General features: G+C 38.6%; 1 pseudogene; it reads left to right on the top strand.

Annotated features, from left to right (window-relative positions):
* The first annotated feature begins 71,428 nt into the window (after positions 1 to 71,428).
* Positions 71,429 to 124,140, top strand: LOC143851108 (malate dehydrogenase, glyoxysomal-like; annotated as a pseudogene).
* Positions 124,141 to 144,179: the final 20,039 nt, after the last annotated feature.

Below are 144,179 nucleotides of genomic sequence, written 5' to 3'. Positions count from 1 at the left end.
CCGGATACCAACTATTGACATTTCTATAGTTTAAATTTTTTTTCAGTCATTTGAAAATCTTGACCTGAACTTCTAGTAAACCTACAAGTTTATATACTGCTTTAATTTTAATAGGTCTAACAGCTATCAAAGCATACAAAACTATCAACAACATAGTTTTACTTAGGCTGAAAGTAATTCTTCTACTTTCCAATTTTGGGTTTGAACCAAAATTATATTCCTTGATGTACGTTCAAATGATTGAACCTTCGGGTATTTTCTATATTGAGACATAACACGACCGTTACTCTTTCTCACATTTTTTCAATACCCAACAAATAATTTATAACCCAACATTTTATTAATGATAAAACTCTTTCGCATTTTAATACCGAATTTAATGTTAGAGTTTGATCGCAAATTCCTTATGACATCTATAATCCCAATGTCAACATCAAAATCATATGTCATCTAATTCTGACAACAATTTTATCATTTTAGATTTGCTATATGCATACTTATTGCATTATGTATCCTCAAATCATTTGATATTACAACCTTATCAAATATTTCTTATTCTATTTGGATACTTAAGCAAACATACAATGACTTTCATTTCTTATTTCCAGACTAGAAATAATTAAAAACTTGAAGTCATTCAATATATATTTATATATACTTTGCCATCAAGATTACTAGCAAGATACAATCTCGACCATCCATTTACTACTCATGAATATTAGAGATTAAGAACATAGTTTTTAATCTTAGCATTCAAAGCCTAATTGTCAAAATAATTTATCTTGGCTTCCTTTATAAATCTTTTGCAATCATCTTGCTTCAGATTATTTTATTGACCTTTATCTCTTGATCTTGGTCTTGATCCATTTGAGAGATCCACTTATAGTAAAAGAACTTCCATAATAGTGTCTACTTCATTACTATCTCCATTCTACAATAGAATATAAATACATTAATTCCTATTTATAATCTTCAGGATCAGACTCTACTCTTAGATTTATCATGATGGAAGTTCAAGAGATTATTTAGTTTCTCCTACTAAATAAAACAAGATAACATTATCTTTTATTTCTCCTTTCCTTATTCTTATTCATTGGGTTTCTCCTCTTTAGACTGTTATAATGATTTTAGAATGGATGGATATAGGAGAATTTAATCTCGAAAGATTACAACCCAAGGGTCAACAACTTTATGACCTCACATAGAACATCAAGTTCTACTTCTTAAAGCATGTAAGCTTGCATATCTAGGAATATGTACTCAATACCCTAACTTCTTAGACATGTTTAGGTACTTAACACAAATAATAACCTAAGTTAAGTTTTCATTTCTTTCAAATTTTATAAGGGTATACAAGATGTATTTAGAGGTTGGTTAAACTTACCCACTAACTAGGATTCCTGCTAACGTCCTATTCATTAGTTTTGCTTCATTACTTCGTCTAAGTATATATAAGGCAAAACTTATTTCACAACTTTCCTTTATATAATTACAAAATCAAGAAAGAGGTAATTTCCCTTAATATTATACCTAAGATACTTCATCTTAGATTCAGATTTTCTGAAAGTTTAAACTTTCTCAAAACTCATCTTTATAACATAGAAAAGATGCACATACCAAAACTTAGGTAACTTATCATGATTTTTCACATACTTTATTAAAGATCATCATATACATATCAATTATGGTCAAAGAAGCGGAGCTCTGCTCAAATAAATGTCCAGACCAACCTGGTCTCAACCATGTAAGGCTCTACTGCTTTTGTACTTCGTTCCATCCTGACTATCATTATAGTCAAGACGGTGAAGCCCGATTCAAATAAATCTATCAATCTTTAAACCTGTTCTAAACAATCCCAAAATTCCCTGTTAAAGGTTACCTCTCCACACAGAGATAAACCTTCCAAATACCATCTATTAAGGTTTCTGGCGGCGAAGCTCTGCTCAGATCAATCCATCTTCTGGTACAAAGATAACTTTGTCATGACCATTACTATGGTCACAGTACCCGAGCTTCACCCAAATTTCCAATCCGTCTTTCTGAAAAGTCCATTTGTAGGCTTGTCCAAACCATCCCGGTTAAATCCGTGTTATCTCGGTTGAATCCCTGTTTAAAGTTCATCTCTCCACACAAAGATAGACCTTCCAAACCATCTGTTATGGTTCGTGGCAGCGAAGCTCTGCCCAAATCAACCCATCTTCTGGTACGAAGATAACCGTGTCAGTACCATTGTCGTAGTCATAGTAACCGAGCTCTACTCAAATGAAGCCAGCCTTTTCTGAAAGTATACACCCTTTCTAGGTCTTTGTTACGGTCAGTAGCGGTGGAGCTCTGCCCAAATTTACCCATTTTCTGGTACGAAGATACCCCTGTCATGACCATTGTTATGGTCACAGTACCCGAGCTCTGCTCAAATTCAAGTCAGTCTTTTCGAGACTCGTCCCGACTAGCTATCATGGTCAGACAGCGGTAGAACTCTGTCCAAATTATCTTCACCTTTGTCTAGAAAGGTGCCCCTTTTTTCTGACCAGTGTTTTGTCCATAGCTCAAGAGTCACACCCAGGTCATGTTGCCTTCACTTTTGAAGACAACCCTGTCCCGACTTTTCTTCATGATCAAAGTGTCAGGGCTCTATTCAAATGAATATGCTTTCTCGTGAGAAGGTATATCCAGCCAAACCTTTATCGGCCAAAGTGTCGAACCTCTGTCCAATTATCATCTCGAGATCAGGGTTATTTAAATCCTGATCAATTTCAATCTTTCAGGGGTGTCCTCTCATTTCTCAGATCGCAGGGGTAGACCTCGTTTTCAGCCCCTCACATGTCCAGATCCGTCAAAATTCTGTTAAAATTTAAGAAAATTTGTAAAAATTACAAAAAAAAAATACAAAAATAAAAAATCAAATGTTTTACCGTGTTTTTGTTCTCTGTCTTCCGTGTAGGTAGATCATGGACTGCAAGGAAGAATTGGATGATTGGATTCACAACTTCTATATCGTCAAAAATTCCGATTTCACCGGTGTTTCACCAACCCCTTCGAGCAGTACTTTCCCTTACTCCCTTCCATTCAAGTCGATTGGAATTTTCTCAGAGCTGCTGCTCTGTGCTGGGATAAAGACAACCATGTTTTCCATTTCGGATTAGAAGAAATATGTCCCACCTATGAGGAATTATGTACCTTATTCAGGGTACCAGAGGAATGACCCTCTGTTAGAGCTGTTGTTAGGCCGGGTTATGTTCAACGAGTCAAGCCACTTGTTTGCAACCAAGGGCAAGACCCCTCAGACTTCATGACTTCAAAAGGAGTTCTCGTTAACCAGTTAATTGAGACTTTTTCTCCTGCTCGAGATATGGATGATCTTGCTTATCAAGCAGCTCGGCATAAGGCTCTCTTATTTTGCGTATATGCCAAATACCTCACAAGGCAAAGTTCCGACGAAGCTTCCTTTGGTATTCTTAATATATTGGATCAGGTTCCTGAAAAAGCCAATCCTGTACCTATCATTCTAGCTGAAACTCTGAATGGATTAGACAAAGTCGAAGAAAATCCTGCCCGTCAATTTATAGGCTTTCCAATCCGTCTATACATCTGGCTTTGTTTGAAACTTTACATCGCCACCCCAGGTACCCGGTTAGAAGTTTTCATTTACAATTATAGTAAGTAGCACCATTTTCAACACCTGGAGACAGTATCTGACTGGTATGCATGGATGTCTAGCCTAAAATCTAAAAACATTTATTGGAGAATTCATGCGTATTGTCAAACTGTCATGTCAACACCTGGATCTTCCTTCGTAAAACTCCTTGGTTTGAACAACACTTCTTTCTACATCCCAAAGCGTATCATGCATCAATATGGAGCCAAGAAAGAGGTCATCGAACCAATCGTTTGTTTCTTTCCTCCGCGGGAATTCTCTAATGATCTCGCTAAGACCATTGCTTTCACATAGAAGAACAGGGAGACTATGTCCACTCATGAGCTCGCTATCCCACATGCAAATGAAGTAGCAATCAACTACTATTCCCCATAGCAATCAACTACTATTCCTTGCGAGGAAGAGATGTCCTTTAGGGGACCACCGCCCTCGATATGTTGATCAACCCGCACAGAAGGCAGAGAACACCGTGTTTTCTTTTCTTTCACCAATTTTGCTTTGTAAATAGCCTGTTACAGGCCCCTGTGTAAAAGAAGAAGGAAATGTGAATAAATAAAAGTATGTGCATAAGTATTGTATTTACTCTTTTGTTTGTATGAAAATTTCCTTGTTATCTTCTGTACGGAACAGACCATGTCTGCTGATATAATGTCCGAATAGATACAAAGTTAGGATGAGTCAAGAAGCTACCCCTGGTTCAGCCATCTCACTTAACAAGAGCAAACCTTTTCTTTGCATGAGACCACCCCAAATAGATTGGAACCTTCTCAAAACAGCGACTCAATACTGGGATCCTCGGTATTACGTCTTTCGCTTTGGTCTTCAGGAAGGGTGTCCCACTTTTGAAAAATTTTGTACCCTTTTTATGCAGTACCTGTGAAGCAGACCCATCATCTATCCCGAACTTGGTTTAGAATGAGCAAATTCACATATCTTCGGCTGCTTTGCAAGCTAGAATAAGACCCCGAGGACCCTCAAACGGTTTTTACATATATAGGCTTATTGATGCTTATATCCTAGAAGGAGACCTAGAAGACATAGCATTCCAGCAACGACGTTAAGAAGCCCATATATTTGGTGTGTACACAAAGTATCTTCTATGTCTGGAATCTATTGTAGCCTCTCTCACCCTTCTCAGTATTGTGGACCAATTGCCATTAGATGCCAACCTAATACCTTCCATACTTGTTAGACAGCGTCTCCTGGTATCCTCATCTCCCTTTCACAGGATGTCAAATTCTGCTTTTCATATGGATATGTCTAAAGTTTCCCATAGCTATCCCTTGTCCCTGGACAATCCCTTGACAGGATACATTCCGATTACTACTCCGCACTCCTGTCACACATCCCTTCGGATAAAAAGCCTCCAGAAGCTCACTCGCTCGTTTGGTTGATTCCTGATCGACAGAAGCTCACTCGCTCGTTTGGTTGATTCCATTGGCCCTGTCTCACTCGCTCGCCTGGTCGATGGTATGGCCTTGGCTCATTCGCTCACAAGACCATTCCCTGGTCGACACAAGCTCACTCGCTCGCTTGGTCGATTCCATTGGCCTTGGCTCACTCTCTCGCCTGGTCGAAGGTGTGGCCTTGGCTCGTTCGCTCGGAAGACCAATCCCTGATCAACACAAGCTCACCCGCTCGCTTGGTCGATTTCATTGGCCCTGGCTCACTCGCTCGTCAGGCCAACTCTTGACTTTTAAGTTCATCCGCAACCAAGTCAAATGCTCCGGTAGCCCTTCCAAACCAAAGCAAACTCGTTCCGACGCATTAGCCCTCCAGGGTAAGTCCATTTCACCACGGTAACCCTCCAAATCAAGATAAATCAAATCCATGCAGTGATCCTTCAAATCAAATCAAAGCTTGAGTAAGTCCATCTGTACACGGTATCTAGTCGAAATCAGCACTATTTAAAACACAGTATCAAATCAAAGATCATGCATACCATCCGTCGTATCAATCATCATGTGCCAATTTGGCATTCCTGTTATCAGTGTCCGTACTAGATGTCAAAATGACATCCCCCGAGGTCCCTCCCTAAATCAGGCGTCCTTAACCTGACCTAGAGGTCCCTCCCCAAGTCAGGTGTCCTAAATCTGACATCCAATGACCCTTCCGGCTGTTAGTAATGGTGTCCATCCTAGGGCTCGTTCTAACGGTCGTCTTTTCAAAACCGTCAACGAGAGGCTCAATGACCTGACAACAAGTTTCCTCGGTGACGGCTGCACGCCCTACGATCTGATGTGAGTCTTGCAAGCCTATCATTATTCTCCAGTGACAAAATTTTATTGTCTCCTTACTTTGGCATTCAGGTGCCTTGCACCCTCTACTAAAAAGGGGCATCTGTAGACACCCAATTTTGTCAAGGCAGTATTAATGATAGGTGTCGCAAGGAAGAACCTTATGACGAGTCCCAGAGCACCAGTTGTGTTTCGCTCAATCTCTCTTTAGGGTATTTACAAAAGAAAATGGTTTCCAAAAAACCTTGTTATCCTGTCGAAACAACCGGAAAGAATGTTTTTATAGCACCCGCCTTTCTCGCTTACCAGAATGCCTGTTTCTACACAGTACTTGCCCTTATTTTGGCAAGACAAAGAAAAATTTATCTCCCAAAACCAAGCAAGTTAGGCTCAATGGATAGTACTCGAAACAATGAATCCAACGCACCTAACCACGAGTAAATCGGAGTTCAAACGACGATGTTATGCGCGTTTTAAAGTACCACTAAAAGACGAAACATCATTATTATTTGGATAAGGATGAAAATTCGTCCCAGACGAATTCCAAATTCATCCTAGATGAATTTGAATTCGTCTGAGCCGAATTTTGGCCCAAAATAACCAAAATAACCCCCTGACCCCTCCAAATAGGAGAGGGGGGGGTAAGGGTTTTCTCTTTCCTTTTCTTCCTCTCTCTTGGTTGAGTTTTCTCTCCCTCCTGTGAGATTGGATTTTCAACCCTGTTTGGGTGTATTTCCAAGGTGAGACATACAACCCTGTTTGGGTGTATTACTGAAGCCCCAAACCCCTGCAGAAATCTAGAAAAAACCCTAGTTAGCTTGCTTTTTAGAAGAGAGAAAGTAGAGAAACACTAGGTAGCTCACACTGGGCGTTGACACTCTACCAAAATTCTGAAGGTTCGGAGCAACATCCCCTTTTTGCACCGTTGTTCTGCCGAATTTCTCAAAACTACGAGCTGCTTGTCAATATCAGCGCCGTTGTTCTGCCGAAATCTCGACAAAACTCGAAGGCGATTCGGCCGTATAGCGCCGTTACACCGTCGATTTCTCCGCAGCCTCAGAGGCCCCTTTTTAAACAAGTGCAGTTACGCTTGCCAACTGTAAGCCCAAGGGTTCCCCATGGGTTCATTCAATCACCTTGTTTTGATGATTAACAAACACAAATTGATTAGTCGTTTATGGACTGATCAGTTGCCTTGAGTGTTGTGTCTTAGACAGGAACTTGACATATCATATCGCCATTACACAATGCAACACAACACATGCTTGAGGATCAACATGCAAAGGAGCTTGAACACATTGGTGGCATCATCCTTGGAAGATGTTAAAGCAAGGAGCTCAAGTGAAGATCCCACAAGCAATCCAAGAACCACATTGAAGATCAAATGAAAATTGGCTCAAGAGTTCATTCAAGAGAGTGTTCAAAAGGGTAGTATGTATCACCTTTCTCTCTTGTGTTTTCTCTTGATCAAGGCACATCTTAAAACCCCTAAAATATGTTTTTCAAAGAGACTAACACACCCTTTAAGGACTTAAATGGATAAGTGAATGGACATGGTGGTGTACCAACATGTTGGGACCCATATGGCATTCAACACAAGAATGAACAAAACAGAGTTCCGAAGCAACAACCTGGACCAGCAACTAAATCCTATCAAAACTTATTTAAAACATTTTTAAATATTTTTGAAAATATTTTTAACAGATAGCTCTCATTTTTCTCATATCCGTAGAGTATAGGAACGTCAAAATCCCACGAGAAATGAGGGAGTTATGAATTTTACAAGTTCGACACTGTTTGCTGGAAACCAGTCTCGGAACTCCGAGAATTATTCTCGGAGCTCCGAGCTCGGAACTCCGAGAAAATTCTCGGAGCTCCGAGAAATGCACCAGGTTCTTAAACTTAAATCTCTGTTTGGTTTCTCGGAACTCCGAGAAACCCTCGGAGCTCCGAGCTCGGAACTCCGAGAAAATTCTCGGAACTCCGAGAAGTGTATTTTCTCAAAAAAATATAGCCGTTGGGGTGCAACGGCTAGTTGATTTTTTGACCCAGTTTTGACTGTTTTACCCCCCAAACGGTCACATGGAGTTGGGACTTTATATATACCCATTCAAGGATCCAAAACACTAGAGGAACATTGTCCAACTTCAACAAACCATAGAAAATCACTTGTGAACTATTTTTGGGTTAAATTCTCTCACCAACCAAACTCTTTGTGCCTTGATTTGAGAAAATCTTTTGAGATTGGTTTAGGCTTAAACTTGTTTATTCTTGAGAGCATCCTTGGAGCTTCAACTTGCATTGTAGCCTACATAGAGGCAAAGCTTTTATCTTCTTCTTTATTCTATTGGTGGCAAGGGCATCCGTGTTTAATTCCCTTGGGAGAAAGCGCTTAGAACTCGGCGGAGAAGGAGAGTCATTGTAAAGGTGGAAGGGCATCCTTATCTAATTCCCTTGGAGTGTAAAAGCCTCGGAGCCGGGCGTCGTGGAGGTCTCAATAGTGGAAATCCTCAAGTGCGACCTTGAGTAGAGTGGAGTAGGCCGTTTGCCGAACCACTATAAATCTTTGTGTCACTTGTGTTGGTATTTCTCTATCTTTCTCTCCCTCTCACTTTCTTATTAATTTGTGCTTGCATTCTTACATATTTGGAATTTAGTGAGTAGTTAGCATTTTGGTTTTGATTGAATATTGGTACCTTGCTAACTAGGCTATAAATCACCTAATTAAGTTTGCTAATCAACAAGGGTTTTTGAACTTATATTAATTTGTAATATTGTTTAAGTTCAACTATTTCAAACTTAATTAAACAAGGGATAAGTCTTGGGTGAAATTTTAGTAAAAGTTTTCAAAAGGTAAAAGTTTTATAAACATCCTATTCACCCCCCCTCTAGGTTGCCAAACCAAGTCACTACTTGGATTTCAATTGGTATCAAAGCTTGGGCTCTTGATTAAGACCCTAACCGGTTAAGAGTTGAACGATCTAGTTTTTTGGCAACTTAAAAGATGGGATCTAGACTACCTATTTTGGATGGTTCGGATTATGGATCATGGTTGATCCATATGAAGACATACTTAAAAGGTCTAGATAAAGATATGGTAAAGATAATTGAAAATGGATTTATTTTAAATGCTAAATCTAAAGGATTAAATGAATATAATAAAAAATTATCTTTATTAAATACGAAAGCCCTAATTGCAACATGTTGTGCATTACCACCACACATTTATGAGAAGGTATCCTCATGTACTAATGCTAAAGAGATTTTAAACAAACTTGAAAAATCTTGTCAAAGTGAAATCCTATGCTTAAGTGGAATAATTGAGAAATCTAATGAAAATGCTTTGGAAAATATTGATTTCACATTTGAAGAACTACATTGTGCTTTTCAAGATTTGAATAAGAAACTTGAGGATCAACTAACTAAGAATTCAAACTTGAAAAATAATTTAGCTAGTATTCACAAGGAGTTTAGGTTACTAGAAATAGACCATGCACATCTTAGTGAAGAGAATGAAATGTTTGAAAATAATTTTATCGAACTAAGTGAAACCATTAAATCACTAAGAGAAGAAAATGAACTCCTTAAAGAAGAAGAAGATAAAATCAAGAATTCCTCATCTCTTGAAACAAATAAAATGGAAATCAATTATTTGAAAATCAAGAATGAGAAACTTGAGTTGGAAAATTACAAACTACAAGAAAGTGTAAAACATAATTGCCATCATGACCATTCTTGTAGATCATCATGTTCATCCCGTCCATCTACCTACTCATATATGTCTTGTGATTTTTGTGGTAGATTTGGACATTACAAATCTAAATGTATGTTTAGATTTGTAAAAAGCAGTAAGTTTGTTTGGGTTAAAAAGGACTTATCACCTAGAGCAAACTTGCTTGGAACCAAGATGGTTTGGGTTCCAAAATCCCCTACTTGAATCACATCATATGATTAGTAGATTTAGGGGTAATGAGCTTAAAATGAAATATCTTTTGATAGATTTGTTTGTGTAGATACCATGTACTTATTCTTGTTTGATTCTCATGTATCTATACGTTCTACTCTAAGTGCACACACTATGATTTAGATCTTATTGCACTTAGTATTCATCCACATTCATGCCACTATAGAATTTAATGTGAAAACCATAATTTGATCCTAATAGAATATACAACCACATCACTTGCCCATGTGTTCAAATTAAATCTACAAGTATATCCTTAGCATTTGAACCCATATTGGTAGTTGCTAGTAATTACATTAAATGATCACATCTTTCTAGCAAAACCAAAGGAAACTGTAGACACCCCATTTTGCTCTACCTTAATCGATAAAGAAATTAGGGTTTGTTTTCCGTCGGTTTTCCAATGTCTTTCTTTCCCGCATCCGTTTGTTACATTTCTAAATATTTTTGGTCATTTCCGTCGTGTTTCGCATTTTCCCGCTAAATGTTGAGAAGGATTATTCAGAAAAATCTAAACTAGGGAGAATTTGTACCCGTTTGTGTGGGACCCGCTGGTGTGGGACCTGCTAGTGTGGGACCTGCTAGTGTGGGACCCGTTTGTGTGGGACCCGCTGATGTGGGACCCGTTTGTGTGGGACCCGCTGATGTGGGACCCGCTTGTGTAGGGCCCGCTGATGTGGGACCCGCTTGTGCGGAACCCGCTGATGTGGGACTCACCATTAGCATGACTTAACTTTCTCTACCATTTCCACTAACTTCATTTTTCCCTTTAAAATAACACCATTATCTCCATTACCATTATATATTCCATTATCCCCACCACCATTCCCACCATTACCATTATATATTCCATTATCCCCACCACCATTCCCACCATTACCATTATATATTCCATTATTCCCACCACCATTCCCACCATTACCATTATATATTCCATTATTCCCACCACCATTCCCACCATTACCATTATATATTCCATTATTCCCACCACCATTCCCACAATTACCATTGTTTATTTCCATTATTCTCCACCACACCCACCATTCACATTATATATTCCATTATTCCCCACCACAATTCCCACCATTACCATTATATATTCCATTATTCTCCACCACACCCACCATTCTCATTGTTTATTTCCATTATTCTCCACCACACCCACCATTCTCATTGTTTATTTCCACCTCTCCACTAAGTTTTTCACTATATAAAGAGAGGTGATGAGAGGAGGAAAAAAAGAGGAGAAGGAACACATTGTTTTTGGATAGTTTTCTCTTTCTCTCCCTCAATATCTCTCACTCTCTCACTCTCACACTATCATTATCTACTTTCTCTCCTTATTTGTTTCTCCCCATCTCTCTCCCTTGTTCCATATAAAAAAAAAATATAAAAGAAAATAAAACAAAGAAAAAGAGAAAGAAAGCGGAAGCGGATCAAGCGGCGGTGCGATTTTCGAATTTTTCGGCTCTCGGATTCGGCGAGGATTTCGATCACAGGTAGGTACTTAATTTTTAGATTTTTCTAGAATTATTTGGTATATTTGCATGATTTTTAGTATTTAATTGGATTTAGTTGAAAATTAAATATGTATGCTCAAAATCATGATCTCCATGAGTGTTTCGAAAATAAAATATATACTAAATGAATTCCAAAATTAATGAAATTTCGTGGGAAACTAATATGATACCAGTACATTCTACCATGAAATTTTGAGAATTTTGAGAATTTGTTTGGTATATTATTTTATGCTTTCTTTGAAATTTACCAGCTTTTGGAGGAATTGTTACTGACATCAGATCACAACTAAAATTCTTAAAATTTTTACAGTAGTCTTCAATCTCACATTTCTAGTTACTGTAAAAGTTTCAAGTGATTTGGATCTGTTTTCATATGGGATGTAGGGTTAATTTATAATCTGGTCTGAAAATTAAAAAATCTGAAACTGATAGTAAATGGTTTCCAAAATTCATGAAAATTTCTCAGTATGTTATTTTTACTTATATCTTATTAATGTAGAAATTTCATTGAATTTAGATTCATATTTCTAGTGGTTTCTGTGTTATTTGTGCAATCTGGTCAATCAATTGTTAAATCGAAATTAAATATGAGCTTAATGTAAAAATCTGTAAAACTCTTTCCGTAAGCTACATTTCATCATATCTTGCTGCTGTAGAAATTTCAACTCATTTCGAATTCGTTTGCTACAATTTCACTTGTAAAATCACTCATATGTTTAAAATTGATAAAATTCATTGAAAATCCGAAATTAATTGAAAATCATCTGAATATTTCTAAAGAACCTTAAATCTCTGTCACACATTAACTCCTTAATCCATTGAAACAGAAATCTTAGGATCATTAGAATTCCCTGGAAAAATGGTCAGTGCATCCATAATCGTATCCCAATTGCAACCGATCTTTGACAATTTGAATACTTAAGCTATAGCATGTTGTTGGCTCCGAGGTTACTGTCCACGGAAATCCTGAGATATGCCAGGCAATAAGATGTTATAACCTAAGTATTAAATTGCGCAAGGAAAGAACGCACGATTCCCTTCCTTGGATGCTATTCTGGGCCGAAATTGGTGAACCCTAGAACCATTGGTAATCCTCAAGTGTCCATAAATCGAAAATCCATGAAATCTGAAATTAATTAACTTCAAGAATTTGAATTGATTTGTCTCGAGTCTTCCGGAACCATTGGATTATGGTTTCCAATCTAAGAACCATTAGAACCCAATTTAGGAACACTAGTGTTGTGTCGTGTCCTAAGTTTTAGGGAGTCCTAGAGTTAGGAGTCCAGCCTCATCACGGACGCTTGTTATGTATAACAACCGTGCCATAGGTCTAGTCACACTAGTCACCCAATCTTTCCTTAAGACGAGCCTAGTAACCTAGGATGTAGGCAAACCTGCATTAGTCTAAGGAACAATTTGCATTTAGATAAGAATCATATAGCATCTCAGATGAAATCCTAAGATAATAAAATCCTCAACTTGAATTAAATAACTTCTCTCAAAACTGTTGAAACAGTCAATTCTGTCTAGGTCGGTGTCCTAGTTGAGTTAGGCATAAGTAGCTTGGCTTAGGTGCACCGAACTACGTCGACTCTGATCCCAGTGAGGCTTGGGTACGTAGGCAGCTTGGATGTCTGATGGCATACCACCCGCGAGTCGGCACCACAAACAAATTGTGGTGTTTTGTATATTAATTTTCTTGTAAATGCTTAATCAAATCACTTAGGATTTTTCATGAAATTAGAATTCTAGGAGAACTTTCACTTAGAATGAATCCAGACAAATTAATAAATCAAGATACACATCTAGGATTCACATTAAAATTAGATCATAGGATGCATGTCACTTAGTTCGCACATTAACATAGAGTTGAATGAGCCATTTAAAATAAATTTAAAAGAATTAGCTTTTGGAATCGAAGACCGATTATCGGGCAGGAATGGTGCATGTGGCGGATAACTCCCCATACCTTCCATTCTCGTAACCAGGTAGCGAGTCTAGATTTCTGGTTAATTACGGGTCCTAGATCCCACATCTAGGTGGCGACTCTGTCAGTCTCTTTCGTGTGGAATTCGGATTGCCTTAGTGATCCCAAGTTCACAGGAAAGATTAATTCAAATCAACATTAAAATGCACACGCCAATCGCGTGGGTACGAGAGACCAAGAGAGAGAGCGCGGCGGCTCGCGCCCCCCACCCCTCTCGCGGGATCATGTCCCACAGAAACCCATAGGTTTAAGACTTGAACCTAAATGGTTTTAAAATCCTTGGTCTCTTCCCAAAATTCATAAAAGGATATAATTTGTAAGGAAGTTGAAAATATGCCTAGATTCAATGTATCACTTGAAATGAAAATATCATAGGAATCTAGAATCATATTTGGGCATTTACTCACTTGAGTAAAATTAAAATTCACTATAGTGATTGTGTACACTAGATTATGATGGGAACATATATCTCCCACACATCTTGGTTTTCAATGGGCTTATGCACTATGTGCTTAATGCCTTATCTTTACATTTGTGGTATGTGAATGTAGGAAGAAGATGTTTGGACCATGTACCTTATGTATCATGATCATTGTGTCCAAACATGGTAGACTATCCATGGAAGCTTTGATATAGATCATATCTTCCTCATGATTACCCATAGTGGTATACTCTCACTCATGAGCCATGGATGTCTCTCTTAGACATGGTTCTTTAATGTCCATTCTTCTATGTCTAAGTTCTATAGAATCAAGTCAAATTGGAATTCTTATATATATATATTCTATAGATATCACCCCTTGGTTGATTATATCTACATGTATGAGATGTCAAACTTTAACTTAAAAGTCACTCAATTGGTGCCCTTAGCCTTCTTAGATTCTAAGAGGGAGATGGTACACTCACCGTAATTAAAATATCTAACAAATTGGCATTGTGCCAACCTCTCAAACATGAATAGGTATACATTTACATGTGATCTCCCTGGCTAGTTATATATGTTGCATACTTAGGGAAGTAAAAATTAAATTTGAAAAATATTATATCACATTTAGGGGGAGCATGAGCCAAAGATTGAACATCTTTTGTACTATGCTTGTTTATCATGATGAGCTAGACTATGACTATCATTTTATCATGATAAACCGACACTTGGAGAGTAAAGTGTCTTCGTAGCCCAAGGGTTGATCTAAAATCATTCATTTGAAGATCCTTAGAGTCTATGTTAGGACTACCCTTTGGATTCATGCATTGCATGACTCTCTTTCAAAGGGGGAGCTTAAAGGTCAAGATTTGTCCTTAGTGGCTTATCATATGATACTCAATGTATATATCATTTGGATTATGATAAGTACACCCATTAGGAGCCATGATTGCTCCATATGTGGTTAGTTCGGGCTTGTCTTATGCTCCTAAATTGGTATCATCTAGCATGTGACTGTTTTAAGACAAAAAGCCCATAGCCTAGGACTTAAAGTCATATCTTTTAGGCTTTTAGACTTATCTTGGATGATCTAGATTGGTATCATCTATTCTAAGAATAAGTTTTGATGGCCAAGCATTCAATTGTCATATCTTTGGCCTATTGTGTAATGTCATACCTTGTTTTTATATAAGGCAAATGACAAATACAAAGGGGAGAGATTACCTTTGCTATATTCATGTTTAAAATGACTATAATGACTTGCTTATATAGTTCATTTTTTCATTCCCCACCTATATGTGCTTATATGTTCATACTTTAACAAAAAAAAACAAAAAAAAAACAAAAAAAAAACAAAAAAAAGGCTTAAATGTTCATCTTTTTGAATTTTGTGCTCAATCTTGAATATCTTTCTTGTTTCCCATTCATAGGAGAAAATTATACTTTGTAATCTTAATCTCTATGAATTTGATTGCTTATCATGTGTACTTTCACTTGAAAATTTGTATTTTCATGATAAGTTTCACTGTCATGCCATATATCCTAATAGTTAGCCATATTAGGATCAAATGTCCATTTCTATGCATGACAATTTAAGAATATATTTTTAACTTGAAATATATATATTCTTGCTTATCATGATGAGTCTATACTTACACATCACCTCATGATAAGATTCTAATAGGAATTTTAAAAACAAAAGGGGGCTTATCATGCTAAGCCTAAAACTTGCTTAATTTCTTTCATGATAAGTAAAATATAAGCTTTAACTTGCTAATCTATTACTATATTATGGGTCATAGGGTAGATTTATATTGGAATTATATATATACTAAGATATACCCTAAAAAGTTGTGCTAAATTTGGAATGTCTCTTTGTTTTTCCAACATAGGCTTGATTTGTTTTGTGTCATTCATTTCCTATGTTGATTATCTCTTATCATGCCATATATACATTAATTTAATTGGTAAATCATGACAAGAAACTAGGGGGAGCATCATATTCTCATTGTATATCTTGATGCTTTATGTATTGTGCTTAAGTGCTTAATTCTTCCTTTTTGCTTATGCCAAAAGGGGGAGAATTTGTATAATTGATTAGATCCATTATCATATGCATTCTTGTATTATACTTTGTTGAATATATCTCATGCATATGTTGAGGGGGAGTAGTCATGATTAAATTGTCCATCTAATCCTCATAAGAGGTTCCTCCCACCTATCTAATCAATTTGGTTTGTCATCATCAAAAAGGAGGAGATTGTAAGCCCAAGGGTTCCCCATGGGTTCATTCAATCACCTTGTTTTGATGATTAACAAACACAAATTGATTAGTCGTTTATGGACTGATCAGTTGCCTTGAGTGTTGTGTCTTAGACAGGAACTTGACATGTCATATCGCCATTACACAATGCAACACAACACATGCTTGAGGATCAACATGCAAAGGAGCTTGAACACATTGGTGGCATCATCCTTGGAAGATGTTAAAGCAAGGAGCTCAAGTGAAGATCCCACAAGCAATCCAAGAACCACATTGAAGATCAAATGAAAATTGGCTCAAGAGTTCATTCAAGAGAGTGTTCAAAAGGGTAGTATATATCACCTTTCTCTCTTGTGTTTTCTCTTGATCAAGGCACATCTTAAAACCCCTAAAATATGTTTTTCAAAGAGACTAACACACCCTTTAAGTACTTAAATGGATAAGTGAATGGCCATGGTGGTGTACCAACATGTTGGGACCCATATGGCATTCAACACAAGAATGAACAAAACAGAGTTCCGAAGCAACAACCTGGACCAGGAACTAAATCCTATCAAAACTTATTTAAAACATTTTCAAATATTTTTGAAAATATTTTTAACAGATAGCTCTCATTTTTCTCATATCCGTAGAGTATAGGAACGTCAAAATCCCACGAGAAATGAGGGAGTTATGAATTTTACAAGTTCGACACTGTTTGCTGGAAACCAGTCTCGGAACTCCGAGAATTATTCTCGGAGCTCCGAGCTCGGAACTCCGAGAAAATTCTCGAAGCTCCGAGAAATGCACCAGGTTCTTAAACTTAAATCTCTGTTTGGTTTCTCGGAACTCCGAGAAACCCTCGGAGCTCCGAGCTCGGAACTCCGAGAAAATTCTCGGAACTCCGAGAAGTGTATTTTCTCAAAAAAATATAGCCGTTGGGGTGCAACGGCTAGTTGATTTTTTGACCCAGTTTTGACTGTTTTACCCCCCAAACGGTCACATGGAGTTGGGACTTTATATATACCCATTCAAGGGTCCAAAACACTAGAGGAACATTGTCCAACTTCAACAAACCATAGAAAATCACTTGTGAACTATTTTTGGGTTAAATTCTCTCACCAACCAAACTCTTTGTGCCTTGATTTGAGAAAATCTTTTGAGATTGGTTTAGGCTTAAACTTGTTTATTCTTGAGAGCATCCTTGGAGCTTCAACTTGCATTGTAGCCTACATAGAGGCAAAGCTTTTATCTTCTTCTTTATTCTATCGGTGGCAAGGGCATCCGTGTTTAATTCCCTTGGGAGAAAGCGCTTAGAACTCGGCGGAGAAGGAGAGTCATTGTAAAGGTGGAAGGGCATCCTTATCTAATTCCCTTGGAGTATAAAAGCCTCGGAGCCGGGCGTCGTGGAGGTCTCAATAGTGGAAATCCTCAAGTGCGACCTTGAGTAGAGTGGAGTAGGCCGTTTGCCGAACCACTATAAATCTTTGTGTCACTTGTGTTGGTATTTCTCTATCTTTCTCTCCCTCTCACTTTCTTATTTATTTGTGCTTGCATTCTTACATATTTGGAATTGAGTGAGTAGTTAGCATTTTGGTTTTGATTGAATATTGGTACCTTGCTAACTAGGCTATAAATCACCTAATTAAGTTTGCTAATCAACAAGGGTTTTTGAACTTATATTAATTTGTAATATTGTTTAAGTTCAACTATTTCAAACTTAATTAAACAAGGGATAAGTCTTGGGTGAAATTTTAGTAAAAGTTTTATAAACATCCTATTCACCCCCCCTCTAGGTTGCCAAACCAAGTCACTACTTGGATTTCACCAACTCTCCAGTGGTAAGAATGTAATCCATTTACTTTTCTGTTGTAAAGTAAGTTGCGAAATCAAGCTCTGCCGCAAGCAACTTACGATACAAACCTTAAAAAGTAGAATCCATTTATTTTTCTGTTTTGTTGTAAAGTAAGTTGCAAAATCAGGCTCTGCCTCAAGCAACTTACGATACAATCCTGAAAGATGTAATTCCTTTACTTGCTTACGTTGTTTTCAGTTCTTTTTCCCTTTTGGCAAGTTTGTAAAAGATATGAAGCGGGGTACTCCGATCGTGGTCAGCTTAGGAGTATTTATGATATTCCGATGATAGCATAAGATCAGGATCGGAGAAACCACCTCTTCTTTTCATCTTTGCTTGTGCTTTTACCACTTTACTTTCTGCAATTTATAGCTTTCTGCACAAGCAAGGTACGAGGTTAAGATGTCACAAGAGTCGTTCCGCTATGGCCAATAACTTGTCGTGTAAGTCCCTCCGACTTGCTTTTTACTTTTTACAATTTACAGCTTTCTGCATGGTAAAGTATGAGGTGGTGACATCATAGGATCTCGGGCGCACAAATTGCCCCCTGAACTTATGTTATAAATCCCTCTGCCTTACTTTTACTTTCTGTACAGTCATTTTCCGTTTGATTCAAATTAACCTGATCGTGAGTAGTTGCGAGTTCCATTCGAGCCGTAAACAACTTACAACACCGATCAGCTTAATTATCGCTTATTTTCATTTTCTTTCGTAAATTCACTCCATTTACATTCGGAATTAACCATAAACTAACAAGGGAAATAAAATCAAGTTATTTCGTTTCAAATTCTTCCAAAATGCCAATTTAAGTTCAAAGACCGGATTAAGCTGGGCAAGAGATGTGCTTAATACCTTCCTCAATTGTAACCACAACCCTTACCCAGATATCTGTAAGGATCACACCTTATCAACAGAGCATAATATAAAGGTTCACAGGCCCAGAGCAAAAGATCCCCTTTGGTTACTATTCTTCTAATGGAATTCGAGCCTCGTTGCTCATTCCCTTAGAAGAACAGATACGGGTCCTAGGCCCTAACCTAGGTGGCAACTCTGAATTCTCTTTATCTCGCGAAGTTAGGACCTCGGTCCCGAGTTCGTAAGATGCGCAGATCAAATAACACGCCTCCTTCTTCTGAAAACCCGATTGTGATGATCCCTTGCCGTCCTGCGCAACGAGGGGAAAAACGGGCTCCCACACCCATGTTTGGAAGATACATCTCCTGTGTTTACTCTTAAACATAATCTTCAATAAGCTCCGATTGATGCTTAACTTGGTCGAGATCTTCAAATCTTCACTCCATCTTGTAGGATCTTCTATCAAATAACATTTGAGCTTTCTCCCATCAAGATTGAGTTGCTTCAAGTGGTGTACACATAGATCTCCAAGTTATGCAATGTGTTGTGTCATATAATATGCTAAACATATCCTATTTTGACACAACACTGAAAGCAACATATTAGTCCTTCAAATCTAATCAATTTGTATTTGTTAATCATTAAAACATGGGTGAAAGCATGAGAAGCTCGTGGGAGAACCTTTGGGCTTACACACATGTTAGATGTGATTAGGGGTATGATGATTTGATGGTCATCTTCAGGGTTACGTCTCGAAGGAGGTCACTAATCCAATGCGATTGTAGTTGTTAACTGTAGAGCAAGATCTAGACCATTGTTAGATCAGTTTGTGGTTGTGTTCATTGATGACATTTGATATACTCTAAAAGTCGGTCTGACCACGAGCATCATCTAAGAGTTGTCTTAGAAACCTTAGGAAAGGAGAAGCTATATGAGAAACTGAAGAAGTGTGAATTCTGGTTCTACTCAATCTCCTTTTCAGGTCATGTGGTCTCTAAAGACGGAGTATCTCTAGACCCAAAGAAGATTAAGGCGGTAATATTGAGGAATAGACCGAATAATGTTCCTGAAATTTGTAGTTTTCTAGGTTTGGCGGGATACTACCGCCGTTTTGTTGAGGACTTTTCGAGTATAGCTGCCCCTTTGATCCGTTTGACATGGAATGGGACAAAATTTGTTTGGTCTGAGGATTGCGAAAAGAGCTTTCAGGAATTGAAACAAAAGCTAGTTTCTGCTCCCATCCTAACTCTGCCTGTTAGCGGAATGGGATTTGTAATTTACAGTGATGCTTCGAAGAAAGGCTTAGGATGTGTGCTAATTCAGAATGGCAAAGTGATCGCGTATGCATCACGCCAGTTGAGACCTTACGAAGAGAACTACCCGACCCATGATTTGGAATTGGTAGTCGTTGTGTTTGCTCTGAAAATTTGGAGGCATTATCTATATGGAGAACCTTGTGAAATCTTTACAGATCATAAGAGTCTGAAATATATTTTCACTCAGAAAGAACTTAATATGAGACAAAGGCGTTGATTAGAACTGTTGAAGGACTACGACCTAACCAGGACTACGACCTAACCATAAGCTATCACCGTCTTAAGTCCTAGGTTTTCGAACACATTTTTGGGTCTGTGTATGGTTTTCAAAGATGTAAAAAGTTAAGTATGAAAACCATTTGAAAACCTTTTGAAAGTGCATTTAAACATAAAATCAAGAGGACTCTAAATACATTCTTAAAATGAATACCATGAGTCTTCTTGGAATGTCTTGGCTCCTTTGCACTTTCTTGGACTTCTTCGGTTTGTGAGTGAACTTCTTGAACTTTGTCTTAGCTCTTGTGACTTCCTCCAATCTTCAAATCATGTTGAGAGGTACATGAGGTGTTACCATGGCATGTTCATCTCCAAGCTTCTTCTTGACACTTGCTAGGAACTTGTGGGATCTTCATGTTGAGCTTCTTGATTTGAACATCTTCATCTTCAAATGATGATGTCTCCAATGTAGGTGCAAGTTCTTGGTTCCTTTGCTCCTTGATCCACAGGCCATATCTTGTGAAGAGTTGTATAATGGCAATTATGACATGAAATCCTGTAAACAACACAACATTTCAAAGCAACGCATCAGTCCATAAATGCTAATCAATTTAGTTTGCTAGCATTAAAACAAGAAAGGTAAGGTGAATGATTAAACCCATGGGAACCCTTGGGCTTACACCCTCCGATCTAAAGCGGGACTCACAATATGGAAACTTCTATAGATCGAACAATTGGGATCATCTTATGGCAATGATTTTTGGGGCACGATCTATTTACGTTGTGGCCCATCAAATGGACGGTTTGGATCATCCTATGGTGTAGGCTCTACCGTCTATTTTGAAAATTAGGGGGGTGAATTCATACATAGAAGGGGGTGAATTTATCACCGCCCAATACAAACACTTGTTTGGAAAAAGTCACGGGTCAACCCACGGGTCGACCTGAGCCACCAGCACTCGGTAAGGTCAATGGTTGCTGACCCGTAGGAATGCGGGTTATTTTGACCCGCAACCCGCGTGACTCTCACCTGCGTGACTGGTGGATCGACCTGACCCGACCCACGCGTTTGCCAGGTCTAGTTTAGAAGAATAACTTTATACTCTCTTGTCCACAAGTTGATCTTTATTTGATCTGGTTCGGTTGCGTGATCCAATCGTCGCACCTACTCTTCTTGCTTAGGGTCCACTGTCCAGAGGACCGAGATAATTCACCTCACGACACCTGCATGTAGGCAAGACCGGTGCTAGTCGTGTACAGAAAGAGATGTCCAGTCTCTTTCCCAACTAGGAACTATTAAGGCTTGGATAGAGCCGAGATGCCATATCTCCTTGCTCCCTTGGATTTGTGAATCCTTTGAGCATGGCATTTCTACTATGACTCACATTCATTAATATAATTACCCATTCATGTCATGAAATGAATCTTTATTGATTAATATATGTCATTCTACTGCTTTTCAGGGCATATACTCTAACAATCTCTCACTTGTCCTCAAAGCTAGTCATGCGTGTTTCTTAGGCCCATTCCCTCCAGATGCTTGTCAAAAATCTTTTGACTAAGGGACTTGGTCAAAGGATCTGCCACGTTGTACACTGTAGCTACTTTAGCTATGGCCACATCCCCTCTGTCGAATATCTCTCTTATCACATGATATTTCTGCTTTGCTTGAGCGATCGTCCCTTTGTTATCACAATACAACGTAATAGGTTTCAACAGAGGGTACGAATCTAAGTTTGTTTATAAACTTTCGCATCCATACCGCCTCCTTCACCGCATTACTCGCAGCGATGTATTCTGCCTCAGTCGTGGAGTCCACCGTGATGTCTTGCTTGCAACTCCTCCATAAAATTGCTCCATTAGCTAAGGTGAAGACAAATCCTGATGTGGATTTCATGTCATCAACATTTGACTGGAAATTCGCATCTGTATATCTAGAAATAACTAATTTGTCTCCTCCATATACTAAATGGTAATGTTTAGTTCTTCTGAGGTACTTAAAAATGTGCTCGACTGTCGTCCAATGCTCTGGACCTGATTTTGATTGATATTTACTAACCATGCTTACAGAGAAACAAATATTTGGCCTTGTGCATAACATGGCATACGTCAAGCTTCCAACTGTCAAGGCTTATGGAACTCTATTCATTTCTTCTCTCTTCAGATGTCTTAGGAGATATCTTCTTAGAGAGCTTAATTCCATGTCTAAAGGGTATTAACCCTTTCTTGGAATCTGCTATATTATACTAAGCCAATATCTTATCAATGTAAGCTTCCTATGATTGTCCAAGTGTCCTATTCCTACAGTCCCTAAACAATTTAAGGCCTAGGATATAAGAAGCTTCACGCAAATCCTTCATAGCAAAGGTTCTAAAAAGATATACTTTCATAAAAGACAACATTCCAGCATCATTCGTAATGAGTAGAATGTCATCTACATAGAAAACAAGAAATGTCACATCACTCACAGTTTTTGACTTCCTTATCTAGCAGCTTCAAAACCTTCTGGCTGGATCATATAGATATCCTCTTGAATGTTTCTATTCAAGAAAGTGGTTTTGACATCCATCTGCCAAATCTCGTAGTCATAGTGTGCTGAGATAGCTGATAGAACCCTAATAGACTTTAGCATGGTTGCCGATGAGAAGGTTTCCTCATAGTCAATTCCAGCCTTTTGACTATATCCCTTCACCACCATCCGTGCTTTTAGGTCTACCTTACCGTCAGGGCCTTTCTTCCTCTTGAAGATCCATTTGCATTCAATAGGCTTAATCCCCTCTGGTGGATCAACTAAAGTCCATACCACGTTAGTGTACATGACGTCCATTTTGAATTTCATAGCTTCCATCCATTTTCCCGCATCGATGTCTGACATCGCTTCTTTGTAGTTGAGGGGATCATTATTATTTTTATCTAAGATCATATCATATGTCTCACCCAAGTAGACAAGTCTATCGGATTATTTGATCACCCTACTACTGCGACGGAGTGTTTGTATTAGTGTAGTGGGTTCTTCAACGTTGCGGAAGCTCTGGTTTCAAAAAAATTTGCCCGTTGAATCGTTGAACCGGACACGTAATCACATCAAAACCGCAATCAAAACCACAATCTGATGGGATGTCAGATGATCAGAAAACCCTGAGGGGGTTTGTACGCAAACCACTAGAGAGTTTGTAACTGTACACCCGTTAGATCTCAGTCCAAAGAAGATGGACCGGTGAGACCGAGGGTGAATGGAAAAGTGCTTGAGGGAGGAGAGAATATTACTTGTGTAGAGAATGAGACATAAGCTCACTTATTTAGAGCAAGTAAACTTGGTAATTCCCAAATTACCACCAAAATCTCTACACTCTCAAGAGCAAACAAAGAGCCCTACTTCGACTTTATTACAGTCGTGCCATTAGTGATCTAAAATACCAAAATACCCTCAAGGCATAATGATAAATACCAACCCGCCTAACCCAAAAGGCAGTCAGATCAATGGTACAAAACTAAACCTTTAGCAATCTTGAGAGCACTGTACCAAATCTCCATCTGACCAGAATGGCAACATCACAATCCCATCTAGCCTGCCCTAGACCCACATGATATACACCGAGATGAACTGCTCTACTCCCAAAGAGCCCCATCTACCTCAGCATGCACTTGTTCATTTGTTGAGCAAACTGATGTTTTGCAAAATCATTTTCCAAACTAAACATATTTAACTATATAAATAGATTTAGAAAATAATTTGCAAAATGATCGATAAAAACAGATAAAAATGCCGCGACCGATAAAGATAAACAAGTGCATGCCATAACCTAACCATAGTGTAAATATCATGGTATCTTCCCCAACAACATATGCTACTCTGTATTAGTCCAACTGCTATCCCAGTAATGTGCTAGTAGGTCGAATCAATCACAACCGCAGGTTAGCATGCCAAAGTAGTAAGCATTAGACTTCAACTTCCAAGCAAAGCGAAGGGCACCTAAGGGCACAAGGGTTACCTACAAAACCGGCTCCTTACACATGGTAATCCTACACCTATAGGTAATGGTCTCTAGCACGTGTTGCACCCAGTGCACACTCCATGGTGTTGTAGACACCCTCATTTTGCTACGCTTTAAAAAGCAAAAGATTCGGTAGTATCATCGAGTTTTGAATCCGTATTCAGCATTAGATTAGGCATCCATGCATTTTAGGGTAGATTTCATTTCATTATGGGAGTTTTGAAGTTGATTCGCGATCCTGAAGGTCTCTAGAGGGTTCCTTTGGCCTCTGAAAGATGAAAGTTCAAGTTTCCAAGCAAATGAAAAAACCTGCTATTTTTAGAATTTTCAGGGTTTCCCTCATTTTGCCTATTTTGCACTGCAGGGGTATTTTGGTCATTCCCGATGTGTCTCGTTTGACCCCCGAGTTATATTTGAGAAATCTTGAGTGATTTTACAAATTTTGAAAAAGCTGCTATTTTTAGAAACTCATGGGGCTTCCACATTTTCATCATCTTGTGGATATTTCAATCATTTCTCATATGTCCAAAACCATCTCGAGGGTACGGCTGATGGATTATGAGTAATTTCGTAAGATTTGGAAAACCTGCTAAATTTAGATCTCTCAAGATTTTCTCTTAGTCTTGCACTTCGGGGGTATTTTAGACATTTCCAAACATAACATATTTGGTCCCTAAGTTGTGTCAAAGAAAATCTTGAGTCTGTTCATAAATTTTTGAAAATCTGCTATTTTTAGAATTTCTCAGGATTTTCCCTAGTCTCGTAAAATTCTAGCACCTCGGGGTAATTTGGTCTTTTCCTGTGTAATTCTTTTGATCCCCGAAATATGTCTGAGAGATTATGAATTCCTGAATTTTGGAAAACCTGCTAAATTTAGAATTTCTCAGGAGTTTTGCTTAATTTGGAAATTCTAAGTGTTGAGGGCATTTTGGGTATTTTCAGGGGATACCAAATGATCCTATCTAATACTGCTCACCGGAAGGACCCAATTTTAAAAGTTTATATTTTTGAAGTTTGACCACAAAGACTTTCCATTTTTAATTTTTTCCTTTAGGGGTGAACCAATCTCAGGGTATTTTGGTCGCATTTGGATGTCTAACAGTCAAATAGGGGCATTTTGGTCCGAAAAGTTCTTTTCCAAAAAAGATGGTCCGATCATGTGTGAGGGATGCACCATAAATGTCAAATGGGTTGGGTCCATATATAGAATGTTGAATTTAGAAAGATTTTATTGATTTTTTACGGAAAAACCCGAAACCCGTTTGAAATGGCCCATCGGGCTAAAGCCTGCAAAGATGAAGCTCATGTGGGTTCACCCATATGGGTCAACCACCATGGTGGGCGGTCCACATGAGTTGAGCACCCAACCTTGATGATGTCACAATGGTGACATCATATTTGTTAAAAGAAAAATAAAAAGAATAAAAAATGAAAAGAAGGAAAGAAGGAAAAGAGGAATGATTGCTTAAAAAGGTTTTCTTCCAAAGAAGCAATGTGAAATGAGAATAACATGTCTTCATTGACAAGAAATTAAGATTGGAATCAAATCCAATTTGGAAACAAGAAAGAAAGAAAGCAAGGGGAAAATTCGAAACAAGCCAAAAAGGGAGCTCTCACATTGGAAATTACTATTTCTCTCATAACCCTAGTTTTTTTCTATAAAAATCAAAGCAAACAATCCTAGAAAAGATTGAAAAAAATCCAAATTCATCTTTTTTATCTCTCCTCCCAAGAAAAAAAAAAGAAACCTCTTCTCTCTCGAAGTGTGTTCATATCTCTCAAGGGTTCTTCACAAAAGGGATTCTTAAAATCCCTTTCCTTCTTCAACAAATCACACATCAAGGATCTTTGGGTCTTTTTCATATAAAAGGGTGCGACTAAGCGTATACCTCGGATCTACGCACTCTAGAGACAAGGAGCGTGATCAACGATAGGATCTTTATCTTTGTAATATCAAAAGTAGAAAAGCATGCTAGGGTTTTACTTTTGATAGATCAAATCACTGAATTTTTCCTTGAAATTAGTATGTTATAATATAGATTATAAGTTTTCAAAATTCAAAGTTTCACCAAAAAATTAAATTTCCTCCATTTAATAATGATTTTCTTTCGTTTTTTATTCAATATGGATTTAAATCGGATTATCAAAGCAAGTGTTAGAAAACGTGGGTTTCTTTAAAAACTGATATTTTTTAAATTTCTATAAAATAAAATACTTCTGGAAACTTAATTTCCAATCGAGGTTTGGCCGTTTTAATTTTCATTCTATTTTTCAAACAATAACCCCGAAAGGGGTTATTTCTTGATGAACGAATCCAAAAGTATATCAAACCATGTCCAAAATTTGTAAAATCTTGTTCCCAAACCAATATTTTGATTTCAAGAACACCCAAAAATTTTCGGATTTTTTGTAATTTGTTTAGTCCAGTTTTAAATTATTGTAAATTTTGACCATTTTTAATAAATAACAGAATGTTTTACAAATTGATTAAACTCTCCAGAATTAATGTGCAATAAAAAATTGAATTTCTCATTAAATTTTTTTTCGAAAAAATATTTTTTTATTTGTTTTCTAATCGCTTCTTCGTTTTACGTGCCATAATTCGTTTTCGTATTAAATTAGTAAATTTTTGAAATTTTTCTTTACAAACCAGTAACTTTGGTTACTGGAATGTTAGATAAAAATTTTCAATTGGTTTTGCAAAGTTTTAATATGGTTTTATAATTTATTTTAATAAATGAGTTTCAATTCCTAGGAAACAAATTCCTCTTTTCTATTTAAAAATCGATTTTATGGAGGAGATTTAATTTTTAAGTTTCAAAATTTTGATAGAGAATTTAATAATCTATTATATATCTACTGAAATTTTTTATTTGATTTTAGGATACTATTAGGTTTGCTTTTTAAGTAATTCTTTTGTTTCATTTGATTTTTGTGTGAATTTCAATTGACATCAAATCATAATAAAAGTCCATGAAAGTCATATCGTAGTCTAATCTCATGATTATCTTTATTCTGTGAAAGTTTGGATTAATTTGAAATTGATATCCTATAAGTTACTGTGTTAATCTATGAACTGATTTGAATTTTGAGAAATTGAAAATTGATATCAAATCTCAATGAAAATTCATATAAGTTTTTCAATAAACTATAAAAATCTAGATCTCTGTTTTGTGAAAGTTTGGATTAATTTGAAATTGAAATGCTATAAGTTACTGTGTTAATCTATAATATGATTTAAATTTTGGAAAATAAGAAATTGATATCAAATCCTAATGATAATTCATGAAATTTTTCCAGTAAGCCAAAATCATCAATATATTATTACTAAAAATGTTTCAGCTGATTTCAGGTTTGATTGCTTAGGGTGTCTGTGTAATCCTAGCAATCTGGTCTTAATGTTAATAAATCATAATTTCATAGCAAATCAACACAAAAGTCAGTATAAACCTCTAACAAATCTTAACTTTACATCATGAATTTAATTCCTAACTTATTTGAAACAGAAACCTTAGGGTTCGTAGATCTCCATTGTAAATTTGCTATACCGCGATAGTCTAATTGCCGAGATCGCAACCGTAATCGTATACTGTAAGCCCAAGGGTCTACTCTCCTATCTTGTTTTGATGATTCTAAATATAATTGATTATGCTCTTGAACACTAATCAATTTGCCTTGAAGTGTTGTGTTAAGATAGGTAGATCATTGAAGGAACCAACACATCACATGATCATGCTTGAAGATGTAACCACACAAGAGTCAAAGGAGCTAAGTAGAGCTCACATCATCTCTCAAGCAAGCATACACAAAATGGAAGACCGATTGAAGACCAAGGCTAAAGAGAAGTTGAAGGTTACATAGATTTCATTGTACATCTTTTCTCTATAGATTTCTAAGTCAAGGCAAGGTTTTTCAAAAGAGTTTTCAAAAACACTTAAGAACTTAAATGGTTTTGTGAATGGTTATGTGGTGGACCAACATGTTGGGACCCTCATAAACATTCCAAATTATCTTAGGAATTGAGGTCCATAAGCCCAAAATCAAATAGCAAAAACAATATAAAAAGTCTGCTGATTTTAGGCTTCTCGGAACTCCGAGAGTTTCCTCGGAACTCCGAGAAATGGTCCAGTAGTATTTTTTAACTTCTGGCCATTTTCTCGGAACTCCGAGAAATGGTCCACTAGAATTTTTCCATTTTCTGGTCGTTTTCTAGGAACTCCGAGAATGGTTCTCGGAACTCCGAGAACGTCGCAACAGCTCAAAATATAGCCGTTGGTTTTTGAATTAAAAATTGGTTTTTGATTTCTTTAACCCCAAACGGTCACATTTTGTCAAGAGGCTATATATACACCTTCAAAAGGATTATTTTTCACTCTTGAATTGTTGGAAAAACATCCTTAAGCATTCAAACACTTGCAAATCCTTTTAGCTTGAGAATTTATTTTCTTCTCCCCAAACTTGCCTTGCAACTTGCAAATCTTTGGAGTTTGGATTTAGGCCTTCACTTGCAACCTATATTGGAGAGCAATCAAAGGGACAACATTGTGCATCAAGCTTTCAAGAGAATCCAAGCAAATCTTCATCTTCTATTATTGTAAAGGTGGCTAGGGCATCCTATCTTAATACCCTAGGGAATATCGCTTAGAACTCGGCGAAGAAGGAGAGTCGGTGTAAAGGTGTCGAGGGCATCCTCATTTAATATCCCTTAGAAGTGTAATCGCCTCGGAGCCGGGCATCATTTAGGTCTCGCATAGTGAAAATCCTTAAGGACGATCTTAAGAAGAGTGGAGTAGGGCTTTGCCCGAACCACTATATATCGGTGTGTTTCTTCTTTGTCTTGCACTTTCATTCTTGATTTTGGTTTGGAATTTCATTTGTTTTGATCTTATTTGAACTAATCAAAATCTAATCAAGAGAAGAAAAATTAAATTAGGTTTAATACTTAAATTTAAAAAGGGCATAAATTAGTGTTAAAACCAATTCACCCCCCCTCTTGTTTATTTCAATTGGTATCAGAGCCTCGTCTCTACTTTGTTTTTAAAACCCTAACCTGTCTAGAGAAAAGATTCTAAAAAATGGCAAACTACCCTCAACACCATGAAGGATACTCAAACACTAGGCCACCTTATTTTGATGGAACCAACTATGGATTTTGGAAAACCAAAATGAAAATCTTTTTAACCCAAGATTACCAAATTTGGAGAGCCATTCATAATGGATATACATTGCCCACTAGAAATCTAAATGATTGGACCGAAGCCGAACAAAAAGCCTCAAACTACAATGCCAAAGCCATGAATTCTCTAATTTGTGCTTTGTCCCCCGGAAAATTCAATAGAGTTTCAAATTTGAATTCGGCAAAGAAAATTTGGGACACCTTAGAAGTTACCCATGAGGGAACTAATTAAGTTAAGGAATCTAAAATGAATCATCTTTTTAGGCAATATGAACTCTTTCAAATGACACCAGCTGAAACTATTGCCGACATGTACACTAGATTCACTAACCTAGTAAATGGACTAAGGGGACTTGGAAAACAATTTTCAAATAGAGATTTAGTGACTGAAATAAACAAGAGGGGGGTGAATTGGTTTTAACACTAAATTAGCCCTTTTGAAAATTAATTATGAACCCTAATTTGAATTTTCTTCTCTAGATTGAATTTTTGGTTAGTTCAAATGAGATTAGAAACAAATGAAATTCCAAACCAAGAACAATAATGAAAGTGCTAGAAAAGGAATGAACACACCGATATACAGTGGTTCGGGCAAAGCCCTACTCCACTCTTCTTAAGATCGTCCTTAAGGTTTTCCACTATGCGAGACCTCCACGATGCCCGGCTCCGAGGCGGTTACACTTCCAAGGGATATTAAATAAGGATGCCCTTACACCTTTACAATGACTCTCCTTCTTCGCCGAGTTCTAAGCGATTGCTCTCTAGGGAATTAAGATAGGATGCCCTTACACCTTTACAAGAAATGGAAGTTGAATAGCTTGGCTTCTTCTTGAAAGCTTGATACTCTTTGAAGTCCCTTGATTGCTCTTCAATGATGGTTGCATGTGAAAGCTCTAAAATCCCAAATCAAAAGATTTGCAAGTTGCAAGGCAAGTTTGGGAAAAACAAATTCTTAAGCTTCAAAGGATTGCAAATGTGTTTGAAGGCTTAAGGAAGTTTTTCAAATGATCAAGAGAGAGGAAATAATCCTTTAGATGTTGTATAAATAGTCTCTCCTCAAAATATGACCGTTTGGGAGTGGGAATAACAAAAACCCCAAATTAATTCAAATCCCAACAGCTATATTCTCAGCTGTCGCGAGGTTCTCGGAACTTCTCAGAGTTCCAAGAAATATTCTCGGAGTTCCGAGAGAACGGCCGGCAGATGAAAATTTCTACTGGACCATTTCTCGGAGTTCCGAGAAGCCTAAAAATCAGCAGATTTTGAGTTTTTATTGCTTGTTTGATTTTTGGCTTTTGGAACTCAACTCCTATGATAATTTTGGAATGTCTGTGAGGGTCCCAACATGTTGGTCTACCACATAACCATTCATTAAACCTTTAAAGTTCTTTAAGTGTTTTTGAAAACTATTTTTAAAACACTTTGCCTTGACTTGAAAATCTAAAGAGAAGGGATGTACAATGATACCTATGCAACCTTCAATTTCTCTTTAGTCTTGGTCTTTAATTGATCTTCCATTTTGTGTATGCTTGCTTGAGAGATGATGTGAGCTTCACTTAGCTCCTTTGACTCTTGTTGGGTACATCTTCAAGCATGACCATGTGGTGTGTTGGTTCCTACAATGATCAACCTATCTTAACACAATCAATTATGTTTAGAATCATCAAAACAAGATAGGAGAGTAGACCCTTGGGCTTACAGTGACCAAAATCCTTAGATCCCTACCTTTATCATGGGAATCCAAAACTTCCGCAATCACCGAAGCTAAGGACATGAACACATTAAACCTAGATGAACTAATAGGGTCCTTTATAACCCATGAGATGATTTTCAAAACAAAAGCACCCGAAATTGAAAAAGGAAAAGTTGTTGCTTTTGCTTGCAATGTAGGTGATAATGAAGAGGCAAAGGAAGACATGGAAGATGAAGTAGCCCTCATAACAAGAAGGATCAAGTTCTTGCAAAGGAATATGGGAGGCATGAGAAGTAGAAGGACCAATCCTCCATTCAAGAAGAGAGAAGAGCCCGATGCTATGGATGCAAGAAACTTGGACACATTCGCCCGGATTGTCCACTCAACAATGAGCCTACTTCAAACAATCGTTTCAAGAGAAGAGATGGCAAGAAAGGAATGACCGCCACATGGGATGAGGAAAATGAAAGTGAAGGTGAACCAAATGATGGAGAAGATTGTTTGATAGCAAAAAACGTTTGCTTCATGGCCTCAACAAATGATAATCAAGAGGTAAATACTTTAAATGATGTCATTATTTTAAAAGTTCTTGATTCCTTGCAAAATGCACATGATGAACTTGAAATTGAATTTGATAAAAATGCATCACTTGAAAATTCTCTTTCTAACATAACAAAAGAATTTTGTTGGTTAAAGAAAGATCATGAATTTTTAGATGATGAAATGAAAAATATAAAGTTGAAATTCATGATTTAAATGCTACCATCAAAATCTTAAACGAAATCGACAAGAACTATCTATTGAAAACAACAAGCTAAAGCATGAAAATAGTAAACTATCTCATGAATATGATTGACTAAAGAAACTTTTTGAAAAATTTGAACATAGTTCACTAAAATTGGATAGGCTTGTTAATATTCAAAGATTGTCACATGCTAAAAGTGGACTTGGACATAAATGGAATACTACAATATCAAACTATAAAAACAAATTTGTAAAGGCTTCTTTTAGTGGTACTAAAACTTATTTTTATTGTGGTCTAGAAGGACATTATAAGATTGCTTGCATGTATACTAAACAAGATAAAATCAAATTAAACTCTAAAGTGAAAATAAATGAACTTGGCAAGATTAGAAAGATTTGGATACCTAAAGGATCTCACTTGCCTATTCATATGTAGGTATGCCTTAAAAGCCATAACAAGAAGAACACATGGTACCTTGATAGTGGATGCTCTAGACACATGACAGGAGACCACACTCAATTTACATCCCTATCACTCAAGGATGGTGGAGATGTTACCTTTGGAGATGATAAGAAAGGAAAAGTCAAAGGAGAAGGCACCATAGGTAACTCTACCTCTCCCATATATGATGTTCTTTATGTTGATGGCTTATCCCATAATCTTATTAGCATTAGTCAATTGTGTGACAATGGTTTTGAAGTAGTCTCTAACCCCGACAAATGCATTGTTAAGAATAAGATAGATGGAAAAGTAAAATTCATAGGTTCTAGAGACAATAACATTTACACTATTGGACTAGATGATCTTAGACTCCAAAATATGACTTGTCTTAATGCCATTAGTGAAGATTCTTGGTTATGGTATAGGAGGTTGGGTCATGCCGGAATGGATCTCATTTCGACCCTCTCCTTAAAAGACATTGTTAGAGGATTGCCTAAGTTCAAATACACCAAAGATCACATTTGAAGAACTTGTCAATTAGGCAAACAATTGAACAGCTCATTTGCCCCTAAAAATATGATTTCAACCACCTACCCCTTGCAACTACTTCATATGGATCTTTTTGGACCAATGAAGACAAGTAGCCTAGGTGGAAAGAGGTACGTGTTTGTAGTTGTGAATGACTACTCACGATTTACATGGGTCATATATTTAGCACATAAAGATGAAACCTATGAAAATTTTCTTAAGTTGTGTAATCAAATCCAAAATGAAAAAGGTATTGCCATATCTTACATTAGAAGTGACCATGGAACGGAATTTGAAAATATACACTTTGACACTTACTGTAATGAACATGGCATCAAACATAACTTTTCGGCACCTCGGACACCTCAACAAAATGGGGTTGTAGAAAGAAAGAACCGAACCCTCCAAGAAATGGCTAGAACTATGTTACATGAGAATGATCTCCCTAGATACTTTTGGGCGGAGGCGGTTAGCACCGCTTGCTATATCATAAATAGGGTATATATAAGGCCAATTTCTAAGAAAACACCTTATGAGCTTTGGAAAAACTTGAAACCAAATATAAGCTATTTTAGAGTGTTTGGTTGTAAATGCTACATCTTGAACATTAAAGATAACCTACACAAATTTGATAAGAAGTCAGATGATGGCCTATTTTTAGGGTATTCTACACATAGCAAGGCATATAGAGTATTTAATAGAAGAACCCTAGTTGTAGAAGAATCCATGCATGTTACATTTGATGAGAGAGAGCCAACATCTCAAGAAATGCCACATGATGAGGATGAACCTATTGAATACCTCTTACCTAAGACAAATGCTCCTCCCCATGCATCTACAAGTAATACATCACCTAGTGAGGAAGTAGAGAATGTAGATGATGACTCATTACCTAGGGATAGGAGAATATTCGTAGATCATCCTGAATCCCAAATCTTAGGTGATGCCACATCGCCAGTAAGAACTAGATCATACTATCGAAGTGTGAGTAATGACTTGGCGTTCCTATCCGAATTAGAACCTAAGTCCATCAAGGAAGCCGAAAAGGATGAATATTGGTTGATGGCTATGCAAGAAGAGTTGAGTCAATTCGAAAGGAACAAGGTGTGGAGGCTAGTGCCTAGGCCTAGTGATCATCCAGTCATTGTCACGAGATGGGTGTATAGAAACAAAATGGATGAAAATGGAATTATCACTAGAAATAAAGCTAGGCTTGTAGCCCAAGGGTACAATCAGGAGGAAGGAATAGACTATGATGAGACATTTGCTCCTGTTGCACGTATGGAAGCTATTAGGATACTCTTGACATATGCATCTCATAAAGGATTTAAACTATATCAAATGGATGTCAAAAGTGCCTTCCTAAATGGCTATATCCAAGAGGAAGTGTATGTTGAGCAACCTCCAGGTTTTGAAGACTACAAACATCCAAATCATGTCTTCAGGCTTGATAAAGCTTTATATGGGTTGAAGCAAGCTCCTAGAGCTTGGTATGAGAGGCTTTGCACTTTCCTAGTGGAAAAAGGTTTTGAAATGGTAAAGGTGGATACAACATTATTTATCAAAAGAGAAAATCAAGATATCCTCCTTGTCCAGATTTATGTGGATGATACCATCTGTTGCTCAACTAATCAAAAAATGTGTGATGAATTTACAACTCTAATGAAAAATAAATTTGAAATGAGCATGATGGGTGAGTTAACCTACTTCTTAGGACTCCAAATTAAACAATACCAAAATGGAATATTTATAAGTCAAGAAAAATATACAAAGGAGTTATTAAAGAAGTATGGTATGGATAGCAGTAAGACATCAAGAATTCCCATGAGTACAACTGCTAAATTAGAAAATGATGAATTTGGCAAATCTGTGGACCAAAAGATGTATAGGGGTATGATAAGTAGCCTACTCTATTTGACAGGCAGCAGACCAGACATTATGTTTACTGTCAGTCTCTGTGCTCGATTTCAATCGGATCCAAATGAGTCTCACCTATCTACAGTCAAGAAGATCTTCAAGTACTTAAGAGGAACCCAAAGTCTGGGACTATGGTATGAAAGATCTTCTGTCTTCACTCTTATTGGATATTCAGATGCAGAGTTTGCTGGATGTAGAGTGGATAGGAAAAGCACTAGTGGGACTTGTCAATTATTGGGCAAATCACTTGTTTCATGGTTTAGCAATAAACAAAATTCAATAGCTCTATCCACAACAGAAGCAGAATATGTGACAGCTGGAGCTTGTTGTGTAGAAGTCCTATGGATGAAAAGCACATTGATGGACTATGGAATTAAAATGGAAAATATTCTCATCCAATGTGACAATACTAGTGCTATAAACTTAACAAAGAACCCCATACAACACTCAAGAACCAAGCATATTGAGATTAGGCACCACTTCATTAGAGATTACTCACAAAAAAGGGATATTTGCTTAAAATATATCAACACTGAGAAACAATTGGCTCATATCTTTACAAAACCCCTTAATGATGATAATATGTTATATCCGAAGTGCCTTGAACATTTGGAGTGCGGATCAAGTCAAAGAAATTGCCAAATAAATACTTTGTGCCTTTCACCAACTTATCTATATAGTATATATATATACATATATATATATATATATATATATATATATATCATCCTTGTTTGGTAGTATCTGCATGAATGAGATGTCAAACATTAATCTTAAAAATCACTCAATTGGTACTCTTAGCCTTCTTAGTTCTCTAAGATGGAGAGGTACCTTCACTTTAATTAAAAATAGCTAACAATTTGACAATATGTCAACATCTCGATCATGAACAGGTATATGTGCATTACTTGGCTACATATTTTATACCATAAGCATTGATTTAGGGGGAGTACCTAACTCAATCTTCCTTCACTCCAAAATTGCTATACATTTTCGTTCGCACTTTCTGTCGATGACAAAAGGGGGAGAAGTTTGAAATTGATTATCTATTCACTTGCCTATATGCACTATATGCTTCTAATTGTTATCGTTTATCATTGTGCATATATTGAGGGGGAGTTCCTGCATTCACTTGCCTATTATGTCACTCCACACACACCTCATAATCAATTTTGTTTGTCATCATAAAAAAAGGGGAGATTGTAAGCCTAAGGGTCTACTTTCCTATCTTGTTTTGATGATTCTAAACATAATTGATTATGCTTTTGAATACTAATCAATTTTCCTTGAAGTGTTGTGTTAAGATAGGTTGATCATTGAAGGAACCAACACATCACATGGTCATGCTCGAAGATGTAACCACACAAGAGTCAAAGGAGCTAAGTGGAGCTCGCATCATCTCTCAAGCAAGCATACACAAAATGGAAGACCAATTGAAGACCAAGGCTAAAGAGAAGTTGAAGGTTACATAGATTTCATTGTACATCTTTTCTCTTTAGATTTCTAAGTCAAGGCAAGGTTTTTCAAAAGAGTTTTCAAAAACACTTAAGAACTTAAATGGTTTTGTGAAGGGTTATGTGGTGGACCAACATATTGGGACCCTCATAAACATTCCAAATTATCTTAGGAATTGAGTTCCATAAGCCCAAAATCAAATAGCAACAAAAATATAAAAAGTCTGCTGATTTTAGGCTTCTCGGAACTCCGAGATTTTTCTAGGAACTCCGAGAAATGGTCCAGTAGTATTTTTCAACTTTTGGCCATTTTTTCGGAACTCCGAGAAATGGTCCAGTAGAATTTTTTCTTTTTCTAGCCGTTCTCTCGGAACTCCGAGAAATTGTCTCGGAACTCTGAGAACGTCGCGACAACTCAAAATATAGCCGTTGGTTTTTGAATTAAAAATTGATTTTTGATTTCTTTAACCCCAAACGGTCATATTTTGTCAAGAGGCTATATATACACCTTCAAAAGATTATTTTTCTCTCTTGAAATTTTGGAAAAACATCCTTAAGCATTCAAACACTTGCAAATCCTTTTAGCTTGAGAATTTATTTTCTTCTCCCCAAACTTGCCTTGCAACTTGCAAATCTTTTGAGTTTGGATTTAGGCCTTCACTTGCAACCTATATTGGAGAGCAATCGAAGGGACAACATTGTGCATCAAGCTTTCAAGAGAAGCCAAGCAAATCTTCATCTTCTATTATTGTAAAGGTGGCTAGGGCATCCTATCTTAATCCCCTATGGAGTATCGCTTAGAACTCGATGAAGAAGGAGAGTCGGTGTAAAGGACATCCTCATTTAATATCCCTTGGAAGTATAATCGCCTCAGAGCCGGGCATCGTGGAGGTCTCGCATAGTGGAAATCCTTAAGGAAGATCTTAAGAAGAGTGGAGTAGGGCTTTGCCCGAACCACTATATATCGGTGTGTTCCTTCTTTGTCTTGCACTTTCATTCTTGATTTTGGTTTGGCATTTCATTTTGTTTTGATCTTATTTGAACTAACCAAAATCTAATCAAGAGAAGAAAAATTAAATTAGGTTTAATACTTAAATTTAAAAAGGGCATAAATTAGTGTTAAAACCAATTCACCCCCCTCTTGTTTATTTCATATACTAATTGCGATTAATCCTGCATAATTGGAGTGCGTAAATTATAGTATGAGATTGGCTCCGAGGTCAACTGTCCACGGAAATCCTGAGAAATATACCAGGCAATAAGATACTATAATTTATGTGCTAAATTATACAAGTGTTGAGAGCACGATTCCCTTCCATGGTTGCGATTCGAGGCCGAAACTTGCGAACCATACAGCCTTTGGTATTCCTTAGATGTTTAGGAATCAAAAATCCTTAAAATCGAAAATCATCAAGTTCAACAAATTGAACTAACTCACTCCATGTCTTTGGAACCGTTGGATTACGGCTTCCTATCGTAGGAACCATTAGAGCCCCATTTAGGAACACTTGTGTCATGTTGTATTCTAGGTTTTAGGGTGTCTTAGAGTTAGGGGGTTCAGCCTCATCACGATCGATTGCTATTATTAGCAATTGAGTCATAGATCTAGTTACACTACTTATCCCTTTTTCCCATAGGATAAGCCTAGTTACCTAGATGTAGGTTAACCTGCATTAGTCTAAGGGACAACTTGCACTTAGATAGGATCATATAGCATCTTAGATGAAGTCCTGGAATAATAAAATCTTCAACTTGAACTAAATAATTTCTCTTAAACTGTTAAAACAGTCAATCCAGTCTAGATCAGTGTTCTAGATGAGTTAGGCATAAGTAGCTTAGTTCAGGTGCACCGAACTACGATCGACTCTGATTCCAGTGAGGCTGGGATATGTAGGCAACTTGGATACTTGAGTGGCATACCAAGCCCGAGTCGGCTCCACACATAAGTGGTGAGGTTTTGTACATTAATCCTTAAATTAAAAGTAATTAAATCACTTACGACTTTCCATGAAATTAGAATTTTAGGAGAACTTTCACTTAGATTGAATTCAAACAAATTAAGAAAATCAAGATACACATTTAGGAATTACACTGAAATTAGATCTTAGGATGCATGTCATGTAGTTCGCACATTAATATAGAGTTAAATGAGCCATTTAAAATAAATTCAAAAGAATTAACTTTTGGAATTGAAGACCGATTATCGGGCAGGAATGGTGCATGCGGTGGTAACTCCCCATACCTTCCATTCTCGTAACCAGGTAACGAGTCTAGATTTCTGGTCAATTATGGGTCCTAGATCTCTCATCTAGGTCGCGACCCTGTCACTCTCTTTTGCGTGGAATTCAGATTGCCATAGTGATCCCAAGTTCAAGGAAAAGATGAATTAAATCACACCTTGATAGGCTCGGCGGCTTACCCCTGCCCTTATGGGTACTAGGTTGCACGTTTGTTTGTACCCTATGGCTTGGTTGCTGCCTGCTTGGTTGGGTAATTAAAATCAATAATAAAAAGCACATGTCATTCGCTTGGGTACGAGAGACCAAGAGAGAGGGAGACGGCTCGCGCGTCATTCCCCTCTCGCGGGATCGGGTCACACAGGTGTAAATCTGAAAAGCACATAGCAATCCGGAACTAGATATATCGTCATGCAATTACACCATGCATGATTAATCCTCAATGACGATAAGGCCCATCCCACTCATCTCGGGAATGCCTCATCCTGGCTCTAAAATAGGTCAATCAACCTGATCTCCTTTTAAAATCATGGCGGCCAGTCACCTCCTCCAACATCCTAGATGTCAGTGCGATTAGTCTCATCCCGCACATCCCAGATGTCAGGGTCAGTTTATGCCGTGTGAGTAGCAGACCGTACCTGTTGATGATCATTAATCAACCTCATCGATTAACTAAATCCATCTTGTTAATTAACATGCATCCACATAAGCATGAGCATAAATTTAAAAATAAGCCTATCTCAAATAGCAAATAATAACCATCACATGTGCTAAATATGAGCATCCACATAAGATAAATGTAAATGAAATAAAAATACTGAAAGGTCACACAAAACTCCTACAGTTCTTGCTCAGTGTCTTCCTATTTCTCCATTGGAATCTCTGGTTGATCTTCCAAGGCAATCCTATCTCCTTTGACCATATTTTGGGTGAACTCTTCTGCTAAAAATATCGCATTCCTGCTTACAAAACAATTTTACTCACTTGGGTTATAGAATATATAACCCTTTGTTTCCTTGGGATATTCAATGAAAATACACCATTTCGGTTCTTGTCTCCATCTTATCAGCACTTATCATTTTAAAATGTGTGGAACACCCCCATATTCTCATATGATTCAATGAGGGATTCCTGCCAGTCCATATCTCATATGGAGTAGATGGTAATGATTTAGTTGGGACACGGTTTCAGACATAGAGGGCCGTTTCTAAGGCATATCCCCATAGAAACAGAGGTGCTTTTGGGAAACTCATCATAGACCGGACCACGTCCAAATCCTTACACGCCATCCTTTGTAACCAACTAGGACTCTATGGATATATATTGTATCCCTTTTTTGTGGGATTTTAGAGATCAGATAATTATAACAAAACCTCTCAATACTTATCAAAAGGGAAATGATATTTACGCACCTTTTGATCACCAGGGACACCCATTGGCAGTCTACTTTGCAATCAAAGCCACTCGATTTTTCTGACATCAAGTACATTAGCCCCTTTTTTGTCAATGATCCACAGACGTTGGGTGTCCCTGGTGATCAAAAGAGGTGTAAATATCACTTCCCTTATCAAAATATGAATATAAATATGGAATCTCAGCAACGTAATGGGCAACAAGATCTTTCCCAAATCTTTTCATTTCCAAAGTTATTTCATTCTTCAACTGGCAATGATGGTAAGCTTACTAGTCTTATCCCTTATAATGGACATGGCACAGTTTTGGATGGAAATAGGAAGAAATTAAAAATATCTCAAATAGGAGAAGCAGTGATTTCATTTATATGTATTCATAACCAATTAAAAGAAGTTCTAGTGGTTCCTGCAGTTATGAAGAGTTTACTTTTTGTTTCTTAATTAAAATCTAATTATCCGTGTTTGTTTGAATTTGATTGCTCTGGTTTTGTCATCATAACGAACAAAATTCTAGCATCAGGAATAGAAAATGAGGTCTATATCATTGGGAGAATTGAGACACGAAGCGATGTTCTCCACTCGATTTTAGAAGACTTCAGAAAGATATATGGCATCACAACGACTTGGTTATCCACATGCCCATAACATTAGATTTCTTTCCTCCAGTAACTCTATTATGGCCAATAATTGGAATAAAAATTTGCATGTTCGCAGTAGCTGTCCGTGAGCAAGGCGACGTAATTGCTATTTTTTATTTTATTTTTAAAACTATTTCTAGTGAACGACCTCTCATGAAAGTTCATTGTGATCTTTGGGGTCAGCGCCGTTAATTCGGTTCAAGGATTTTGATATTATTTTGCATTTGTGGATGATTTTTCACGTTACACATGGCTTTGTCCATTACGTTAAAAAATATGATTTCTTTTAGTCCCTCTAGGCATATGGATGATCCTAACCACTCAATCATTCCACAAGAATTAACATTTTTAATGGAAATATCCTAACCACTCAATCATTCCACAATAAATTAAAATTTTCTTTCAATTTATTCAAGGCCTTAGGATCATTTTATTATAGGTTTGATGGTCGCGATGGACCACCTTAGATGTGTGCCACATGTGATATGGAGCCATAATAAAAGAAAAGGAAAAAATTGGGAAGTCTACATATCATATAAAGGGATTTGCTAGGGACCATAGCAGAAGGCATTTTGCGGTGGGACTGGTACAACAAAAGCTCTTAGCCCTTTAAACATGTCCATAGAACAAGAAGACAGTAACGGCTTTTGCTGCAATGAGACAGAACCTCGATCCTTTCAAAATCGAGAACCACATCAGAAGGATAAGGGTTGTGGAAATTCAGTTGCACACAAACCAATTTCAGTATATCTCAGTCACGTTAGCTTCTCCTTTACTCCGTACAAAACAACCAAAGTCTCTCTCTCTCTCTCTCTCTAATAGCTCAAGAAAATGCAGCCCAGTGGAGAAGCTAATCAGCGCCTTGCAAGGATCTCATCTCATCTTCAACCTTCTGTTGTCGAGGTTTTGATTAATCTTCTCTTGTTTCATTTGACTTTAATTTTCTACTTTTAATTTGTTGAAAACTTAGGTTTTTGGATTCCTTGTTTGTCATGTGTTTTCATTTTTTTCTGCCTTGGTGGTTATTTGGATCGGAAATTGGTGTTTGTGTTTGTCTTATTTTCTATTTCGGGTTTTGGGTTATCTTTTTCTGATGCTAACGTTTGTATTCTGTTTGAGATTGTGGTGTTTGTAGCTTCTTTTAATAATTCCTGTCTTTAGTTTTCAATATTGTGGTGGATTTTTTATGGAAAATTGGTGTTTTTGTGCTCTTTCTTTTGTTTTAGTTCCGGGTTTTGTCTTTCCGGTTTCAATGATGCTGTTTTGGAGTTTGTTTTACGTACCTAAGATTAGCTGGAAGATCTTCTTGATTCCCTTAGTAGTAGATTTCCTTATTTCTTGCTATAGCTAGGATAATCCCCTAAATATTAGTTTCCTTTTATTATTATCTTGTTTCCTAAGTATCCTTTAGGATTTGGGAAGTTTGGATTCTTTCTTGAATAGTAGTGTAGACACCCCCATTTTGCCACGCTTTAAAAAGCAAAAGATTCGGTAGTATCATCGAGTCTTGAGTCCTTATTCAGCATTAGATTAGGCATCCATGCATTTTAGGGTAGATTTCACCTCATTATGGGAGTTTTGAAGTTGATTCGCGATCATGAAGGTCTCTAGGGGGTTCCTTTGGCCTCCGGAAGATATAAAATCAAGTTTCCAAGCAAGTGAAAAAACATGCTATTTTTAGAATTTTCAGGGTTTCCCTCATTTTTGCCTATTTTGAGCTACAGGGGTATTTTAGTCATTCCTGATGTGTCCCATTTGAACCCCGAGCTGTGTGATTGAGATATTAAATAACCGCAAGTGCACGGATCGCGTGTAGATACGGGTCGAACTCAGGGAAGAAAAATCGAGTTGTCAATCCTATTCTTGTACCGATTAGAATACTAGCTGTGATATAATGTTGCCTGGCAAAATCTCAGGATTTCCGTGGACTTAGACCTCGGAGCCAACACTATATATAAGCGTGTATTCTATTCAATCTAAGAATCAAATTCAACTACGATCTTGATTTGGAAATCTTAATTTAGGCAAAGTGTACCAAAATTTTAATGATCTTTATTAACTACTTATCTAATCTAATTAGAAAACCAAATTCTAAGGGCTTAAGAAAATTGAAAAAAAATTGCAAAAGTAATTTGGAATAGTGTAAAAATCTTAATTCAATATAAAAGATGACTTAGGGTTAGAATCCACCATGGGTTTGGATTAGATTGATTAATTAAAACAACTCTTTTGAATTAGGTTGAAAATCCAAATAAACAGTCAATAAATAATAAGATCTAAAAGATGTCATTATTTATGAGTATTTAATCAAATTAACCCTCTAATTTATATTAATTATATAGAATTTAATCTTTGTTAATCAACAATCATCCATACGAAAGGGGAAAGCCAGTGGCATGGATGATTGGGATTTGTACAAAAACAAAACTCTACATAATTTGTTAGATAAGCCACTGGTTTTAATTACTTCTCATTCTCCTTCCCCATGGCTTCATCTAAACCCTAAGTATAGTGGGTTTAGCTACTCATGGAGAAGGCTAAAGAAACAAAAATAAAGGGGATAGAGAGGGGAAGAAGTGCCATATAAGAACTTTAAAAAAGAAAAATAACACAAGTACTCTCTTTAATATTAAACTTCAAAACAAAAGTACATCGAATTATAACTTGGAATTGAACTTGAAAATAAAGAACACAAGTAAAGTAAACTTAGTCTTTTTCTCCTTCGAACAATGGTTGAATCCTTGATCGCCCTCCTTCTTTCCTTGATGTCGCATTGGATTAGGATCTCGGACGGTTGGATCGTTCTTTGATTGAAAGAAAGAAAAGAAAAAGAGGTTGAAAAGAGAGCAAGAAAGAATAAGAGATAGTAGAAAGAAAGAACAAGCAAAAGCATAGAGAGAGAGAGAGCAAGAGTATGGGAGAGCAAGAGATTAAAGAGAATGAGAATTAGAGAACCTTTTTTTTTTTTTCTTCTAATAAATATAGACTCACTTTCTAAACCCAAAGTGGGCTGACCGAATATGGATGAATTGGTGTTGCACAATAGTGGGCCCCTACTTATGGAGAAATGATATATTCGAACCCTTCTATATTCCCAAGCCAACCCCTTCTACTATGGGTAATGAGAGTACTTAGTGGTCCATTCCATGGGATGATCTAAACCATCCATTTGGCGAGCCGTCAAATGGATGATTCGAAGCATTCGTCTTGTGGGCATTTAAATTAGTTGCACTCCTAAAATGACTTCCCAAGGCTATTTTGAACCAACCAATTGGTGGATCGTAAAATAATCCGAACCCTTCAAATGATGATCCACAATGGTGTTGATCCAATAGTTGTTTCCACTTTTGAATATTTCTTTGGAATTTCATCGTTTTAGCTCCATGTTTCACGATAATCCATAAATAACCCTGAAACACCAAAAACAAGAAAAATACATTAGTAGCACCGCTTTAAATGAGAGAATTACATGATTTTTCTACCTACAATTCACACATAAATGTGCTCATCAGATTCCCCCATACTTAAGCTTTGCTTGTCCTCAAGCAAACAAAAAGAAAAACTAAAACAAACACAAAAACTAAATAAAAATAAAATCCTAACTCACTTTCGTAGGAATCACGATTGCACTTAGCACGTGCAACAAGCCTTTAAACCCCTTGGTTACCCTAGTGGACGAGTTGTGTCTCGTGAGTGTTTGCAGTGAATATGCACACAAAATTCTGAAACCAAACTTTTCTTTTCAAATCCCACTATAGAGTAAAGCCAAAAATTTCTAATCCTGTTTCTTTGATAAATTGCTCAAAAGAGAAGAACAAAAATACCCCCATACTTAAACTTTGCATCCTATCCCAAGTTGGAAAAATTAGAAAAATATTTTAATCAAGGAATCCTCTTTTGAATTTGTCCTACTTTTCTCCCTTAACTTTGCTTCTATTGTAATCGTACCATAAAAGAAATTTGATTCGGAAACTTCGTAGAAAACTTACAAATTTATATGGTCCACCACACTTTCCACTTTTTCCATACTTTCTAAGAATAGAACTCATTTTTTTTTTGTAATCCTCTACTGCTTTTGGCGTGAATGACATGCAGGGCATGCACCAGACACCCAGGCTACTAAGCGGTGTCCGATTAATCTTTGATTTGCATATGTCATAGACATTGATGCATATGAGTTCCAGCTTTACCTTTGATTATGTGCAATGCTTTGATTTATTAAGCTTTCTAATTGACCCATGTATAGAGTTTTCAGTCAGTTGCTCTCAAGCCAGTTGGCTTTAAGGAACTAGGCATAAAAACCCTTCAGACTTAATAGCTCAAGTCAAAAAGGCTACAAATCAAAACTATAATCAAGAAGCAAACTTTCTAAAAATCATTCATTCTTTCTTTTGTTTCAACCTTTCTTTCCTTTTTATCCATACCATATAAAAAGCAAGTTTCTATTTCTATTTCTTATTCAAATCCTTTTAAAAGAAAGATTCCAAAAGAAAACAAAACTAAGAAAGGAAAGTATTCTTTCTAATTTTTCAAATTCCAAAATTAAAATATCCACTAACTTTCTTTCTTAAAATAGGAAAGCAACTTTCTTTTTAAGAATACCAAGTTCTTTCTAATTTGAAAAATTACTAAAAACAAAAAGAAAAGAAAATTTCTAACTTTAACTATAGAAAATATTAGAAAAGAAAGTTTCCAAAAGCTACCCCCCATACTTGATTTATGCATTGTCCTCAAGGCATTAAAAATAGAAAGAAAAATATGAAGACTAAAATAGAAAGGAGGGTACGTACCGTATTTTCTTAAGTAGAATTAGAATAGGAAGGTTCATGGAGATCCATGACTTCTTCCATATTCGGCTGTGACAACTCAATAAACGGCTTTAAACGTTGACCATTAACTTTAAAAATTTCACCATTGCTTGGATTTAGAACCTCGACCGCACCATGGGAGAAAACTTTGTTAACCACATATGGTCCATCCCAACGGGATCGTAACTTACCTGGAAAGATATGCAATCGTGAATTGTAGAGAAGCACTTTTTCACCCTCTTGAAACGATTTTCTCAAAATATGTTTGTCATGGTAAGCTTTTGTCTTCTCTTTATAGATCTTTGCATTCTCGTACGCTTCATTGCGCAACTCCTCCAATTCGGAGAGTTGTAATCTCCTTTGAACACCTGCAGAAGACAAATCAAAGTTTAGTTTCTTAATAGCCCAAAAAGCTTTATGTTCCAATTCAACCGGGAGGTGACAAGCTTTGCCATACACAAGGCGATAAGGAGACTGACCAAGATCAGTCTTGAATGCCGTCCTATGAGCCCACAAGGCATCCACTAATCTAATGGACCAATCTTTGCGGTTTGGATTCACTGTCTTCTCCAAAATTTGCTTAATTTGCCTATTTGAAACCTCCACTTGGCCACTCGTTTGTGGGTGATAAGGTGTAGACAACTTATGAGTAATACCATATTTCTTCATAAGAGCTTCAAAAGGTCTATTACAAAAGTGTTTACCCCTATCACTAATGATCGCACGAGGAGTACCAAAGCGCGAGAGGATGTTTTCTTTCAAAAACTTGACCACCACCTTGTGGTCATTGGATTTGCAAGCAATGGCTTCAATCCATTTTGACACATAATCTACTCCTAACAAAATATACAAGTTGCCAAAAGAATTGGGAAACGGACCCATAAAATCAATACCCCACACATCGAAGATTTCTACCACTAAGATCGGGTTGAGGGCCATCATATTTCGCTTAGTAACTCTTCCTAAGGATTGACATGACCTACAAGCTTTACAAAAATCAAAAGAATCCCTAAAAAGACTAGGCCAATAGAAACCACATTGTAAAACTTTGTGCGCAGTTTTCTTTGCACTAAAGTGGCCACCACAGGCTTGATCATGGCAAAAAGATAGAATCGATTGGTGCTCATGATCGGACACACATCGTCGGACAATTTGATCCGAACAAGTTTTGAACAAATAGGGATCATCCCAAAAGAAATACTTTACCTGTGAGTGAAACCGGTATTTGTCTTGGTTGGACCAATGATCTGGTGTAGCACCTGTAACCAAGTAATTCACAATATCTGCATACCATGGCTCACTAGAAATAGCAAACAATTGCTCATCAGGGAAGTTTTCATTAATTGGACCTTCGTCATTCTTTGCATTAGGAAGTCTAGACAAGTGATCGGCAACCAAGTTTTCCGTACCCTTTTTATCTCTAATCTCCAAATCAAACTCCTGAAGAAGTAAAACCCACCGAATGAGGCGAGCTTTAGCATCCTTCTTTCCAACGAGATACTTGATTGCCGAATGGTCGGTATAAATTATCACATGCGATCCAATCAAGTAGGACCTAAATTTTTCTAGTGCAAACACAACCGCTAGAAATTCTTTTTCCGTAGTGGTGTAGTTGAGTTGTGCATCATTGAGAGTCCTACTTGCATAATAGATGACATGCGGTAATTTATTGAATCTTTGGCCCAAAACGGCTCCTATGGCAAAGTCAGAAGCATCACACATAATTTCAAACGGTTCGGCCCAATTTGGTGCTTGAATGATGGGAGCCGTAGTTAACTCATTTTTTAAACACTCAAAAGAATCGAAGCATTCTTTGGAAAACTCAAATTTTTTATCTTTTGCTAACAAGTTGGTTAGAGGCCTAGCATTTTTAGAAAAATCTTTTATAAAACGCCGGTAAAAGCCCGCATGGCCTAAAAATGATCGAATATCCTTCACACTTTTGGGCGGTGGAAGATGGACAATGAGATCCACCTTGGCTCTATCAACCTTAATTCCCTCTTTAGAAATCACATGTCCTAGAACGATGCCCTCTTTTACCATAAAATGACACTTTTCCCAATTGAGGACAAGGTTCTTTTCTCTACTCCTTTCTAAGACCAATTTTAAGTGATGTAAACATTCGGCATAGGTGGAGCCATGAATAGAAAAATCATCCATAAAAACCTCTAAGAAGGTCTCCACCATGTCAGAAAAGATACTCATCATGCATCTTTGGAAAGTTGCCGGTGCATTGCATAACCCAAAAGGCATGCGTCTATAAGCAAACGTTCCAAAGGGGCATGTGAATGTCGTTTTCTCTTGATCTTCAGGAGCTATGGGAATTTGGTTATAACCGGAATATCCATCAAGAAAGCAATAATACTCACGACCCGCTAACCTTTCTAACATTTGATCAATAAAAGGCAAAGGAAAGTGATCATTCTAAGTAGCGGCATTAAGCTTTCGGTAGTCAATACAAACCCGCCACCCCGTTTGAATACGAGTAGGAATGAGTTCATTGGTGGCGGATTGTATAACTGTGACTCCCGACTTCTTAGGCACTACTTGAACGGGACTCACCCATTGGCTATCCGATATGGGATATATGATCCCGTTATCTAACCATTTTAAAATTTCTTTTTGGATGGCTTCCTTCATCACAGGATTAGCCCTTCTTTGAGGTTCCCTTGAAGGTTTGGAACCCTCAATGAGGTTGATGTGGTGTTGCACAATCGAAGGGCTAATTCCTTTGATGTCGGCCATTGTCCACCCTATGGCTTCCTTGTTATCTTTTAGCAATTTAATGAGTTCCTCCTCTTGAGTGGAGGTTAGATCCGCAGCAATTATTACAGGTAAAGTACAATTATCACCAAGAAAAGCATAACGTAAAGAAGAAGGGAGTGGCTTCAAGTCTAGCTGTGGGGCCTCTTCAATGGAAGGCTTTGGAAGCGATGTGGCTAATGGTCCCACGGGCTCTACGTCTTGAATAGCAAAAGCTTTGGAAAAGAAATCATATCCTTCATCATCTCCTAGTGCATCCAAGCATTCTTGAAAACCTGCATCAAAATTGATGTCAAAATTAGTCATAACATCTTCAGGAAAGGCATGCAACATATTAATATCTTCATGAAAATTGGGTTGCTTACCTAAGCGAAACACATTGAAATCTACTGAAGTATTACCAAAGGAGAGTTTCATTAGGCCATTTCTACAGTTAATGAGAGCATTGCTAGTAGCAAGGAAAGGCCTTCCAAGAATGATAGGGATTTGATCCTTGATATTAGCAACAGGTTCCGTATCTAACACGATAAAATTGACTGGAAAAAGAAAATCTCCTACTTTAATTAACACATCCTCAACCATCCCTTTAGGTGTCTTTATGGATCTATCCGCCAATTGGAGAGTGACGGTGGTTGGTTTGAGGTCTCCTAGTCCTAATTGCATATATACAGAAAATGGCAAGAGGTTCACACTAGCACCCAAATCTAAAAGAGCATGCTCAATTTTAGTGTTACCAATAGTGCAAGAAATAGTGGGACATCCCGGGTCCTTATACTTAGCCACCATCTGTTGAGATAAAATGGAACTTATATTTGCGGCCAAGAAAGCCTTCTTGGGCACATTAGTTGTGCGCTTTTGTGTGCACAAATCTTTCAACACTTTGGCATAAGTAGGGACTTGGAAAATCGCATCTAATAAAGGAATGTTAATTTGCACTTGCTTAAACACATTTAATATTTTATCCATGGCATCCACCTTCTTATTATTAGTAAGTCTCCTTGGAAAAGGAGCTTTAGGAATGAAATCTCGTGCAGGAGGAGAAGTTACCTCTTCTGTACTTACCTGTTTGGGCTCTTCTTCTGAGCCAATGGAAGGAGGTTCTTCACTTACCACTTTGGGTTCCGCAATCTTAGAAGGTTCGGTGCTGACCTCCTCTTTGTGATATTCTTTTCCACTTCTCAAAGCATAAACCGCATTACATTCGTTGGAGGGCTCTTGCAGCGGCAAAATTGGTTGAATGGCATTCAACTGATTTGGCGGTACCTGTTGATTCACATTCATATTCACGTTCCTTGGATTAGGAACGGGTTGACTTGGCATCTTCCCCTTTTCCCTCTCATGCAACACCATGGCAAGTTGGGAGATTTGCTTCTCCATATTGTGTTGGCTTGTCATGAAAGTGCTAGTGAGAAGTTCTATGCTCTTTTCTAAGGAAGCTATGCGTGCCGACTCCCCTTGTTTTTGAAAACCCGGTGGTTGCTGATTTGAAACATTATTTAAAATTGGGTTTTGAAAAGGTGGAGGTGTGGTTAAGGGTGGTCGAACATTCATAGAAGGGAAGGTGGGCCTAGGTTGGCCAAATTGGCCTTGACCTTGGAAATTTGATGGCCCTCCTTGATAATTCCCTTGATTCCAAGAAAAGTTGGGATGATTCCTCCATCCCGGATTATAAGTGCTACTATATGGATTATTTAAAAACATGGCATTTGCATTTTCATTAGGATTACCAAATTTAGCAAGAGTTGGGCACTCTTCCATGACATGGTCCGTGGCTTGACACCAATTGGACATAGGAACACTATGTGCAATTTGATGGACCTGTGAAGGTCCTTTGACAACTATTGCTTCTAGCCTTTTGATTAGGCTATCAAGATGGGCCTCCTTAGCCACGGCACCCTCTATGAGAAATCCCTTACTTGAAGTGGCTCTCTCACCGTCTTGAGTGGATTCCCACTCTCTTGTTTTTTCTGCCAAATCAAGTAAGAAGTTCCATGCCGCGGCCTCATCCGTGAAAGATGTAAAACCGTTAGGACACATGGATTCAAGAAGTTGCTTTGTTTGGTAATCTATGCCCTCATAAACAATTTGGCATAAGTGCCACAAATCAATTCCATGGTGAGGACACTCTTGGAGTAGGTCTTTCAACCTCTCCATAAACTTAGAAAATGACTCTAATGGCTTTTGTTTGAATTGTAAAATATCGTTCCTAAGCTTATTAGTTTTATGTAATGGAAAAAACTTTTTTAGGAAAGCGACGGCGAACTCCTCCCAAGTGGTGATGGAGTTCGTTGGTAAGCCATAGAGCCACTTTTTGGCTCCATCCTTGAGTGAAAACGTAATAAACCGCAACTTTACCGCATCATCGGTAAGTTGTTGCAACTTAATCAAAGCACATACATCTTCAAACTCACGCAAAAATAAATAAGCATCCTCCGAAGGAAGGCCATGAAAACGAGGAAGCAAAGAAATAAATTGCGATTTTAGCTCAAAATTATTGCCCTGCGCAATCGGCAATCTAATGCAAGAAGGTTGCGCGGTTCGGGCCGGATAGAAGCGATCGCGCAAACTCTTGGGCGTCTCTTGTTCTTCCGCCATGACTACTTGATTTGGATTTGGTGCGATGTCTTCCGCCGTCTCTAACCGGTTTGATCTTTCTAGTCGATTGGCCGAGTTCCGCACCCAACCTTCACTCATAAACACAAGAAAACCAAGTAAGAGAGATGGATAGGCAAGAAACCAAAAATATAACTAAACTAAAAATAACTACTAATCTAACACTTCGAATAATTAAGATTCTAATGCAACTCTCTTCCCCGGCAGCGGCGCCAAAAACTTGATTGAGATATTAAATAACCGCAAGTGCACGGATCGCGTGTAGATACGGGTCGAACTCAGGGAAGAAAAATCGAGTTGTCAATCCTATTCTTGTACCGATTAGAATACTAGCTGTGATATAATGTTGCCTGGCAAAATCTCAGGATTTCCGTGGACTTAGACCTCGGAGCCAACACTATATATAAGCGTGTATTCTATTCAATCTAAGAATCAAATTCAACTACGATCTTGATTTGGAAATCTTAATTTAGGCAAAGTGTACCAAAATTTTAATGATCTTTATTAACTACTTATCTAATCTAATTAGAAAACCAAATTCTAAGGGCTTAAGAAAATTGAAAAAAAATTGCAAAAGTAATTTGGAATAGTGTAAAAATCTTAATTCAATATAAAAGATGACTTAGGGTTAGAATCCACCATGGGTTTGGATTAGATTGATTAATTAAAACAACTCTTTTGAATTAGGTTGAAAATCCAAATAAACAGTCAATAAATAATAAGATCTAAAAGATGTCATTATTTATGAGTATTTAATCAAATTAACCCTCTAATTTATATTAATTATATAGAATTTAATCTTTGTTAATCAACAATCATCCATACGAAAGGGGAAAGCCAGTGGCATGGATGATTGGGATTTGTACAAAAACAAAACTCTACATAATTTGTTAGATAAGCCACTGGTTTTAATTACTTCTCATTCTCCTTCCCCATGGCTTCATCTAAACCCTAAGTATAGTGGGTTTAGCTACTCATGGAGAAGGCTAAAGAAACAAAAATAAAGGGGATAGAGAGGGGAAGAAGTGCCATATAAGAACTTTAAAAAAGAAAAATAACACAAGTACTCTCTTTAATATTAAACTTCAAAACAAAAGTACATCGAATTATAACTTGGAATTGAACTTGAAAATAAAGAACACAAGTAAAGTAAACTTAGTCTTTTTCTCCTTCGAACAATGGTTGAATCCTTGATCGCCCTCCTTCTTTCCTTGATGTCGCCTTGGATTAGGATCTCGGACGGTTGGATCGTTCTTTGATTGAAAGAAAGAAAAGAAAAAGAGGTTGAAAAGAGAGCAAGAAAGAATAAGAGATAGTAGAAAGAAAGAACAAGCAAAAGCATAGAGAGAGAGAGAGCGAGAGTATGGGAGAGCAAGAGATTTAAGAGAATGAGAATTAGAGAACCTTTTTTTTTTTTTCTTCTAATAAATATAGACTCACTTTCTAAACCCAAAGTGGGCTGACTGAATATGGATGAATTGGTGTTGCACAATAGTGGGCCCCTACTTATGGAGAAATGATATATTCGAACCCTTCTATATTCCCAAGCCAACCCCTTCTACTATGGGTAATGAGAGTACTTAGTGGTCCATTCCATGGGATGATCTAAACCATCCATTTGGCGAGCCGTCAAATGGATGATTCGAAGCATTCGTTTTGTGGGCATTTAAATTAGTTGCACTCCTAAAATGACTTCCCAAGGCTATTTTGAACCAACCAATTGGTGGATCGTAAAATAATCCGAACCCTTCAAATGATGATCCACAATGGTGTTGATCCAATAGTTGTTTCCACTTTTGAATCTTTCTTTGGAATTTCATCGTTTTAGCTCCATGTTTCACGATAATCCATAAATAACCCTGAAACACCAAAAACAAGAAAAATACATTAGTAGCACCGCTTTAAATGAGAGAATTACATGATTTTTCTACCTACAATTCACACATAAATGTGCTCATCACTGTGTCCGAGAGATCTTGAGCGATTACATGAACTTTGAAAAAGCTGCTATTTTTAGAAGCTCATGGGCTTCCACATTTTCATCATCTTATTGATGTTTCAATCATTTCTCATATAGCCTATATCATCTCGAGGGTACAGCTGATGGATTAGGAGTAATTTCGTAAGATTTGGAAAACCTGCTAAATTTAGATCTCTCAAGATTTTCTCTTAGTTTTGCACTTCGAGGGTATTTTAGACATTTCCAATATATCATATTTGGTCCCTAGATTTTGTCTAAGAAATCTTCAGTCCGTTAATAAATTTTTGAAAATCTGCTATTTTTGGAATTTCACAGGGTTTTCCCTAGTCTCGCCAAATTCTAGCACCTCGGGGTAATTTGGTCTTTTCCTGTGTAATTCTTTTGATCTCCGAAATATGTCTGAGAGATTATGAATGATTTCCTGAATTTTGGAAAACCTGCTAAATTTAAAATTTCTCACGGGTTTCGCTTAATTTGGAAATTCTAAGTGTTGAGGGCATTTTGGGTATTTTCAGGGGAGACCAAATGATCATGTTTAATATTGCTCACCGAAAGGACCCAATTTTAAAAGTTTCTATTTTTGAAGTTTGACTACAAAGACTTTCCATTTTTATTTTTTCCCTTTAGGGGAGAACCAATCTGAGGGTATTTTGGTCGCATTTGGATGTGTAACAGTCAAATAGGGGCATTTTGGTCCGAAAAGTTATTTTTCAAAAAAGATGGTCCGATCATGTGTGAGGGATGCACCATAAATGTCAAATGGGTGGGGTCCATATATAGAATGTTGAATTTAGAAAGATTTTATTGAATTTTTACGGAAAAACCCGAAACCTGTGTGAAGTGGCCCATTGGGCTAAAGCCCGCAAAGATGGAGCTCATGTGGGTTCACCCATATGGGTCAACCACCATGGTGGGCGCCCCACATGGCTGACCCCCAATTGTGATCGTTCCTGCATAATTTGAGCATGTAAATTATAGTATGTTGTTGGCTCCGAGGTCCACTATCCACGAAAATCCTGAGAATCATGCTAGGCAATAATATACTATAATTTATGTGTTAAATTATACAAGGATTGAGAGCACGATGCCCTTCCATGGATGCAACTCAAGGCTGAAATTTGCCAACCATAGAGCCTTTGGTATTCCTTAGATGTTAGGAATCAAAAATCTTTGAAAAATTAAAAATTATTTACTTAATAAATTAAGATCATTTGATCAGTGCTTTTGGAACCGTTGGATAACGGTATCTCTTCTTAAGGACCTTTAGAGCCCCTTAGGAACACTTACGTCATGTTGTGTCCTAGGTTTTAGGGAGTCCTAGAGTTAGGAGTCCAGCCTCATCACGGCCGTTTGCTATGGATAGCAACCGTGCCATAGATCTAGTTACACTAGTCGCCAAATTTTTTCCTAGGACAAACCTAGTTACCTAGGATGTAGGTTAACCTGCTTTAGTCTAAGGGACGTCTTGCACTTAGCTAGGACCATATAGCATCTTAGATGAACTCCTAGGACAATAAAATCTTCAACTTGAGCTAAATAATTTCTCTTAAACTGTTAAAACAGCCAATCCAGTCTAGATCGGTGTCCTAGATGAGTTAGGCATAAGTAGCTTAGTTTAGGTGCACCGAACTACGATCGACTCTGATTCCAGAGGTTGGGATACGTAGGCAACTTGGATACTGGAGTGGCATACCAAGCCCGAGTTGGCTCCACGCATAACTGGTGGGGTTTTGTACATTAATCCTTAAATTAAAAATAATTAAATTACTTAGGACTTTCCATTAAATTAGAATTTTAGGAGAACTTTCACTTAGATTGAATTCAAACAAATTAAGAAAATCAAGATACATATTTAGGAATTACACTGAAATTAGATCTTAGGATGCATGTCAAGTAGTTCGCACATTAATATAGAGTTAAATGAGCCATTTAAAAGAAATTCAAAAGAGTTAGCTTTTGGAATTGAAGACCGATTATCGGGCAGGAATGGTGCATGTGGTGGTAACTCCTCATACCTTCCATTCTCGTAACCAGGTAACGAGTCTAGATTTCTGGTCAATTATGGGTCCTAGATCCCTCATCTAAGTGGCGACTCTATCACTCTCTTTTGCGTGGAATTCGGATTGCCTTAGTGTTCCCAAGTTCACGAAAAAGATGAATTAAATCACACCTTGCTAGGCTCGGCGGCTTACCCCTGTCCTTATGGGTACTGAAAAGATGAATTAAATCACACCTTGCTAGGCTCGGGGGCTTCCGCCTGCCCTTATAGGTACTGGGTTGCACGTTTGTTTGCACCCTATGGCTTGATTGCTGCCTGCTTGGTTGGGTAATTAAAATCAATAATAAAAAGCACACGCCATTCGCGTGGGTACGGGAGACCAAGAGAGAGCGTAGCGGCTCGCGCCTCACCCCTCTCTCGGGATCGGGTCCCACAGTTTGGCGACTCTGGTGGGGATCACCTAACTTCATTAAAATTTTAAAAGATAATTCGTTTGAATTTATTTTAACTGGCTCATAAAAAACTCTATCTTATATCTTATATACTTGCTAGATTAGTTTGTATGTGTTATTTTCTCATCACATCATACTCAAACTTAATCTAACAAAACCTGAAGGCATCATAGAATCGCGAGAACTTATTGCACACACTTACATCATTTGCATCTAAACCCTTGCATCTCACATGCATACACATCCTATTTTAGGAACCCGGAGTGTTATCTTGCATGGTTGAGTGGGATTTCATCACCTGGTGCCTCTGTGCTAGAGAAGCATTCCACTCTTAGCCTAGTACCTTTATGGTGCGTAAACGGATCTCTTGTTCACGTACTGATACGCCGGACACTGGTACAGTATATTGAGCACGAATTCGCGCTAAGGAAACTCTTGGCCTTACCCCTAGATTACCCCACACATGCATATAGTATACGAACACACGTGCATCATGTGTGTGAGCTTCGATTAGGATATCTTATCCAATTGTGTCTAGATTAGGTCGTAGTCCATGTTCCAATGGCTACGATCGTTTCTTAGGAACACTAACAAAGTCTTGAGTCAAGATCCTCTCTCCACTCCGCTAGATTAGGATTAGGGTTTGATGCCTTCAGGTAACACTGTTAAAATGTACGAAGATTAAAAAACTTTTCCTTTGGGATTAGGATATAAATCCCATCTTTCCTAAGATCTTTTAGTATTTGCCATTCCTGATCTACCCATTAAAAGCAATCCTATGTAATCTCATCTTTTGATCATGTGTCTATCATTCGCCTCTTGTGGGATTCGATTATGTCTTCATTCCCTTTCTCAATTGGCAGGAATTGTGTCTCAATCATTTGATTATGCAATCTTGATGATCTGATCGTACTTGTACCCTTAGGATTCATCTTTTAGGATTCATCTTATTGTCTCAATTACTTGCTTACTCTATAATCTTTTTCAGTCATTGAGAAGAAACACTCCATGAATGTCAAGCCCATATACCTCGTGTTCATTGTTTCCATGATAGGAAGTTGGCACCATAGCTAAGTTTACCACTCCTTGGGTTCGGACTTCTTCACGGTTGGAGAGGAAATCTGTCTCTCCACCACCCTCTGTGAAAACTCTGGCGTCCCCTTCTTTCTCCTCACCGATGGCAGAAAACCAAGAGAATCCTCCGCTCGCTACTGTTGTGAAAGTCTTGCCTTAGTTCTCCAGCAATTACAATAGATCAAAGATGAAAATCAGGCCATCAAAGCCCAACTTGCTGAGAAACTCAGGCCATCGCCTTCCAGTTCTAAAGGTAAAGAGCCCATGCATCATACAGCTACTTCTGCAGCATCAGCCCAGCCAACATTCATCGCTATCCCAGATAAAACTGAAGAAGAGTTTGAGAAAAAGAAGTACAACGAAGATCACAGTAAACTTCCTCAATCGATCGTTGATAGGTCGGTTATGGACAAATTGGACAGTCTTACGAAGCAGGTTCAAGATATACAATGACAAGATCAAGGAGGTTTCAATCCGAGTGACTTCACATTGTTCCCTGAAATCCGTATCCCGGCAAACTTCCAGATGCCAGACTTCGACAAATACGACGGCATTGGTTGTCCCGTCACTCACTTGCAGATGTTTACCATAATGTGTCAGCCTCAAGGCCTATCTCCCGAGCAAATGGCCCAACTATTTCCTGTTTCTCTCACTAAAGTTGCTAGAAGATGGTTCATCGTCTTAGACAAAACCCGTTATAAGACATGGAAAGACATAGGGGAACAATTTATCAAACAGTTCAAGTATGATGATGGCACCGAGATCACCAGAAAAGATCTGGAGACGACCAAACAAGATATGAAGGAGTCTTTCCTAACTTTTATGAAAAGATGGAGAAGGTTAGCGGCGCAGATGATGGAGCGCCCTTCTGAAGAAGAACAGGTCCAGATGATTATGAAGAATATATCCTCTCAGCTCCAATATCACGTCTCTCCAATATTATCCGGATTTCAAACACTTCATCGTAGCAGGCACATAGATTGAGGAAGCTATGGTTCGAGGAGTATTTAACCGAAGTAACCCGAATACCAGAGAATTCAGGAAGCCTCCATCAGCTGAAATTAATAACCTTTCCTGCTCCAAGCCTCAGCCTCCAAAACCTCAGAACCCCATGGTGATGGACTAGACCCAACCTGCTGACGCACCTCGACCAGAGGCCCAGACAGAATTTACCTCTCTCCCTCTTCCACCATCTGAGATACTCAAGGAGTGTCTAACCTCAGGTCGCATAACCCTACCCGACATTAGGGCTCCTCCCAATCCTTTGCCTGCAAATTGGCGAGCAGATCAACACTGCGAATACCATAGAAATTCCGGCCATCTCACTGATAATTGCATTGCCTTAAAATTCAGAACCCAGAGGTTGCTCGACAATAGAGGCCTTGTGTTCGAGCCAAGACCCAATGCTACCAATTACCCATTACCTGGTCATGCAGCTGTCAATGCTATAACCATAGGAGACCCAAATTTTGATCCTCTCACTCTTATCTGTGCCTTAGAACCTACCTCTGAACGTCTAGGTCAGATCCTTTTGAAGAAGAAGAAGATACAGACAGTGAAGATGTTCTAGTAGCTGCTATCCTAATGTGAACCAGCCTTCGCCGAGCCTCCAAAGCTAGATAGTTGCAGTGGTTAAAGTTTTAGTCATTTACTATTTTATGTTGAGTCAGTCATCATGGTCAGTACAGTTGTTGAGTCCGGTCTTACAGTTCAAGGTCAATGCCTAGTCCAGGCAAGTTATCTTTTGCTTTTCTTTTTATTTAGAGTTGTGAATCCTGAGCATGTTCAGGATAGGTCGTCAGATGTAATAGCTTTTTCTTTAAATAAAATTTCAGTCTCAAGAGTTCATTTGTGTCTGTTTCTTAAGTATACTTCTGATCTTAAAGTAAGACTCCCTCCTCAAATGAGGACAAAATTGATGAAACTCCACTTGAGTCACAACAATTACTTGAACAAGAGGAGGAGCGCCAATCCCAACCTTTCAAAGATGAAATTGAAGTGATAAACACTGGCACTGAAACTTTGTTTTAGTGAATGCCGATTGAAAATACATTACCCTCTGAAGAATATGAGGAATTGATAAACCTATTTCGAGAATAAAGAGATGGTCCAGTAAGCGCTACCATTAAGGCCACGAGAAAGACCCAGATAGAAGGTTCAAGAAAGAATGAAGTGAATATCACATGCTATACAAGGGGCATGGATTCGAAACAACTTCCATATCTCGAGTCAATGGCCCCGGTCACAGGTTTCACCAGTGACAATGTAAAGCCATCAAATTCAATTTGAAAAGTACAAGAACAATCATCTCAGAGCGATCATCAAAATATTAAGAGACACCGATTCAGGGATGAAATGATGTCCAAAAACCAGTACGCACCCTCAAAGTCAAAGTACTTATCGTTATCCAGAAGGAAGAAGAATCATTATCTCTTACCGAAAAATGCCGTCAAACTCCGAAAACAAAAAAATAATAATAATAATAAGTACCAGAGGGACTCTAGTAACCCAGAACGATTCCTAATCTGAACATCGGGAGGCCTCCTTTGGCCGAATAAATCCCAAAATCATAACCTAGTGTCAAAAGAATACCGGTTTGCAAACCCTTTGAGTCTGAATGAAATTTTCTCGAAAACCCATCAAACTAGGGGCATCTGCCCCGAACTACGTGAGACCTGATCCCTACACTGGGGTACGTAGGCAGCTCGGTTAAACCGAGTTCGGTCGATTCAAAAAAAGAAAAGAAATTCAATCGTTCCAGAAAAAAAGTGGGACAAGTTCCAAAAGAAGAGAAGTCAATCATTCGAGAAAAAAAGAAACATCAATTAACCTTCAAACAATTTATCTTCAAACTAGGGGCATTCGCCCTGAACTACGAACGACCTGATTCCTACCCTGGGATACGTAGGCAACCTGTTCACAGGTTCGGTCGAAATCTTTGTTGAACCTTAAGTCATTCCTTGAAAAGCCCTATTCTACCTATAAAGTCCTTCCGGTGTTCAGAATTAATGATCTAGGTCCCGAAACACAAAATGTGAAAAAGAAAAAAAGAACGGAGTTTGAAGATCTGCTAGACTGAAAAACCTGAAAGGGCGGTCTAGGCAAAATTTAAGATCATTCCCCCGCTAAGTTGAAAACCCGAAAGGGCTGCTTAGGCAAAAGCTAAGGGGATAGCCTGCTGGATCGAAAACCTAGAAAGGTGGTTCAAGCAAAAGTTAAAGCTAACGTAGTCCGCCAAGTTAAAAACCCCGAAGAGGTGACTTGGTCACGGTAAGACAGTCATTATAAAAAGGCTACAGCCGGTATCAAGACTGAAGATCAACAGAAGTTCAGGCAAATTTAAGTGTCATCCTCAAAACTGGGGGCATTGAAGCTAAGCAATCTTAGGAGTCGTAATTAAATCCTTGAGGCATTACTATTTTAAGGAAAAAGTCCAGTGTTTACCAATTGAAAAACTATTCCTCGAAAGGATAGACTTACCAAACAAAATATTAACTAAGTCAGAAGCATCACTCTATTGGTCAGTATAGTCAGTCAATCTTTGTTATTCTAAGTTCACTCCTTCAGAGCTCCTCAATCCTTTGAGTAGTACCTTTTATTTAAGTTTTCTCTTTAGAAAGAGTCAATCGTCGTCCTTATGTCCAAATGATGCAACTGTCTCGGTGAAGGAGGCCCGGCCTCGTCAGCTCCCTACGATTGTACCTGAAAGAGCTCAAGAATCTAGTTAAACAGCTTCATTTCAAAGAAGATCAACTGAAAAGAATTCAGAAGTAGAAACATCAGAAAGCCAAGTTCCAGTAAGAAGATCATACCCCAGGAAGGCACCTTAAGCTTGTAAGAACCTCAGATGCAATGGTGGTTGAGCCAATTTCTCAGAAAGATGAACCATTAAAATTTAGAATTTCCTTCCAGTTAGTTAAATACTATCCTGGTCCAGAAATATTTATCTAAACACCTGTCAAGAGGCAAATCCCACTTTTCCATATTAGTATCTAAGAGAGCCGTTGTTCTAGATTACCAATTTCAAGTATTTAGATCAAGGTTTCACTTATGAAAATCCCCAGAAGACAAGACCAACAGTCTCTTTGCGAAACATCTTGTTGAAGCTTCATGAAAGTGTTCCTAAACTATTCTCGTTAGTCATGCTTCTTCGTTCCTAAGGTTTGTTGTTTCATCATTCGTCAAAGTCTTAGTTTCCAATATCTTTATCGGGCACGATCTCTATTATCCTTGATTTCATTGAGTTCAAAAAATCTAAAATTCATCAAATCCAATCTTACGTAAAATTCAAATTCATGAAAAATCTCTAAATTCTTCGTTGTTGAATTCATCAATCGAAGCTATCTCGTTTCTTTGAGCCCGTTTGGCAACGGTGTCTCATTTTTCGAGTCCGTTTGGGAATGGTCTCTTATCTTCTTCGAACCCGTTTGGGAATGGTACCTCATTTTTTGAATCCATTTGGGAATAGTTTCTTATCTTCTTCGAGCCCGTTTGGGAACGGTGTCTTATCTTCCGAGTCCATTTGGGAATGGTCTGTTATCTTCTCCGAGCCCGTTTGGGAACGGTGTCTCATTTTTCGAGTCCAGTTGAGAATGGCCTCTTAAAATTCTTCGAGCCCGTTTGTGAACGGTATCACATTTTTCGAATTCAATTGGGATGGTGTCTTATCTTCGAGCCGTTTGGGAACGGTGTCTTATTTTCCGAGTCCATTTGGGAATGGTCTCTTATCTTCTACCTACCCGTTTGTGAAAGGTATCTCATTTTTCGCGTCCATTTATGAATGGCCTCATATCCTCTTTGAGCCCGTTTGTGAACGGTGTCTCATTTTCCCGAGTCCATTTGTGAATGGTCTCTTATCCTCTTAAAGCCCGTTTATGAACGGTGTCTCATTTTTCGAGTCCATTTGTGAATGGTCTCATATCCTCTTTGAGCCCGTTAGTGAACGGTATCTCATTTTCTGAGTCCATTTGTGAATGGTCTCATGTCCTCCTTGAGCCCGTTTGTGAACGGTGTCTCATTTCCCGAGTCCATTTGTGAATGGTCTCTTATCCTCTTTGAGCCCGTTTGTGAACGGTGTCTCATTTTCTGAGTCCATTTGTGAATGATCTCTTATCCTCTTTGAGCCCGTTTGTGAACGGTATCTCATTTTCTGAGTCCATTTGTGAATGGTCTCATGTCCTCCTTGCGCCCGTTTGTGAACGGTGTCTCATTTACCAAGTCCATTTGTGAATGGTCTCTTATCCTCTTTGAGCCCGTTTGTGAACGGTGTCTCATTTTTGAAGTCCATTTGTGAATGGTCTCATGTCCTCCTTGAGCCCGTTTGTGAACGGTGTCTCATTTCCCAAGTCCATTTGTGAATGGTCTCTTATCCTCTTTGAGCCCGTTTGTGAACGGTGTCTCATTTTTGAAGTCCATTTGTGAATGGTCTCATGTCCTCCTTGAGCCCGTTTGTGAACGGTGTCTCATTTCCCGAGTCCATTTGTGAATGGTCTCTTATCCTCTTTGAACCCGTTTGTGAACGGTGTCTCATTTTCTGAGTCCATTTGTGAATGATCTCTTATCCTCTTTGAGCCCGTTTGTGAACGGTATCTCATTTTCTGAGTCCATTTGTGAATGGTCTCATGTCCTCCTTGCACCCGTTTGTGAACGGTGTCTCATTTACCAAGTCCATTTGTGAATGGTCTCTTATCCTCTTTGAGCCCGTTTGTGAACGGTGTCTCATTTTTTAAGTCCATTTGTGAATGGTCTCATGTCCTCTTTGAGCCCGTTTGTGAACGGTGTCTCATTTCCCAAGTCCATTTGTGAATGGTCTCTTATCCTCTTTGAGCCCGTTTGTGAACGGTGTCTCATTTTCGAAGTCCATTTGTGAATGGTCTCATGTCCTCCTTGGGTCCGTTTGTGAACAGTGTCTCATTTTCTGAGTCCATTTGTGAATGGTCTCTTATCCTCTTTGAGCCCGTTTGTGAACGGTGTCTCATTTTCCGAGTCCATTTGTGAATGGTCTTTTATCCTCTTTAAGCCCTTTGGTGAACGGTGTTTCATTTTCGAAGTCCATTTGTGAATGGTCTCATATCCTCCTTGAGCCCGTTTGTGAACGGTGTCTCATTTTCCGAGTCCATTTATGAATGGCCTCATATCCTCTTTGAGCCCGTTTGTGAACTGTATCTCATTCTCTGAATCCATTTGTGAATGATATCATGTCCTCCTTGAGCCCGTTTGTGAACGGTGTCTCATTTTCCAAGTCCATTTGTGAATGGTCTCTTATCCTCTTTGAGCCCGATTGTGAACGGTGTCTCCTTTTTCGAGTCCATTTGTGAATGGTCTCTTATCCTGAACGGTGTCTCATTTTCCAAGTCCATTTGTGAATGGTCTCTTATCCTCTTTGAGCCCGATTGTGAACGGTGTCTCCTTTTTCGAGTCCATTTGTGAATGGTCTCTTATCCTCTTTGAGCCCATTTGTGAACGGTGTCTCATTTTCCGAGTCCATTTGTGAATGGCCACATGTCCTCCTTGAGCCCGTTTGTGAACGGTGTCTTATTTTTTGAGTCCATTTGTGAATGGTCTCTTATTCTCCTTGAGCCCATTTGTGAACGATGTCTCATTTTCTGAGTCCATTTGTGAATGGTCTCATATCCTCCTTGAGCCCGTTTGTGAACGGTGTCTCATTTTCTAAGTCCATTTGTGAATGGTCTCCTATCCTCCTTGAGGCCGTTTGTGAACGGTGCCTCATTGTCTGGGTCCATTTAGGAATGCCTCTTATCCTCCTTGAGCCCGCTTGTGAACGGTGTCTCATTTTCTTCTAAAAACCGTTTGAGAACGATCTTTGTTCCTTCTCTTTAGAATCCATTCGAATATGATATCTCATTCTCTCATTATCCGTTTGTGAACGGCGCCGTATCGGGATTATTTTTTATTCTAAGTGGCGTGATTTTCTTTCTTAGATTGAATTCATTTCTCCACTTATTTTGAACTACTAGCTCGTGGTAGCAAGAATAAAAATGATTTTTTATTACATTCCAATTGTAGGACTTCGTTTAGGGTCTTGCATTAGGTAGTATATGTATGCGTTTAGGTTGCATTTTGTCTAGAGTCCTTTGTTGATTAAAGCTGCGCAAAATGGCTCTGTCACTTTTGCTTTGGTATTCGATGACTACGTCATCTCTACCAAAGAAGGGTATCTGTAGACACCCCCATTTTGCTACGTTTTAAAAAGTGAAAGATTCGGTAGTATCATCGAGTCTTGAGTCCGTATTCAGCATTAAATTAGGCATCCATGTATTTTAGGGTAGATTTCACCTCATTATGGGAGTTTTGAAGTTGATTCCCGATCCTGAAGGTCTCTAGAGGGTTCCTTTGGCCTCCGGAAGATCTAAAATCAAGTTTCCAAGCAAGTGAAAAAATCTGCTATTTTTAGAATTTTCAGGGTTTCCCTCATTTTTGCCCATTTTGTGCTACAGGGGTATTTTTGTCATTCCTGATGTGTCCCGTTTGAACCCCGAGCTATGTCCGAGAGATCTTGAATGATTACATGAATTTTGAGAAAGCTGCTATTTTTAGAAACTCATGGGGCTTCCACATTTTCATCATCTTATGGATGTTTCAATCATTTCTCATATATCCAAAACCATCTCGAGGGTACAGCTGATGGATTAGGAGTAATCTCGTAAGATTTGGGAAACCTGCTAAATTTAAATCTCTTAAGATTTTCTCTTAGTCTTGCACTTCGAGGGTATTTTAGACATTTTCAATATATCATATTTGGTCCCTAAGTTGTGTCTAAGAAATCTTGAGTCCGTTAATAAATTTTCGGAAATCTGCTATTTTTGGAATTTCTCAGGATTTTTCCTAGTCTCGCCAAATTCTAGCACCTCGGGGTAATTTGGTCTTTTCCTGTGTAATTCTTTTCATCCCCGAAATATGTCAGAGAGATTATGAATGATTTCCTGAATTTTGAAAATCTGCTAAATTTAGAATTTCTCAGGGGTTTCGCTTAATTTGGAAATTCTAAGTGTTGAGGGCATTTTGGGTATTTTCAGGGGAGACAAAATGATCCTGTTTAATATTGCTCACCGAAAGGACCCAATTTTAAAAGTTTCTATATTTGAAGTTTGACGACAAAGACTTTCCCTTTTCAATTTTTCCCTTTAGGGGAGAACCAATCTGAGGGTATTTTGGTCGCATTTTGATGTCTAACAGTCAAATAGGGGCATTTTGGTCCGAAAAGTTGTTTTGCAAAAAAGATGTTCTGATCATGTGTGAGAGATGCACCATAAATGTCAAATGGGTTGGGTCCATATATAGAATGTTGAATTTAGAAAGATTTTATTGAATTTTTACGAAAAAACCTGAAACCCGTGTGAAATGGCCCATTGGGCTAAAGCCCGCAAAGATGGAGCTCATGTGGGTTCACACATATGGGTCAACCACCATGGTGGGCGCCCCACATGGCTGACCCACATGAGTTGAGCACCCAACCTTGGTGATGTCACAATGGTGACATCAAATTTGTTAAAAGAAAAATAAAAAGAATAAGAAAAGAATGAAAGAAGGAAAAGATGAATGACTGCTTAATAAGATTTTCTTCCAAAGAAGCACTGTAGAATGAGAATAACATATCTTGATTGACAGGAAATTAAGATTCGAATGAAATCCAATTTGGAAACAAGAAAGAAAGAAAGGAAGAGGGGAATATTGGAAACAAGCAAAAAATGGGAGCTCTCACGTTCGAAACTACTATTTCTCTCTTAACCCTAGCTTTTTTGTATAAAAATCAATGCAAACAATCCTAAGGAAGATCTAAAAAAAAATTTTAATTCGTCATTTTTCTCTCTCCTCCCAAAAAAAAAACCTCTTGTCTCTTGAAGTGTGTTCATCTCTCTCAAGGGTTCTTCACAAAATGGATTCTTGAATTCTCTTTTCTTCTTCAACAAATCAAACATGAAGGATCTTTGGGGTGTTCTTTGGGTCTTCTTCATCATATAAAAGGGTGCGACAAAGCGTATACCTCGAATCTACGCACCCTAGAGACAAGGAGCGCGATCAATGGTAGGATCTTTATCTTTGTAATATCAAAAGTAGAAAAGCATGCTAGAGTTTTACGTTTTATAGATCAAATCAATGAATCTTTCCTTCAAATTCTAGTATGTTATAATATAGATTATAAGTTTTCAAAATCCAAAATTTCACCAAAAAATTAATTTTCCTGCATTTAATAATGATTTTCGTTCGTTTTTTATTCAATATGGATTTAAATTGGATTATCAAAGCAAGTGTTTGAAAATGTGGGTTTCTTTGAACACTGATATTTTTTGGGATTTCCATAAAATAAAATACTACTGGAAACTTAATTTCCAATTGCAGTTTCGCCGTTTTAATTTTCATTCTATTTTTCAAAAAACACCTTGAAAGGGGTTATTTCTTGATGAATGAAGCCAAACGTATATCAAACCATGTCTAAAATTTGTGAAATCTTGTTTCCAAACCAATGTTTTGATTTTCAGACCACCGAAAAATTTTCGGATTTTTTTGAATTTTTTTAATCCGATTTTAAATTATTTTAAATTTTAGCCATTTTTAATAAATATCAAAAGGTTTTAAAAATTGATGAAACTCTCCAGAATTAATTTCCAGTAATAAATTAAATTTCCTGGTAAAATTTTTTTTCGTAAAAAAGTTTTTTTTATTTGTTTTCTAATCGCTTCTTCGTTTTAGGTGTCGTAATTCCTTTTTTATATTAAATTATTGAAATTTCGAATCTTGTTCCTATAAACCAGTAGTTTAGGCCATTAGAAGGTTAGTGAAATTTTTTTAAAATATTTCACAAAGGTTTAATATGATTTCACAATTTCTTTTAAAAAAACGGGTTTTAATTCTTAGGAAACGAAATCTCATTTTTATTCAAAAATCAATTTTATGGAGGACCATTAATTATTAGTTCCTGAAATTTTGGCAATAAATCATATAACCTATTTTATATCTACTGGAATTTGTACATGATTTTAGTATATCATTTAATCTGCTTTTTAATTGATTCATTGATTTTATCCGAATTTTGTGTGAATTTTAATTGGCATCAAATCTTGATAAACACCTTTAAAATTTTTACAGTAGTCTAATACCATGATTGTATCTATATTGTAACAGGTTTACTTGATGTGAGATTCGTATGCTATGAGTTGATTTGTTAATTTGCAATCTGACCTAACTTTTGGAAATTCAGAAATTGATAGAAAATATTATTCCAAATTCATGATACTCTTGCAGTAGGCTAAACTCATTCATATATTGTTATTGAAAAAGATGCAATGAATTTGGAGTTTGGTTGCTTAGGGTTACTGTGTAATCCTAACAATCAGGTTTTAATGTTAATAAATCACAACTTAATAGCAAATCAACACAAAAGTCAGTGAAAACTTCCAAAAAACCCTAATTTTTTATCATATATTTAACTTTAAAATTGTTTGAAACAGAAACCCTAGAGGTTATAGATTCCCTTTGTAAATTGATTATGCTGTGACGGTTTAACTGCTGAGATCGTATTCATAATCATATACCAATTGTGATCGTTCCTGCATAATTTGAGCATGTAAATTATAGTATGTTGTTGGCTCCGAGGTCCACTGTCCACAAAAATCCTGAAAATCATGCCAGGCAATAATGTACTATAATTTATGTGTTAAATTATACAAGGATTGAGAGCACGATGCCCTTCCATGGATGCAACTCAAGGCTGAAATTTACCAACCATAGAGCCTTTGGTATTCCTTAGATGTTAGGAATCGAAAATCTTTGAAAATTTGAAAATTATTTACTTAATAAATTAAGATCATTTGATGAGTGCTTTTGGAACCGTTGGATAACGGTATCTCTTCGTAAGGACCTTTAGAGCCCCTTAGGAACACTTACGTCACGTTGTGTCCTAGGTTTTGGGGAATCCTAGAGTTAGGAGTCCAGTCTCATCACGGCCGTTTGCTATGGATAGCAACCGTGCCATAGATCTATTTACACTAGTCACCCAATTTTCCCCTACGACAAACCTAGTTACCTAGGACGTAGGTTAACCTGCATTAGTCTAAGGGACGTCTTGCACTTAGGTAGGACCATATAGCATCTTAGATGAAGTCGTAGGATAATAAAATCTTTAACTTGAACTAAATAATTTCTCTTAAACTGTTAAAACAACCAATCCAGTCTAGATCGATGTCATAGATGAGTTAGGCATAAGTAGCTTAGTTTAGGTGCACCGAACTACGATCGACTATGATTCTAGTGAGGCTGGGATACGTAGGCAACTTAGATACTTGAGTGGCATACCAAGCCCAAGTCGGCTCCACACATAAGTGGTGGGGTTTTGTACATAAATCCTTAAATTAAAAATAATTAAATCACTTAAAACTTTCTATGAAATTAGAATTTTAGGAGAACATTCACTTAGATTGAATTCAAACAAATTAAGAAAATCAAGATACATATTTAGGAATTACACTGAAATTAGATCTTAGGATGCATGTCAAGTAGTTCGCACATTAATATAGAGTTAAATGGGCCATTTAAAAGAAATTCAGAAAACTTAACTTTTGAAATTGAAGACCGATTATCGGGCAGGAATGGTGCATGTGGTGGTAACTCCCCATACCTTCCATTCTCGTAACCAGGTAACGAGTCTAGATTTCTGGTCAATTATTGGTCCTAGATCCCTCATCTAGGTGGCAACTCTGTCACTCTCTTTTGCGTAGAATTCGGATTGCCTTAGTGATCCCAAGTTCACAAAAAGATGAATTAAATCACACCTTGCTAGGCTTAGCGGCTTACCCCTGCCTTTATTGGTACTGGGTTACACGTTTGTTTGCACCTTATGGCTTGGTTGGTGCCTGCTTGGTTGGGTAATTAAAATCAATAATAAAAAGCACACGCCATTCGCGTGGGTACGAGAGACCAAAAGAGAGCGTGGCGGCTCGTGCCTCACCTCTCTCGCGGGATCGGGTCCCACAAGTAGAAATGCTAATTCTATAAGTACGTAATCTCTTTCTTTTTAACGTATGAATGGAAAAGCAAGGACTATTTTAGGAGATTTGGCCATCTCGAATAGGCCTACATTGTTTCTCTCTCTTATTTTTACTTTTATCCAAGGGGTCGTATCATCTGGTATCAGAGCTATGGCTAATGAAAGTCATGCTACCCGAAACCAACGGATGGAGGCAAAGATTCGATCTCTTAAGGAAGGCTATGAAGCGCACGAACGTATTCTTGAAGATATTCTTAAGAAATTGACGGCCTTATATGCAACATGCCAAAGTTTAGTGGTATCAAAGGTTCAGGACGAATTGGATGATGCCCCCGTAGCACCACAAGTAAATCAAGGAAATCTTGAAGATGTGCAGACACATCTCCGTACCCTCCGTCTAGAATTTCCTAGATTTGACGGATCCGATCCAGCCGGGTGGGTTTTTAGTGCTGAACAATTTCAAAGGTTCAATAAAATACCCGATGAGCGTATGGTAGATTTGGCATCGATCCACCTTACCGGGGATGCAATACCCTGATTTTGTTCAATGGAGAAGACCATAGATGTAATGGCATGGTCACAATTCAAGCATACTTTATGTGCTCGGTTTGGGCCGCCTGGAAGCGACGATCCAGGAGGAGTACTATCAAAATTAGAACAAACAGAATCTGTTCGGGAATATCAGCCGAAGTTTGAACGATTGGTGAACCGAACCGTACGATTACTCGAATCACTCTTAATCGAATGTTTTATTTCGGGCCTTCATGATGATATCGAGGCCGGTGTTAAAATGTTTCAACCAATTACTCTCCAGCATGCTTCCCAACTAGCCTTGTTACATGAGGAATTATCTCTAGCTAGTGGTCGATACTCCCGCCCCCCACTACCAAATCCATCGACGTCTACTTCTACGGCGGTTGCCCTCGTGAAGGAATGACCATTACAAGCAAAAAAATTAACACCTACCGAAATCATCGAGCGGCGCAAGATGGGTTATGCTATAATTGAGATGAGAAGTATAGCCCACTCCATCAATGTCGAGGACAGTTGGTGGTATTAGAAGGATTTGGATTTGAAAACGAGGAAGAAGAAATAATAAAAGTAGAAGGATCTTAGTCCTTGAGGACACGGACTCTTAAGAGTAAGGGAATGTTACGTACCCAAGATTAGCTGGAAGACCTTCTTGATTTCCTTAGTAGTAGATTTCCTTATTTCTTGCTATAGCTAGGATATTCCCCTTAATATTAGTTTCCTTTTATTATTATCTTGTTTCCTAAGTATCCTTTAGGATTTGGGAAGTTTAGATTGTTTCCTAAATAGTAGAAATGCTAGTTCTATAAGTATGTAATCTCCTTCTTTTTAACGTATGAATGGAAAAGCAAGGATTGTTTTAGGAGATTTGGCCATCTCGAATAGGCCTACATTGTTTCTTTCTCTCTTATTTTTACTTTTATCCAAGGGGTCATATTGTCTTGATTCTGTTAAAAGTATTGGGGTATTTGTGGTTTCTTTTTCTTAGTTTCTTTATGGGATTTATGGGCTGTTGACGTAGAGGTGCTCTTTGATAGGAAGTTGGCTTTTTGTGCCCTTTGTTTTTCTCTCTGTCTGGGTTTTTTTTTCTCTGATGTTAATGATAATCAATTGGTTATAGATATGCCGAGCCCTATTGTGTGGTATTTAAGTTCCCATTATCTAAAAAGTAGTCCTATAGTGTAGTATTCAAGCTCTGATTATCTAAAAAGTTCTAATTTCATAATGATATTCGAAGCTTCAGTGATTCTAATCACCGATAGGCAAACATGGTGATTTGTTTAGTGCTTTTCGCCGAACAACTGGAAAAACCAATCACTACACAAATGATACATTTGACGATATGTCATGCCAAATTTCATGATATATTTGATGATATGTCATGCCAAATTTATATAGACTTTTTGTGGTTTTTTGGATCTTCTCATTTGCCTACTCTGCCTTTGTGTTTGATCATATATTTTGATTCCTTTAACAGCCCAAAAGCCACAGACCAGAAAGCAGGATAAAATACTCAGTAAATTCACCACAATTGAAACTGGTATACAGCATGATTACTTCTCTTTTATCACAATCCTACACATCTTTTAAAATACTTAAAAGGCCGCCATAAAGACTTTAGACAGTAAGTATATGAACAAACTGAAATTATCTGATATAAAAATTTGAGGGAAAAAACAAATTTTACATCGTGTCAGGTATGGGTTCATGGTGAGGATCTCTAATTATATGACCATTTGATCACTCTTTATGGCAATCAATTAATTGATTTTGAGAGGGAAGGGGAGAGTTTTATTTTTTAGTTTGGCACTGAAATGAAAACAGGATCACATATCTTGCCCAAAATATAAAAAATTAAAACATTAGAAAGAGGATTACATCATGACAGAAGTTCCATTTGCAGACTTACTTCTGTTTGCATAATAATACAATTCAAAAAGGTAGGATCCAAAAATGCCAAGGTATCTGAAGTAAATCAATAAACATAATCAACCACTTTTTTATTTTCTTGAATGGCATTTGTATTTGCCATTAAAAAAGGTGACTACTTCCCGATGGAGAAACTGCAAAATTTTAATTTTTGGAAAATGTAACACACTAGTGAATGAATTCAATAAAGAAAAAACTCATAAGGAATAGTTGATAACAAAAACCAGTAGATCCATTATAACTTATACCCAAAATTTAAAGGTTTCATAGATGGATCATTCATGCTATTTCTGCATTCTTGTATTTCATATTTTCCTGGACTTGATAATGGTTGTAGTTTTTTTTGCCTTGAAAGAATAATGGTAATAATTATGTCATGAAGTTTGGTAGTCTTCTCTCCCTCAGCTTCTTTTATTTTTTTATCTGATCTTTTAATGGAGTTTGTGAAATTTTGTAGTCAATTTGAGCCGGGTAGATTCTTTCACCTTCTTCATGAAAATTTTCTAAAGGATTCATTAGAAGACCCCAACTAGTTTGGGAAAAAGGCTTAGTTGCGTTGAGTTGAGTTGTGTGATATTGAGGGGTTGCATGACAAAGTTTCAGTTTCTTTCCCTTTATTTCTTTCATGATGGGGTTTCTTGCTTTTGATAATTATGCTGGTTATGTAATATATGGCAAATGTTATCCTTTTCTATCTGCTTTTTATTTCTTCTTTGTTTCTGTTTTTATTTTTTATTGTTGAAATGGTGGGAATTATGGATTGGCAGATGGAGGGAAGTTCCAGCCTTGGGTGTGCAACTTGTCGAGCGAAAGGCGGGGCACCTGGATTCAGAGTTGCGATCTTGGGTGCAGCTGGGTGCATAGGTCAGCCTCTTGCAATGTTGATGAAGATGAATCCACTGGTTTCAGTTCTCGATCTATATGATGTTGTCAATACTCCCGGAGTTACAGCGGACGTCAGTCACATGGATACTGGTGCTGTGGTAATTTTCTCCTCTCACCTCTCCCTTATCTTAAAATTTGTAGTTAAGGTAAAGGCTTGAAGAAGAAATGATTAATACAGTGTTCAGGCTTTATGTTTTAAGATCAGTGTCATCTGATTTTAGATTTTTGTGTTTTAGTTCTAGGGTGTATGTGAATGGAGCTAACAGGGACCTGTTTTTCAATATGGAAACCTTTGATAATTAGGTTTGGATTTTAGTTCAATTTTAAGGGTTTTAAAGATTTTTAATTTAATTTCAGTACTCGTGTTTGAATTCTAGGAATTTGGGTTTACGATTTTTTGGTTAGGGTTTCACTTATGATTTGTATAACCCCTTAATTTTATGGTTAGTACTGTTTTTTGGGTTAGGAACAGGATTGATGTTATTAATGCTATCTTGTTTTCTTCTACAAGCATTGAATTGTGTTTTTTAACATTGGGAGTTCATATATCAGTTAAGATGACTATGTGTTCAGTGTTCTTCCCCTCAATAAAAACTTTTGATTTTGATTATGTAGCCTTTTTTTATTACTTTGAAGTCTATTATTTAACAATTAAGCTTTTGGATTTTTATTTTAGGTAAGGGGTTTTTTGGGGCAGCAACAACTGGAGAGTGCACTTACAGGAATGGACCTTGTTATCATTCCGGCTGGTGTTCCAAGGAAGCCAGGAATGACAAGGGATGATTTGTTCAAATTCAATGCTGAAATTGTTCAAACTCTATGTGAAGGGATTGCCAAGTGCTGCCCTCATGCCATTGTCAACTTGATAAGTAATCCAGTTAACTCTACTATTCCAATTGCTGCTGAGGTTTTTAAGAAAGCTGGCACCTTTGACCCCAAGCGGCTTTTGGGAGTGATTGTTGGACGTAGTGAGAGCCAATACTTTTGTGGTATATAAGCGTAGTGTTGATTATGTTTTGAAGAGTATGCCATATGGTTTGGACTTGGGAATTCGGTAGAAACTATTAGAAATTTTGTTGTTTTAAATTCTTTTATGGATGTGGTAAGAGCCACTACTTTTGTGGTAGGTAATGCTTAGTGTTGTTGTTCTTGTTTTTCAACATATACCATATTGTTTGGACTCGAGAATCCTGGAGAAACTATTACAAACTTTGGTGTTTTAGATTCTTTTAGGGAAATGATATCAACACAACCATGTTTTGATATTTTTATTAACTCATCTTGTCTTTTGGTATTTAAAGAGTTGTCAAAGGTTATTACAATTACCAAAAAGCTCTCACAAGCCAATTAAACAAGAAAAGACAAGCCGGGTTTGTACAATTATTAAAATATGGTTGTGCTGATTTCATTCCTTACTTTTATTTAGGTATGTATGGATATGATATAGCCAGGTCTAGTTTGTTGTATATCTATACCTTCCTGTATTGTTATTGTTGTTTGCATTTTTGTTTGGGATTCTCTTTAGTGTGCTTTCGATTCTCTTTAATTTGCTTTGGTGCCTACCATAGTCATCTATGTTGCACGGATTCGGATTCGCGTGTCGGGATCCAACACTGATTTGAGGTGTCGGATTCGGCAAACCCCAAAAAAGTAGGATATGTGGATTCGGTAAATTTTATTAAATAAAATAAAAGTTTAAAAAATAAAAATTTAAATATATATATATATATATATATATGTGTGTGTGTGTGTGTGTGTGTGTGTGTGTGTGTGTGTGTGAGTAAAGTGTTTTTGAGCTCGAGCTCAAATAGCTTATCTGAGCTCGAGCGTCAAAAACTCATCTGGGCCCACATTTTTTGGGTGATCCAAAGCATTCATTTGAAAGGCCCTTACATGGATAGGGTGTGTAGCAAAAATCAAGTCCGTAGGATCATCCTAACCCATCCATTTGTGGAGGGAAAAATGGACAGATACTGTTTCTCCACAGATCTGCCCATTTTTTTCCTCCACAAACGGAAGGGTTACGATTATCATATGGACCTGATTTTTTGTAGGAACCCTATCCATGTAAGGGCTATTCAAATGAATGCTTTGGATCACCCCAAAAATATGGGCCAACATGAGTTTTTGAGCTTGAGCTCAGAAAGACTTTCCTCATATGTATATATGTAGGGGTGCAAGTATGGCCCTGTCAGCCCTGACCCGCCCTGACCCGGCCTGAGCCCAAACAAGGTCAGGGCTGGATTTTCCAACCCTGAGGGCGGGTCAGGGTTCATTTTTTTAGACCCTGACTCAGGTTGGGTCAGGTTATGGGTTAATGCCTTGGGTACCCTGATCCGACCCGACCCTAAGTTTTCTATTATAGAATTGAACCATCTACGCATGTTTCTTTTGCTAATGTTTTCTATTATCTTGGATTGATGTTTCTTTAGATTATTATTATTAATTGTCTCTACTGCCCGTCATGTTGTTGAATTCATATTGTCTTATTTTCTTCCCTTTCTCTGTTTATTGATCATTTTGTTCGATATGATAAGTGGTTGCTTTATTTTTGGCACTCTTAATAAGTTAACATGTATTTGCACTAGGGTCAATTAGGGCTGGTCCGGCCCGGCCCTGCCCAATCAGGGCTAATCATGGCGGGCCAGGGCCAGCATTGAGCCCTGTAGGCCGGGCCATGGGTTGAGGTTCTTCGGCCCTGACTCAGGGTCAGGGCGGGTCAGGGCCGAGATAATAGGATCTAGGGTTAGGCTAGGGTTTTGAAAAACCCGACCCTGTTGCAGCCCTATATATATGTATTCACAAAAATTTTAAGGGTGGAGGGTCGAGAAGTCAAGAGTTTTTATGAAGAGAGTCGAAGAGGGGGGAAAGGGGGGTGTCAATGTTTAAGGTGGAGGATCTGGAGCGCTATGGTTTTTATTAAAAATTTAAAAGAGTACCTATTATAATTTTTTATAAAAAAATTAAGAAGAAAATACGTTTAAAGGGAAAATATATAGGATTCACATTTTAAAACTGACAAGGATGTGTCAGATTTGCCTGAAAAAAACAGGATTCTTGTGGGACACGGTTACAACAAAAATCTGGGTTTGTCCCACGCGAATCCATGTCTGATTCGCTTGCGGAGGCATGTTGACATGGATTCAAAATAGGGGGGAAAAGAATCCATGCAACACCGATAGTCACTTTTGTTGATACTGTTACACAAACTTATTGTGGGTTTTTGTTTATTTTGATATTTTCCATAGGCAAAACTTTTGGGTGTTGACCCGAGGGAGGTTGATGTTCCTGTTGTTGGTGGTCATGCAGGGGTTACAATTTTACCCCTCCTGTCACAGGTTGGTGATAAAATATGTCTAAATATCAACATATTGTGTTCCAATGCAAGATAAATGTTTTTACAAGAGCTAAGCTTTAAATCACTTTCTGCAGGTTAAGCCTCCACGCTCTCTCACTACACAAGAAATTACTTACCTGATGGATCGCATTCAAAATGGGGGATCAGAAGTTGTAAGCCCAATGGTTTCCACCTTGGCATTCCCATCTTATTTTGATGATTCCAATACACAAGTGATTTATGATCACTAATGTGTTTGAATGTCTAAGATGTAGATCACATTGGTGCTAAGACAACATTGCTTGGATTGAGGCCAAGAAGCACTCATTGAACCACATTCGGAAGGCCATAGACATCGTAGATCCAAGACAAATGAAGACTTGAAGAATCCATTGAAGATCAAAGTCACGTTAGATTGTATACGATCCAATCTTAGTTTCAGATTTTATAGGCATAATTAAGTAAATAAACAAACACCCTAAATATATAAGTGATTGTCTTTGTGGAGTTCCAACACCTTGGAACCCTCATAGCAATCCCAACTTGGTATTAAGTTGGAAGCCTAAAAACAAGAAATGAAAATCTGCATGAAATAGGCTTCTCGGAACCCCGAGAGAAATTCTCGGAACTCCGAGAAATGGTCCAGTAGACTTTTTTCCAACCTCTGTTTGTATTCCCGGAACTCCGAGAATTTTTCTCGGAACTCCGAGAACACTACAACGGTCGGATTTTTAGCCGTTGCGAATTTTTCAGGAATTACAACATGCCATTGAACGGTAGTATTTGGTTTTTCCTATATATATGGGCATTCCAAACATTACAATTATCAATCCTAACACTCTTAAACTCCATTTGAACATCCAAAGAGTGAATCAAACTTGATTATGCCTCTCATCCTCTAAAGCTTAGGATTTGGATCATAGGCTAAATTTGTACATCTTCTGCAATTCTTGTAAACCCTTGTGAGGGATTTTTTATTCTTTCTTTCTTATCAAGAACTTTGTATCGGGCGAGTGTTCGGAGAAGCGTAGCCCACTCTCCGTGATGAAGATTGCCACCAAGGTTAAAGGTAATTGGAATTTGTAATCGGCACCGATCTTCGCCGAAGTTAAGAAGATCACATAGTGAAGCCATCAACGGGTTTGGTTGGTGGAGTGGAGTAGGCCTCGTGTTTGGAGGACCGAACCACTTTAAATCTCGGGTGCAATCTCTCTTACTCTTGCTCTTCATTTGCATTCGCACTTTAGATTTAACTTGTGTGGTTGAATTTTATTGTTGATCTCTTAATTTCTAGAATTGGGTTTGAGTTTTTAAAAGAATTAAAACTTGTTAGAAACCTAATTCTTCCCTCCTCATTTGTTGCCAATTCGGGACCACCCTTGGAATTTCACTTGGTATCAGAGCAAAGGCTCTTAAAATATTTTCTTTTCTATAAATCTTTGAAAAAATTTTCTTTAAAAATTTCAATCAAGGGAAAGATCATAAGATCTTTGGCAACTTTCTAATTGTGAAATGGCGGATAGAAATGGAACCGGACTTCCGGAGGGCCATTCCACAACTAGACCTCCCTTCTTTAATGGGTCCAACTATGGACATTAGAATATAAGGATGCACATCTATCTTCTTTCGATAGATGTGGAAGTTTGGCACATTGTTGAAAATGGATACATGTTGCCTTCCAAACCATTTGAAGAATGGAATGTCGTAGAAAAAAGGCATGCAAATTTAAATTACAAAGCTATAAATTCTTTGTTTTGCGCCCTATCTACGGAGGAGTTTAATCGAGTTGCTCTTTTTGATTCCGCCAAGGTTATTTGGGATACACTTGTCGTTACCCATGAGGGAACATCTCGAGTTAAGGTTTCCAAAATAAACTTGTTAAAGAGCAAATATGAAATGTTTAGAATGGATCAAAACGAAAGCATTTCCGAAATGTATACCCGTTTTTCTAAAATTTCTAATGAATTAGCAAATCTTGGTAAATCTTATCCTACTGATGAGCTTGTGAGTAAGTTGCTTAGGTCTCTTCCTCCATATTGGGATCCAAAGGTAACCGCCATACAAGAATCAAAGAATCTCAAGACGCTAACCATGGAGAAGCTTGTAGGATCTCTCATCACCCATGAGATGCTCCTCACTAGCCGACAAGAGGAGAAGAAGCCGAAAGAGAAAGAAAAAGAGAGTCGATCTTTAGCTCTAAAAGCCTCCAAAGCGAACTCATCATCCTCTAGCGTGGCGGATAGCGATGAAGAAGAAGCTTTAAGAAAATTTAAAAGCTTATGGAGAAAGAAACATAAAAAGGATAAAACGAAGACGAAAGAAGAAAGTGAAGTAGAAGGAGGAATAAGGTGCTATAATTGCAAGAAGACCGGACACAAAAGACCGAATTGTCAACTTCTCAAGTCATCCTCCTCAAAATACAAGGGAAAGAAGGAATGGAAGAAACATAAAGCTCTTGCCGCCGGATGGGATGCTACTAGCACCTCGGGAAAGAGTTCAAGCGAAGGGGAAGAAAAGAAAGATGATCTTTGCTTCATGGCACTCACCCATGAAGATGAGGTAGACTCTAACCCCTCATGTTATTCATCTAGTAGTGATAGTGAAAAAATATCATATGATGAATTGTGCTCAACCTTGCACTCTCAAATTTCTAAAAATAAAGTTAAAAAGAAATCCATTTCAAAATTAGAAAATGAACTTAATTTTTTGAAAAATGAATCTTCTTCCAAATCTCAAGCACAACGTGAAAATTTTAAACGTGAGATTGAAACCCTTAAGGGTTGTTTGGATGAGAAAACTTGCCAAATTGCAAAACTCCAAGATGTGGGAAGCTCTTCCAAGTCTTATGAAGATGAATTTAATGATTTTCTAAATCAAATAACCCATCTTCATAATGAAAATGAAAGGTTAAGATTATGTCTCCATGGATTCTTAAATGGTGACAAAATTATTGACATAATCTTGAAGAAGACTAGTCAAAGACCTAAACATACATATGATAGGACTAGCGTATCTAACCCTCATGTTAGATGCCATTATTGTGGAATTAATGGTCATTACCAATTCCAATGTGCATCTAAGATTAGGGATTATGGTGGAACCAAGAAATCTTGGGTTCCCAAAGTCCCCATATGATCATCTTCATATGTGCTTAGATTAGGGGCTTTTGCTTATTTTTGAATATCTTTTATGGTTAATTAAATATCCCTTCTTGTATTGAAATTGTTTTTCCAATAAGGGGAGTTCTAGGTTTGTCTTTTTCCTTGAAAAAGGGGGAGCTTTAAATTGAATATTTCATCCATTTGTTTCTCTTTTACCCCAATCTTTTTGATTGATGCCAAAGCGGGAGAGAATTTAGTATTAGGAAAAATATATGTGTGTAGACACCCCATTTTGCTCCGCTTTTAATCAACAAAGAAGTTAGTATCTCGCTATCTCTTTTTCAGTATTTTCCATTCCGGTGTCCGTCCCTTAGGCTTTCTCGATCTTTTCAATCATTTCCGCCATGTTTCGCATTTTTCCGTTAAGTGTTGAGAGTGGTTATTCGCGAGAATCCAAACCAGAGAGAGCTTGGACCCATCGGCGAGCCCGCATTGAACATTTGTTTAAATTTCGATCAACAGGAGGCCCGCATATTGTTAGTGAAAAATGAGTTTCGAACCTACTTCGATCCAATGCATAAAGATGCCCATCAAGGGAACAGTCAAGATCTTAGGGAAGTCATTTTAGCAACCAATTTGGTTGCGACCATCAAGATGAATTATTCGGATAATTCTCAGAAATAATTTTGAGGCACAATTTTATAAATTAATGGTTTGGATCACCCAATGGGAATAATTCAGTGGCCACCTCCCCAATATTGTGATCAAACAATTGGATGGGTCGGATCATCTTTCGAAAATGGATAATGGAGCTAAAGAGATGAAATTCCGAAGAAAAGATCAAATACGAGAACACCACCATTATGGCCCATCATTTGAAGGGTTTAGATCATCAATGGTTCATCAATTGGTTGGCTCGGATTGACCTTTGGAAATAATTTAGAGTGGTACAAGTAATTTATCCTAAGTCCCGATAATTGTGCGGTTGAGATTATCTTATGGCAATGGGCTTGGAGGAGAAATTAATTCACATTTGTTGACCGTCGTTTGAATGATAAAGATCAGCCCACAAAAGTGATTCAAGAGGTGCGCTCATTAGTAAATTCGAATTCAACAGTTTGGATCATCTCATTTTCGTGGTTTAGTGGTGCAATTACTGTACAAGTTGACCGCCAAATGGATTTCTTTAGAAATAAAGAGGGGAGACGGCAAATAGAGTTATTTTGTGTGCAATACAAAGGAATGGTAGATTAGGCATTTGCAAAACTATATGGCAATGTTGAAATTTATTCAAAAGATGGGGATAAAGTAGTCGTTTTACAAAACAAGAGAGAGGGAAAATAGGGAAGATCTTTCAACCGACACTTCTCTTTTACGATAAAAAGGCACTAAATCCATTCATTAACTATTTTGGAGTGTTGTTACTGGTGGAAATAAATTACAAGATCTATTAATTGCATGGATTGAATGGGCTTGCAAATGAACGGTGTTGATCATCTAACTACAATGGGCATGCATATTGGAATGGGCGTGCATAACATTTTGGTAAAAAGAGAACGTGGGGTCCACTGGTTTATATGCCATGGGTTATTAATTCCCAACCATAGAAACGTCATTGGAAGCTACCTCATTTTCCCCTCTTGTGTTTGGAAGTGGGTGGATTTATCAAAAGAAGGTAAGCCTTTGTTTTTGCAACCGAACATCCAAGGCAATCTTTACTTGCTATATTTGTATGGGATAATCCAGGCCATCAACTTGATAAGCCAACACCCAATCAATTGGACGGTATGGATCGGATCATATGAAATGAATTAGAGGAATAACCAACTGTCATTATGACCAATCGATTGAACAGTCTGGATCATTATATGAACATGAGTTGGGATGCCAGAATATGCGTGGGCCCTCTCATACCAATTTGTAGAATTCGGTCATAGAATTTAGAAACCCACTATTTATGAGAAAGTTTTGGTTAATGGGATGTTCTTACAAATAGCAAGTACCTGGTAGGCAATATTACCAATTGATGAAAACTTGTATGGGAAAAGAACCTATCTAATTTTGGGCGTACAAAATGGACGGTTGGATTATTTGGTGCAACCCCGTCTTTAGAAACTACTGTGTTTCTCACCAACTTCTAGTAGTGGGACCCGCTCCTATGCCATATATATATTTCCTTGATGGGCACTGTGTGAACCACGAGTCAAATTAGAAAATTAGGAAGAACAAAAAAAACGTGGAAAAGTAGTTTTCTTCAATGTTTGGAAAATGCTATTTAGCATTATGGCATCCCTTTTTGTGACTAAAAAAAAAAGATTACGATCTAACGGTTGAAAAAAGAAGAGAGGGCGTTTGTTTTTTCTTATTGACTTCTTTGGGGAATTGTTCTATATAAACTCAAAAATAAAAGAAGAAAGGATGGATGATTACTCTTCTCCCTCTCTTACATTCTCTACATTCTTGCTCTCTCTCTCTCTCTCTTTCTCTCTTTCTCTGTTCATCTCTATCTCTCTCTCCATCCACTTGAGAAAACAAGAAAAATAAAAGGAAAAACAAAGAAAAAATAAAGAAGGAAGCGGAGCAGATCGAGTGGCGGCGGGATTTTCGGATTTTTCGGCTCTCAGATTCGGCGAGGATCTCGACTACAGGTAGGTACACGATTCTCAGATTTTTCCAGGATTGTTTCGTATTTTTTATGTATTTTGCATGATTTTTGAGTATTTAATTGAATTTAATTCAATATTATATGTGTGAGCTACAAATCATGATCTGCATTAGTGTTTCAAATCCGTTTCGTCCCGAAATTTAATACAATGTTCCACTTAAATAGACTAAAATAACTGTCGGATCGGATCGTACATTGGATCAATGGTTTTCAAAAATTTGAGTGAAGAGTGGTATTTTATTTAAAATAATGGCTGAGTAATTACGAAATTCGAAAAAATAGCCATCTCAGGATGATCTATTTTTTGGAATTTAAAATTTTTCTTGTGTTCATCACATCAGAACAAGGTTGGAGGACGTTTTCCCGAGTCGTAATTTTCTAGAAAATTGTATTTTAAAAATAGAAAACTCTTTAAAAATATCTTTTCGACGAAGAAAAATAAAATATATACTAAACGAATTCCAAAATTAATGAGGTTTCTTGAGAAAATAATATGATTCTGATACATTCTACCATGAATTTTTGAGGATTTGTTGAAGTTTTTTGGTATATTATTTTATGCTTTCTTTGAAAATTATCAGATTTTGAGAGAATTTTTACTGACATCAGACCACAGATAAAATTCTCAAAATTTTTACAGTAGTTTTACATTCAATATTTCTTGTTGTTGTAAAATTTTCAATTGGTTTGGATCTTGTTTCCTATGGGATGTAGTGTTAATTCATAATCTGGTCTGAAAATTGACAAATCTAAAATTGATAGTAAATAGTTTCTAAAATTCATGAAAATCTCACAACATGCTATTTTTACTTATATCTTACTATTGTAGAAATTTGATTGAATTTATATTTCTATTTCTAGTAGTTTCTGTGTTAATTGTGCAATCTGGTCAATTAATTGTTAAATCAAAATTAAATATGAGCTTAATGTAACAATTTGTAGAAATCTTCCAGTAAGCTACATCGCATCATATCTTCATGCTGTAGAAGTTTCAACTCATTCCGAATTCGTTTGCAACAGTTTTACTTGTAAAATCACTCATATGGTTTAAAATTGATAAAATCCATTAAAATATTGAAATTAATTGAAATTCATCTAAAAATCTCTAAAGAACATTAAATCTCTGTCACATATTAATTCCTTAATCTATTGAAACAGAAATCTTAGGATCTTTAGATTTCCCTGAAAAAATGGCCAGTGCATCCATAATCGTATCCCAATTGCACTCGATCTTTGACAATTTGAATATTTAAGCTATAGCACGTTGTTGGCTCCGAGGTTACCGTCCACGGAAATCCTGAGATATGCCAGGCAATAAGGTGCTATAACCTAAGTATTAAATTGCACAAGGAAAGAGCGCACGATTCCCTTCCTTGGATGCTATTCTGGGCCGAAATTGGTGAACCCTAGAGCCATTGGTAATCCTTAAATGTCAAGAAACTGAAAATCCTTAAAATCTGAAATTCATTAACTTCAAGAACTGAAGTCGATTCATCTCGTGTCTTTCGGAACCGTTGGATCACGATTTCCGTCATAAGAACCATTAGAGCCCAATTTAGGAACACTGGTGTCGTGTCGTGTCCTAGGTTTTAGGGAGTCTTAGGTTTTAGAGAGTCCTAGAGTTAGGAGTCTAGCCTCATCACGGATGTTTGCTATGTATAGCAACCGTGCCATAGGTCTAGTTACACTAGTCACCCAATCTTTACCTAGGACAAGCCTAGTAAACTAGGATGTAGGCTAACCTGCATTAGTCTAAGTAACAACTTGCATTTAGATAAGAATCATATAGAATCTTAGATGAAATCCTAGGATAATAAAATCCTCAACTTGAATTAAATAACTCCTCTTAAAACTGTTGAAACAGTCAAATCCGTCTAGGTCGGTATCTTAGTTGAGTTAGGCATAAGTAGCTTATCTTAGGTGTACCGAACTACGTTGACTCTGATCCTAGTGAGGCTTGGGTACGTAGGCAGCTTGGATGTCTGATGGCATACCAATCGCGAGTCGGCACCACAACAAATTGTAGTGTTTTGTATATTAATTTTCTTGTAAATGCTTAATCAAATCACTTAGGACTTTCCATGAAATTAGAATTCTAGGAGAACTTTCACTTAGATTGAATCCAGACAAATTAATAAATCAAGATACACATTTAGGATTCACATTGAAATTAGATCATAGGATGCATGTCACTTAGTTCGCACATTAACATAGAGTTGAATGAGCCATTTAAAAGAAATTCAAAAGAGTTAACTTTTGGAATTGAAGACCGATTATCGGGCAGGAATGGTGCATGTGGTGGATACTCCCCATACCTTCCATTCTTGTAACCAGCTAGCGAGTCTAGATTTTTGGTTAATTACGAGTCCTAGATCTCACATCTAGGTGGCGACTCTGTCAGTCTCTTTTGTGTGGAATTCGGATTGCCTCAGTGATCCCAAGTTCATATAAAAGATGAATTAAAGTCAATATTAAGAAGCACACGCCAATCGCGTGGGTACAAGAGACCAAAAGAGAAGGCGTGGCAGCTCGCGCCCCACCCCCCTCGCGGGATCGGGTCCCACAATGTGCTTGTTATTGGAAAATCTCTTGTGCTTGTCATCATCAAAAAGGGGGAGATTGTAAGCCCAATGATTTCCACCTTGGCATTTCCATCTTATTTTGATGATTCCAATACACAAGTGATTTATGATCACTAATGTGTTTGAATGTCTAAGTTGTAGATCACATTGGTGCTAAGACAACATTGCTTGGATTGAGGCCAAGAAGCACTCATTGAACCACATTCGGAAGGCCAAAGACATCGTAGATCCAAGACAAATGAAGACTTGAAGAATCCATTGAAGATCAAAGTCATGTTAGATTGTATACGATCCAATCTTAGTTTTAGATTTTAGAGGCATAATTAAGTAAATAAACAAACACCCTAAATATATAAGTGATTGTCTTTGTGGACTTCCAACACCTTGGAACCCTCATAGCAATCCCAACTTGGTGTTAAGTTGGAAGCCTAAAAACAAGAAATGAAAATCTGCATGAAATAGGCTTCTCGGAACTCCGAGAGAAATTCTCGGAACTCGGAGAATTCTCGGAACTCCGAGAAATGGTCCAGTAGACTTTTTCCCAACTTCTGTTTGTATTCCCGGAACTCCGAGATTTTTTCTCGGAACTCCGAGAACACTACAACGGTCGGATTTTTAGCCGTTGCGAATTTTTCAGGAATTATAACAATGCCATTGAACGGTCATATTTGGTTTTTCCTATATATATGGGCATTCCAAACATTACAATTATCAATCCTAACACTCTTAAACTCCATTTGAACATCCAAAGAGTGAATCAAACTTGATTATGCCTCTCATCCTCTAAAGCTTAGGATTTGGATCATAGGCTAAATTTGTACATCTTCTGCAATTCTTGTAAACCCTTGTGAGGGCTTTTTTGTTCTTTCTTTCTTATCAAGAACTTTGTATCGGGCGATTGTTCGGAGAAGCGTAGCCCACTCTCTGTGGTAAAGATTACCACCAAGGTTAAAGGTAATCGGAATTTGTAATCGGCACCGATCTTCGCCGAAGTTAAAAAGATCACAAAGTGAAGCCATCAACGGGTTTGGTTGGTGGAGTGGAGTAGGCCTCGCGTTTGGAGGACCAAACCACTTTAAATCTCGGGTGCAATCTCTCTTACTTTTGCTCTTCATTTGCATTCGCACTTTAGATTTAACTTGTGTGGTTGAATTTTATTGTTGATCTCTTAATTTCCAGAATTGGGTTTGAGTTTTTAAAAGAATTAAAACTTGTTAGAAACCTAATTCTTCCCTCCTCATTTGTTGCCAATTCAGGACCACCCTTGGAATTTCACTTGTTGAGGTGAGATCTACTTGATTCATTGTTGGAATATATGCAATTGTGTTGTTATTCAGTTGTTTGAGGACTTTATTTCACTAATAGTTGCCCCCCCCCCTCTAGCAACATTTCACATGCCCATGGGGAATCATTACATCTTGCATACTGTCCATAGACACTTGGTTTTTTTTTGTTCTTGGCTTAAAGTCATGGGTATGCTCCCCATTGACGTAAGCTCAAATCCCTAGGGACTACCTGATGCACGTGTCTTATAGGTGAGTGTGAGCATCCGTAGGGAATAGTCTAGCCCTAAAAATTTTGGTGGGGATATCCTATGTCAAAAAAAAAACTCTTGTTGTAACTTGTGAGCACTTAGTCGTGCTCAATCATGGTGGTTCGCATACACAGGGAGATAGACAGTTAATATAAATGCATTGATCATCAGTATAAAGCAGTTTCCTACAGACTTGCAATTGCTTCTTGCCAGTGTATAACAGAGGTCCAATTAATAGTCAGATTATGTTAGTTGATATTTGAATGTCGTTGTGGCATGTTTCTTGTAAGTTGTGAATGAAGCTTGTTTGTCATTTTAAATTATAATCTTTTCCTTTACTGTGAACACCCATCTTGGCCTTTTGTATTCATGAATCACTTTCCTAGGATCTAGTTCATCTTTTTTTTTGAAATGGTAAAAGAATGAATTAATAAAGAGAACCGAGAAGGTCCTGAAAGGAACAAACAGGAAAGAAAAGATACAAAATAAAGAAAGAAATCAGGGGGGAAGGAAATCAAACCATTCCAACCTCCCCCTAACCACACCATCCCTAGCTAGAGAGTCTGATTCAGAATCAGCAGATCTCCTTACATGATTAAATACAATAGATGATCCTTGAGTTAAATCCTCAATTTCCTCAAAAAAGAGGAAAATCTCCAAGGGGGAACTGCCGAACTCGAAAGCCACCTCACCACATTTTTAGAATCACCCTATCAATTGTCTTACTATAAAGAGCCTTGTTAATTTTTATAATTCCTTGGTACACAGCTTTAACATCCGCCTCAGTTGCATCGCCAACTCCAATAGGGCCAGAGAAGGACCATAAAACTGACCCAAAAGAGTCTCTACATAGACCTCCAATGCCCACCGACCCCGGATTGCCCAAACTGGACCCGTCAAAATTGAAATTGAGATGATCCATCGAAGGAGGCAACCCAATGTTCAATCATTCGAGATCTAGCTTCTCTTTCATTGCATACTATTTGCCATCCCTCCCATAAATCAAAGGCCGAGACAAATTTAAACAATGAGAGGTTTTTGCCCAAGCAATAAAAAAGAGCAATTACTTTGATATAGAGCCAATATGGAGATTTGGCCACCCCATTAAAGACTCTAGAGTTTCTCTCATTCCAAATAACCCACCATGTGGCAAGAAGGCAAATATTCCATAGCACCTTCCCTTTTTTCTTCCAAGGGACACTCTCCCAGTAAGTCATTAAATCAGGGATAGACCGAGGAAAAACCCAACATATTGCAAACCGCACAAGAATACGGCTCCACACCACTCTAGCCACCTTACAGTGGATAAATATATGGTTACTAGATTCACTATCTTTCAAACATAAGGGGCAATGGTCCACGAGCGACATGCCCCATTTCTAAAGAAAGTCAATCGTTTGGATCCGACTATGAACCACCGCCCACCCAAAGAAACTAACTCTAGGAGGACAATGGAATTTTCATACCTTGGCTGAGATAGTGGGTACACCCCCGGGTACAAGGTGATGCTAGAAGGACTTAAAAGAAAAGATGCCAGAAGAATTCCAAATCCATACTCTCTTATCATATCCAGATCTTTTGATGTAACATCCCACAATCAACTTTAAAAGCTGAGAAACTGAATCCAACTCCCTATCAAAAAAATTCCTTCTAAACCTCGGCACCCAATTCACAGTACTTCCCTCCCTCTCAAAGCATTTACCAACTAATGCCTACTTCTGAGAAGCGACCACATATAAGTAAGGGAACAAAGCCATAAGAGATTCACTCGAGCACCACACATCAACCCAAAATCTAATACGGTCCCCGGAGTAGATTTTTTAACGAATGCCAGCATAAAAAAGGTAACTCAACTTATGAATGTTCCGCCATACTGTTAACGACTTTTTGTTATATAAGTCCACCGAGCCCCATTTACCAGCCGAGAAACCATATTTACTCCCTATCACTTTCACCCATAATGAAGATTCCTCTACGCCAAACCTCCATAACCATTTTCCCAAAAGGGCATGATTGAAGTCTCTAACTATTCTAATTCCCAACCCCAGCTTATCAAATGGAAAGCAAACAGATTCCCATTTAATTAATGGAATTCCTTTCTTATCCTTTGACCCCCCATAGAAATCTCCTCTGAATTTTCTCAATCACCAACACTACACTCATAGGGCACTTGAAAAGAGATAGGAAGTAAATAGGGATGTTTCCTAACATCGCTTTAACAAGTTTTAGCGGTGTTAGGATCTGGGTCATGTTAACTGATGATATTGGTACAAAGGATGGTAAAGAATTCTTAAAAGTCGTTTGTTGACTCATATTATCAGTTCCATTATTTTATTTTTCTTTTTCGATAAATTACATCATTTGTCTTATTGATTTGTCTGTCATTCTCTGGTTCAACTAGTGATTTTGGTATTTATTAAATCTGTAGAATGTGTTGAGAGAAGAAGAGAAGAGAGGAGAATGAGAGAAAGAGCGTGTGAGTTAGAGCATAGCACCCCCTCACTTATGTATTTATATAAGAGAGAACTAGAGTCCAATGACCACTGTGCCCTTAGGCACATATACACATCTAACACTCTCTCTCAAGCTGGAATGTAGATATTATACATTCCTAGCTTGTTACAAATGTCATTTAGCTTAGCTTTACTCAAAGGTAAACACATCAACTAGCTGATCCACTAATCGAGTGAAGGAAATGTGTATCTCGCCCCTTTGTATTCTCTGGTGTATGAAATGACAGCCAACTTCTATGTGCTTGGTTCTCTCATGCGAGACATGATTGGTAGTGTTAAAGTGGAAATAAGAGAATGAGAAGAGTTAGAGACTAGCTCTCCATGTCTATCATATTTATATATTAGAATTATGTACAATGACTAAACTACCCTCAGGCTTATTACATATGTATTAACACTCCCCCTCAAGCTGGAATGTAGATATTATACATTCCTAGCTTGTTACAAATGTCATTGAGTTTAGCTTTACTTAAGGGCTTGGTAAACACATCTGCTAGCTGATCTACAGATCGAATGAAGGCAACCTGAACTTCGCCTCTTTGTATCCTCTGGCGAATGAAATGACAGCCTACCTCAATATGCTTAGTTCTCTCATGAAATACAGGATTAGTAGCAATGTAAATGGCAGCTTTATTATCACAATAAAGCTATGCTGGAGATGACGATGAAAAACCAATCTCAGATAGGAGAGATCATATCTAGAGTAGCTCTACACTCGTGTGTGGCATAGCTCGATACTCTACTTCTGCACTAGACTTGGAAACTATATCTTGCTTCTTACTTCGCCCTGATACAAGGTTCCCCCCAACAAAGTTACAATATCCTGTGGTGGATCTCTTGTCTGCTGGAGAACCTACCCAATCTGCACCACAAAAGCCTTCCACACTGGTATGTCCACGTTTCTTGAATAGGAGATGTTTCCCTGGTGCCCCCTTGTGATAACGAAGGATTTGAACTACCGCTGCCCATTGAGAAGTGCGTGGTGCACCCATAAACTGACTAACCACCCCAGCTGCAAAAAATGCTGGGCGAGTAATAGTAAGGTAGATAAGCTTCCCAACTAGTCGGCGATATCTACTAGGATCATCCATCAAGTGTCCTTCTGCCATAATTTTAATATTAGGGTCCATATGCACAATAGTTGGTTTCTTCCCTGTGGAACCAGTCTTCTCCAACAAATCTAGTACATATTTTCTCTGTGAGAGAGATAAACTAGTACCAAAGTATACAACCTCGATCCCCAAGAAATATCTAAAGCATCTAAGATCCTTTGTAGCAAATTCTTTTTGTAGGAACACCTTCAACCTCAGTATGCCAGTAGTATCACTCCTTGTAATGAAGATATCGTCTACATAAACAATGAGTAGGACATGCCCTGCATCTAAACGGAAGCTGAACACAGAATGATCTACATCACACTGTCGCATACCAAATCTCATAGTCACAGCACTAAAGCGTCCAAACCATGCTCTTGGGGATTCTTTTAGTCCATATAAGGACTTATGAAGTCTGCAAATCGTGGAGGACATCTCCCCTTGAGCAGCATACCTTGGAGATTGCTCCATAGTCAAATGTCTATGAAGGAAGGCATTCTTTACATCTAGCTGATATAGGGGTCAGCCTCGATTGACAACGAGGGAGATAAAAACTCTGATAGACGGAATTTTGGCTATTGGGTAAAATGTCTCTGTGCAGTCAAGTCCATATGTCTGTGTGTAGCCCTTAGCGACAAGGGGCACCTTAAGTCGCTCAATGGTTCCATCTGGCAAGTGTTTGATGGCAAATACCTGGAGACAACAACAACTTGAGCCCTAGAAGGAAGCAGAACAAAATCCCAGGTATGATTAGTCTGAAGTACAACCATTTCAGCATCCATAGCAGCACGCTAGTAGGGTGAGCAAGTGCCTCTTGGACATTCCTGGGCAAAGAGATCGAAGACAAGGAAGTGACAAAACTGCGAAAGCAGGGAGTGAGATGCTCATAAGAAACAACAGAAGAAATAGGATGAGCAGTTTGACGAGATCTCGTACGAGATGCAATAGGAGAATCAACTAAAGTAACAGGGTTAGAAACAATAGGTACCTAAGGGGCAGCAATTGGGATCTCTGTCTGAGAGGAAATTTGCTCGGTCATAATATCAGATGTCGTCTGTTTTGCTCGACGATAATAGACCTTAGTAGAAGGTGGTGGAGGACATGGTGTATATGTAGGAGGACAATGATGATCAACAAGATCTAGAAGGATAGGCATAGGAAGAGGAATCGTCTGTGTGGAAATGACAAAAGATAGGAGGAGGAAAGAACGGCTCCGACACAAAAAAAGTGACATCAGCTGATACAAACATACGTCTCAACTGTGGACTATAGCAACGATAACCTTTCTGGGTACGAGATAATCCTAAGAATACACACTTTTCTGCCTTGGGATCCAATTTATCACGACCTGGAGAGATATTATGGACCAAACAGACACATCCGAACACTCGTAGACTCACAAGAAACGGCTCACCAATCGAATGACGGCTGGAAAATGGGGTAGATCCATCCAGAACGGAAGATGGAAGGTGGTTAGCCAAGAAGCAGACAGTGAGTACAGCATCACTCCAATAAGGCTTAGGAACTTGCACCTGGAATAGCATAGAGCGTGTGATGTCAATAAGGTATTATAGTTTGCGCTCAGCCACACCATTTTACTGGGAGGTATGAGCGTAGGAAGGTTAGTGCACAATACCACAGCTAGATAAGAATTCCTGAAACTCAGTAGAGAAGTATTCCATAGCATTATCAGTGCGCAAACATTTAATACTACATTTGTATTGATTAGCGATTTCAGCATAAAAGATGCGAAAAATATGAAAAAATTGAGATAAATCTTTAAGCAAATACAACCAAGTAACACGAGAATAGTCATCCACAAACACAATAAAATATCTGTAACCAGAATTTGACATAATCCGTGAAGGACCCCATACATTTGAATGAACTAAATTAAAAGGACTCACAACATGACTAACAACTCTAGAGGGAAAATACATACGGCGGTGTTTCTTGAGTTCACAAGGCTCGCAATCAAAAGATTGAATCGTAGACGGACAATGGACGACTGATGAGGCTTTTGCATAGAGGGATGGCCCAAGCGATAATGCCACAAGTAGGAATTAGCAGAATCATGCAAAATATGACGAGGCGGGCTGCTGTCTAACCGGTAGAGTCCATCATGCTCACGGCCCAAGCCAGTCGTCTTCCCAGTCGAGAGATCTCGAATGGCACAATAAGATGGAAAGAATGAGACAGAACAGTTTAAATATTTTGTAATTTGACTAACAGAAATAAGATTAAATGGAGATTTAGGAACCCATAAAATAGAAGACAAAGTAGACCCAGAATGGGGTGAAAGAGTACCAATACCTGAGATCGGGGTGGACGTCCCATCGGCTAGAGTTACTAAGTGGGACTAAGATGGAAAAGGAAAAAATGAACTAAAATAAGAGGAATTACCAGTGAGATGGTTCGAAGCTCCAGAATCAATGATCCAGGAGGTGGATGTACTAAGTAGAGATGCCTGAGAACTACCTACCTGGGCAAAACTCACAGTGGCTGGGCGGCTGCTCAACCGAAGATACTGAAACTCATCATAATCAGCTTGTGAAATGGTAAGAGAATCTTTTGTCAGGGCAGGAGTCGAGTCAGCTGGACAGAAGTATCAGGCAGACTGACAATAGTATTGTAAGCCGAATGAGACGGCTGAAGCTCGTGATGCAGCTGAAAGCAGATATCAATATGGTGGCCCTCTCGCTAATATTGAATGCAATAAGAGCGGCCACGGGCGCCACTAGGGTTACCACCACCACGCCCTCCACATCCTCATCCACGACCAAAGGTGGCACCATCACGGCTCAAACGATTAGTGATATCATATGCTGCGAGAGGTGAGCTATCAACAGAAACAGCTACTGAGGAGTTACCAGGAGAGCACTATTGAACACAAGAATATACCTCCCTAAGCGAAGATATAGATCCAGATCCAACAATCTGCTGAGGAAGATGTGTGTACTCGGACCCAAACTCTCAAGGTAATGAACGACATGCATTTGATCCCTCTGGTGAGCAGCAACAGCAAGATCAAACGTGAGAGGCATAAATACATCAAGTTGCTGGCAGAGGGCAACGAACTGACTATAGAGGGAAGTAGTAGACATTTCTCCACGGGAAAATCGTATACACTCAGAGTACGCAAAGCAGATACGGCTGATGTTGGCCACACTAGAATAAAGAACGGTAGTCTGATCCCAAACGTGCTTCGATGTAGGAAGAAGCATCAAGCGACCAGCAATATGAGAGGCCATACTTTGCCAAAGTAGTGTACGGACTAGGGCATCCTCCTGTACCCACCTATCATTGGTAGGATCAATAGTAGGAGGAGGATCATGGCGAATGATGTGGGCCTTTCCACGACCAACGAGATAAGTCTCGACTGCAGCCTTCCAAGTCACAAGGTTTGTTCCATCTAATTTGACAGTGGTCATCTGTTGGAATGAACCATCCACAGAGGCACAAGAATAAGAAGCCAAAGGAGAGGGTGTTGCACAGACACCATGTGTCACACTGGTAGATGGATTCTCAAGAACAGGATCCATAACGACAAATAAGAAGAGATAAATGACAACCTTGACTATGAGGCTCAGTGAAATCCGAGGAGTGACTCAATTTGGCAACCTAGAGGGGGAGTGAATATGATGTTTATAAAACCTTTGCCTTTTAAAAACTTTTCCTAAGATTTCACCCAAGACTTATCCCTTGTTAAATTAAGTTTAAAATAGTTGAACTTAAACAATATTATAAATTTATATAAGTTCAAAAACCCTTTTGATTAGCAAACATAATTGGGTGATTTATAGCCTTGTTAGCAAGGTATAATTATTCATTTAAAACACAAATGTTAACTACTCACTCAATTCTAAATATGTAAAAAATGCAAGCACCAATAATAGAGTGAGAGGGTGAGAGAGAAAGGGAAATACTAACACAAGTGACACAAGGATTTATAGTGGTTCGGCAAACGACCTACTCCACTCTTCTCATGGTCGCACTTGAGGATTTCTACTATTGAAACCTCCACGACGCCCCGGCTCCGAGGCTTTTACAGCCCGAGGGAATTAAACGAGGTTACCCTTGCCACCTTTACAATGTCTCTCCTACATGGCCGAGAACTAAGCCCTTCACCCAAGGGAATTAACACAGGATGCCCTTCCACCTTTCTTGTTTCTCCTACACCTCCAAGATCTAAGCGCTTTCCTAAGAAGAAGATAGCTTTAAGTAGGCTACAATGCACAATGAAGCTCTCATAATGTTCTCTAAAAAATAAACAAGTTTAAGCCTAAACCAATCTCAAATGATTTTCACAAATCAAGGCACAATGAGTTTGGTTGGTGAGAGAAATTAAACCAAAAATAGTTGGAGGTGTGATTTTAGGGTTTAATTAGTGTTGGAAATGTTCTCCTTGAAGTTTTAAAATCATACAACATGTATATATAGGTTCCCAACTCAATATTACCGTTTCAGGGGCAAACTGGTAATTTTTGGGTCAAAAGTCCACTAGCCGTTGTAGTCGCAACGGCTATATTTTTTCACTTTTTATCATTTTCGGAGTTCCGAGAACAATTCTTGGAGTTCCAAGAAATCATCTCGGAGTTTCGAGAAAACAGCCAGATAGTGAATTTTCACTTCCTCGACCATTTCTCGGAGTTCCGAGAAAATGTCCAGATTATGAATTATACTCCCGGACCATTTCTAGGAGTTCCAAGAGATCTCTCGGAGTTCCCAGCTTGGAGGTCCGAGAATAATTCTCGGAGTTCCAAGAAGCCTATGAATAACAGATTTTCCTGTTTTTGTTGCAGAATTCTTTTAGGCTTTTGGAACTCATTTTCTATGAAGATTGGAATGTTATGAGGGTCCCATAATGATGGAACACCACATGGTCATTCAATAATCCAATTAGGCTCTAAGGGTGTGTTGTAGTCTCTTTAGAAAACATTGTTTTTCACTTGTTTTAGGGGTTTAAACAATGTGCATTGACAAGAGAAAATGCAAGAGAGATAAGAATACATTCTACCATTTTTGTCACTCTCTTGAACTCTTCTCTTGAGATGGGATCTTCTATGGTTGAGCTTTCATGCTTGACATCTTAAAGTTGTGGTATAAGCTCATTGGTCCTTTGCATTGGTTCTTCATCCTCCCAGCTTTGGTATTTATGATCTTCTCTGTATGTTCAATGCTTTGAGATGGTTATGTGGAACTTCTCCTTGGTAGATCCTCCAAGGTGTGGTTTGTCCAAGTATGCTCTAGTTCCTTTGTCTTGTGTTTGGTTCATCTTCATGCATAGGCCATGTATGGTGTGTGCTAGCATGGATTGACCTGTGAATTACCTGTCTATAGCACAACACTCATGGAAAATGACTAGTCCATAAACGACTAATCAATTTGTGTTTGTTAATCATCAAAATAAGGTGATTGAATGAACCCATGGGGAATCATTGAGCTTACAATCTCCCCCTTTTTTATGATGACAAACCAAATTGATTTGATAGGTGGGAGGAACCTCTTATGAGGATTAGATAAAAAATTTATTCGTTACTACTCCCCCTCAACATATGCATGAGTTATATTTAACAAGTTATAATACAAGAATGCTTATGATAACGAATCTAATCAATGATACAAATTCTCCCCCTTTTGGCATAAGCAAAAATGAAGGATTGAGCATTTAAGCACAATTACATAAAGCATCAGAGATATTCAATGAGAATGTGATGATCCCCCTAGCTTCTTATCAAGATTAGCCAATGAATTCAATTATTTATGGCATGATAAGAGCAATCAACATAGGAAATGAATAACCTAAAACAAATTAAGCCTATGTTGGAAAAACAAAGAGACATTCCAATTTTAGAACACATTTTTAGGGTATATCTTAGTATATATATATATATATATAAATCCAATATAAATCTACCCTATGACCCGTAATATAATAATAGATTCGCAAGTTAAAGTTTATATTTTACATATCATGAAAGGAAACAAGCAAGTTTAAAGTTTAGCATGATAAGCAAGTTCATGAGGGATCTGTAGTTATAGAATCATCATGATAAGCAAGAATATATATTTTTCAAGTTAAAAAACATTCTCTTAAATTGTCATGCATAGAAATTGACATTTGATCTTAATATGGCTAACTATTAGGATATATGGCATGACAATGAGCTCTATCATGGATATATGAATAGCCATGTGGAAATACACATGATAAGCACTCAAATTCATAGAGATTAAGATTAGCAAGTATAATTTTCTCCTATAAATGTAGATCTAGAAAGATATGCAATTTTTAGCTTTTGTTTAAAAAGATAAATCATGTAAGTTTTTTTTTTTTTTTTATTAAGATATTCAAATTTTTTGCATAATTAGTAGGAAAATATTTAAATGGATAGTGTAAGCATCTTACAATGATCCATATAAACATAAAGATAGCAGAGATTAGCTCTCCTCCTTTGTATTTGCGATTGGCTTTAGATAAACCTAAGATTTAAGGCATGACATGACATAATAGGCCAAAGATATGACAATGGAATACTTGGCCAACAAAACTTATTCTTGGAATAGATGATATCATATTAGACCATCCAAGATAAGTCAAAAAGTCTACAATGACACTCCACTCTCTAAATGTCGATTTATCATGAATATAATCATATCAATAGTCTAGCTCTACATGATAAACAAGCATAGCACAAAAGATTTTCAATCTTTGGCTCATGCTCCCCCTAAGTGTGATATTAACGTTTACAATTTAAATTTTACTTCCCTTAAATGCATATCATGTAAACTAGAACACACGTATATCTGTTCATGTTTGAGATGTTGGCACAAGGCTAAATTGTTACGTATTTTAATTAAGGTGAATGCACCGTCTCCCTCTTAAAAACTAGGAAGACTAAGGGTACCAATTGAGTGATTTTTAAGATAAATGTTTAACATCTCATACGTGTAGATATTATCAAACAAGGGGTGATAACTATAGAATATATATATATATACTAATTTGAGTTCAATTTTATAGGACTAAGACATAGTAAGAATAGTCAATGAAGTACCATGTCTTAGAGAGACATCCATGATTCATGAAGGTGAGAGTATACCTCATGAAAAAGATATGATCCTGTAGACACCCCATTTTGACCGTGCCCTGCACCTCCATGTTTTGTGCTTAACCTCGTCAAATCTGTGAGTTGGGATCATAAATTAAACCCTGAGGCAGCTTAAGGTCTCACCGAGGTTCCCGTAAAGTTTCGACAAAATCTGCCGAGAAATGGCAGTTAGGACGAGCCGGGAAAGAGGTGTGGTTCGAATGTATAAGGGGGGTGAGTTATCTGCAGAGGGGGCTGTCCATGAAATAGTGGGGGTGAGAATTTATCATTTTCCCTTTAAACACCAAACAAACTAGGGTTGGAAAGGAAGGGATTTCGGCAGCCGCAAGAGAGTGGAGAAAGGAGATTTGCAGCCGCCGACCATCATCCCCATCTCCGGCCATCATCTCCGGTCATCCATCTCCCTCTTCTCCTCCTTTTTCTTCTTCTTCTTCGTTTCATCTGCACCACCATCACCATCACCGGAATCCGGTGAAGCCGTCGGAGCCGCCATCACCTCCACCTCCCAAAACCCAAACCCACCATCACCATCTCTTTCTCAGCCCAAACCCATTTCATTTTTTCACCCTCATTGATCAACACCAGCATCTCCATCTTCTCCTTAATTTTTCCCTTATCCTCTGCAAAAAAATTAAAAAAAACCCAAAACCCCATCACCTCCATTAAATCCGGCAATGAGCTTTGATTATCCGACCACCAAAATCTGAGCTCCACCATTTCAGACCTCCACCTCCACCATCAGCCACCACCCCATCTGTAACCCTCAAACCCTATCCCCTGTTTTTGCCCCCTTTCCACCTCCGGCAAACCCATTGATTCCGGCAAGCTTGCCGGAATCCGATCAAACCCACCACCCGATCCTATCCCCTTCACCATCTATACCCTAACCCACCTCCATTTTCAACCCCAACTCCGGCCAACCCGAACCTAATCCGTCCAATCTCCTCCATTTCTGACTTTAAACCCACCTCATTTCTTCACCTACCCCCTTCTCCGACCATCACCCTCACCTCTGCAATATTCCCCATTTTTCCGACCACCCCCTTTCCACCTCCGGCAAACCCATTGATTCCGGCAAGCTTGCCGGAATCCGATCAAACCCACACCATCCGATCTCCCATCTCCATCTCAAATCCGACCCAAACCCATCTCATCTTCTTCGTTTCCCTTTTGCCTCCATCACCAGCCGCCCTTTTCATCTAAATCCAGTCATTTTTTATTTTTTATTTTTTATTTTTCCTTTTCATTAAAACCGACCATTACCATTCACCTCTTGCGAATCTCGCCAAATTCCTGCAATCCTCCGATCATTCCTCATTGGCTATCTCGCATTCCTGACCCCTTTCTAGCTTGCAGTCAACACATTGATTTCTATTTCTTAGGCAGATTCTCAGATTCCAACCATCATTGATCCCCGGGTACCCGCTGCTCGGATCTCTGAAAAGAAGTAGTTAGTCAAACCCAAGCCTCGTTGCCGTGATTTTGGAACATCGACTCCAGCGAGGAAGCATTTGCTCATTGCAGTTCTTACGGCAAGGAGATCCGTGGTCATCAATATTTGGTAATATATTTAATTTCTAATGATTTTCAGTTGTTCCAATGTGGTGATTTCTGTTTAATGCCAGTTGCTAAATGGTTTTCATGCTCCCTGTAATGTGTTCTTCTTTTATCTTGCACTCAAAAGTTTTATTTTTAATCAGCCCTACTCTGATTTGTCTTGCGATTTGAAAATGAAAGAAGAATAAGGTTCGCTCCTATGATCAGGTCTTGAAGATTGCAATGTCTTTTCTGTAAGAGGTTTGAGATATTATCTTCTAGTCCGTGTGCTTGTCGAGTCTTCTATTCCGATTCCATTGGCAACACCAATTTGTCTTCGTTTCTACAGCTTGGTAATTCCCAATCCTTGTGTTCGTGAGAGTTTAAGATTCAACATAGGCCCTATGTACCTATTTTGAACACAATCGGTAGTCATCCTTCTCCTATTTTTTCTTCCTGATTGGATCATGCTATTTGGTCGGATGGAGTCTTCTACTTGGTCATTTATTCTAAGTCAGTCTGGAGTAGAACTATCAATGCTTCTGATGCCGGCACCACTCCATGATTTAATAACCCCATAGGATCAGTTGGTCTTTATTCCAATTTGATGAGGATTTAATTATAAGGGATGGAACCAGATTAGTGAGAGCAGCTTCGTTTCAGATGGCTTAAACTGTGGTCATATTCAATTCACCAAATTCTACTGCTATGTGAAGGTCATCTACCAGGTTTGTCCTCGAGTGCTTGTAAAAAAAAGTAGTCCGCATAATCAGTTTCAATAGACCAAAAGTCATGTGCATGTCTTTACTTACCGCCGTGCTCATATACTTAGAAGGGGTGTCACTTTTGGCTCCATGTTTGTGTGCTTGAGGAATATTTTTGGGCACCCTCTCAATTGGTTGGGTTCTGAAGCCATGCTCACATCATCTCCTCAATTTCCCCTTGCTCCAATATCCGGGATTTGTATATGATTTCTGTGACTTACATCTCTAGTCCTGATTTCTTTGGCTCCCCCAAGATTATCTCTGTGTCTTGGGGTTAGCTTTAGACCTCCGGGGTTGCTTCGTGTCTGTTTTTGGGTTTGTCTTCGAGTTTAGACATTTGATCGGTATTTGGAAACCTTCTCCCGGGCTTCGGCGATGACGGAATGTTTCTTGAGCCAACCCCTTGCCCTTCTTATCATTTTTCCCATCTTAGGGTCTTCACAGGGTTTGAGGGGTTTCCTTTCTTTCCGGGACTATTCTTCGCACGTTCCTCGGGATCCTTTTCGGGTTTCGGGATTCCATCGACTTTGGGAACACCTCTCTTAGGTTCAGCAATGATGGAACGTTTCTTGAGCCAGCCTCTTCCCTTCCTGCCTTAGGGTTTTCGCAGGTTAAGGGATTCCCTCATCTTAGAGTGTTTAGCTAGTTAGGACCCTTCCTCAGTGGCTAATTGTTTAGTAATTCTTCTTATAGGGTTTTTGTCTGTCCCTTTTGTTTAGAAGTCTACCCCTTAGGGTTAGAAGCTTTCCATCTCTTGTTTGTTTAGGGTTTTCTCTCGCAGATTAGATATCGTCTCCTTTGGGGATTGATTATGGCTCATTAGTTTCGTTTTTGTCTCTTCGAGATTGTTCTTTTCTTTGGGATTTTAGTCCCCCCTATTTTGATTTCTTTCCCCTTAGGCTTTAGGGATCCCGTTTCCCTCTAAATTACTCTACCGCGATATGGTGGGTAAGGAGGCTGTTCTATCGGATCCCCTTTAGCTGAAGGGTGTTAACACACTTCTTTTAATCGTCAAGAATATAAAAGTACTTCAAAAATATTTAAAACAACAAAAACCTTTAAAAAAATCTAAAGTGTTGAGTTTTATAGCGTAGTTTAGGAGAGTTCGTTTCGAACTACGTTGGCTTGATCCTCTTCTAAGAGGTACGTAGTGCAGCTTGAGATTCTTATCTCAGATCCAGCCAAACTTGGTAAATAAATATAGTTTAACCATTTTTCTTTAAAACCGTGTTTTCCAAAATGCTCTTCTTCTAGTGTTAGGAGTTTCTCCTAGATAGAGAGTTTTAGAGTTAGGGGTTTCTTTTGATAGGTTGTTTATTTCTTTGTTTGTTGTGTGTTTGTGTTAGAGTTAGGAGTTTGTCCTAGCTAGGAGGGCCTTCGTCCGGTCAGTTGGCGATTGACATCGCCGACTGATGACTAGGTCTAGGATGCGCTAGTGATCCCATTGTTTTCCATAGGACGCACAACTTAGTTACACATAGGTTGTAGGAACCACCTGCATTAGCTTAGGGCTAACCTACATTTAGTTAGGGCATATAGGGTGTCCTAAAATCTACAATCCACTAGAATTTAAATAATCGTTCAAGAAGCTTTAATAACTAGTCCGGTCTTTTAGATCGAGTCTAAGATAGAGGTCTAGGTGTCTTAGGCATCATAGCTTAGAATAGGCGTGAAGAACTATGTTGCCTTGATTCTCGTGGAGGCGGGGATACGTAGGCTTCTTTGGATGAATACCAGACCATCCGAGGACTCGGGCTAAATCGTTTAGAGTCTTAGGATTTGTTATGTTATGTGTTTTGTTATGTTCTCTTACTTTCTTGTACTGATCCTATACCTTTAGCTGTAGCTTGTATGTGTTTGTCCATCAGAACTTAGATACCAGTTAGGTATGTCACTCATAACCTAGCAATATTTAGGTGGCACCTCTTTCATTTATTTTTGTGTGCTTATTATTTCTATTCTCAAGAAATGCATGCTTAGATAGACGACTCCTGAGGATTGTTCCCATTTCACATGATTTTTGCCCAAAACTCTTCGAGGCTAATAATAAATGGCATAAGAGACCAAGTGTTTGCACTCGGGCGAATTGGGGGTGCTCTTCAGACCTTCTCCATTCGTCATCAGGCACGGACCTTTCATATCTCTGGTTATCCATTGCAAACAGAGCATTTGTTTTGGTTCCATGGCGCATCCATGGATGGCGACTCTGAGTTATTTTTAGATATATCTTGGTTTCGAGCCCTGGCTCCGGATCAGGATGTATCTCTTTCTTTTTATATCGCCACTCATGCTATGCTGTGAGGGTGGCAATAGTTTTGAGAGTTCCTTGGTAGAACTCTCCTTCACGTTGTGGAGATCTAGAGGGTGTTAGGGACCCGTTCCCTCGCCATCCTCGGATCGGGGTCCACAGGCTGGTGACTCTGCTGGGGAGTTTTTGAAACATTGCCTAACTCTATAAAAATGCCATTTTTACTAACTTTGGAGAATTTTGAGCTAAAATCATTTTAAATGGGAATTCTATAGTTAGAATCCAGGGGCACCAAATAGGTGCGTAATTAAAACAAGGGATTCACACACTGCACATCATGCATTGTCATATTCTTTATTTCTTTCATTATTTTCATTATTGGCCCCAGGGAATAGATATGACGCGTACCAGATGGGCAATTATGACCTTGAAGGAACCGTTGTATCTATTTCTAAGCTATGCGCCGGAGCTGCAGCCGTAGACACTGGGTGTGCTGGTGTTCTACAGCAGCCGATGAGCGATGTACATACTCTGTATAATGCTGGGTGTACTGGCATTATACATCAAGGGTATGGTCATAAGCATAGTACCCTGCAGATATGCCTGGGCCCTACTTTTATTTCATTATATTATGTATATATATATTAGTTGCTCCCTTTAGAACCAAAATTAGGGAACCCTTGCTAGGACACTATATATATGTACTCATATAGGACGAACATGTGTTGCTTACATATGTGAAGCCTAGAGTTAGGAGCTTTGTCCCATTTGTAGACTAGGGTAGCTCATTTTATATGGGTACAACATGGTCCTAGTTCACTCACAAGTCTGTCTTGAGTCGAGAGTTCCTTGACTCCGCTAGATTAGAATTAGGGTGGGTGCCCCTGGTTAGGATTTGTGTGTATGTGTATATACCTATATATATTGATTATGTATATTAGGGTTCTCCTCTTAGTTAGAGTTCCTTATTCATTTCAATTGGTTATATCCATTCTCTGTCCAGATCTAGATCTAGCTAGTCAGTGGCTTTTGCTTGCCATTTCCTTGGCCGTGTTTAGTCCTTGATCTGTTGATTATAGGATTTGACCCGTTGTTGTATGTTCTCACCTATGGTCAGTCCTTCATTTACCCTTCTCTGGTAACCATATTTTGAGCTTTTCTTACCACCATTATTTATATACCTTTGGTTGAGTTATGAGAATCCTTTCTAGCGTCGTCATGCTGCCGGATTTTGTCCAGAATATTTTGAGCATGACCGCTATCCTTTAGAGTTGGTTAAACCATGAGTTTACCTTATCTTGACTTTCTTGTCTTGTCATTATGCTGCCGAATTTTTCGCAGAATATTTTGAGCATGACCGCTATCCTTTCGAGTTAGTTAAACTATGAGTTTACCTTACTTCGACCTTCTTGTATAGCTGTTATGCTGCCGAATTTTACCTGGAACATTTTGAGCATGACTGCTATTATTCAAAGTCAGGGATAAACCATGAGTTTGTTGTATCGTGATCCTTTTGTTTATTCCTATTTATCCATTTGTGGATTATCATCAGATTCTTGACTTTAGTCATAATCTATTTTTTGATCTTTTGTACATATAACTGATTCATATTTTCCATCATGGATTTACCTTTCTTATACCATGATCATTGATGGATTAATTAAATCTTCTCTATCTGTCACGAGTGCAAGATTATTGCTGAGGTCTAAACTCATTTAGATTAGGGGTGTTTATCATTCCTAACTTTTTCATACCCCAAAAGAGAGCAGTCATATTCTAAAAAGACTTAAAGGGATGAATTAAAGATTCCTTGAGATCCTGTTGGTGTAGGTCATCTTATCAGTGCCTACCTATCTTTGACCTTCATAGATTGACTTACCTGTTTTGTAATTCAAACATGTTCAGGATTATTCTTGTCTCTATTTGTAGAGGATATTTTATCCCCGTTATCATCCATTTAACCTAGTGTTTTAACCTCCATTTCAGTGATTCTTAAGGTGAGCAATTATCGTTAGCACTCTCAAAAGAGATAATCAATTGAAACCTGCTTGGTCTAGACCATCTTAGGTATCTAGACTCAGTTGATCCTCCCATTACATCGAGAATACCTTTACTCTCTTTGTCTGAATTACCAGAGGTTCATCCAATGGCTGTCAACAGGACTTCAGAGGACTACCCTTTCTAAGGTTTCTGAACCAGGGTCGAACTTCTTACCCAGCATTATCATGGAGGAAGGCGTGCTACTTGTGAACTTCAATGCCAATTCCTCGCCTCTGTTCAACTATTATGTTTCAAGAGTCATATATCAAGTATCTTGTTTCTAGATTTGTTTTCTGTGAAGTTTATACCAACTCCTAGGTTGAAAGTTGGTGAGTCTGGTAGTGTCAATGACACCAAAAAAAAGGGGGCAGTGTCATGTCTGTCAGTCTTTCATATATAGAGTTAGTGTTTTATTTTTTATCAGAACTGATGAAGAGCCCATAGAGGCGTGTCTGTGAGTCATCTATGTACTTCAAAGTTTTCAATTCGATAAAGCATTTGATTCTGTATCTTCAATGTTTTATGATTCACTCTTAGATCTAATGTTTAAACAACTAAAGACCCCCTTCTCGGATGAGAATGCAGACGAAATTCACCTCGAGATCTGAAAGATGGTCAAACGAGAGGAAGAGCGTCGAACATAGCCACTTGAAGAAGAAATCGAAGCCATTGATAGTGGTATCGAAATTCGAAACTCGAGAAAGATGGAGTGAAAAAACTTTATCTCCCGAGGAGCGCAAAGAATTGATAAACCTATTTAGAGGGGTTTGAGGTAGTCTTGCTTGATCCTATAGGGATAAACCAGGGGAATGCCCTGTCGTTGAGCAAAGCAAGACTTTATCGGCTTTAGACATCCAGTTGAAGAGTAAAATTTTAAGGAGATGAACATCAGACATCCTGTGGAGCTGATGAGATATTGAGAGAAGACTTTCAGGCAAGGAAGTTGCATTATAAATTTGAGCACTTAAAAAAAATAAAAAATTGGGCTCTGTATTTTTATTTTTGATTTCTAGGTAGAATATTCCACTAATAAGGACATTCCCAATGTCCAAAAGAAGGAGAACATTTAAAAGAAATGAAGGAGTACAAAAAAAAAGAGACGTGGAGTTGTGAAACCTTGAGCATAAATTTTAGATCTTCGAGATGGGAGTGGAGCACAGTGGTTGAAGTTTTGCCTGACATGCCGTCAGACTCCTTGAAAAAAAATTTAAGTCTTTGAACCTTAAGCAAAAGAGCTTGTACATCAAATACATCAGGAGGCCATCCTTGGATGTCTGAACTTTTATGGCCAAAATCCCAACGTTTAAAAATCCTTCTATAAACCCTTTGGGCCAAAAGCAAAATTAAACAATTTCTTTTCATAACACATTATAAACCCGGGGCATTTATGCACCCAAACTACGTCGGACCTGATCCCTAACTCTTCAGGGGTACGTAGGCAACCTGATTAATTCAGGTTCGGTCAAACCTTGGGATAAAATCCCTTTCAAAATTTTGAAGCTAAATGCTAAACCATTCTTTGAAAAAACCCAAAGCGAACTACGCGGATCTGATCCTCCATTTTTGGGATACGTAGGTTGGCTAGACCAGATTCGGTCCAAATCGTTTGAACTTTAAATATCCCACCCATTTAGAATCCAAGCCTTCCTAGAAAGTCCTTCTAGTGCAAGCGAAAGTTGAGATAAGTAGTCTTTTAGACTGAAAACTTAGAAAGTAAAAATTGTGACTTCTTTTGAAGAGAGAAATCAAGGAGACGGAGAAGCAACCTCTACACAGGGCAGGATTCTGGAATCCGAGTAGTGTCGACAAGACTTACTTTGATATCCTTTTAAATTAGGGGCATTAAAACCGAGCAACCCAAAGGGGGTAATAACCATGACGGATGTCCCGATGGAAGAAACTAGAGCCTTTTGACATGGTTTTTTAGAGTACTCTAAGAGTGGCTAGCCTTACCATAACAAAATAACGCATTTTATCTAAGGGTCAATCAAAAGTGAGTCAAGTCCCTTGAGTAATTTGAGTCTTCTTTGATCTAGTCATTGGAAGTCTTTCTCTTATTTTTTATCCTTTTTTCTCTCAATGTCCGAAGTGTTTGGCACTAGAAGAGCGAGAGTATACCTTTTGAAATGTGAAGAAAATTCAGAATAGATCCTGGTTTAGAAATCAAGGAAATGGCAAGAGATATTTTGTTCAAACTTTTCAGAGACATCAAAGCCTCAAGTAGTGAGCAATGAAAAAAACCCATATACATTTTTTCTCTCAGACTCATCCATTGTGGATATCCTTTTTACTCATATGCCAAAGAAAGAACTCATGCAAGCTTAAACTTTTCTTACCTATCCTGGTTTTGCTCTCCAATGAATCCTGTCATGGAAGTAATCATGCTAGGGGCATCTTTTATGACTTGCGTCATAAAAGATATCAAATACAATATAATTGAGATAAATATTTTCAGCAAATAGAAGCAAGAGAAGCTTGAACGCTCTCTTGAATCAAATTCATCAATTGAACTCATTCTTTGAAAGAGTCAATGTTTCAGAAAATCTAGTACCCAACGGAGTCTAGAATTCACTTTTGCAATCTTTAAAATCTTAGCAGAATGCTTTTTCTTCTCTTTAAAAGAGCCAATACCTGAAAATTCTATCAAGTTTTTCGAGTCCGGTCTTCAGCAATGATCATGCGCTCCCATTTATTCTCGACAGGAGATAGCTATGCTATAAATGAACTCGATATAAGATCAATAAGCCCATCAATCATGTTTGCAAGCCCTTTGGGCCTAAAAAAATCTTTTTCTTTGTTAAACCCAAACAAGGGGCATTTTTTTTTTAAAAAAAAGAAAAAAATCTTTTGATAGTTAATCAATGAGGTGCCAAGTAGTGGCTTGTTTATTTGTTGCTTGGTGAAAAGTAGTTTCGCCTTGGTATTGAATGTTTGGGAGAGAAGTAGTTTCCTCAAATATTTGAATACCCAGATGATTAGCAATGAAATGTCAAGTAGTGACTTGCTTAATCATCGCTTCGCAATGTACCGCTACCTAACGAGTTAGGAGTCAGGTATATCTGCGTGGATTTGTATGGAATTGTTTGGCAGGACCATATAAATCTTGGGTGATTCGCTACCTTGAAAGAGAGGAGTCAGAATTACCCGGATAGCTAAACAGATGGATTTTCAGCAATGGTCTGTATAGCTATCGCCTGGTGAAAAGTAGTTTCACCGTGATCAAAGATTGGGCGAAAAGTAGTTTCCCCGTTGATTTTAAGATTGGGCAAAAATTAGTTTCCCCGTGATTGAAAGATTGGGCGAGAAGTAGTTTCCCCTTTGATTGGAAGTTTGGGTGAAAAGTAGTTTCCCCTTTAATTTAAAAAGATTGGGCGAAAAGTAATTTCCCTGTTGATTGGATGATTGGGCGAAAAGTAGTTTCCCCATGATTTGAAAGATTGGGCGAAAAGTAGTTTCCCCGTTGATTGGAAGATTGTGCGAAAAGTAGTTTCCCCTTTGATTGAAAAATTGAGCGAGAAGTAGTTTCCCCTTTGATTTAAAAGGATTGGGCGTAAAGTAGTTTCCCCGTTGATTGGAAGATTGGGCGAAAAGTAGTTTTCCCATGATTTGAAAGATTGGGCGAAAAGTAGTTTCCCCGTTGATTGGAAGATTGGGTGAAAAGTAGCTTCCCCATGATTTGAAAGATTGGGCGAAAAGTAGTTTCCCCGTTGATTGGAAGATTGGGTGAAAAGTAGTTTCCCCGTGATTGAAAGATTGGGCGAAAAGTAGTTTCCCCGTTGATTGGAAGATTGGGTGAAAAGTAGTTTCCCCGTGATTGAAAGATTGGGCGAAAAGTAGTTTCCCCGTTGATTGGAAGATTGGGCGAAAAGTAGTTTCTCCATGATTTGAAAGATTGGGTGAAAAGTAGTTTCCCCGTTGATTGGAAGATTGGGCGAAAAGTAGTTTCCCCGTTGATTTTAAGATTGGGCGAGAAGTAATTTCCCCTTTGATTGAAAAATTGGGCGAGAAGTAGTTTTCCCTTTGATTTAAAGACTGGGCAAGAAGTAGTTTCCCCTTTTAGTTGGAAGTTTGGGTGAAAAGTAGTTTCCCCTTTGATTATTGATTGGGCGAAAAGTAGTTTCCCCGTGATTTAAAGATTGGGCGAAAAGTAGTTTCCCCTTGGATTGGAAGAAGTTTTTAGAGAAAAGTAGTTTCTCAATGATTAGAAGATTTTGGAGGAGAAAAGTAGTTTCTCAAAGATAGAGTTTTTGAACAGAAAAGTAGTTTCTCTATGATTTGAAGATCTTGGAGGAGAAAAGTAGTTTCTCAAAGATAGAGTTTTTGAAGAGAAAAGTAGTTTCTCTATGATTTGAAGATCTTGGAGGAGAAAAGTAGTTTCTCAAAGATAGAGTTTTGAAGAGAAAAGTAGTTTCTCAATTATTTGGAGATTTGGAAGAGAAAAGTAGTTTCTCAGGTATAGAGATTTTAGAGAGAAAAGTAGTTTCTCAGAGATAGAGTTTTTGGAGAAAAATAGTTTCTCGTGTTTATGATGATTGTCGGAAAAGTAGTTTCCTTTTGATTATGATGTTTGTTGGAAAAGTAGTTTCCTTTTGGTTTTGATTGTTTGAGAGAAAAGTAGTTTCTTTTGATTTAGAATGCTTGTTTGAAAGCAGTTTCCCTATTGTTTTGAGTACGTGAGGTGGAAAGTAGTTTCACTGATGCGATATGTTTTGTCGACTTTAGAGTTTAAAGAGAAGCCATCTCATTGATATGTCATGATATGTTTTCTTGAGTTAAGAGTCGGAGAGAGGCTATCTCACCAATGCTTGCAGATCTTGAGTCTCTTGAAAAGTCTTTTTGCCAGTTTACCTTTGTATCTCAAAATCAAAACCCAAAAACTTGTTTTACTTTGTTTTCGGGCCGGACAAAAGGTGTTGTCTGTTCAGCTTTGCCATTCGTGTGAGAAGCACACTCTGCCAAAGAGGGGCATCTGTAGACACCCCATTTTGACCGTGCCCTGCACCTCCATGTTTTGTGCTTAACCTTGTCAAATCAGTGAGTTGGGATCATAAATTAAATCCTCAGGCAGCTTAAGGTCTCACCGAGGTCCCCGTAAAGTTTCGACAAAATCTGCCGAGAAATGGCAGATAGGACGAGCCGGGAAAGAGGTGTGGTTTGAATGTATAAGGGGGGTGAGTTATTTGCAGAGGGGGCTGTCCATGAAATAGTGGGGGTGAGAATTTATCATTTTCCCTTTAAATACCAAACAAACTAGGGTTGGAAAGGAGGGGATTTCGGCAGCCGCAAGAGAGTGGAGAAAGGTGATTTGCAGCCGCCGACCATCATCCCCATCTCCGGCCATCATCTCCGGTCATCCATCTCCCTCTTCTCCTTCTTCTTCTTCTTCTTCTTCTTCTTCTTCTTCTTATTCGTTTCATCTGCACCACCACCACCATCACCGGAATCCGGTGAAGCCATCGGAGCCGCCATCACCTCCACCTCCCAAAACCCAAACCCACCATCACCATCTCTTTCTCAGCCCAAACCCATTTCATTTTTCCACCCTCACCGATCAACACCATCATCTCCATCTTCTCCTTCATTTTTCCCTTATCCTCTGCAAAAAAAAAAAAAAAAAAAAAAAAAAACCCAAAACCCCATCACCTCCATTAAATCTGGCAATGAGCTTTGATTCTCCGACCACCAAAATCTGAGCTCCACCATTTTAGACCACCTCCACCATCAGCCACCACCCCATCTGTAACCCTCAAACCCTATCCCCTGTTTTTGCCCCCTTTCCACCTCCGACAAACCCATTGATTCCGGCAAGCTTGCCGGAATCCGATCAAACCCACCACCTGATCCTATCCCCTTCACCATCTATACCCTAACCCACCTCCATTTCCAACCCCAACTCCGGCCAACCCGAACCTAATCCGGCCAATCTCCTCCTTTTCATTAAAACCGACCATAACCAAACCCACCATCATCCCCATCTCCGGCCATCATCTCCGATCATCCATCTCCCTCTTCTCCTTCTTCTTCTTCTTCTTCTTCTTCGTTTCATCTGCACCACCACCACCATCACCGGAATACGGTGAAGCCATCGGAACCGCCATCACCTCCACCTCCTAAAACCCAAACCCACCATCACCATCTCTTTCTCAGCCCAAACCCATTTCATTTTTTCACCCTCACCGATCAACACCATCATCTCCATCTTCTCCTTCATTTTTCCCTTATCCTCTGCAAAAAAATAAAAAAAAACTCAAAACCCCATCACCTCCATTAAATCCGGCAATGAGCTTTAATTCTCCAACCACCAAAATCTGAGCTCCACCATTTCAGACCTCCACCTCCACCATCAGCCACCACCCCATCTGTAACCCTCAAACCCTATCCCCTGTTTTTGCCCCCTTTCCACCTCCGGCAAACCCATTGATTCCTGCAAGCTTGCCGGAATCCGATCAAACCCACCACCCGATCCTATCCCCTTCACCATCTATACCCTAACCCACCTCCATTTTCAACCCCAACTCTGGCCAACCCGAACCTAATCCGTCCAATCTCCTCCATTTCTGACTTTAAACCCACCTCATTTCTTCACCTAACCCCTTCTCCGACCATCACCCTCACCTCTGCAATATTCCCCATTTTTTCGACCACCCCCTTTCCACCTCCGGCAAACCCATTGATTCCGGGAAGCTTGCCGGAATCCGATCAAACCCACACCATCCGATCTCCCATCTCCATCTCAAATCCGACCCAAACCCATCTCATCTTCTTCGTTTCCCTTTTGCCTCCATCACCAGCCGCCCTTTTCATCTAAATCCAGTCATTTTTTATTTTTTATTTTTCTTTTTTCTTTTCATTAAAATCGACCATAACCATTCACCTCTTGCGAATCTCGCCAAATTCCTGCAATCCTCCGATCATTCCTCATTAGCGATCTCGCATTCCTGACCCCTTTCAAGCTTGCAGTCAACACCTTGATTTCTATTTCTTAGGCAGATTCTCAGATTCCGACCATCATCGATCCCCAGGTACCCGTAGCTTGGATCTCTGAAAAGAAGTAGTCAAACCCAAGCCTCGTTGCCGTGATTTTGGAACATCTACTCCAGCGAGGAAGCATTTGCTCATTGCAGATCTTACGGCAAGGAGATCCGTGGTCATCAATATTTGGTAATATATTTAATTTCCAATGATTTTCAGTTGTTCCAATGTGGTGATTTCTGTTTAATGCCAGTTGCTAAATGGCTTTCATGCTCCCTGTAATGTGTTCTTCTTTTCTCTTGCACTCAAAGGTTTTATTCTTAATCAGCCCTACTCTGATTTGTCTTGCAATTTGAAAATGAAAGAAGAATAAGGTTCGCTCCTATGATCAGGTCTTGAAGATTGCAATGTCTTTTCTGTAAGAGGTTTGAGATATTATCTTCTAGTCCGTGTGCTTGTCGAGTCTTCTATTCCGATTCCATTGACAACACCAATTTGTCTTCGTTTCTACAGCTTGGTAATTCCCAATCCTTGTGTTCATGAGAGTTTAAGATTCAACATAGGCCCTGTGTACCTATTTTGAACACAATCGGTAGTCATCCTTCTCCTAATTTTTCTTCCTGATTAGATCATGCTATTTGGTCGGATGGAGTCTTCTACTTGGTCATTTATTCTAAGTCAGTCTAGAGTAGAACTCTCAATGCTTCTGATGCCGGCACCACTCCATGATTTAATAACCCCATAGGATCAGTTGGTCTTTATTCCAATTTGATGAGGATTTAATTATAAGGGATGGAACCAGATTAGTGAGAGCAGCTCCGTTTCAGATGGCTTAAACTGTGGTCATATTCAATTCACCAAATTCTACGGCTATGTGAAGGTCTTCTACCAAGTTTTTCCTCGAGTGCTTGTAAAAAAAAGTAGTCCGCATTATCAGTTTCAATAGACCAAAAGTCATGTGCATGTCTTTACTTAGCGCCGTGCTCATATACTTAGGAGGGGTGTCACTTTTGGCTCCATGTTTGTGTGCTTGAGGATTATTTTTGGGCACCCTCTCAATTGGTTGGGTTCTGAAGCCATTCTCACATCATCTCCTCAATTTCCCCTTGCTCCGATATCCGGGATTTGTATATGATTTATGTGACTTACATCTCTAGTCATGATTTCTTTGGCTCCCCCAAGATTATCTCTGTGTCTTGGGGTTAGCTTTAGACCTCCGGGGTTGCTTCATATCTGTTTTTGGGTTGGTCTTCGAGTTTAGACATCTCATCGGTATTTGGAAACTTTCTCCCGGGCTTCGGCGATGACGGAATGTTTCTTGAGCCAACCCCTTGCCCTTCTTATCATTTTTCCCATCTTAGGGTCTTTGCAGGGTTTGAGGGGTTTCCTTTCTTTCCGGGACTATTCTTCGCACGTTCCTCGGGATCCTTTTCGGGTTTCAGGATTCCATCGACTTTGGGAACACTTCTCTTAGGTTCAGCAATGATGGAACGTTTCTTGAGCCAGCCTCTTCCCTTCCTGCCTTAGGGTTTTCGCAGGTTAAGGGATTCCCTCCTCTTAGAGTGTTTAGCTAGTTAGGACCCTTCCTCAGTGGCTAATTGTTTAGTAATTCTTCTTATAGGGTTTTTGTCTGTCCCTTTTGTTTAGAAGTCTAGCCCTTAGGGTTAGAAGCTTTCCATCTCTCGTTTATTTAGGGTTTTCTCTCGCAGATTAGATATCATCTCCTTTGGAGATTGATTAGGGCTCATTAGTTTTGTTTTTGTCTCTTCGAGATTGTTCTTTTCTTTGGGATTTTAGTCCCCCCTATTTTGATTTCTTTCCCCTTAGGCTTTAGGGATCCCGTTTTCCTCTAGATTACTCTACCGCGATATGGTGGGTAAGGAGGCTGTTCTATCGGATCCCCTTTAGCTGAAGGGTGTTAACACACTTCTTTTAATCGTCAAGAATATAAAAGCACTTCAAAAATATTTAAAACAACGAAAACCTTTAAAAAAATCTAAAGTGTTGAGTTTTATAGCGTAGTTTATGAGAGTTCGTTTCGAACTACGTTGGCTTGATCCTCTTCTAAGAGGTACGTAGTGCAGCTTGAGATTCTTATCTCAGGTCTAGCCAAACTTTGTAAATAAATATACTTTAACCATTTTTCTTTAAAACCGTGTTTTTCAAAAAGCTCTTCTTCTAGTGTTAGGAGTTTCTCCTAGATATAGAGTTTTAGAGTTAGGGGTTTCTTTTGATAGGTTGTTTATTCGTTTGTTTGTTGTGTGTTTGTTTTAGAGTTAGGAGTTTTTACCTAGCTAGGAGCGCCTCCGTCCGGTCAGTTGGCGATTCACATCGCCGACTGATGACTAGGTCTAGGATGCGCTAGTGATCCCATTGTTTTCCTTAGGACACACAGCCTAGTTACACATAGGTTGTAGGAACCACCTGCATTAGCTTAGGGCTAACCTGCATTTAGTTAGGGCATATAGGGTGTCCTAAAATCTACAATCCACTGGAATTTAAATAATCGTTCAAGAAGCTTTAATAACTAGTCCGGTCTTTTAGATCGAGTCTAAGATAGAGGTCTAGGTGTCTTAGGCATCATAGCTTAGAATAGGCGTGAAGAACTACGTTGCCTTGATTCTCGTGGAGGCGGGGATACGTAGGCTTCTTTGGATGAATACCAGACCATCCGAGGACTCGGGCTAAATCGTTTAGAGTCTTAGGATTTGTTATGTTATGTGTTTTGTTATGTTCTCTTACTTTCTTGTACTGATCCTATACCTTTAGCTGTAGCTTGTATGTGTTTGTCCATCAGAACTTAGATACCAGTTAGGTATGTCACTCATAACCTAGCAATATTTAGGTGGCACCTCTTTCATTTATTTTTGTGTGCTATTATTTCTATTCTCAGAAAATCCATGCTTAGATAGACGACTCCTGAGGATTGTTCCAATTTCACATGATTTTTCCCAAAACTCTTCGAGGTTAATAATAAATGGCATAAGAGACCAAGTGTTCGCACTCGGGCAAATTGGGGGTGCTCTTCAAACCTTCTCCATTCGCCACCCGGCACGGACCTTTTGTATCTCTGGTTATCCATTGCAAACAGAGCATTTGTTTTGGTTCCATGGCACATCCATGGATGGCGACTCTGAGTTATTTTTAGATATATCTTTGTTTTGAGCCCTGGCTCCGGATCAGGATGTATCTCTTTCTTTTTATATCGCCACTCATGCTATGCTGTGAGGGTGGCAACAGTTTCGAGAGTTCCTTGGTAGAGCTCTCCTTCACGTTGTGGAGATCTAGAGGGTGTTAGGGACCCATTCCTCGCCGTCCTCGGATCGGGGTCCACAGATCCATATCAAGGCCTCCATGGATAGTCTATCATGTTTGGACAAGGTGAATATCTCAAATGAAGTACAACGTCCAAACAACTACTTCCTACATCCACATATCACATATGTAAAGATAAGGCATTAAGCACATAGTGCATAAGCCTATTGAAAACTAAAATGTATGGGAGACATCTATTCCCATCACAATGTATTGTGTGCAACCACTATATGAGTTTTAATTTTACTCAATTGAGTAAATGCCTAATTATGATACTAGATTCTTATGAAATTTTTAATTTTAACTCAAGTGGGTATCATACATTTAATCTAGATTCATGATTTAACTTTCCTATATAATATATATCCTTTTATTTTTAATTTTAGGGAAAGATCCAAGGATTTTAGAATATATATGTATATATATATATATATATATATATATATATATATATATATCATGAAATGATGCAAACCACCTTGGACACATGTATTCCAATATAAACTTTCATGACTACTTGAAGAAAATACATATAAAATACCTATACATTTCAAGGCTCAACTTAGTCATGAGAATATCCAATTATAGCTTTTGAAAATACACTAATTTTTAACCCATCTATGATTCTTATTACATTTGATGAAAATCATTAAGCATGTAATAGAATAGGTTTGATAGGACAACTAGGTGCAAAGTAATAAACATGTTTGTTCACCTAGGGCACAAAAAGATGTCTAAAAAGTGATTTGACTTATTTTCTTAGACATGACATTTAATACCTTAGTTTTGCTAGAAATGATATTTTAAAACAATTTAAGTACATAATTATCTAGCAAGTGCTATGTCTGTCCAAAATAGAGTTTAAAGAATAATACTTTGGATTTTTCTCAGTTTTTGCTTAAGTATTATTTGATTGCCAAAAATATCGATTTAAGTTAAAGTCTTTAAACCTCTAGATTTCTTCTCTTTTTAGTTTTACTAGAGAGATGTGATAGATCATACACCTAGCTTCTAGCAACTACCAAATAAGGTTCAAATTTTGAAGATGTACTTGAAGATTTAATTTGAACACATGTGCAAAAAGGTGTGGTTGATTTTCCTATAAGCATAATTATGATTTTTAACTTTAAATTCTCTAGAGTGGCTTCCTTTTGTGGATGTTCACTAAGTGCAAGAAGATCTAAGTCTTAGTGTGTGCACTTAGAGTAGAACATATAGAATTGAACAATATAAGTCTATTGTATCTATAAGTTGTTTCTTCCAAAGAAATATGTGATCTTTAAAAAACATATGAGGCTATATGCAAGGAATTAAGAATATAACATCAAGCACCCAATTAAACACAAAGGATATGGCATTTAAGCTAAAAACTAACTAGATACATAAGAACCAAGCGTATTGTATCTAGAAGCATACATTCCATAGGATTTGACAATTTTAGCTGAAGCATAAACTAGACATCAAGTGAGATGTCTAGGAAATATTTTCCAATAGATATGACAATTTAGTGCAATGTGTCAAAGTCTAATACAAATATTCTAAGCTTATAGACTTTGGATTTTCAAAAAGATTTATCATTTAAGCACCAACATACATAGATACAATGGAATCAAACAATAATAAATGCAAGGTATCTACACAATCAAATTTATCAAATGATATTAAAAAAAGCACAACCCCTAATCTAAATAAACAAAATAAAGATCATATTATGGATCTTGGAACCCAAACCATCTTGGGTCCACTCAAGTTTGTTCTAAGATATGAATCTTTTCGCACCCAAACAAACTTGGAACTTGTTACAAGTCTAAACTTGCATTTAAACTTGTAATGTCAGATTCTACCACAATAATCACACGAAGTATAAGAGTACCATTGACGGGATGAACAACAAGATGAACTACAAGAATGCATATGAGAACAATGATATTTTGTATTTTCTTGTAGTCTAAGATTTTCCAACACTAATGTTTCATTCTTGAAATTTAAAATATTTATTTCCGTTTTAAAATTCAATGATTCAAGAAATGAAAACATTTTAATTTTCTCTTCATGGAGTTGATTTTCCTCTCTTAGTGAAGCAATGGTATCACCTAGATCAATAAAATTATTTTTAAACATTCATTTTCTTCACTAAGATGTGCATGATTTATTTCTAGTGACCTAAACTCCTTGTAAATATTAGCTAAATTATTTTTCAAGTTTGAATTCTTAGCTAGTTGATCCTCAAGTTTCTTATTCAAATCTTGAAAAGCACAATGTAGTTCTTCAAATGTGAAATCAATATTTTTCAATGCATTTTCATTTGATTTCTCAATTATTCCATTTAAGCATAGGATTTCACTTTAACTAGATTTTTCAAGTTTGATCAAAATCTTTTTAGCATTAGTACATGAGGATACTTTCTCATAAATGTGTGGTGGTAAGGAGCAACATATAGCAATAAGGGCCTTTACATTTAATGATGATAACTTTTTATCATAATCACTTATTTTTCTAGATTTAGCATTTAAAACAAAACCATTTTCAATTATCTTCAACATTTCCCTATCTAGACCTTTAAGATATGTCTTCATATGGATCAACCATGATCCATAATCTAATCCATCCAAAATAGGTAGTCTAGATCCCATCTTTTAAAGTTGTAAAAAATTTGATCTTTTAACTCTTAACCGGTTAGGGTCTTAATCAACAGCCCTAGCTTTCATACCAATTGAAATCTGAGGAGTGATTTGGTTTGGCAACCTAGAGGGGAGTGAATATGATGTTTATAAAACCTTTGTCTTTTAAAAACTTTTCCTAAGATTTCACCCAAGACTTATCCCTTGTTAAATTAAGTTTAAAATAGTTGAACTCAAAAAATATTATAAATTTATTTAAGTTCAAAAACCCTTTTGATTAGGAAACTTAATTGGGTGATTTATAGCCTAGTTAGCAAGGTGTAATTATTCAATTAAAACCAAAATGTTAACTACTCACTCAATTCTAAATATGTAAAAAATGCAAGCACAAATAATAGAGTGAGATGGTGAAAGGGTGAGAGAGAAAGGGAAATACCAACACAAGTAACACAAGGATTTATAGTGGTTCGGCAAACGGCCTACTCCACTCTTCTCAAGGTCGCACTTGAGGATTTTCACTATTGAGACCTCCATGACGCCCGGCTCCTAGGCTTTTACAACCAAAGGGAATTAAACGAGGATGCCTTTGCCACCTTTACAATGTCTCTCCTACACGGCCAAGAACTAAGCCCTTCACCCAAGGAAATTAACATAGGATGCCCTTCCACCTTTCTTGTCTCTTCTACACCGCTGAGATCTAAGCGCTTTTCGAAGAAGAAGATAGCTTTGCCTCTAAGTAGGCTAAAATGCACAATGAAGCTCTCACAACGTTCTCTAAAAAATAAACAAGTTTAAGCCTAAACCAATCTCAAATGATTTTCACAAATCAAGGCACAATGATTTTGGTTGGTCAGAGAAATTAACCTAAAAATAGTTGCAAGTGTATTTCTAGGGCTTAATTAGAGTTAGAAATGTTCTCCTTGATGTTTTGAAACTATACAACATGTATATATAGGTTCCCAACTCAATACTACCGTTTCATGGGCAAACTGGTAATTTTCGGGTAAAAAAGTCCACTAGCCGTTATAGCCGCAACGGCTATTTTTTTGGACTTTTTTACCGTTTTTGGAGTTTCGAGAACAATTCTCGGAGTTCCGAGAAATTTCTCAGAGGTCCGAGAAATCATCTTGGAGTTCCAAGAAAACAGCCAGATAGTGAATTTTCACTTCCTTGACCATTTCTCAGAGTTCCGAGAAAATGTCCAGAGTTTGAATTATATTCCCTGGACCATTTCTCAGAGTTCCGAGCTCGGAGCTCCGAGAATAATTCACGGAGTTCCGAGAAGCCTATGAATAACAGATTTTTCTCTTTTTGTTGCTGAATTCTTTTAGGCTTTTGAAACTCATTTTCTATGAAGATTGGAATGTCATGAGGGTCCTATAATGATGAAATACCACATGGTCATTCACTAATCCAATTAGGCTCTAAGGGTGTGTTGTAGTCTCTTTGGAAAATATTATTTTTCACTAGTTTTAGGGGTTTAAACAATATGCCTTGGCAAGAGAAAATGCAAGAGAGATAGGAATACATTCTACCCGTTCTGTCACTCTCTTGAACTCTTTTCTTGAGCTGGGTTTTTCTATGGTTGAGCTTTCATGCTTGACATCTTCAAGTTGTGGTACAAGCTCCTTGGTCCTTTGCATTGGTTCTTGATCCTCCCAGCTTTGGCCTTTATGATCTTCTCTGTATGTTCAATGCTTTGAGATGGTTGTGTGGAACTTCTCCTTAGTAGATCCTTCAAGGTGTGGTTTGTCTGAGTATGCTCTAGCTCCTTTGTCTTGTGTTTGATTCATCTTCAAGCATAGGCTATATATGGTGTGTACTAGCATGGATTGACATGTGAATTACCTGTCCATAGCACAACACTCGAGGCAAATGATCAGTCCATAAACGACTAATCAATTTGTGTTTGTTAATCTTCAAAACAAGGTCATTGAATGAACCCATGGGGAACCCTTGGGCTTACACTCAGAAAACAAAGATAAATGAAAAGTGGGACAAACTAAATGAGAAAGAATACGCTAAATGCGGCTGTGATGAGAACCGACACATGAAGTAAAGCACAATAAGGCATCCTTAGGGAACAAATACAAAGCCGCGAACGAGAGAAAAGGAAAAAGGGATGATGATAGAATGTTAATCTAGTGCATTAGGGCACTAGGAAAAAAGAAAACGCTGCGAAGGAATTGAAAATAGGCAATTTAAATGATGGTTAGGGTTAGGGTTAGGGTTTTAAGAACAAGTAAAATAAGGTGGGAGCTAGGTTTTAGAACATGTGTTGGGGTAGGATAGAGGGTGCAGTATTGATTTGAGTATGGGAGAAGGGATGCAGCACCATTTTGGGGTTAGAGGGGGTGGCACTATTCACCGTATTGTCCATGGGTACTATTCACGGTACTATTCATGACACTATTTATGGTACTGTTCACGAGTATTGTTTGCGGTACAGTTCACGGGTACTGTTCACGGTACTGTTCATGGGTTAGGGTTAGGGTTTGGAAAGGATGGATTGATGGATTTGGGGTTAGGGCTAGGGTTAGAGTTAGAGTTAGGGCTTCGGAAGATCAAGAAAGTGATCTATTCCCGAAACTACTATCGCTAGAAACAGCAGCTGTCTTGCTCAGCTGGCTGCATCTTCAGAATGAGTGGAATCGTCAACCTTCAATCCGGAGCTTCCCTTGGGCTCGTGGCAAAGACGGGGATGGGTTTGTCCGAGAGAAAGAGGGAGGAGAGGGATGAGAGTCGGAGGTGAGGTGAGGTGAACGTGGTCCCTAGGGCATCGTAATCCTATGGCTCTGATACCATGCTAGAGTGGAAACGTGAGAAATAGAAGATTTAGAGACTAGCTCCCTCTCTCTATCATATTTAGATATTAGAATTATGTACAATGAATAAACTGCCCTTAGGCTTATTACATATGTCTAGCACTTACTAAATCTTGTTAAACTTAACGGTGTTTTATCTATAGACATCTTTTCTCTTATCTCATATCATGTGATATCCGTATTTGTATCCGTGTCCTGCATTTTGGAAAATGTTGAGTTGTATATCCGTTCCTATCCGTGATTGTATCCATATCCATATCCAGGTATCGTAGACTGTAGGACCTCCCCGGTACATGCTCTAGGTGATTTTTGCTCCTCTTGATTATATTCTTGTCATCACGAAAATAAAAATATGTAGATCATAGGTTTGAAGTTGGGGCAATCCAGAACATAATAAAAGTGTCATCCGAAAAAAAAAGTAACATCTAAGAACGTAGCAGAGATGCTATGGCTAAAGAGTTGCAACAATGCTCCTTACAGAATATACACCTTTAAAAAAGCCAAGTTAATGTTACATCTTCGCTGAAAATTTTCATAGAAGACTGGCTTAGAATGATAGTCTTATGTAGTGGTTACACATTGATGCAGATATTAGGCCTAATAAGAGGCATATTGGCCCATTAGGATTTATTTCCATGTTATTTAGTTTCTAGGATTCTTATTTCCATGTTTTTAGTTTAGGGCTTTTATTTCCATGAATTTTTATTTCAATTGCATATAAATAGGCCTCATGTATTAGGGATTTTAAGTTTTCGATGATTAATTAATTGAGTGATATTTCTCCCCTTTAATTCTCTTCTTCTTCTACTTCTAGTTCTCCTATCCTTCTAGTTCTCTTCTTCTTCTTATTTCCTCTCTTCTATTCTTCTCATCCTCCTCTGTTTCTGTTCTCCTTTCCTCATCCTTCTTCTATTTCTCTTTCCTTTCCTTCTATTTCTCTTACCGGTCGTACCTCAATTTTGGTATCAAAGCAAAAGATCCAAGAACGCAGCCGAACAAGCTGTGAATCATCCAAACATCTCATCCAAACTAACCACAAACTAGTCTCGAAAATCATCTTACTATTGTTTTAGACCACTTTAAACCAGTCCCTACTCCCTAATCTGCCCAGAAATTCGCCTCCACTAGCCCCTTTCCGCACCCAAACCAAAATCCACCAATGGCCCCTACTTTTAAACCCTAACCCTAATCTGAACCCTAATTCTCATCTTCTGCCACCGATTGACACCCTCACACCACCTACTTTCAGCCCATATTTCAGCCTCTTAATATCCATTAGACCCCTTTTCTTGCTGAGAATATTAGCTTTTAATTTCACCCAGCAGCCCCATTGAATCATCCCTTGGAAAACCAGATTTTCAGCCCCACTTTCCTCGCAAATCCACCCACCTTTCAGTCTTTAAACTCAGCCTTGAAAACTTTCCAAAAAGCCCCAAATTAATCGATCCAAACCCAAGAAAAAAGCCCCTTAATCCCATCTCACTAAGGTTTGTGAAAGAGGAAAAAAAAAGATCATACCCTTCACCTTCGTCCGTCGTTGAGACAACCGCCCCCACATCAACTTACTCACCTTACCATCCATCTTCCTCGGACTGATTGAGTTGGTTTACGAGTTTTTTGGCGATTTTTCAGGAGCACCACCAAAAAGTTTCATTTTAAGAAGGAAACTTCTATTCTAGTGTCGTGTGAACCAAGGAAACATAAGGAATAAGGAAACACCTTTCATTTGATAGATATTAGTCTTAGTAAACTATACTCTTCAATGATATCTGGCTGCAGGTCATTAAAAAAGTAAGGCCCCTAAAAGGGTCTGGTTGCTTGTTTCTTTAATTTTTTCGTACTTACCGGTAACAGCAAATAACAGGTAACCCCTTCCCTTTACTTGCTCAGTGGGTCACTTGACCACTAAAGGAGTGATATAATATAAGGCAATACCACCCCCATTCTTCCCTTGGCTACCATCTTTTTTCTTTTAAACTAATATTAATAACCCCCTTTCTACGATACCAACCCCCATCCTTTTTTACTTTTTAGTGATCACATGACTTCTCAGTTATGTGACTTGAATTAGAATTGTAAAAGAAAAAACAAAGAGGATAAAGTATGCCGCTTTTTTCCATAGACAACCCCGTTTAAAGAAATCATCAATTACCTTATGAAATAAGGTAATTTTCACTCCCTTTTTTTTACCCCAAGGCAGCCCTCCTAAAAAAAGAAATTGATTTTCTTTTCTCTCTCACACATCTCTCTGCACGTTCTCCTCTCCCCATCCCTTTCTCTCTCTCTCTCTCTCTCTCTCTCTCTCTCTCTCTTCATTTGGGTAATTTCTGCTCAAAATTGGGTTTCTCCATCAACACGAAAGTTATTCGTGGCAACTTTTACAGTATATCCTACCCATTATAAAAGCCAACAATTAGTACAACCACTACTTCGAGCAACTTTTGGCATCCATCAATTTTGGTCTGAACCCCAATGCAGGCGACCCGGGAGTCCGATCTGAGATCCACCAAAAGCATCATGTTCCTTTTGACATGACAAACAGACATATCAGACGGTTGAATTCATTTTTCAACACCAATCCGAATGGCTCCACCAGTTGTTCCATATTTTGATGGTACGACGATCTATATTTGCAAGGTTACACTCCCTATAGCTATTATGATGATGCATGTCTAGAATAGATGAAGGCTCTTGATGCATGTCATAAGTACTACGGTAATGATCATTAGATAACCATTTGCTGACTCAAGGATATAGTGTATTGCGACGCCAGGTGGAAGTGGAGATACTTCATGCTAAAGTGTCATTATTTGGGCAAGCCACCATTCCATATCTGGGAAGAGGTTTGCTATGAGTTTATGAGGATTTATGCATATCAATATCAATAAAGATTGAAATGTGAGCGAGCATCATATAAATAAAGATTAATGCGTGAAGAAGCCGCTCGACGTAAAAGGGAAGCTGCAGCCCGCCGTGAGTGGGATTTGCATAACCACTTGATTATTTCTTCTCCCCCACCATCTGTTGATTATATTAGTTCTAACGAAGGGGAGAAAGTAGTTGCTAACACTATTGATGAGCCAAATGCTAGTGTTGACGAGACCATTTTACTTATTGAGCCCATGATTATGTCAGATACAGATTCCATGATGGCAGATATAGAGTCAGAGATGACAGATGTAGAGCCACAGGGTCCACTGATTGATGAGGCCGACGCCGAAGACCATGGCGATTCAAAGATGTATCCAAGATCGATTGTCTAGCATCTAGAGATGTAGAGAGAGAGAGAGCGTGCTTGACACTTTCACAGTCGAGGTAGTTATTGTGGTAGAGCCATGTGAGGCTGATCCTTTGATAAATTCGACCAAGGACCGTCATGAGTCAGAGGCGAGTGACCTGACTGATGAGCCATTACCGGAGACGGATGATCGACAGCATATTGTTGATGATTGCCCTATCTTTGAGCCTATTGAGCTGATTGTCGAGCTTTGTGCTGACACAGCAGAACTTGTTTCGCAGATTGATTAGGAGGTCTTAACATTTGCAGAGATTGGTTCAGCTGGGCCAAATGAAACTACAGAGGAGAGTATTAATGAAATTTTTTGCCAAGGCTTACTAGAGATTGACCTTGTAGAGCAGGGATTGATGCTATCCATGGCCACCACTCTAGCCCAAGAGCAGTATGGTGCTATATTCTCTGCCGTATTATTTGTCGGGGGAGGTTTATTTCTTTCTGGTTCTCCTTGGATGATGTCTTCTATATTACTACGCTCGTGTTCCAACCACTTTCACGAACATCACGAGCGTTGTACAACATTCCAGAGTTCGACAGATTGCGACTCATGCTGCTTGAGTGGGTCGTCTACATATTTGATACAGGCGGACTAGAACTCGAGAGCAAGTTCTTTTCAAGTGGGGGAGAATGATGAAGATAGTAGGCCCAATAAGAGGGCATATTGGCCCATTATGATTTATTTCCATGTTATTTAGTTTCTAGGATTCTTATTTCCATGTTTTTAGTGTAGGGCTTTTATTTTCCTTGGATTTTTATTTCAATTGCCTATAAATAGGTCTCATGTATTAGGGATTTTACGTTTTGGATGATTAATTAATTGAGTAATATTTCTCCCCTCTAATTCTCTTCTTATTCTACTTCTAGTTCTCCTCTCCTTCTAGTTCTCTTCTTCTTCTAATTTCCTCTCTTCTTCTATTCTTCTCATCCTCTTCTCTTCATCTTCTCCCCTCTTCTCATCTTTGTTCTATTTCTCTTCTTTTTCTTCTATTTCTCTTCCCGGTCCTACATCACACATGTTACACTTCAAAGTCTGCATTGAAGACTTCTGTACAGAAACTTACTATCCACACTAAAGCCACTTGCCAAGTGATGTCCATAAAGTGGGAATGCCAAGTCAAGGTGGGAGATATCAATCATCAATCCATTGAGATGGTTTAATGATCTTTTGTTTTTTTGGTGGAAAAGTTAGGATTGAACCTACGACAGTGCTACGTTTGGTTCCGTGGGTGTGGCTCAGAGAGTAGTGGAATAAGAAGTCAAAAGGGAGTAGACAGGCATAGATGTCTAGACTTACCACTTGAAGAATAGTGGAATAGTGATAAGTAGTGATCGGTTGCGCGGTAGTCCTTTCGGAGGGTTGTGGAAAACATAGGGGTGTCATTACGAATATATAGAGAGAAGGGACATAAAGAGGGAAACAAAACCTTTTTCACTATTCTTCTACCAAAATTTTACCATTTTGGTAGAATTTTGTTGGAAGATGAGAAGGGGGGACATGAGTGCCACTTAGGCGCCACATAAGCAAAAAGCAATAATGATGTTTGAAGCATGTTGGGGAGTCAACTAGAATTTCAATGCAATATAAACAACCAAACAAGGAATCGGCATTCATAGGCATTTGAAATTCCAATCAATTCTGAGCGTTTGTGCAACTAAACAGGGCTGATGTTTTGAGAAAGTTGCTTGTTAAGAAAAGCCTAGCATGTCAACTTTATCTTGACTCTAGTTTCTGAACTAATGTTCAGTCAATTTCCTGTGTTCCCCCCATGGTTGGTCGTTGTTTTAGCACTATTTCAAATTTAAACACTTTAACAAACACTTGAATAATACTTGCTACTTTTTCCCAAAATCGATCTAAGCGTCCTTATCATCTACAGGCAAAAGCTGGGTCTGGATCCGCGACATTATCAATGGTTGGTCTCTTTATTACTTAATGTCCTCTTCTAACTACCTTCCATATTCACAATTACTTGCTAACAGATTGATCTTTATCACAAAAAAAAAATGCAGGCATTTTGAGCTGCTAAATTTGCAGATGCATGCTTTCGGGGCTTGCATGGTGATGCTGGTATTGTGGAATGTTCATTTGTGGTTTCTCAAGTATTTCTACTTGCATCATGTCTCTTTATTGTATTCTTTCTACTGTTTATGTTGCTACTATTATTGGTAATACCACCAACATACTACTATTGCTGCTTCTACTGCTACTACCATTACCTGTTCTTGCTTCTTCAGTTTCTTTCTATAAGGGTGTATGTAACAGTAACATCTTTGCTATAGGTGACAGAACTTCCTTACTTTGCATCAAAAGTACGACTAGGTCGAGGTGGAGCTGAGGAGATCTTCTCTCTAGGGCCACTGAATGAGTTTGAAAGGTTAGTCAGTTATTGTTATTGTGGTCTATATCTCTATGTTAATTCTATAACAATCTTTTGTAAGTTTGAAGAGTTATCATGGACTATTGACATCATTAATAGAAGGGATCTGCTAGGCAATTTCACAGCCGACTTTATCATGAGAGAACAGCCACCTCATTTGAATTAAATGACTAAGAGAAAATCTATTGAAAAATGAGCCTAGGAGGCTGTTCTCTCATGCAAAAGTCAGCCGTGAAATTGCCTGGATAGAAACCACATATATAGTATGGTGAAATAGAAGGAAAAAATGAACTAATATTCGCTTCAAGCCATTCAACAAATGGGGTTAGAATTTTTGTTTCTAGAAGTTATGGTTAACAATAATTAAGGTTAAACAATTAAATTTGGTAAATGATATCAGCACAACCATGTTTTACTAATTGCACTAACTCAGCTTGTCTTTTCTTTTTTAATTGGCTTGTCAGATCTTTTTGGGAACAGTAATAACCTTTGACTGCTGAGTTTGTGCAATTATTAAAAGATGGTTCTACTGATATTATTTTCCTTAAATTTTTGCTTGAAACTTAAGTTCATGCAATGCTTATGTTTCTGTGTGCTTGGAGAAGGCGAAAACAGAGTTAGCAGAAAGCATTGAGAAGGGAGCTTCTTTCATCAGGAAATAATAAATAGATAAATATAGTTGATGAGGAGGAAGCCTTATGTCCCTTAGCGCTCCTTTGTAGAAATGCAGTCCTTTTCTTCTATATCAAAACTCTTGCATATTCATGTGCTTCACGTGGCTTTTCAACTGCTATTAATGATAATGAGTATAATTCCTGCTATGGATGAATTGGGCTCTGATATCATGTGGGCTTTCTAGGTTTTTTAAGGGCCTCTTTGGATACCTTCAAAAATTATTTGCATATAATCTTATACAAGGTTTTAAATTTCGGTTTGGGTACTGATTTCGGACCCACCGAAATCTGAAATTTCAAGCCGAAATTTTGTATTTCTTCTCGAAATTTAGCACAGAAATTCTGAAATTTTGGATAGAAATTTCGGTCGAAATTTGGTGTTTTGCGAAATTTGGAATTTCGGCAAATTTCGGTTTCGGTCCGCACTGAAATTTCGGATTTCGGCCCAAATTTAAAATCATGATCTTATACATACATAGTTTTGAAGTCACATATGGTTATTTCCAAATACTGATTAAATTAGTGTTAGAAATAATATAGTTGTTGGAGGTTTGGCCTCTTTCGGTCTGGGTGTATGAGCTAGAGTGTGCGTGTGTGATCGTGCATGTGTGTATGTGCGGGCCTGCCAGCCTCTATCGAGGCAAGAATAAACTCAATTCCAAGGAGGGTAGAAGATTGAAACCTTTTCGTCGCCTGGGATTTGATTTCAGGCGATTGAGAAGAGGGTAATGCCACTTCTTCCTTGGGTTCCACAAACTTTACACAGATGGAAAGGACTTTTTATATGGGAAGCACGACATTTTTTTACTTATATAGATAAATAAAGAACAATGAAATAAAGAAAAAGGGTGCCCACACGCCCGGCGCATTGACACTCAGGGTTGACAGAACGTCCAACTCGAACGAAGCGACAAAACAAGCACGAACCAAGCACCAGTGGAAGTGATAAAATGAACTAAAGAGACAAACTCACCTTGGAAGATGAATCCATTGCTTCCTTAATCCAAGTACAGATACAACTACGGAAAGTAAAAAGTATATATACTAGAAAAGTAAACATAAAATGCTAATACATGTTTGGATTTTGGTTCTGGGGTCTCTTCCTTGGAGACGGACACCTCCTTATATAGTTTTATTCGGATGACCGCTCCTCATTACCCCATGTTCTTCTTGGAAGGAAACTTTTTGGTAACTACCCACGAAGGGTCACCTTATTTTCACGTCCTTCATAGTTTTTGTGGCTATCTTCCACATTCCCACGACTGGCAACAAACATGCCCCGACCTTGAGTCAACCCAAACAAATAGTATCAGGTTGATTCAGTCTCATTTGACCGATTGTCTCTTTTAGATTGAACCTGCTCTGATGGGGATTTCAATAACTGCTCACCTCTATCGTTCTGGTTTATGCACGTTCTCCTATACGTCAATTAAGTGCCACCGTGGCACGTAATTCCATTGACTCAGTCCCCGCGGACGGTCACTTGTTGATCCAGTCATCCGTGACCAATAAAACCCAAAATGAGTGTATTCATTTCCCCCCACATTTCATTGGTCAATGAACGTAGACCGTTGGAATGAATCTTTAAGTATGATCAGAATTTCAAACCCTTTAGGTTGACGTCTTTTCATTTCCACGCACTGGCAGTTCTCAATGCGTGTCCGCTACGGACTCAGAGTATCTTTGTGGATTTCATGAGATAAACTTGGAAAGTGGGGAAAACTGCAGTAATCAATTAACTTAACCCATTCCTTCATTCTCACACCACCTTCAAGGTCTTAATGGTGATCAAGTGACGCGTGTTTTCTCCTAAGTCTGCCATTTCTTCGCTTATATGTGGAGGTTGTGGTGATCAGCTCATTTCCCTCTTTCTTTCTTGGCCATCACCACCCCCACTACATCCTTCAATGGCAGCCTCTTTCTCCTTAAAATCCCTGTCACTTGGATTGAACTTTTCAGACGGTCTTTCTGACTTTGATTTGGAGAAATCTATAGGGCTTTAGAACAAATCGCAATCTCTGTGATGCACCCAACTAAACGTATCGATCCTGACTTGCAGAAGTTCTTAGAATTTTAGGAAGGGCGTTGATTACACTGATCTTGATTTGCAAAGATTCTAGAAATTCAAAGGAATGATTTGCCCATTTATCTCTTTCTAGGAGCATCTGAAGCATCACAATCCGTCACCTTTCCATTCCCATCAGAGAGTGTTTCTTCTTGTCCTAGTTACAAGAATATGAAGAAGAAACCTTACGGGAGGATTTCCCTTGCTAAGAGGCAGGTAATACTCATATTCTCATCTTGGACTGTGTCACCATCACCACTCGTTTAATATTGTCTCCATTGTTTGCATAGGAAAGCCAAATTCATCCCCACCAGCCGGACCGGTGCTTTGCTGCCCAGGATGTGATCAAAGGAGGCTTTACCGAAAGTGGAAGGGTTTCTCCGGATGATGCCCTCTGATTCTGTTGACGATGACCAATTTCCTCGTAACTGATGTTGACCATGGAATTGTAACCAGTCATGGAGTTATTAAACTTTCGGCCTTGATTTGTACAGGATGGTTTAATTGTTTCAATTATCATTTGATTGTTCTATAACCTTCCTTTTCATTGTCTCCCAAACAATACGATAATATATTAGGAATTTTGCATTGACTATACGATTCCAAATACTTAGGGTCTATCCTTCCATCCAAATACTTAGGATGATATGCACCGTCTTTCATAATTTTGTGGATGGCAAACGGTCCTTCCAATTTGGTGACCATTTTCCATACGCTGGATCCTTAGTGCCAAGGGGCAAAATGGCTTTCCAAAGTAGATCATTTTCTGTGAAGGTTTTACTTCTAACCTTCTTGGTAAAGGACCGCGCCGTCATCAATTTCTAAGCATGAAGATTATCTAAAGCCCTCAACCTTCCTTCCAATAAGTCTTCTAATTCGGTCAACATAGTGTAAGCCTAATGGTTTCCACCTTGGCATTCCCATCTTATTTTGATGATTCCAATATACAAGTGATTTATGATTACTAATGTGTTTGATTGTCTAAGTTGTAGATCACATTGGTGCTAAGACAACATTGCTTGGATTGAGGCCAAGAAGATCTCATTGGACCACATCATGAAGGCCAAAGACATCGAAGTCCAAGACAAATGAAGACTTGAAGAATCCATTGAAGACCAAGTCATATTTAGATTGTAAAAGATCCAATCTTAGTTTTAGATTTTAGAGGCATAATTAAGTAAATAAACACACACCCTAAATATATAAGTGATTGTCTTTGTGGAGTTCCAATACCTTGGAACCCTCATAGCAATGCCAACTTGGTGTTAAGTTGGAAGCCTAAAAACAAGAAATGAAAATCTGAATGAAATAGGCTTCTCGAAACTCCGACAGAAATTCTCGGAACTCCGAGAAATGGTCCAGTAGACTTTTTCCAACTTCTGTGTGTATTCCCGGAACTCCGAGAATTTTTCTCGGAACTCCGAGAACACTATAACGGTCGAAAAAAGAGCCGTTGGGAATTTTCGCAGGAATTACCACAATGCCACTGAACGGTAATATTTTGGTTTTTCTATATAGGGCATTCTAAACTTCAAGACCATCAATCCTAACACTCTAAAACTTCATTTGAACATCCAAAGAGTGAATCAAACTTGATTATGCCTCTCATCCTCTAAGATTAGGATTTAGATCTATAGGCTCAATTTGTACATCTTCTACAATTTGTAAACCCTTGTGAGGGATTTTTTGTCCTTTCTTTCTTAGTCAAGAACTTGTATCGGGCGAGTGTTAGGAGAAGCGTAGCCCACTCTCCGTGGTGAAGATTGCCACCAAGGTTAAAGGTAATCGGAATTTGTAATCGGCACCGATCTTCGCCGAAGTTAAGAAGATCACATAGTGAAGCCATCAACGGGTTTGGTTGGTGGAGTGGAGTAGGCCTCACGTTTGGAGGACCGAACCACTTTAAAATCTCGGGTGCAATCTCTCTTACTCTTGCTCTTTATTTTGCATTTGCACTTTGGATTTAACTTATGTGCTTGAACTTTATTGTTGATCTCTTAATTTCCAAAATTGGGTTTGAGTTTTCAAAAGAGTTAAAACTTGTTAGCAACCTAATTTCTCACTCCTCATAAGTTGCCGTACTCGGAACCACCCTTGGAATTTAACTTGGTATCAGAGCAAAGGCTCTTAAAAGATTTTATTTTCTATAAATCTTTGGGAAATTTTTCTTTAAAAATTTCAAACAAGGGAAAGATCATAAGATCTTTGGCAACTTTCTAATTGTGAAATGGCGGATAGAAATGGAACCGGACTTCCGGAGGGCCATTCCACAACTAGACCTCCTTTCTTTAATGGGTCCAACTATGGACATTGGAAGACAAGGATGCGCATCTATCTTCTTTCGATAGATGTGGAACTTTGGCACATTGTTGAAAATGGATACATGTTGCCTTCCAAACCATTTGAAGAATGGAATGTCGTAGAAAAAAGGCATGCAAATTTAAATTACAAAGCCATAAATTCTTTGTTTTGCGCCCTATCTACGGAGGAGTTTAATCGAGTTGCTCTTTTTTATTCCGCCAAGGTTATTTGGGATACACTTGCCATTACCCATGAGGGAACTTCTCAAGTTAAGGATTCCAAAATAAACTTGTTAAAGAGCAAATATGAAATGTTTAGAATGGATCAAAACGAAAGCATTTCCGAAATGTATACCCGTTTTTCTAAAATTTCTAATGAACTAGCAAATCTTGGTAAATCTTATCCTACTGATGAGCTTGTGAGTAAGTTGCTTAGGTCTCTTCCTCCATATTGGGATCCAAAGGTAACCGCCATACAAGAATCAAAGAATCTCAAGACGCTAACCATGGAGGAGCTTGTAGGATCTCTCATCACCCATGAGATGCTCCTCACTAGCCGACAAGAGGAGAAGAAGCCGAAAGAGAAAGAAAAAGAGAGTCGATCTCTAGCTCTAAAAGCCTCCAAAGCGAACTCATCATCCTCTAACGAGGCTGATAGCGATGAAGAAGAAGCTTTAAGAAAATTTAAAAGCTTATGGAGAAAGAAGCATAAAAAGGATAAAAAGAAGAAGAAAGAAGAAAGTGATGTTGAGGGAGCCTTAAGATGCTTCAATTGCAAGAAGATTGGACACAAAAGACCGGATTGTCCACTTCTCAATTCATCTTCCTCAAAATACAAGGGAAAGAAGGAATGGAAGAAGCACAAGGCTCTTGCCGCCGGTTGGGATGGTTTGAGCACCTCGGGCAAAAGCTCAAGCGAAGGGGAAGAAAATAAAAAGGATGATCTTTGCTTCATGGCACTCACCCATGAAGATGAGGTAAATTCAAACCCCTCTTATAATTCATCAAGTAGTGATAGTGAAAAAATATCTTATGATGAATTGTGCAATACCTTGCATTGTCAAATTTCAAAAAATAAAGTTCTTAAAAAATCTATTTCAAAATTAGAAAATGAACTTGACTTTTTGAAAAATGAATCATCCTCTTCCATATCAAAATCTCAAGCACAACTTGAAAATTTTAAACTTGAGATTTAAACCCTTAAGGGTTGTTTGGATGAGAAAACTTGCCAAATTGTAAAACTCCAAGATGTGGCAAGCTCTTCCAAATCTTATGAAGATGAATTTAATGATTTTCTAAATCAAATAACCCATCTTCATAATGAAAATGAAAGGTTAAGATTATGTCTCCATGGATTCCTAAATGGTGACAAAATTATTGACATAATCTTAAAGAAGACTAGTCAAAGACCTAAACATGCATATGATAGGACTAGCGTATCTAACCCTCATGTTAGATGCCATTATTGTGGAATAAATGGTCATTACCAATTCCAATGTGCATCTAAGATTAGGGATAGTATTAGAACCAAGAAATCTTGGGTTCCCAAAGCCCCCATATGATTTTCATCATATGTGCTTAGATTAGGGGCTTGCTTTAAAATTGAATATCTTTCTATGGATAATTAAAATATCCCCTCTTATGTTGAATAAAAATTCTAAATAGGGGGAGTTCTAGGTTTGTCTTTTTCCTTGAAAAAGGGGGAGCTTTAAATTGAATATTTCATCCATTTGTTTCTCTTTTACCCCAATCTTTTTTATTGATGCCAAAGGGGGAGAGGATTCTAGTGTAAGGAAAATATGAATGCTTTTATTGGAAAATCACTTGTGCTTGTCATCCTCAAAAAGGGGGAGATTCTAAGCCCAATGGTTTCCACCTTGGCATTCCCATCTTATTTTGATGATTCCAATACACAAGTGATTTATGATTACTAATGTGTTTGATTGTCTAAGTTGTAGATCACATTGGTGCTAAGACAACATTGCTTGGATTGAGGCCAAGAAGATCTCATTGGACCACATCATGAAGGCCAAAGATATCGAAGTCCAAGACAAATGAAGACTTGAAGAATCCATTGAAGACCAAGTCATATTTAGATTGTAAAAGATCCAATCTTAGTTTTAGATTTCAGAAGCATAATTAAGTAAATAAACACACATAACAATCCCAACTTGGTGTTAAGTTGGAAGCCTAAAAACAAGAAATGAAAATCTGAATGAAATAGGCTTCTCGGAACTCCGAGAAATGGTCCAGTAGACTTTTTCCAACTTCTGTGTGTATTCCCGGAACTCCGAGATTTTTTCTCGGAACTCTGAGAAATATTCTCGGAACTTCGAGAACACTATAACGGTCGGAAAAATAGCCGTTGGGAATTTTTGCAGGAATTACCACAATGCCACTGAACAGTCATATTTTGGTTTTCCTATATATATGGGCATTCTAAACTTCAAGACCATCAATCCTAACACTCTAAAACTTCATTTGAACATCCAAAGAGTGAATCAAACTTGACTATGCCTCTCATCCTCTAAGATTAGGATTTGAATCTATAGGCTCAATTTGTACATCTTCTACAATTTGTAAACCCTTGTGAGGGATTTTTTGTTCTTTCTTTCTTAGTCAAGAACTTGTATCGGGCGAGTGTTCGGAGAAGCGTAGCCCACTCTCCGTGGTGAAGATTGCGACCAAGGTTAAAGGTAATCGGAATTTGTAATCGGCACCGATCTTCGCCGAAGTTAAGAAGATCACATAGTGAAGCCATCAACGGGTTTGGTTGGTGGAGTGGAGTAGGCCTCACGTTTGGAGGACCGAACTACTTTAAAATCTCGGATGCAATCTCTCTTACTCTTGCTCTTTATTTTGCATTTGCACTTTAGATTTAACTTATGTGCTTGAACTTTATTGTTGATCTCTTAATTTTCAAAATTGGGTTTGAGTTTTCAAAAGAGTTAAAACTTGTTAGCAACCTAATTTCTCACTCCTCATAAGTTGACGTACTCGGGACCACCCTTGGAATTTCACATAGGTTGTGCATAACATTTTGGGGACATATTATTTTGCACAGCCACCCTAAGAGACCAAATAGTGACTTCCATCGGCAGAACCACATCATGCCCATAAGTTAGAGCAAACAAAGTAGTCCCCGTGCTTGATTTCTTTGAAGTCCTATACGCCTATAAGACTTCTGATAAAACTTCATATTAAGTCATAGGATTTCCTTCGATATTTTTTTCCAACATCAATTTCAAGGACTTGTTTGTAGATTCAGCCTGCCCATTAGCTTGCGCATAGTAAGGGGTTGAATTTACAATTTTAAACTCATAATCTTGAGCAAAGTTGACCACTAATTCACCTGTGAACACTATTCCACGATCAGTGGTAATGGTGTGTGATATGTGATGATGCCAAAATCCGGATCCGTGATCGTGCGGCCGATAGAGAATCTCCGCTTGATACCTACAATCACAAATAAAGGGGGTCAGGGGTTCGGGCTTGGTCCCGGATGAACACTTCGACACCCAAGTCAGGTTTCGACCTCAACCAAATAAATAAACCAGCAAGATAAATAGGATGGGTCACTAGATTACCGGATTCAACTACAGGTTCTTTATAGGGTGTGGGGATTCAAGGAGGGAGTAGGGTCCGAGGGAAGGAGAGTAAGGGCGTCTAGCACCTCATACACTTCCTTTCCAGTAGTTATCCTCTTTGACAGGCAATTAAGGCCCATCTTTATTGGCGGAGAATGTTCCTCTGGTTTCTTTCCTGGTTTTTGGACATGGGGCTCTCTCTGTTGATTCCAGTTACCTTGTTGTCGTTGTTTTTCCGCATATAAGCTTGTCTCTTGTGCATGCAACTTCTTTTGTCGTGCGCCACGTGGACATTGCTCATCATTTGATGAAAAAGACTTCAGTTTCTTGGATTGGGTAGAATGTTGGTCGCCATAGGGAGTTAATAACGTACGCCGCTTGCTTATTCTCTCTTTAGAGATAATAGATAACGATCATGATAAGTAATGATGAGAGATCTTTTAGGGAAAATTATGGACACGTGGCTTGATCAAACGGATACACCGTATTTTACCCTATCATAATACCTCCCTACTCCTTTGGTCCATTAAATGGGCCAAGGGAGTAAAAATCTTTTCTCTGTCATCGAATCTGGTGCTTTCCATAATTATGAAGGCTTTGGAATTTGAGAGACGGGACGGTTAGTCGGCTGCATCCTTTGAGGGGTTCCAATGTAATTATGGCACGTCTGTTGACCCTCCTGTTAAAAAACGACACGTGGAGGGTGCACTTTACCTTCCTCTCCCTTGGAGATTTATTTATACCAGAGAGGGGAAAAGCTCAAGTATCCCTTTCGAACAATTTCTTTTTCCTTCTCCAACCTTCTCCTTTTTTCCTTAAAGGGTAAGACCCCTATAGTTGTCGATGATGACTCAGAGTCCGATCAGGACTTGATGAACGCTCAATACTCCTCGAAGAGAACTAGGAAAGATATGGATCCCCCTCCGGGCTCTCCCCTCAACATCTTCCTTCCCCTTCTGGAGCGAACGAGCCCACAGAAGCTTACGTTGCCAAGAAGAGGATGTTTTTCTCCTACGTCCACCATCAAGGAATGGAAATTTACGATTAGATGTTGGAGATGAGCCAACAGCTTAGGAACCTTCAAGTGGAGAATTACTTGCTGAAGAAGAAGGTTGGTGAGCTCAACGACCAACTGGCTGTGTATGAGGTGGATCCCCTCCTGGAGAGTTCTTTCGAGGAGAGGACAAATAACGAGGGCCTTTCTGCTGAAGAGAACTCGCCCAACAGTCAGTCAGATTGATGGGTGCTTGTGGGGCCAGCATTTCAACGGTTCTGACCTTTCAAGAACTTTTAAGGAATTTCTTGTAGGTTCTGTTGCGTAAGAACCTTCTTTTTCCTTCTTCTTGTTTTTGTGGAAAGGGGCCCTAAGGGCCCTTAGGGCCAGGTTGAATGGGGCCTTTTGGCCAAATCTCTTCGTATGGGGCCTTCGGGCTAAATTTCGTATGGGGCCTTAGGGCCATTTTTGTGAAATGAATATAATCCTTTTTCGTTTCAACTCTTGTCTACTTTTCTGTTATATTTTATCTTTACGCTCTAATAATCATGTTGGAGGAACCTGGGTCGATAGGGTAACTGCTTTATAAAGCTCAATCTTTTCTTCATTCAACTCATTTCTTCTCCTCCCTTAGAGTAAGATTTAGGTTTTTCCGAGCCCTCTTACTCAACCTGATTTCCAACTTTACCCATAAATGGAATTTGCGGGAATCAGAAGGCAAGGGGAGGATTTCTTTTGCTGAATCTGAGCCCTTTTACTCGACTTGATTCCTTTCCTTACCCAAAAAAGGGATTTTGGGGAAATCAGAAGGTAAAAAGGGGGATTTACCTTGCTAAATCTGAACCGTTTGCTAACATGATTCCCTCATTTACCCATAAATGGGATTTTGGGGATAATCAAAAGGCAATGGTGGCCTTTCTTCATGCAATTTGGACCCTTTGCTCAACTTGATTCCCTTCTTTACCCAGAATTGGGATTTTGGGGGAATAAGAAGGTGAGGGCGGATTGTCTTCATTGAATCCGCGCCCTTTTCCTCAATTTGATTCCCTCCCTTACCAAAAAAATGAGATTTTGGGGGAATCGGAAGGCAAAAGGGGGATTTACCTTGTTAAATCTGAACCCTTTGCTCAACTTGATTCCCTCCTTTACCCAGAAATGAGATTTTGGGGGAATCAGAAGGTAAAAGGGGCATTTACCTCGTTAAATCCAAACCCTTTGCTCGAGTTGATTCCCTCTTTTACCCAGAAGTGGGATTTTGGGGGAATCAGAAGGCAAAGGTGGCCTTTCTTCATGCAATCCAGATCCTTTGCCCAACTTGATTCCCTCCTTTACCCAGAATTGGGATTTTGGGGGAATCAGAAGGTGAGAGTGGATTGTCTTCATTGAATCTGCGCCCTTTTACTCAACTTGATTCCCTCCCTTACCCTAAAATAGGATTTTGGGGGAATCGGAAGGTTAAAGGGGGATTTACCTTGTTAAATCCGAACCCTTTGCTCATTTTGATTCCCTCCTTTACCCAGAAATGGGATTTTGGGGGAATCAGAAGGTAAAAGGGGGATTTACCTTGTTATATCTAAACCCTTTGCTCAACTTGATTCCCTCCTTTACCTAGAAATGGAACTTTGGGGGAATCAGAAGGCAAATGTGGCCTTTCTTCATGCAATCTGGAGCCTTTGCTCAACTTGATTCTCTCATTTACTGAGAATTAGAATTTTGGGGGAATCAGAAGGTGAGGGTGGATTGTCTTCATTGAATCCGCGCCCTTTTACTAAACTTGATTCCTGGGGAAATTAGAAGGTAAAAGGAGGGATTTACCTTGCTAAATCTAAACCCTTTGCTAACTTGATTCCCTCCTTTACCCAGGGGGGAATCAGAAGGCAAATGTGGCCTTTCTTCTACTGAATCCGGACCCTCTGCTCAGCTTGATTCCTTCCTTAATCCAAAAATGGGATTTTGGGGGAATCAGAAGGTAAGGGAGGATTGTCTTTACTGAATCCGAGTTCTTTTGGCGGGAAATGTTTCGATTACTTGTCCCAGAAGTTAAAGGTAAGGGTATTTGGGTCCTTTTCCTGAAAATAGTTTCTTAGCTGAAAGCTTTCCTTTGAATCCCTCCAATTGCGCCACATATGTAGGCCCCACCCTATTGAAAGGATGGGGATGTCAATCCGCACGTGTAGAAACCTTAACCTAAGAAGGGGTTTTTCCATCTTCTCTCTAAGGTTTATTTCTTTTCGACAAACTAGGGTTCCGTTGTCTAGGGAAATTATCTGGCAAATTTTCCGCTAACTCGTTAAGCTTTCATCTCTTCCTAGAGCTTCTTGGTTTCCAGTTACAGCTTGATTCATCTTCCTTCTTGGAGCTTGGTATTCCTGTTTCCCGCGTATTCTGATGAGTATCAAATTTCTTGATTTTAAGACATTCCGCCTTATTTTTTTAAAGATGACTGAAGCAAGTGATTCCCAAAACCCTTCTAGCGAATCCATAGTAGTTTAAAAAGAAACCAAATCGACAAGGACTAGTTGGAGATTTAAGGCCTCCATCAAGGTCAAGGGCCAACGGGAGAGATCCCACCTCTCTCGACATTCAAAGGACTCCGAAATAGGATCTATGATTTCGAGGAAAGAATCCTCCTCTTCAGAAGCTACGAAATCGGATGCTCCCCCTCCCTGCTCACGTCCTTTAGCCCTTCCTGGACATGAAGCGGATATCATGGAGATAATGGCAGGAGAAACGATCCGTCCTGAGGGGTAATGTCATCTGAGTGCACCCTCAAGGAGGGAACAGTAGAAAGAATCAGGAAAGAGTATCGGATTCCAGCGGGGTATGGCATCCGACTCCCTACTGCTGATGAGCGGGCGTGCGAGGGCTCATCGGCAAACAAGACATCCTTCTATGTAGAAGCCTTTAAGGCCGGTGTCCGGTTTCCATTGTTGAGTATTATTATAGAGGCTCTGGAATTCTACCGAGTAGCCCCTACTCAGTTAGTACCGAACAGTTGGCGTACCCTTTTGGCCTTCGTAGCCAAAGCCCACCTCTGAAAAGTTGATCCGAGCTGGGTTTACTTCTATGTTGTTTCGCCTTGAGTCCCCAAGTGAAGGGCGGCGATGGTTGGTTATACCTAAGTAATCGGCCCCAAGTAGAAATTTCCACGAATCTTCCCTCATCTATCAAAAAAATGGAAAGTCGAATTCATTTTTATCACTCCCCCCGCAGATGTTGCTTGGAATTTTCCCAAAATGTGGAGACGCACTGTCAATTGGAGAGGGAAACTTATGCCTGATCCTTCAGACTTTAATAAATTCGATTTAGCGAAGATTATGGCTGGTGACCCCATTGATTTTTCTAAATTTAAAGAAGAGAAGAATCTGAAGAGGTATAAGCTAAATCTAGCCCCTGGTGGGAGAGTTTCAAAGGTAGCCAAAGAGGAAGAGGTGGGAGAGAGCTCTGCCGGCTATTGTGGTGAGCCCTCCTCCTAGTAGGTCATTCCAGTTTTTGACTTTGTATCCTCAGCAGTTGTTATTGTGACTAATGGTCATTTCCTCGTTTGATGATGGCAGATATTGCGTCGAAGGATACTCCCTCCAAGGGAAAAGCGGCCGTGGGGAAATTCTCAAAGGGTGCTTCAGACCTCGTGAGATTGCTGCCTGAAGCGACAGCCGCGGCCCGAAGGAGGTTAACGGCGCCCACCGGGTCTTTATGACCGAATGTTCCCAGCCGTTCAATTGGAGTTAAGAACAAAACTCAACCCTTTCCTGTTGAAGGAATAGAATCTCCAGCTAAGAGGGCCACATCTTTGCGTATTTCTGGAGGAAAATCTGCTCAGTCTCTCATGGCCAAGTCTACTCTCCTGTCTGATCCCCCGAGCCAAGTGGAAGGCTCCAGCATGACAAAGTTGATCTAGGTCAGGCTCCCTTGAGAGACCATCAAATGAAAATGCAAGGAGAGATGTTCAGACCAGACTGGAAGATAGGAGAGGAGGATAATGGTCTTCAAAATCCACGAGTCGGCATGGAGATGGGTGTCATGACCGCACTACCTAGTGAGGAGGCAGAGTTAGAAAGTCACTCCCGGAAGTCGATTGCTATCCATTATCTTAACTTCGCTCATTGCGTAAGTGTCTTTCTTTCCTTTCTAATTATATGAATCTTTTCTTTCCCCCTTCCTCTGTGGTTATTCTCGGGTGGTGTTGAATAGGCCCAGAGTTTTGCGACGAGGATGATGGAGCACATGCTTGAGGATGATTCTGAGCTGGACACTTTCCGGGAGAAGTATTCTCGTACAGATGATCGCATTAGGAGATTGGAGGAGGATCTGGGAAAGGCTCAAGCAGAGAATGCGTCATACATTGATACTGTAAAAGATCTCACTGATAAGCTTATGTGGGCCAAGCACAGGAGAGACCGAGCTGAGAACCACCTGCTTGTTGCCCGGACCACTCTTGCCGAGGAGCTAGCTACGTCTCGAGAAGAGTGGCGAGATTCCGCAGAGTTCCACATGGTTGCAACAATCTTCTACTTACCCGTGGAGATCGATGCCTTTGCCGAATGCTGTCAGCGAGTTCGTGAGATCGGTCCTTCTTTCCCCTTAGACTAGCTGATGCATGATTATGAGAAACCTACACCCGAGGCGATTCCACCAGAGGGAGCGGTCATTGACGAGGGAACGAGGGGGACAGGGGACGGGGAAGCAACGGAGGTCCTCACGGAAGTTGTGCCCCCTTTGGAGAAAATCAATAGGTACTCACTTCTCCTTATTCTCATCATGTTTTTCCCAGAGCTTATGGAACTTTTAATTGGTCCTGTAGAGACCATAACGTTGGGTCTGTAATAACTTTGGATATACACCCTATTCTTTTCTTCTTCTTTTGTTTTGGGGGTGGTGAAGTTTTAGCCACAAAACATTTTAGTTTATGCATAAATGCTCGTCCACATGCTTTTATTAGCAATTTCTGTGGGAATGTGTGCTGGCCTTTCTTGGTGTAGAGAGCGTCAAACCCATCTCCAGATGGTTATAGGACAGAAAGGATACCTCTACCACGCCGTCGTGGGTGCGGTTTTTGGGTATGCTTTTTATATGACGATCACCTTTCTCTCGAGTGATCAGCACGGAGTCGGTAGATCCGCCTATCCTTTGAGGGACAAGTCTTTTACATGGGAAGCGTTTTGGGTATTATCAGGAGGATCATTCCCAGTTTCACCTCTTCAGTTCCTCTGCCCTTTCGGGCCAATGCATGGCTTGGATTGGAGGGTGCAGATCCATATTGACTCTTTCGTAGAGATGTAGAGAAAACCTCATTTCATTGATCTTTATCTTAATTACAGAGTGACGTTGAACCTGCCAAAAGAAAACAAACACACAAAATACATAGTTCATTCCTTAAACAACCTTACCTATCCTACTGATAATATCTCCGCAAGTTGTTCATGCTCCAACTCCTAGGGACAATAGCGCCGTCGAGATGTTCCAATTGGTAGGCTCCTGGCCGGAGTATTCGAACCACTCGGTAGGGACCCTCCCATCTTGGGGCGAGTTTTCCTGAGTTTCTGGGGTCCGACACCTCTGATCGTCGCAAAACTAGATCACCTGGTCGAACCGACCGATTCTTTATCCTCGAGTTATAATATCGGGCAATTTCTATTGATATGTCGCAATTCGCAGCCGGGCCTGTTCCCTCTTCTCCAAGATAAGGTCGAGGTTATTTCTAAGAACCATCGAATTTTCCTGTTCATCAAAATTCTCAACTCTGAAGGATGGGATTCCAACTTCTACGGGAATAACCGCTTCCCACCAAATGTTAATCTAAACAGGGATTCACCGGTAGTAACCCGTGGCGTCATTCGGTAAGCCCATAAAATGTTAGGTAATATGTCGACCCATGATTTGCCTGCTTCCTCCAGGCACTTCTTGAGGCTCTGGAGCAGTATTCTATTTGTTACTTCCACTTGACCATTAGCTTGTGGGTGTCCAACTGATGTGAAACTCTGTTCTATGCTGAGTTTATCGCAGAAAACACAAAACTCGGCACTGGCAAACTAAGTTCCATTGTCAGTTACTACGACCCTTGGGATGCCGAAGCGGCGACAACATCATGGTAGAAAAACTTCTCTGTCACTTTTGAATTCGGTTTCACAACAGCTTTGACTTCCACCCATTTAGTGAAGTTGTCAATAGCAATGTAGAGCATGGTATGCCCTCTTGGGGCCTTTGAGAACGAACCCACCAGATCCATTCCCCACATGGCAAAGAGCAAGGGCTAGATACCTAAGTGTATGGAGTGGCCGGCTGTCAAGGAATTGTTGCAAATTTCTGACGAGGGCCACATCTTTTGACAAATTCCTTAGCATCATGTAGAATAGTCGGCCAAAAGTAACTGTACCTCGCAACTAAAGCATAGTCAGATTCGAAGGGCATGAGGCATCGGAGGTATGGCCAAGTGTAGGAGCGTTTGTACAACTTTGCTCCATGAAGTATGTAATGGGCCGCCCTCGCAACTAACCTTCGGGCTTTCAGCTTTTCATGGGTAGTATTCCGTCTTTTAGGTACTGCACAATAGGATCCATCCAATTGGGTCCCACTTAAATTTCAAAGACTTGCTTTTCTTTGATGCTGGGTCGGAGTAGAATCTCGGTGTACACGGAACCAAAGTCAAATGTTTCCTCGAAGGCCATCTTGGAGAGGGCATCTGCTCGGGTATTCATTTCCTTCGGAACCTATGCAATCTCAACCTCTTTCAATCCTGCTAATTTTTCCCGTACTTTTTCCAAGTATATCAGCATTCTGGGTTCCTTAGCTCTGTAGAGTCCGTTCACATGCCCAACCACCAACAGAGGATCGCTGTGGACTTTTAATTTGTCCACACTCAATCCTATGGTTAGGGACAACCCAACAAGGCTTCATATTCAGCCTCGTTGTTGGAGGCCTTAAAATCTAACTGCAATGCGCATTCCGCCAAAAAGTTATCCGGGCCCATTAGGACTATCCTTGCACCACACCCCTCCTTGCTTGCAGTTCCATTCACATGGAGCACCCATGGGTATTCCTCGGTATTGATCTGCTGCTCTGTCTCCGCTGGAGGACGGTCCTTAGGATGTGGGGTGTCTTAAGATAAGAGTCCGGCTTTAATAGTAACATCCCCTGCATCTGGTAGAATTGGTGTAGGTGCGGTGAATTCCACAACGAAGTCGGCGAGAGCTTGAGATTTGATAGCCTGCCTTGGCAGGATCTGCATAGCGAATTCTCCCAACTCGACCGCCCAACTCACCAGTCGACCCGATGTCTCGGGTTTCTGTAAAATCTTTCGCAAAGGCTGATCAGTTAACAACACGATGGTATGAGCCTGGAAATACAGGTGGAGCTTCCAGGCGGCGATCACAACGGCAAAGGCAAACTTTTCAATATTTTGATACCGAACCTCCGCACCATGGAGGATTCGGCTCACATAGTAAACCGGACATTTTTGTTTTCCTTCTTCTCGAACTAGGACAGCACTCACCGCCGTTGAACTCACCACTAAATAAAGGAACAACTCTTCCTTGGGCTCGGGCTTAGTGATTGGAGATACTGCTTCAACGAATCGAATCCTTCCTGGCATGTGGGGTTCCATTCAAATTCTCATATATTTTTCAAGAGCTTAAAGAACAGTTGGCATTTTTTAGCTGATTTAGACATGAAACGACTGATAGCCGTGACACGTTCAGTTAGTCTTTGGACTTCAACAACTCGGGACGGCGGCTCCATGTTTAGAATAGTTTGAATTTTCTCTGGGTTAGCCTCAATTCCCATTTGGCTAACCATGAAGCCAAAAAATTTCCTAGAAGTTACACCAAACACGGACTTCGCTGTGGGAACCGATCCCGTGAGAGGGGCGCGACTCTCCCCTTTATTGGTCTCTCAGTACCCACGCGAGAGGCATGCGCTTTTGATTATTGATATGAATCATCTTTTCCGTGAACTTGGGATCCCTAAAGAAATTCGAATTTCATGCAAAAGAGAATGATTAGAGTCGCCACCTAGGTAAGGGACCTAGAACCCATAAGTAATACTGCAATGATCTTCGACCCCATAATCTAGATACGTTACCTGATTACGAGAATGGAAGGTGTTAGGCACCATTCTCGCCCGGTAAACCGGTCTTTAATTCCAAAGGTTAACTCACATGTTTCTCTTTTAAAAGGCTCATTTAAACTCTCCTGATGTGATCTACTAGACATGCACCCTAAGTAATCTAATTTCAATGTGGTTCCTAAATGCATCTTTTGTCTGTCTTATTTTAGTTTAGTTAAATATATGTGAAAGTTCTCCTAAAATCTAATTTGAGGAAGATCCTAAATAAATTAGTTAATTTAGGGTTTGAAAATGCTCAAGAAATAAATAAATCAAAACCCTAAAATCCTACTGGAGTGTGTGTAGGGTCAACCTGAGCTTGGAGTGCCATCCAAGTTGCCTACGCACCCAAGCCTCACTGGAATCAAAGTAGACGTAGTTCGGTGACCTAAGCTAAGATACATATGCCTAACTCATCTAGGACACCGATCTAGACTGGACTCAACTGAGAGTAATTAATTCAATTTTATTACTCTTTCTTATCTTAGGACTGCATCTAAGATGCTATATGATCTTATCTAAATGCAATAATTTCCCTAAACTAATGCAGGTGGGTCCTACATCCTAGGTTAACTAGGCATGTCTTATAGGGGAAGAGGGTTAACTATGTGAAACCTGATCTAAAGCTCGGTTGCTAATCATGAGCAACCAGCTGTGATTGAGGCATACCAGACTCCTAACTTTAGGACTCCCTAAGACCTAAAACTCGATTTGACCTAAGTGTTCCTAAAAGGGGCTCTAAATGTTCATAAAGGGATTTCAAATCCAAAGCTCTCAGGAATTTTAAATTCTTTTAGGTTTCTTAAGTCTTTTAGAGTTTTCTGGGAGCTTTTAGTTATCTGGAGATATTAATGTGTGCTTGGTGTCTTTTAGATTGTTTATTTATAAGGCTTTAATTTCACTTGTGACTTTTAGTGGCTTTTTGGTTAATGGCTTTTAACGGATTTACATAGATGGTTTTTATAAGTGAGTGAATTTAAGATTTGTGACTTTAGGTTGGGTATACTTTATATTGGTGTCTTTTAGATTTGATTTGGAGAACGACATTAACACAACCATATTTTGACAATTGCACAAACTCAACAAAACCTTGACCATTAAAGATCTAAACAACACAGCCCACTAAAACTGTTATAATTCTTTAAACACTTTGCCAAATTTAAAGTGTTAATATGCGTTGGAAAGATCTTTTAAAGTGATAAACTTTGTAGTTTACCATTTTCTATGAATATGTCGTTTAAAGGTTTGAAATGGTGTTGTAAAAAAAAAAGACCAGCAACATTAAACCAGAAACGCCTAAGGGTACGCTGCCACCATTTTAGCCATAAATTTTTACCTGCTCATCCTCTGATCAGGCGTGAATACTCGTAGGAAACGGCGCAAAAATATCTACGACTTTGTAGTTAATCATTTTCCACGGTTCCACCGCCTAAAGGTCGGAAAATCCGTTCAAAGATGGGCAGCTAACACTGTGGCGGAAATGATATTGGCAATACCACATTTTTGTCTAATCATTGATTGTCTTTTAATGAACAATGGGCTGTGATTATCACTTGGGAAGGTAGGTTGTGTATTTTTTCAACTGAGGAGGGGTTGTGACTATCAAGTTGAGGAGGGTTGTGATTGGAGAGTTAAAAGAGTTGTGATTATTGGGTTTGAAAATGGTGTGTGGTAATCAATTTGAAACGTGGGCTGCGAAATTGGGTTCGTGAGATTGAGTGGGGGCTACAGAATTTGGTTTTCGATCATCGAATTGGCTGCAAAAGTGGATTCTTGGATGCAAAAGTGAATTATGTTTGTGGCTGTAAATACCAATTGGGAATGAGGCTGTGAGTATGAATTGGAAGTGGGGGCTGTGAATATCAATTGAAGCGGCCTGCGAGTATCAATTGGATTCATGGGCTGGAGAAATTTGGTGCGTGGCTTTCATGGATTTGAGTGTGTTGATGTGGTTTTTATGTGTTTTCGAATTGGAGGCATGTGTCGTTGTCAAATGTGGAATTGGTGGGCTGTTGTTAAATTAGCATGTAGTGTGAAAGGTTGCCAATGATACATTAGGTGAGGGGCTGTGGATATCAAATTGAAGGTGGGCTTTTATTTATGAATTTGATTGGGCTGGGTAGTTTTGGAAAACTTAATCGGAGTGGGTTTCGCTATTATTGAATTAGTTTTGCCTTAAAGAAGTTAAAAATCCCAAGAACTAAGAGATCCAAAATTTCATCCTAGATTAGGAATGGGTTTTAATTAAAGTTTTAATCATGCAATAACAAAAATTAAAATATATCAATATCACGACATGTAAAAAAACAAATAAAAAAAACCCAACAGCTTGCACTTAAAAGTTAAAGTAAGAAGGAAAACATACCTTCTTTTGAAGAAATGTTACCAAGCTTGAGAAGAAATTTCACCATAGAGATTGAAAGAGAAAGAATCAGCCACCAAGAATTGTTTTCCACTAAGATTCGGATCATAATGGAGAAAGAGTTCCGTGCACAGTTGAAACTCTCTAAATTTATGAAACTTCCCTTGTTTCCCCAGATTTCTTCTTTGCAAAATAGAAAGTCTTAGCTTTCACCGAGTATCACTAAAAGATTTGGTTTTGTTTTCTTCCTAAAGAGGATAAGAGAGAGCTGCTCTTCCCCAAACGGTGAGAGGGCAAGAAGAATAAAAGAAAGCTCCGTTCAGCTAGTGGCGTTGGTTCGGCCAAAATTAACATGATAAGAGGGGATTCAAGAAGTGCATGATTGGTATTTGAGGGAGAGAAGATTACAAAAGTGTTGTGGGATGTGTGGAGGGCTATGGAGAGGGATGGTTCGGATGAGATATCTGAGAGACGGCTGCTGTTTTCTTTGCTTTTGAAGTGGAGAGAGAGAGTCCATGGAAAAAGATAATTGCTATTCTTCTCTTTTGCAACTCTCCAAGAGACCCCGAATCTATATCTTAGATGGTTTTTTTATAGATTTTGCTTCAAGAGATTC

Source organism: Tasmannia lanceolata, unplaced genomic scaffold, assembly GCF_043159265.1.
Source record: "Tasmannia lanceolata isolate RefF3 unplaced genomic scaffold, GAP_Taslan_0.1 ptg000018l, whole genome shotgun sequence".
Lineage (NCBI taxonomy): Eukaryota > Viridiplantae > Streptophyta > Magnoliopsida > Canellales > Winteraceae > Tasmannia > Tasmannia lanceolata.
The sequence above is the reverse complement of the archived record's forward strand: the minus strand, read 5'-3'. Positions and strand labels throughout refer to the sequence as shown.